This window comes from Chiloscyllium plagiosum, unplaced genomic scaffold (genome assembly GCF_037043375.1).
Source record: "Chiloscyllium plagiosum isolate Xiang-an unplaced genomic scaffold, Cpla_swu_hap1 HiC_scaffold_2, whole genome shotgun sequence".
Taxonomy (NCBI): Eukaryota; Metazoa; Chordata; class Chondrichthyes; order Orectolobiformes; family Hemiscylliidae; genus Chiloscyllium; species Chiloscyllium plagiosum.
The window spans coordinates 158,764,111-158,908,289 of record NW_028270140.1 but is presented as its reverse complement, the minus strand read 5'-3'; the positions used below and the strand labels follow the sequence as shown (position 1 = coordinate 158,908,289).

The window sequence follows — 144,179 nt, the reverse complement described above, 5'->3', positions numbered from 1 at the left end:
GGGGGAATGGGTCTGGGTGGGTGGCGGGTCAGTGTGGACCTGTTGGGCCGAAGGGCCTGTTTCCACAATGTAAGTAATCTAATCTAAAACAATAGGCTTAGTGAACCTGTGAATGTAAATATTGAAGAGTTTTGATTAACTTATGCAGATATGTTCCCACTTTTTCACCACTGTTGTAGCAGTATTAACAGTCGTTGGTATGGCTTCGATCCATCTACTAAATATATCTGCTATTACTGGACAATAGTTATAACAATGTACTCTAGGTAATTCCATAAAATCAAGTCAAGAAGTAAAAGGCCCACCAGGCAAGGGGGTGGTTCCACAACTGCAGGACATTCTTTTTCCAGCATTTGTCTTTTCACAGATTAGCTTGCTTTTGCTTGTTTCTCAGCTGCTTTCTGGAAATCTTGGTGCCACCGGGTGTGTAGTAAAGTACTAACCATTCCCTCCTTGCCTACATGTGTACAATTATGCACATCATCAATTAAGATAAGTAGGAGCAAAAAAGAAACACAAATTTGTCCCGCAGGGGTAACCCACAGCTTGACTTGAGTATTGAGGGAGCACCCCAATTGAGTCCATAGTTTGGGCTCTTCAGCAGGGGCAGCACCCTGTAATTTCTGTATTTCACCCAGGTCTGGCATAACCATCCTTAAACTGTTTCTAAGCAGGTTTTGCTGGGAACCCAATAGGATCAGAAATTTGGGATGTAAGGCTGCCTCCTTGGCAGCAGCATCTACCCGTTCATTTCCTTTGGAGACTGTATCTGTTGCATTAATGTGAGTCAAACATTTGACAACTGCCAGACTGGTTGGACAAAAACAGCATTGATAATAGTGGAAATTAAAAATCCTCTATATTTCCATAAGGCTCCGCAATCATGGGCCACACCAAAAGTATAACGAAAGTCAGTACATATATTCGCTAATTTATACTCAAGAAAGCATGTTGATCTCTGCAGGAGGTCCAAGATAACAATAAAGAAACTTTGCTCTCCAGTGGCCATATCTCCCACAGTTAAAACAAGGGACTGCCATTCGACTCAGGGGGAGATTTCACTGTATTGTTGCCAGTCCCTAAGGTGCAATACTGGGGCCTGCTGGCCCCCTTTCCAGGGTCCCCTTGGGAAAGGGTTACTCAGCTGTAGTTGCTGGGTGGGCATCTGAGGTAGGTTCCGCTCTCAGTGGGTATCCTGATACCATTCAACCCTGTAGGGGTTGGCACATGGCATTTAGGGATCGTGAGGTCGCTGGACATATTTGGTTTTTACCTGTAACTTGGATCGTGGTTCGTGCTTGTTCTGGCCATCCCAGTAGAAGATCATCGCTCACCTCATTAGCAACCAGGAATTAGAGTCATAGAGTCATAGAGATGTATAGCCCCTTTGGTCCAACTTGTACACGCCAACCAGATATCCCAACCCAATCTAGTCCCACCTGCCCATATCCCTCTAAACCCTTCCTATTCATGTACCCAACCAGATGCCTTTTAAATGTTGCAATTGTACCAGCCTCCACCACTTCCTCTGGCTGCTCATTCCATACACATACCACCCTCTGTGTGAAAAAGTTGCCCCTTAGGTCTCATTTATATCTTTTTCCTCTCACCCTAAATCTATGCCCTCTAGTTCTGGACTCCCCTGCCCTGGGGAAAAGACTTTGTCTATTTATCCTATCCATGGCCCTCATGATTTTATAAACCTCTATAAAGTCACCCCCTCAGCCTCCGATGCTCCAGGGCAAACAGCCCCAACCTATTCAATCTCTCCCTATAGCTCTAATCCTCCAACCCTGGCAACATCCTTGTATATCTTTTCTGAACCCTTTCAAGTTTCACAACATCTTTCCAATAGGAAGGAGACCAGAATTGCACACAATATTCCAAAGCGTGGCCTAACCAATGTCCTGTACAGCCGCAACATGACCTCCCAACTCCTGTACTCAAAACTCTGATTGATAAAGGAAAGCATACCAAACGCCTTCTTCACTATTTTATCAGTTCATGTTGGTCCGGATAATGTCAGCGAAACCAGAAGGAATACACAGCAAAAGCATAGCATTAAACAAAGGTGAATCATCTTCTTGATTAAAGGCTTGATCACCTGCAAATGTTCTGTAACAGGTAACAAACTGTTCCCAATAATTATCTCCCACCTCCCCAGGTCTGGGTTTGCATTCTAGTATGTCACTAATGTTTACAGGTTGTTGTAAGGCTCGTTCTAATGACCAGATTAAGTGGTCTGCCTGGGCATCATTGTTCGGGTAACTCTCCTTCAAGTCCTCGTAAGTGCAGCAGCCTGGCCAATCTGTCCTTGTCACTTAGTAATTTCTTCAGGGGACAGGATCATACTGCAAAGAGCAAACAAGTCTTGAGGAGTGCCATTATACATCTGTATTGTCCTTCAGACATATTAAGCAAATTAGGTCGGTTTCTCCTTGCAGTCAGGGGCATGGCTCTGGATGGTCCTAGGTTGAGGATGGTCCAGGCCGCTCATCTCTATGAAGTTGGCTATGAAGCGGGTAACTGATACCGAACCCTTCAGCTTCAAAGCAAGGTGGAGGTTTAGAATCGGGGGTGTGCTGGGGACTATTGGGAGATGTTCGGGGCTCAGTGGGTATCCTGGGATAAAATCCCCATTCCTCATTCCTATCAGTGTTAATCCCTTCCTCAAATATGCCAGACATAGGCTCGGGATTCGAGTAGAACATTGATTATTTTTACAGTGCTGTTACTTAAACCCTTTTTCATCTTCCTCAGCCTTAGTGTCCCTAAAGTGTTTCTCCTGATCCCGTTTTTGTTACCTCCCATCTACCCACTCAGACTCAGCTCTTAGCATCTCCCAGCATTTGGGAGTTCCATCAGTTGTACATACCTCTATCTCCCTATCACATGCATTATTCCTCCAAATGGCTTACAAGGTATATTTCCATTTAATATATGCTCTATCATTCTTTCTTTAATTAACAAATAACATTATTTCTCACACTTCTTATTTCAAGTTAGGTTTACCACCTGTTCACAAAAGGCCACATTTCAGGTCCCTACTTTCCTGATCTTTTCAAGGGGTACAGAATAAAGACTTAAATGTCATTAACATAGCAGAAAAACATATTTAAATTTAAAAATTACTGTCATTAGTAACATATATAGAATGCCCATTTTAAATTACTAACCTAAGTTAATCAACTATTGTTCTGTCCTAAAATTTTCAATGTACCTACAGCATCAAGTATTTTAATTGTTGATCTGTTTATAAATGCCCAATGATGCAATTTCCCCAAGAGTGACCTTTCTTTAGCAATTTATGATATCAATTAATTAAATAATCCTTTTGGATCTGTCATTAATACATTCAATTTAAACACTGAAGAGAAGTAATGCTTCCATACTATCCAGAAATAACAGTGTACATCAATCCAACAATTAGGTTTTTCCTACTCCATGTACAGCGGATGATGCGCTGTACATGGAGATTGGTGGGGTGGTAGGTGAGGACCAGTGGGGTTCTGTCCTGGTGGCGGTTGGAGCGGCGGGGCTCAAGGGCGGAGGAGCGGGAAGTGGAAGAGATGCGGTGGAGGGCATTGCCGACCAAGTCGGGGGGGAAATTGCGGTCCTTGAAGAAGGAGGCCATCTGGGTTGTACGTTTTTGGAACTGGCCCTCCTGGGAGCAGATGCGGCAGAGACGAAGGAATTGGGAGAATGGGATGGCGTTTTTACAGGGGGCAGGGTGGGAGGAGGTGTAGTCCAGGTAGCTGTGGGAGTTGGTGGTTTATAGTAGATGTCCGTGTTGATTCGGTCACCTGAGATAGAAATAGAAAGGTCGAGGAAGGGGAGGGAGGAATCTGAGACTGTCCAGGACCAGGACATCCGCCGTCATTTCCGCCACCTCCAAACGGACCCCACCACCAGGGATATATTTCCCTCCCCTCCCCTATCAGCATTCCGTAAAGACCACTCCCTCCGTGACTCCCTCGTCAGATCCACAACCCCCACCAACCCAACCTCCACTCCCGGCACCTTCCCCTGCAACCGCAGGAGGTGCAAGACTTGCGCCCACACCTCCCCCCTCACCTCCCTCCAAGGCCCCAAAGGAAACTTCCATATCCGCCACAGATTCATCTGCACCTCCACACACATCATCTATTGCATCCTCTGCACCCGATGTGGCCTCCTCTATATTGGGGAGACAGGCCGCCTACTTGCGGAGCGTTTTAGAGAACATCTCTAAGACACCCGGACCAACCAACCCAACCACCCTGTGGCTCAACACTTCAACTCCCCCTCCCACTCCACCAAGGATATGCAGGTCTTTGGACTCCTCCATCGCCAGACCACAACAACACGACGGTTGGAGGAAGAGCGCCTCATCTTCCGCCTAGGAACCCTCCAACCACAAGGGATGAACTCGGATTTCACCAGTTTCCTCATTTCCCCTCCCCCCATCTTGTCTCAGTCAAATCCATCAAACTCAGCACCGCCTTCCTAACCTGCAATCTTCTTCCTGACCTCTCTGCCCCCACCCCAGTCTGACCTATCACCCTCACCTTGACCTCTTTCCACCTATCGCATTTCCGACGCCCCTCCCCCAAGTCCCTCCTCCCTACCTTTTATCTTAGCCTGCTGGACAAACTTTCCTCATTCCTGAAGAAGGGCTTATGCCCGAAACGTCGATTCTCCTGTCCCTGGATGCTGCCTGACCTGCTGCGCTTTTCCAGCAACACATTTTCAGCTCTGATCTCCAGCATCTGCAGACTTCACTTTCTCCTCAAAGATTTTCCTACTCTTAGCCAAGTTTATCACGTAATAAAACAAAATGGCCACTGCACAGAAGGTTATTTAACCTGTTGTATCAGTGCCAGTGCTTTGCATGAGGAACACAGATAGTCTCACTTTTCTTTAGCATTTCTTCTCTTGCTCTGTTTCCTACACTTTCACTCATAATGCCATAACTTCTATTGCAAATTGCATGTTCAAAGTTCAATTTGTATAAAAACCAATCGAACTTGCCAATTAATTCTGATTTTGTACATCAGGACTAACACAAATGGTGTAAAATATATATACCAAAAAAACCACATTCTCTAACTGAGACATGGAGTTTGAATAAGTGGCTGAGACATTTCACTGACTGAAGAATAACAAACAGATTTAAATGTCACAAAATGATTAAAACCTGCTTAGGGTTGAATACAGAAAATTATGTCAGGATGTGTCCTAATGAGTGCAAACTAAACAACATTTAGTTTGCATCAAAATAGCTCAAATTCCACTCAGCTATTAGATTTTTTTTTAATGTAAAACAAGTTAAAATTAATACGAAACGAGGGGGATTCTAGATAGCGGCGACCCAGCAAGTCTGAGTCTGTAGTGATCTGCCTGAGACTCGGGTAAAGTGGGGCACATGCCTTCACCTCACCCTTTAAATCATTTAAGATAGCTTTTGCCCAGCGTAGTCAGTCATTTTACATCAAACTTGGATAGTTTGGTGTTGTTTTTTAAATGACTAAGGGCAAAAGCTCCCGCAGTTCGCAACAGGCAGGGACCCCTCCCCCACCCCCTCCCGCAGCAGCAGGGACGTCCGCAGCTGCCTCGGGGGACTTAACTGCAGAGGTGACCCTGCACTCCGGGATCAACAAACTTCAAGAGAAGATTGACGCTTTTATTGAGGAGTCCAGGTGCAGGTGGGAGTTAATCTCGGTCATGCTGCAGAAGCGGGACCGAGAAATCGAAAAACTTGAGCAATGCATCGGAGGGACAGAGCAACGAGCCACGGTCTCGGAGATGGCTGCCGAGTCGTCCGTAGGTCAAGTTCGGGCTCTCAAGCAATGAATCAGACCCTGGGTGGAGTGCATTGATGACCTTGATGATCGGGGCCGTCGGAAAAATATTCGGTTGCTGGGCCTTCCCGAACGGGAAGAGGAAGGCCAGCTTGTAGACTTTTTGGAGCAATGGCTCCCACAATTATTGAAGTTGGAATTGGGACCGGGCCGGGTGTGGGTAGAGTGGGTCCACCGGGTTGCTGTAAGCAGGTTCAGCTTGGACCAGCGCCCCCATCCAGTTCTAATCCAACTCCAATGTTACAAAGAAAAACAAATGCTCTTGGAAGCCTCCAGAATCCTAGGGAAGGATCCCCAAGGCCATGATGCACAAGGGTTCCAGAATAATGTTATTTCAGGACTTCTCTCCAGCCATGGTCCGCAAGAGGAGGGCATTCGATGAGGTGAAGAAGCGCGTGTGGGACCTAAATATCCAATACTCCATGTGTTATCCAGCAGCGCTGCGCTTCAGCCATGGAGGATCCGTTTACAACTTTGGGTCACTGGAAAAAACCAAAGAATCCTTGGACTCTCTTAAATAGATTGCAGGAATCCAACCGTATGGACAACGACTTTATTTTGCACCCCCCCCCCCTTTGTTTACCCCCTTTTTTCATACTTCTTCCACTCATCTTTCCCTGGGGGTCGGGGGAGGCTAGTTCTTTACTTTTCCTTTGGTTTCCTTTTTATAGTCTGCGCGGCTTACTCGATTTGTGGGCGAGGGGGGTTTGTTTTGGCTTGCCCTTTTCTTAAGAGCGGGGTTTTCCTCTTTCCTTATTTTACTTAGTTGTCTAATACTTGCTGGGATTGTAATTTTGATATATTTTTATTTTGTACTGTGTTTGCTAAACACACCCAAGTTTTGGTGTGTGGGAGTCGGGGGGAGGTTACTCACTTTTAATTCTGGTTTTATAAAATATTTGAATATGTCTACTCCATTCTACAATGCCTAGGCCAAGGGCAGGGCCCTTGCTAGGAGAGGTTATGGTGGGGTTATCGATAGGTAGTTATTCCCCCTGGGAGCAAGGGGGAAAGTCTCCTTTCAAATATGTTTCACTTTTTTTTTACTTAGGAATAGCTTTTAATTGTGTTGGTTTAAATGTTTTAAAGAATTTTTGTATTTGTGAATTTCCTACGGTCTTTATTCAAGGTTTTCTGAGTGGGGTTCTTCCTCCTGTGGAGGTCTCGGGCTTGCCTGGATGATCATGGCTAGCCATTCGCTGAGGTGGTGCACCTGGAAAGGGTCGATGTAGCTCTCTTACAGGAGACACATCTACTTGACAAAGAACATTTAAAGCTACAACAAGGTGGATTTGATCAGGCTTTGTTCTCATCTTTCAGATCAAAAAGACGGGGAGTAGCCATCCTTATTTGGAAGAATCTTCCTTTCCAAATGTTAAGCCAGATAAAAGATGAATCTGGATGGCATATATTGATCAAAGCCCTAATACATGGAGAGGAATATGGAATTTCGAACCTTTATTGCCCCCCGACGCATTCCTTTAAGTTTGTAATGGAAGCGCTTTCTAAGTTGATGGCTTTTGGAGTCCGCCATACCATTATAGGAGGAGATTTTAACTGTATTATGGACCCAGAGAACAGATAGGATACCTAAGAGTACTACGGGTATATCTCTGAGATCTAGACAACTGGCAGATCTGAATAAGGAGCTAGGGCTAGTAGATGTATGGAGGTGCCTTCACCACCAGGGTAGAGACTTTACTTTCTACTCTAACCCACACAAGTGCCATACCAGAATTGATATGTTTTTTGTCCCCTTGATCCTTTTAAATTCCATACTATCTTGTAAAATAGGTAATATAGCTATTTCTGATCATGCCGCAGTATATTTTACCATAGAACATTACAGCGCAGTACAGGTCCTTCGGCCCTCGATGTTGCATCGCCCTGTGAAAATAATCTGAAGACCATCTAACCTACACTATTCCATTCTCATCCATATGCCTATCCAATGACCACCTAAATGCCTGTAAAGTTGGCGAGTCTATTACTGTTGCACACAGTGTGTTCCACGCCCCTACTACTCTCTGAGTAAAGAAACTACCTCTGACATCCATCCTATATCTATCACCCCTTAATTTGAAGCTATGCCCCCTTGTGCTAGCCATCATAGAAGTTAAGATTAGGGATGACAGGATAGGCCCCCGACATTAGCCTTTGGATCCCTTCTTACTGAAGGATAGCAAATTTATAAAGTATTTTTTGCAGGAATTCAAAATCTTCTGGGAAATTAATTCAGGTACAGCCAGTAACCCGTCGATGATGTGGGAGACCACTAAGGCATCTGCGCGAGGCTTGGTCATCTCATATTCTGCGACCCGGAAAAGACAAAAGGGAGAGCAACAGTGCCTTCTATTACTAAGCTACAAAGGATCGCAGCCCTTGGGGCAGCCTTGAATACCGCACTTACCCAAACAACAAAGAGGGAAATATTATTCGCAAAGCAGAGATTATTTGAAAATGGCAACAAGCCTGGCAGATACCTAGTGTACCTTGCTAGAAAGAAAAAGGCTCCTCAAGCTATTACGTCCATTAGTGAAAGTGCTGGTACCCTGACTTGTGATTGTAAAAAGATCAATACAACCTTTAGAAAGTTCTATTTTGAACTGTATAAATCGCAGGACTGTGAGGATAGAACTGAGAAGATGGAATCCCTCTTTAAAAAGTTGGCCCTTCCGGGCTTAACCTCGGAGCAGGTGTCGATCTTGAATGCCCCCTTCAGAGTGGCAAAGCGCCTGGACCAGATGGATTCCAGGTTGAGTTCTATAAAGAATTTATAGGGGAACTGGCCGGGCCACTCATAAATATGTATAATTACTCACATAGTCAGGGCTGCCTCCCGCCTTCGTTGAGAGAAGCAACATCTCTCTTATTCTTAAAAAGGGAAAGGCCCCAGAAGATTGCTCATCATATAGATCCATATCCTTATTAAATATGGATTTCAAAATTCTTTCTAAAATGTTAACATTAGTATTGGAGAGGGTCTTACCATTCATCATAAAAGAGGACCAGACGGGGTTTATAAAGGGCCGCAGGTCAACTAATAATATTAGAAGGGTCTTAAATATGATACAAGCCTGTCAACAGGAAACAAAACCGGGTTTAGCTGTCTCCTTGGACGCAGAGAAGGTATTTGATCGGGTTGAATGGCCATATCTTTTTTATACACTGGAAAGGTTTGGTGTCGGAGAGGTATTTACTAAATGAGTTTCAGTATTATATAATGATCCCAAAGCAGCTTTGATCACCAATGGTTTAAGTTTGGATAGCTTTAGTGTTGGCAGGGGTTGTCGTCAGGGATGTCCTCTTTCACCATTATTATTCACGCTAGTGATTGAACCGCTGGCGGAAGCTATATGAACTGACCCTGGCATAACAGCTCTGAGGGTTGGATCAGGCAAACATAAAATCAGTCTATATGCGGATGATATCCTCCTCTTCTTAAGTGATCCTTTGATATCCGTGCCCGCCTAATCCAAGTGATCAATTTATTTGGTACGTTCTCAGGCTATAAAATCAATTTTGTGAAATCTGAGGCCATGCTGTTGGGAGGTCTTGCCAATGTATCCAATTTACCAGACTGATCTTGCTTTCCATTTCGGTGGTCACTAAAAGGTTTTCTGTGCTTAGGTATTTTTATCACCCCAGTATTTGATCAGCTGTATAAAGCTAATTTTGGGCGGCACAGTGGTTAGCACTGCTGCCTCACAGTGCCAGAGACCCGGGTTCAATTCCCGACTCAGGTGACTGACTGTGTGGAGTTTGCACGTTCTCCCCGTGTCTGCGTGGGTTTCCTCCGGGTGCTCCGGTTTCCTCCCACAGTCCAAAGATGTGCGGGTCAGGTGAATTGGCCATGCTAAATTGCCCGTAGTGTTAGGTTAAAGGGGTAAATGTAGGGGTATGGGTGGGTTGCGCTTCAGCGGGTCGGTGTGGACTTGTTGGGCCGAAGGGCCTGTTTCCACACTGTAAGTAATCTAATCTAATCTAATTTTGTGCACTTATTAGAGAAAATAAGACAAGGCCTTCAATGCTGGGGAGATCTCCCAATATCCTGGTTAGGCAGAGTAGCCCTAGTTAAGATTCTATCTTGTTGTCTATATCCTATGAGAACACTCCCCCGATGCTGCTGAGACAGGTGTTGCGTAAGCTTTACGGCTGGCTCAGCTCCTTTATTTGGAATCATAAATGGCCCCTTATCAAATTAGAAAAGCTGCAGCTCCCACAAGCAAGGGGAGGACTGGACTTTCCAGATTTTAGGAGGTATAAATTGAGCTCCTTATTATCTTATGTAGCTGATTGGGTCTCTTGTGACCCACAATCAATCTGGTTAGATATTGAGACCTCCCAAACAAAATGTCCCCTCATCAATCTTTTATTTATGGACAAGATGAGAGCTATTATATTGTAAAAACCCTATTGTATTAAATATAATTAAAGTCTGGAGGATAATGCGACAAGATGAGGGCAACCTGCAAAAAACCTCCCCTTATACTCCTATAGTGGGAGCATTGGGATTTCAGCCAGGGCTGACAGACACTACATTTAAACCTTGGAATTCCAGAGGTATCTCCTGCTTGGGAGACCTGTTTGATGGGGAGGTTATGACGTCCTTTGTGCAGTCACACCAGAAGTTTGGACTGCCTAACAGGGACCTTTTTCAGTATTTCCAAATACGAGATTATATACAAAAGAAGACCACACTGATAAATAATCCCTACAAATCGGATAGGGAAAGGAGAGTGCTATGGCCGATGGGGCCCCCCTCGGTTAGTACTCTTTATCACTCATTATATAATAAACTATCAAAGGACATGGAATGATTATTTAAAACCTGGAATCAAGAATTAGGGTTAGAAGTCTCATTAGAAATATGGGAGGACATCTGAGAAAATGCCAGAAAGATCTCTATTTGTAATAGAACTCAGGCACTTCAATTAAAGATACTCCATAGGGCTCATATGGCACCTGAACAACTTGCAAAATTCAAGGCAGGAGTATCCCCAATGTGTCCTAAATGTAAAATAGAAGTTGGCACTCTCACGCATTGTCTATGGACATGCCATAAGATCCGTAGGTATTGGGACAGAGTAGCGAATGCCTTGACAGAGATCTTGGGTACCAAGATTAGATTGGTCCAGTGTCCCTACTTTTGGGCTCTTCAGATTTTCCCTCCCTGAATGTGTGCGGGAGGAAATTATTTACCATTCTTTCTTTTTGTGCAAGGAAAACAGTTTTAGTGAATTGGGTAGCTGAGGGCGCACCAGGACTTTCGAACTGGCACAGGTTAGTCATGGAATATATCCCCCTTGACTTCCTCACAAATATGGTGTACCAAAAAACAGAATTATTTCATAAAACATGGCAGCCCTTTTTGAAGTATATCGACACAGATATTTCGGCCATACTGTCCAGGGCTTTTGTCTAGCTGCAGTAATGATTCTGGCTGGTTCAGGGACCCCCGGGAGGAGGAATCCGTATAAATATGGGTTTTATTATGACTTCATGAAAATCTATTTTGCGTATGTATCTAGTTAGAGTCATAGAGATGTACAGCATGGAAACAGACCCTTCGGTCCAACCCGTTCATGCCAACCAGATATCCCAATCCAATCTAGTTCCACCTGCCAGCACATATCACTCCACACCCTTCCTATTCATATACTCATCCAAATGCCTCTTAAATGTTGCAATTGTTCCAGCCTCCAACACTTCCTCTGGCAGCTCATTCCATACAGGTACCACCTTCTGCATGAAAACTTTGCCCCTTAGGTCTCTTTTATATCTTTCCACTCTCACCATAAACCTATGCTCTCTAGTTCTGAACTCCCTGACCCCAGGGAAAAGACTTTGCCTATTTACCTTGTCCATGCCCCTCATAATTTTGTAAACCTCTATAAGGTCACCCCTCAGCCTCCGACGCTCCAGGGAAAACAGCCCCAGCCTGTTCAGCCTCTCCCTACAACTCAGATCCTCCAACCCAGGCAACATTCTTGGAAATCTTTTCTGAACCCTTCCAAGTTTCACAACATCTTTCTGATAGGAAGCAGACCAGAATTGCACGTAATATTCCAACAGTGGCCGAACCAATGTCCTGTACAGCCACAACATGATCTCCCAACTCCTGTACTCAATACACTGACCAATAAAGGAAAGTATACCAAACGCCTTCTTCACTATCCTATCTACCTGCGACTCTACTTTCAAGGAGCTATGAACCTGCACTCCAAGGTCTCTTTGTTCAGCAACACTCGCTAGGACCTTACCATTAAGTGTAAAAGCCCTAAGATTTGCTTTCCCAAAATGCAGCATCTTGCGTTTATCTGAATTAAACTCCATCTGCCACTTCTCAGCCCATCTGGTCCAGATCCTGTTGTAATCTGAGGTAACCTTCTTCACTGTCCACTACACCTGCAATTTTGGTGTCATCTGCAAACTTACTAACTGTACCTCTTATGCTCACATCCAAATCATTTATGTAAATGACAAAAGTAGAGCACCCAGCACTGATCCTTGTGGCATTCCACTGGTCACAGGCCTCCAGTCTGAAAAACAACTCCCTACCATCACCCTCTGTTTTCTACCTTTGAGCCACTTCTGTATCCAAATGGTTAGTTCTCCCTGTGTTCTGTGAGATCTAACCTTGCTAATCAGTCTCCCATGGGGAACTTTGTCAAACACCTTGCTGAAGTCCATGTAGATCACATCTACCGTTCTGCTGTCATCAATCTTCTTTACTTCCTCAAAAAACTCAATCAAGTTTGTGAGACATAATTTCCCACGCACAGCTATGTTGACTATCCCTAATCAGTCCTTGCCTTTCCAAATACATGTACATCCTGTCCCTCAGGATTCCCTCCAACAGCTTGCCCACCACCGATGTCAGGCTACAGTTCCCTGGCTTACCACCCTTCTTAAACAGTGGCACCACGTTAGCCAACCTCCAGTCTTCCGGCACCTCACCTGTGACTATTGATGATACAAATATCTCAGCAAGAGGCCCAGCAATCACTTCTCTAGCTTCCCACAGAATTCTAGGGTACACCTGATCATGTCCTGGGGATTTATCTACCTTTAGCCGTTTCAAGACATCCAGCACTTCCTCCTCTGTAATATGAACATTTTGGTGATAATCTTGGGGAAGAAATTCCTTGTCTATATTTGACCTGATGCCCTGAGATTTCTTACGATCTGGAGACAGAACTGAGGTTTCCCGAGGCAACTGATTCCTGATTGTGCTCCACTTTGCCATTACCAACACTGCAGTAACTAAATAAGAATGAGGTCCCCTTTAGAAGTTGGCATGTTATGTAATTACAACTAAAAACAAAACCTTGACAGAACTGCATCAAAATAGTTACAGGGTTGATGTTGCACTCCAGCCTCTGTGGAAGTATCTATTTTCACATGTTTAAGTTAATCAAATAAATTAAGTAGTAAATTAACTAAAGAACCTTAAAGGAGTCTTGTGACAAAAAACCAAAAGTAGAAAAGTAACTTATTAACTTTAAATTAAAATAGCATTTTGGGGGATAATGATGCAGCCCGGTCCCTTCTGAATGAAACCGAACTAAAAGATGACAACCCTGAAAAGGTCAATGGAACAAAAGAAAATCCAAGGCCGTGATTTCTCTTTTAAGAATGTATGGGCTAGCAGTATTAGCTGTCAGCTGACATGTCATTCCCACCACAGAGAAAACCTAACCAATTGCACGCTAATCAGAATGTTAAGAACTAGCAAGCTTCTGTGAGTATCTCAGCCTATTACAGGCCTTTATAGTGGCTTTCTGGTTCCTCAAGAGCTGCTGACCAATCTGAAGCCAACAGCCAAAGACAGTCCTTTGAGGCTTGCTTCTCCAGCAATCTGATAGAGAGTCTGTCTTTTTAGATCATAGAACATTACAGCGCAATACAGGACCTTCAGCCCTCGATATTGTGGAACCAATCTGAAGCCTATCTATCTTACACTATTCCATTTTCATCCATATGTTTATCCAATGACCATTTAAATTCCCTTGAAGTTGTCAAACCTGTTGCAGACAGTGCTTTCCACGCCCCCTACTACTCTGAGTAAAGAAATTATCTCTGAAATCCGTCATTTATCTATCACCCCTCAATTTAAAGCTATGCCCCCTTGTGTTCGCCATCAGCATCTGAAGAAAATGGCTCTCTGTCCACGTTATCTAAACCTCTTATTACCTTATATATCTCAATTAAGTCACCTCTCAACCTTCAGCTCTCTCTCTTCAGGTCCCTCAGCCTTTCCTCATAAGACCTTCCCTCCATACCAGGCAACATCCTAATAAATCTCCTCTGAGCCCTTTCCAAAGTTTTCACATCCTTCCTATAATGCAGTGACCAGACTGTAAGCAATACTCCAACTACAGCTACACCAGAGTTTTGTACAGCTGCAGCATGACCTCATGGCTCAGAAACTCAATCCCTCTATCAATAAAAGCTAACACACCATATGCATTCTTAACAACCCTATCAATCTAGGTGACAACTTTCTATGTACATGGACACCAAGATACTTTTGCATTCTGTGAGTGGGGGGGCGGGCGGAATGGTGGTGTTGGATGTTGGGAAATGGAGATCTGGTGGGTCAAAGTGTCAAAAACTATTCTTTTTCCCCCGAATTGAGGATTTGACTGACCTCTCCACAGTTTAGATTACAGTGGTGCTGGAAAGGCACAGCAGGTCAGTGAGCATCCAAGGAGCAGGAAATTCAATATTTCGGGCAAAAGCCCTTCATCAGGAAAGGACCCCTCCACAGCCTGGCTAACAGGTCTCATCAGTTAAACGAGATCAGCCACTTTTCCTGCCAGGAAGATGGCAAGTTGAAATCTTTAACCTCAGAAGGATTCTGACAGGCTGAGTAAGTGGGTAACAACATGGCAGATGAAATATAGAAAGTTGTTTGGCTATTCACTTTAATATAGATACAAGGAGCAGGGGCATGTCCTTTGAGTATGCTCCACCATTCAATATGATCATGGCTGATCCTCAACTCAAAAGTAGTTTCCTGCTTTCTCCATACACCTCTTGCTACCTTTATTATCTAAAACTTTATCAGTCTGTTTCCTGAATATATTTGGTGGCTTGGCATCCACAGCCTTCTGTGGTAGAGAATTCTACAGGTTCACTACCCTCTTAGTGAAGAAATGTTTCTTCATCTCTATCCTAAATGGTCTATCTCATCACCTGAGATTATGACCCTTGACGTTCGACTTCCCCGATCAGGAATAACATCCTTCCTGTATCTACTTTGTCCAGCCCTGATAGAATTTTGCGCATTTCAGTCGATCCCTTCTCATTATTCTAAACTCAAGTGAACACAAGCCTAAGCTAACCAATCTCTCCTCATAGGACAGTCCCATTGCGGAGGAGCCGGTTTGAAGAGAATTTCTTAAATTGTAAATGTACAAATTAGTTAGTAAGTCACTGAAGACTAACAGGCAGGTACAGTAAATATTTAGGAAGGCTAATGGAAAGAAGACCATAAGATTGATAAGTAGGCCATTGAGTTTGAGAAGGGGGAATTTGGGTCAGAAACAACTGTGCAAAACATAAGTAAGGGTAATTACAAAGCAATAAGGCCAGAAGTCGCTGGAGTAGACCAGGAAAGGAGTTTAGCTGCAATGGCAGTTGAAAAACAATGTATATTTTTTTTAAAATTCATGGCTCACAGCAAAGATATATGCCAGTGAGGAAGAAGGATTCAAGGAAGGGCACAAGACAACCATGATTAACCAGGAAAGTTAAGGATAGTATCAATTGAAAGAGAAAATCTAAAATGTGGCAAAGATTAATGATAAATCAGAGGATTGGGAAAGTTTTAAAAACAACAAAAAATAACCAAAATAACAACAGAGGGAGAAGATACGCTTTGAGGGTAAACTTGCAAGTAATGTAAAGATGACAGCAAGAGTTACTGTAAATGTATTAGGAAGAGAGAAGCCAAAGTGAACATAGGCCCCTTGCAAATTGAGGCTGAGTAAATAAAATGGAGAATGAGGAAATTGCAGAGGAGTTGATAAATACTTTGCCTCAGACTTCATAGTAGAATCCATTATTAGCATTCTAAAATCATTAAATAATATGAGGGCAAAAGGAGGAGAAAAAGAAATATAATAACTATCACGAGAGAAAGTGTGAGGGAAACAAATGAGACTAAAGACCAGTATGCCCTCTGGACCTGATGGGACATATCCTTGGATAATAAAGAAGTGCTATAGCGATACTGGATGCACTGATAGTAATCTTCCAGGAATCCTTCATTTCTGGAAAACTTCAAGATTTGAAAACTGCCAATGCAACGTATTAAGAAGGGAAGGAGCCATGAAGGGTAACTATAGGCTGGTTAGCTTAAAATCGGTTATTGGGACAATGTTAGCTTCTATTATAAAGAATGTAACAGCAGTGCATTTAGAAACATATGAAATGATCAGAGTCAGCAAGGTTTTCTGAAAGGGAAATCATGCCTGATAAAATTAATAGAATTTTGTAAGATGGTAACAAGTAGAGTAAATACAGGAGAACCTGCGGATGTAATATATTTGAATTTTCAGAAAATGGTTTGTTAAGGTACCACACATTGAGGTCATTGCTGGGGATACAGTTATTTACAATAAATATTAATGACTTGGATGAGGAAAGTGAATGAACTGTCACCAAGTTTGCGTGTGACAGGAAATAGGTGCGAAGGCAAGTGGTGAGGATGACACAAAGAGTTTACAGAGGGAAATCAATAGGTTAAGCAAGCAAGCAAAAACTTGGAAGATGGAATAAAATATGTAGGCAATTGTGATGTCATGTACTTTGGCAGGAAGAATAGAACTGAATATTATTGAAATAGAAAAAGACTGCAAAAAAAACTGCTAAAGAACATTCAGTCTTGTGCCTAAAACACAGAAAACTAACATTCAAATTCTGTGGATTATAAGGAAGGCAAATGGAATATTGGCCTTTATTTCAAAGGGAACAAAGTATAAAGGGTTTGCTAAAACTACACAACCAATTAATCAGACTACTCCTGTGAATACTGTGGACACTTTTGGGTTCCTAAACTATGGAAAGCTATAGTGGCATCGGAGGCAGTCTACAGAAGATTCACTAGGTTGATCTCAGTTATGGAGGGATATTCATATGGGGAGGTTCAGTAGTTTAGACCTAAAGTCATTGCAATTCAGAAGAATGAAAGGTGACATTATTAAAATGTGCAAGATGCTTAGGGGGCTTTACAGGGTAGATGTGGAAAGTTCTTTTCCTCTTGTGGGAGAATCTAGGAGCAGAGGGCATAATCTCAGAATATGGGATTACTCATTTATAACAGATGAGATGGAATGTCATTTAAGATCATAAGACATAGGAGCGGAAGTAAGGCCATTCGGCCCATCGAGTTCACTCCGCCATTCAATCATGGCTGATGGGCATTTCAACTCCACTTACCCGTAGCCCTTAATTCCTGGGAGGGTAATGAATCTGTGAAATTCTTTACTGTAGAGGGCTGTAGAAACTGGATTATTCAGTACATTCAATGCTGAGTAGACAGACTTTTAATCAGCAAAAGATTCAATGGTTATGGATTAAAAAATCAGAAATGTGGTGTTAGGGATTATCAAATAGGCCCCAACTCTTCCACCATTACACTGATGACTGCGTAAGTGCAACGTCCTGCACCCAGGCTGAACTGGTGTAGTTCATCGATATCGTCCACAACTTCCACCCCACTCTCAAATTCATTTGATCCATCTCAGACACCTCTCTCCCCTTTCTTGACCTCACCATTTCCATCTCTGGTGACAGTCTCCAGATGGACATTTACTACAAAACCCACAAGTTCCCATAACTACCTGGACTGCACCTCCTCCCACTATATATCCTGCAAGAACTCCATCCCATTCTCCCAATTCCTCCGCCTCTGCAGCATCTGCTTGGATGAAGAGACATTTCACTCGCAAGCATACCAGATGTCCACTTATTTTGAACATGCTTCTCCTCCCTCTGTCATCCAGACAGTCCTCCCAGCACCACCTCCATTCCTCGTTCCACTGATCTAAACCCCGCCAATAAAGACAGGGTCCCCCTTGTTCTCACCTACCACCCCATCAGTCTTCGCATCCAACGCATCATCCTTAAACAGTTCTGCCAACTCCAACTAGACCCCACCACCAAGAATATCTTCTCCTCGCTACCACTCTCTGCCTTCTGCAAGGGCCATTCCCTTTGACAGTCCTTGGTTTGCACCACTCTCCCACCAACACCCTCAAACCCTCAGGTACCTTCCCTTGCAAACGGAAAAGATGCAAAACCTGCCAGCACATCAACCCCCTCACCTCCGTCCAGAGCCCCAAATAGTCCTTCCAGGTGAGACAGAGGTTCACCTGTCTCTCTTCCAACATAGTTAATGCATTAGGTGCACCCGATGTGGTCTTCTCTACATCAGGGAGACCTAACGGTTCACCAATCATCGCAGCCAGGGCCTGCGCAGGGGCTGACCAGACCTCCCAATCACTGTCCAGTTTAATTCCCCTTCTCACTCCCTTTCCGACATGACCATCCTTGGCCTCCTCCATTGCCACAATGAGCCATGCCACAAATTGGAGGAACAATACCTCATCTTCCACCTGGACAGCCGGAGGGCTCAACATTGAGTTCTCCAATTTCAAATAACGTCTCTTCCCATCCCCTGACTCCCTTCTATCCCCTCCCTTCCACTCCCTGCCACCAACCGGATTCATTTCTCCCATTGACTGACCATCGTACCGTCTACTTGTCTTCACCTATTCCCACTTCACCACCCAGCGCTCCCTACACCCACCCCAATCCTGAAGAAGAGTTACACCTGGAATGTCAGCTTCTCCACCTCTTGATGCTGCCTGCCTTGCAATGTTTCTCAGCTTCTTGACTGTCTACTCTCATTGAATGGCTGAGCAGACTTGATGGGCTCAATGGCCTACTTGCCTTACGAATGTCTTATAAATAAATAAAAAAAGCACAGTTATAAAGCAGTTACCAACTCACAAAGCAGTTTCCCAACTGCAGGCAGCTGATCAAGAAGAGATTAATTTACCACATACACAGATCATGTATCAATCAAAATATCCAGAGGTCCAACTCAACATACAGAGGAACCTAGATTATCTGAAGGAAATGGGCGGGGAGTATTTTGGGTGGTTAATCGAATTCTGGATAATTGACTACCGGATAACATTGCTTAACCAAGCATCAGAACCTTGCGACCTTGCTAGATAATCCGATACTCAGATAATCGAATGCTGGATAAGTGAGGTTTCTCTGTAAATGGAACAACAGGTAACCATACAAACAAAAAATGAGAAAGAAATAACACTTCTTGGCGAACCAAATCAGCCAAGTGACCAATAAGTGATTTCAACACACACTTGTACCAGTAAGATACTAGTAAGATTTAAGGACTAAGTATGCAATGCATATTCGGATAGACAGGAATAGTGAACTGACAATGCATGATTTGTCTTTTTGGTATCAATTCAAAACATACATGATCATATCTGCAACCTTTCTCTGTTTTTGTATAAAAAGCAGAATGTTTCGATTGAAATGCCATCATGTACAAATAGGCTTCCTTGTCTGCTGTAGTCATGTGATCTGCATGTGATTTGTGGGCGGCACGGTGGCTGAGTGGTTAGCACTGCTGCCTCACAGCGCCAGGGACCTGGGTTTGATGCCTGCCGCAGGCAACTGTCTGTGTGGAGTTTCCTCCGGGTGCTCCGGTTTCCTCCCACAAAGATGTGCAGGTCAGGTGAATCGGCCATGTTAAATTGCCCATAGTGTTAGGTGCACGATCAGGTTAGGAGAATGGGTCTGGGTGGGCTACTCTGCAGTGGGTCGGTGTGGACTTGTTGGGTCGAAGGGCCTATTTCCATACCTTAGGGAATCTAATCTAATCTATCTCTACCATGAAGCATTGGGGGTTGGTTAGCTAAGTTGGCTGCATGACTGGTTTGCAACAGTGTGAGTTCAATTCCTGTACCAGCTAACACTACCATGAAGGACCCTCTTTCTCCACCTCTCCCCTTGCTTGAGGTATGATGACCCAAAATCACCACCAATTGTCTGTCTCTAATGACAGAACAGCCCTGTGATTTTCTGGGACCATGGCAACTTTACTTACTTACCATGAAGCACACACTGTAGGTGGACATCTTAAGTTCACTTTAATAAAGAACTTGTGTTGAATCCAATGTTGAATTATACACATGAAACATGGTATCAGCTGCCTCCTTTATAGGAGTTGGTGCATTCTGGAGATCACTCTCTCTACCTTGGTCTCATGAAAGTGGCTAAAGGCAGGAAGACAGACATCCAGAACCCTGCAGAACAACTATGGTTTTCTGTCTTACCTGTATTTGATCCCAATTTAGGAAATGAAAATCTATTCTCTTCAGTCTGAACATGTTACCCATACCCAAACCCATTTGTACTTCCACATTAAAATTCTCCCAAAATGTAGAATCTGAATGTGACTGCATAATGTAATAAGAATGACATTATAATTTTAATATACCTATTAAAATTGCTGAACTTCTTAACACTATTCCACTGTTGGAATTTTATGACATTTAAACATTTCATCAGAAATACAATTTTACAAAAAATATTCAGTTGAACAATCAAGACAGTGTAACAGAAACCTAGAGCTGCAAATAGAGAATGTGAATAGATCCTCAAAAAACACAAGTGTGAATTAGAGATAGGGTGACAACATTGCATCTACAGCAAGACTGTGCACCAAAATATGTTGATACTAAAACCGTCTCCGTTTAACATATGAGCTTTGACTGCAATCTTGCTGCTGTTCAAGTTCGCGAATGGTCCGGCGAAGTGCTGCAATCTCTCGGTTTTTTTCCTCTTGCAAATGTTGCAACTTCTGTTGAGAAAAAAATGTTAGTCAACTTGTTGATGCCTTCACTTTTCTCGCATAACCTCGAGCATTGGGGTCCCTCCATTTTGTGTTCAGCAGCAGGAAGAGCAGGAGCGACGACCAGGGGCTGCCGGGAAGGTGAATCACTGATTTAAAAACTTACCTTGTGAACAGGCAGAGCACACACTGAGCAGAAGCAGACACAGGACTGCTGAGTAAGTGAACTAATATATGTGGGTGGTTGCGTTACCTGAAACACTACTTAGGTGATGTTTCCCACCCATCCTCCTCCTCTAATCGAAAGAAAAGAGTTCTGTGTGCTGGATTGGTAAGGTAATTAGTTTTTTTTATTCTTTATTTTTCAATACTCTCTTTGGGAATTTCGAATAGTGGAAATGGAGGTTAGGGCAGTTGAATGTTCCTCCTGCAGAATGTGCGAGGTAAGGTCACCACTAGTGTCCCTGCTGACTTCATCTGCGGGAAGTGCACCCAAAGCCAGCACCTCGAAAACCACGTTAGGGAACTGGAGCTGGATGAACTTCAGGTTATTCGGGAGGCGTGGGGGGGGGGGGGTGTTATTGAGAGGAGTTACACGGAGGTAGTTACACCTCAGGTACAAGAAAAAGGCAGACTGATTACAGTCAGGGGACAGAAATAGAACTGGAAGGCAGTGCAGGGATGCGCTGTGGCCATTCCCCTCGATAACAAATGTACAGTTTTGGATACTGTTGGGAGATGGAACTTACCAGGGGTAATCCATGGGTACAGGTCTCTGGCACAGAGTCTGTCCCTATTGCTCAGAAGGGGTGGGGGGAGAAGAGCTGAGCATTGGGGACTCTATGGTTAGAGAGACAGACAGGAGGTTCTGCGGGAACGCGACAGACTCACTGTTGGTGTGTTGCCTCCCAGGTGCCAGGGTTTGTGATGTCTCTAATTGTGTTTTCAGGATTATTGAGGGGAAGGGGGAAGCAGCCCCAACTCATGTCCACATTGGCACTAATGACATAGGCAGAAAAAGGGATGGGATTTAAGCAGAAATTCCAGGAGCTAGGGTGGAAGCTTAGAGCTACAACAGAGTTGTTATCTCTGTTTTGTTACCCATGCCACGTGTTAGCGAGGCGAGGAATAGGGACAGAGAAGAGTTGAACACGTGGCTACAGGGATGGTACAGGATAATTAGTGCTCATTCTGGCGTAGATAGGACCGCTACACATTGGATGGATTACACCTGAACCAGAGGGGTACCAACATCCTTGAAGGGGAAAATTTGCTAAAGCTCTTTGGGAGGGTGTATACTAATTCAGCAGGGGGGCTGGGAACCTAGATTGTAGTTCCCCTGTCCAGGAGATTGAGAGTAGTGAGGTCAGAAATAAGGTTTCAAGGTTGCAAGAGTGCACTGACAAGCAGGAAGGTGGTTTGAAGAGTGCTTACTCCAGAATAAGATGGGTGAACCTGCAGCAAGGGTTGGTACCTGGGACTTCGATGTTGCAGCCATTTTGGAGACATGAAGAGAGCAGGGAAGGAATGGTTGTTGCAGGTTCCAAGACTTAGATGTTTCAATAAGAACAGAGAAGATGGTAAAAAAGGGGGAGGTGTGGCATTGTTGGTCAAGGACAGTATTACGATTGCAGAAAGGACATTTGAGGACTCGTCTACTGAGGTAGTATGGGCTGAGGTTAGAAACAGAAAAGGAGGTCACCTCATTGGGAGTTTTCTAAAGGCCTCCGCAAGTTCCAGAGATATACAGGAAAGGATAGCAAAGATGATTCTGGATAGGAGCAAGGGTAACAGGGTAGTTGTTATGGGGGCTCTAACTTTCCAAATATTGACCAGAAATACTATAGTTTGAGTACTTTAGTGGGTCAGTTTTTGTCCAATGTGTGCAGGACGGTTTCCTGACACAGTATGTAGACAGGCCAACAAGGGGTGAGGCCACACTGGATTTGGAAGTGGGTAATGAATCCAGCCAGGTGTTAGATTTGGAGGTGGGTGAGCACTTTGTTAAAAGTGATTACAACTCAGTTCTGTTTACTTCAGCAATGGAAAGGGATAGGTATATACTGCAGGGCAAAAGTTAAAGATGGGGACAAGGCAATTATGGTGCAATTAGGCAAGATTTAGGATGCAAAGGATAGGGAAGGAAACTATAGGCAATGGGCACAATTGAAATGTGGAGCTTATTTTAGAACAGCTACATTGTGTCCTTGGTAAGTATGTACCTGTCAGGCCGCCGTTTACTAAAAAAGTTGAATCTCTTGTCAAGACGAAAAAGAAGGCTTATGTTAGGATGAGAGGTGAAGGCTCAGTTATGGTGCTTGAGAGTTACAAGTTAGCCAGGAAAGACCTAATGAGAGAGCTAAGAAGAGCCAGTAGGGGACATCAGAAGTTGTTGGCAGATAGGATCAAGGTAAACCCTAAAGAATGACGACAGTAAGATTAGGGCCAATCAAGGACAGTAGTGGGAAGTTGTGCGTGGTGTCCGAGGAGAAAGGGGAAGATTGAAATTAATTTTTTTGTCAGTATTCACACTGGAAAAAGACAATGTTGTTGAGGAGAACTCTGAGATACAGAGTATTGGCGAGATGGGGTTGAGGTTCACCTGGACGAGATTTTAGCAATTCTGGAAAATGTGAAAATAGATAAGTCCCCGGGGCCAAATGGGGTTTATCCTAGGATTCTCTGGCAAGTCAGGGAGGAGATTGCATAGCCTTTGGCATTAATCTTTATGTTGTCATTGTCTACAGGAATAGTGCCAGAAGACTGCAGGATAGCAAAGATGGGGACAAGGCAATTATGATGCAATTAGGCAAGAAGAGGAGTAAAGACAACCCTAATAATTATAGCTCAGTGAGCCTTACTTCAGTTCTGGTAAAGTGCTGGAAAAGTTTATAAGAGATACGATTTATAATCATCTAGAAAATAATAAGTTGATTAGAGAGAGTCAGCATGGTTTTGTGAAGGGTAGTTTGTGCCTCACAAACTCTATGAAGCTCTTTGAGAAGGTGACCAAACAGGTGGATGAGGGTAAAGCAGTTAATGTGGCGTACATAGATTTCAGTAAGGCATTTGATAAGGTTCCCAAGGATAGCCTTTTGCACAAAATACAGAGGTATAGGATTGAGGGTGATTTAGTGGTTTGGATCAGCAATTGGCGAGCTGAAAGAAGTGGTTGATGGGAAATGTACATCCTGGAGTTCAATAACTAGTGGTGTAATCTTTTACGAGTGATCTGTTTTGGGGCCACTGCTGTTTGTCATTTTTATAAATGATCTGGATGAGGGCATAGGATGAGTTACTAATTTTGCGGATGACATGAGAAACGGTGGAGTTGTGGATAGTGCCAAAGGATTTTGCAGGTTACATAGGGACATAGATGAGCTGCAGAGCTGGCCTGAGAGGTGGCAAATGGAGTTTAATGTGGAAAAGTGTAAGGTGATTCACTTTGGAAGGAGCAATAGGAATAAACAGTACTGGGCTACTGGTAGGTTTCTTGGTCGTGTAGATGAGCAGAGAGATCTCAGTGTCCATGTACCTAGATCCCCAAAAGTTGCCACTTGAGTTGATAGGGTTGTTAAGAAGGCAAACGGTGTGTTAGCTTTTATTGATAGAGGGATTGAGTTTCGGAGCCACGAGGTCATGTTGCAGCTGTACAAAACTCTGATGCGGCTGCACTTGGAGTATTGAATACAGTTCTGGTCACTGCATTACAGGAAGGATGTGGAAGCATTGGAAAGGGTTCAGAGGAGTTTTACTCGGATGTTGCCAGGCATGGAGGGAAGGTCTTATGAGGAAAGGCTATGGGACTTGAAGAAATTTTTACCAGAGAGAAGAAGGTTGAGAGGTGACTTAATTGAGACATATAAGATAATCGTAGGATTAGATGGGGTGGGCACTAGGAGACATAGCTTTAAATTGAGGGCTGATAGATAAATGACAGATTTCAGAGATAATTTCTTTACTTAGAGGGAAGTAGGGGCATGGAACTCCCTCCCTGCAACAGTAGTCGACTCTTCAACTTTAAGGGCAGTTAATTGGTCATTGGATAAACATATGGGTGAAAATGGAACAGTGTAGGTTAGATGGGCTTCGGATTGGTTTCAGAGGTCGGTGCAACATCGAGGGTTAAAGGGCCTGTACTACACTGTAATGTTCTATCACCGTTAAGAGATAAGCATGGCTGCAGAATTAGTTAACAAACTATAGTTAAGAACCAGTACTATTAACAATCTATATTAATGACTTCAACAAAGAGATAGAGAATCATTTATATAGGTTTGTTGGTAATACAAAGGTAAGTTGGAATGCAACTTGCTATGTAACTGGAAGAAGGTGCCAAGGGACATACTCAGGTCAAGTGACTGAGAATAAGGCAACAAATTAAGGAATATAATGTTGAGGAGTGTGAGGTTATTCACTGATTCTAAGAAGAGAAAAGTAGAATATTTTTAAAGGTGTGAAATTTGTAAATGATCATTTGGTAATGCAGAACTTGAGTCTTGTTGAAAAAAGACATTATGATGAACTTATAAATGTTGGTGTATTAAATGATTTGGTACAGGGATTATAAAATGGACATGAAATGTTAAACTAAAGGTGTACACCAAGTGATTAGGAAGGCAAATAATATGTTGGCCTTATTTCATTGGAATTCGTTGACAAAAATAAGAAATCTTGTTCTGCAGAGCTTTGGTGAGATAACACCTGGAATAATATGTGTAGTTTTGGTCTTCATATTTAAGGATAAATACGTTTGCATTGGAGGGGGGTACAGCAAAGGATCATGAGATTAGTGTTTAGTACGACTGGGTTAAGCTATGATGAATGAGTGTAAATTTAGTCTATATTCTCTAGAGTTTAGAAGTTGGGGAGAGGTGAATTTTATTGCAACATTCAAAAGGATCTTGAAGGGGTGGATACTGAAACATTGTTTTCCCGGCCGAGGAATCAAGAACAACATTTCAGGATAAAGATGATAATTTAGGACTGTGGTTAGGTGAAATGTCTTCACTAAAAGAGACACTAGTCTTTGGAATTGTCTACTGCAGAAGGTTGTAATTGCATTAGCATTGAAGGTATTCTGAATTGAGATTTTTGGTTTTTGAGGGAATCAAAAAATTATGGGGAGCAGGTAGGAAACTAGAGTGGAAGCTGAAGATTAGCTGTGACCATATTGAATGGCACAGCAGGTTTGAAAAGCTAGGACACGGTGCATAAATTCACGATACTTTCTGAGGACTATGGGGCTGCTCTCTCATTACAGAGGCACAACTGGTGGCAGTTTAACTTGATGGTCATCATGCCTCAGGCAAGGGGCGAGGTTGAGAAGGGGAGACCATCATGGTAACCTCAGTCGGTCCGGGACTTGAACCCACACTGTTGACATCAGCTCATGAGACATAGGAGTAGGCCGTTCAGCCCTTCAAGATAGCCATAGCACTCAATACATTGTGCCTGATCGAAAACTTCAATGCCTTTGTTTTAAACTCTCACTTATGGGATAGAAGCATTGCTAACTTGGCCAACAGTTATTGGATTCCCAGGAGAAATGAACTGCCTTCTTGAATTGCTTCAATCCATGTGCTGATTGTAGACATACAACACAGTTAGGGAGGGAATTCCAGGATTTTGACCCAGTGACAGTGAAGGAATGGTGCTATATTTCCAAGTCAGGATGGTAAGTGGCTCAGAGGCAGACCTAAAGGTGAGGTCTACTCATGTGTGTGCTGTCCTTGTTTCTCTAGATGATAGTGATCAGGGGTTTGGAGGTTTTTATCTAAGAGTCTTTGGTGAATTTCTGCAGTGCTTATAGATAGTACATACTCAGGTTATAAGTTTGCTCGCTGAGCTGTGTAGGTTTGTTCTCAGGTGTTTTGTCACCATGCTAGGTAACATCATCAGTGAGCCTGCGGTTAAGCACTGGTGTTCTGTCCCACTTTCTATTTATGTGTCTTGGTCTGCTAAGGTGGGTGATATCATTTCCGGCTGTTTTTCTCAAAGGTTGGTAAATGGGATCCAAATTGATGTGCTTATTGATGGAGTTCTGGTTTGAATGCCAGGCCTCCAGGAATTCCTGTGTGCATCTCTGTTTAGCTTGTCTTAGGATGGATGTGTTGTCCCAGTCAAAATGGTGTCCTTCTTCATCTGTGTGTAAGGATACTAGTGGTAGCTGGTCATTTTGCTTTGGTGGCTAGTTGGTGCTCATATATCCTGGTGGCAAGTTTCCAGTAGACCATCAGACAGACTGTAGCACCAACACTAAGCAGGAAAAAAGAAGGGAACACTCTCAACACATAGGAAAGGAAAGCCCAAGGACTCAGAAAAGACAGAAATATTGTAATCCTCTCTGAAGACAAAAGCCCATATGACCGTTATCCTAAACAGAAAACAGTACATTGAAAAGGCGAACTCACTATTCAGATACCAACACCTACCAACAGGTGGCGATGGAGCCAATTCCACAGTTAGAAAATTGTATCACAGCAACACTGAAGACACAGAAACATATCAATTTGGATCCCATCTACCACCATCTGAGAAAAAGAACAGGAAATGACATCACCACAGGAAATGACATCACCAAGGAAACCTAAACACATAAATAGATAGAGGGACATAACACCAGTGCTTCACTGCATCACTGATGATGTTACCTAGTATGGTGATGAAACTTCTGAAAACGAACCTTCCAGCTCAGTGAACAAAATTACATCCAGAATCTCAATCTGAGCTACAAATCTTCTCAAAACTTGCTATCACTGAAGAAACTCCACAAATCAGGTGAAATTAAGAAGACAGATCTCCAAAGAATGAAACCTAATGGATCTAACACTACAGACTGCCTAAGGTACACAAACTTGGGCCCCCCCTTAGACCCATAGTCTCACTTACCAGCATACCGTCATACAGACTAGCAAAGGAACTTCATCGTAAACTGAAAAATCTAGTAAAACTCATGCTATTCCAACTATTCCACTAAGAATTCCTGAACATCATCAAAGACACCAAGATACAAGAGGACGAAGGCATGGTCTTCTTCAACATAAGCCCTACTCACATCAATTAATATCTGCCCGGACAAAGAAACACTGCCCTCACTACTAGGTGAACCAAGGACACAAACACCAGACCACACCAACTCCATCAGCAAGGATAGCAACCTCAAACTAATAGACCTGTACCTCACTACCCACTTCACCTTCAACAAGACCTACAAATAAATCAACAGGACACCCATGGGATCACTAATATCAGGATTCTTAGCAGAAGCAGTTATGCAGAGACTAGAACAAAAAGCCCTCCACAAGATCCAACCCAAGCTTTGGGTCCGCTATGTGGATGACACTTTCGTTATCCCAAAATGGAACAAATTAGAGGAAACTTACAATATCATTAACAAAGTCCTTACTGGCATAAATTTCACCAAAGATGAAGAGATGTCACAGTGGAACAAACAGTCAATGGGGAACTGCAAACCAGCATCTACAGGAAAACAACACACACACACCCGATAATCCAGTACAGGAGCAATCATCCCAATACCCACAAATGAAGCTGCATTAGGACATTATTTAAGTGGGCCACAACACACTGCAGCACCCAGGTACTATGAACAGCAGAAGAAAAATACCTTCACAGGTACAACGTGTTCAAGGACAACTGGTACCCGATAAGCACAGTCCGCTGATTCTTAAAAAACGAACCCAAACAAGAAGACATAACATACCCAGAGACTCTCGCCACACTACCATACATCAAGTTAAAAATCACAGAACACCAGGTTTATTCGGAAGCACTACCTTTCGGAGTGCTGCTCCTTCATCAGGTGGTTGTGGAGTACAAGATCGTAAGACACAAAATTTATAGGAAAAATTTACAGTGTGATGTAACTGAAATTATATATTAAAAAATGGATTGTTTGTTAAGTCTCTCATCTTTAAGAATGAACATGTTGGTTTTAGTTCTTTCATATGTAAATCACAGAACATTTAAAAGTTACATTCTCAAGCTAATTTTAACAATTAGTGTCATGTCAGCCCAGATAATGGATTTAAGGTGTGAGCTGCCCTGTGTGAAACTGTCTGTGCCGCAATGGTCAAACTGATTCTAATCTAAAAAAATGGATTTACAGAACCTTACGTGAATTCATGCAGTTTTTGAGCAAAGTAAAATGTAATTCTGCAAATACAAATTCACCCCACAAAATTATATGTGTATGCGTGCATGTGGGAATGTGGATGGTGTGTGTGTGGGGAGGGGGGGGTTTGAGTGTCTGTGAAAGAGTGTGTGTATGTGTGCGAGTGTGAGTGTAAAGGGGCATACATTTGTGAGAGGATGCATGTGTGAGTGTGAGAATGTATGAGAGAGGGTCTGCATGGGTATATGGGTCTGTAAGAGAGATTGTATGCATCTGTGTGTGTGTCTGCGTCTGTCTGTATGTGTGCATAGTGCATGTCGTGTGACATGAACCCAAGGTCCTGGTTGAGGCCATCTCTATGGGTACAGAATTGGCTATCAGCCTCTGCTCAGCCACTTTTTGTTGTCGCCTGTCCCGAAGTCAGAGGTCAAATGTTCCGGACTGCTGAAGTGTTCTCTGATTGGGAGAGAACACTCCTGTCTGTTGATTGTTGTGCGGTGCCCATTCATCCATTGCCATAACCTCTGCTTGGTCTCGCCAATGTACAATGCCTCAGGGCATCCTTGCCTGCAGCGTATGAGATAGACAACGTTGGCTGAGTCACATGAGTACCTGCCACGTACATGGTGGGAGGTGTCCCCCCACGTAATGGTCGTATCCGTGTTGATACTTCAGTTTCATCACACTGTAAACTTTTGCTAGAAATTCTGAGTCTTATGATCTTATACTCTACAATCACCTGATGAAGGAGCAGCGCTCCGAAAGCTAGTGCTTCCATATAACCTGTTGGACTATAACCTGGTGTCGTGTGATTTTTAACTTTGTACACTCCAGTACAACACCAGCATCTCCAAAACATGACCATACTTCAAAGACATCTTGGAGATGACTAACAGACTAATCCGAACCCTTGGCATTATGGTAGTCCACAAACCTACCAACACACTGAAACAGCTACTGATGAACCTAAAAGAATCCTGTACCAACAACCAGTAAAACAAACTTAATTTACAAAATACCCTGCAAGGACTGCAACAAACACTACATCGGACAGACAAGCAGGAAACTAGCCATCAGGATACACGAGCACCAACTAACCATCTAAAAACATGACTAGCTATCACTAGTATCCTTACACACAGATGAAGAAGGACACCACTTCGATTGGGACAATACACCCATCCTAGGACAGACTAAACAGAGACATGCACAGGAATTCCTAGAGTCCTGGCATTCAAACTGGAACTCTATCAATAAACATATCGATTTGGACCCCATTTACAAACCTCTGAGAAAAAGAACTGGAAATTATATCACCCATCTTAACAGACCAAAACACATAAATAGAAAGCGGGACAGAACACCAGCACTTCATCAGAGGCTCACTGATGATGTTACCTAGCACAGTCATGAAACATCTGAGAACAAACTTACCAGCTCAGCAAGCAAAATTACAACCTGAACCTCAACCTGAGCTACAAATCTTCTCAAAAATTGCATAGCACACATTGCTGTGACTCAGTATTGATGGTGGAGGGAGCAGATGCTTGTGATCAGGCGCCAATCAAGTGAGTTGTTTTGTCTCGAGGTGTCAAGCTTCTTCAATGTTGTTGAAGTTGCAATCATCCAGTTAAGTGGGAAGCATTTCATCACATTCCTGACTTGTGCCTTGTTGATGGTGGACAAGCAGTGATTAGGTAAGTTACTCACTTCAGTATTCCTTGCTCCTGACCTGCACTTGTAGCCATCATGTTTATATGGCAAGTGCAATTCAATTTCTTGTGAATAGTACTACTAAGGATATTGATAGTTGGATGCAGTGATGGTAATACCATTGAATGTCAAGGGTTGTTGGTTAGTTTATTTCTTCTTGGAGATGGTCATTGCTCAGCATTTGTGTGGCATGAATGTTGATACTGGGGGATTTTGTGACGGTAACACCACTGAATATCAAGGGGCGATAGTTAGATTGTCTCTTAATGGTGATGGTCATAGCCTGACATTTGTGTGGTGCGAATGCTACGTGCCACTTGTCAGCCCAAGCTTGGATATTGTCCAGACCTTTTGCATTTGGACACAGACTCCTTCAATGTCAGAGTAGTCATGAATAGTACTGAACATTGTGCAATCATCGACGGACGTCCCTACTTCTGACCATATGATGGAGGGAAGGTCACTGAGGAAGCAGCTGCAGATGGTTGAGCCAGGACACTACTCTTAGGAACTGCTGCAGAAATGTCCTGGAGCTGCGGTGACTTACATCCAATAACCACATCCATTTTCCTATGTGCCAGATATGATTCTAACCATGGAACAGTTTGCCCCCTGTGTGCTGGGGCTCCTTGATGCCACACAGGTTCAAATACAAACTTGAAGTCAAGGGCTGTCACTCTCACCTCACCTCTGGAATTCAGCTCTTTTGTCCATGTTTGAACCATGGCTATAACGAAGTCGGGAGCTGAGGAATCCCTCTGGGCATCACTGAGTAGGTTATTGCCGAGTAGGTGCTGCTTAATAGCACTGTCGATGGGATGATAATTTATCTGTTGGATTTGTTCCACTTTTGTGTATGGGGCATACCTGGCAATTTTCCACAATGTCGAGTAGATGTCAGTATTGTGGCTGTTCTGGAACAGCTTGGCTAAGGGAATGGCAATTCTAGAGGACAAGTCTTCAGTGCTGTCTTCATTGCTGGAATGTTGTCAAGGCCCATAGCCTTTGCAGCATCCAGTGCCTCCGACCATTTCTTGTTATGATGTGGTGTGAATCAATGTGGTTGAAGACTGGTATCTGTGATGCTACAGACCACTACAGGAGCCTGAAATGGATTATTCATTCAGCACGTCCAGCTGGAGATTGCTGCGAATACTTCAGCCTTATCCTTTGCACTAACGTGTTGGCTCTTCCATCATTAAGGATGGGGATATTTGTGGAGCCTCCTGCTCCAGTGAGTTGTTTAATTATCCATCACCATTTAGAACTGAATGTGGCAGGACTGCTGAGTTCATGGTTGTGGAACGGCTTAGCTCTGTCTATCACTTGCATATAGAACATAGAACATTACAGTGCAGTACAGGCCCTTCGGCCCTCAATGTTGCACCGACCTGTCATACCAATCTGAAGCCCATCTAACCTACATTATTCCATGTACGTCCATATGCTTGTCCAATGATGATTAAATGTACTTAAAGTTGGTGAATCTACTACTGTTGCAGGCAAAGCATTCCATACCCTTACTACGCTCTGAGTAAAGAAACTACCTCTGATATCTGTCCTATATCTATCACTCCTCAATTTAAAGCTATGCCCCCTCGTGCTCACCATCATCATTCTTGGAAAAAGGCTCTCCCTGTCCACCCTATCTAACCCTCTGATTATCTTATATGTCTCTATTAAGTCACCTCTCAACCTTCTCTCTAACGAAAATAACCTCAAGTCCCTCAGCCTTTCCTCATAAGACCTTCCCTCCATACCAGGCAACATCCTAGTAAATCTCCTCTGCACCCTTTCCAAAGCTTCCACATCCTTCTAATAATGCAGCGACCAAAACTGTACACAATACTCCAAGTGCGGCCGTAGCATAACCTCATGGTTCCGGAACTCGATCCCTCTATTAATAAAAGCTAAAACACTGTATGCCTTCTTAACAACCCTGTCAACCTGGGTGGTAACTTTCAAGGATCTGTGTACCTGGACACCGAGATCTCTCTGCTCATCTACACCACCAAGAATCTTACCATTAGCCCAGTACCTTTCATTCCGGTTACTCCGACCAAAGTGAATCACCTCACACTTGTCCACATTAAACTCCATTTGCCACCTCTCAGCCCAGCTCTGCAGCTTATCTCTGTAACCTACAACATCCTTCGTCACTATCCACAACTCCACCGACCTTAGTATCGTGTGCAAATTTACTAACCCACCCTTCTACACCCTTATCCAGGTCGTTTATAAAAATGACGAACAGCAGTGGACCCAACACCAACCCTTGCGGTACACCACTGGTAACTGGACTCCAAGATGAACAAGAAGCCAATTACTGAACCAAACTGCTATATCTCCCACAATCCCATTCCTCCGCATTTTGTACAATAGCCTACTGTTGGGAACGTTATCGAACGGCTTGCTGAAATCCATATACACCACATCAACCGGTTTACTTTCATCTACCTGTTTGGTCACCCTCTCAAAGAACTCAATAAGGTTTGTGAGGCACGATCTACCCTTCACAAAACCGTGCTGACTATCCCTAATCAAATTATTCTTTTCTAGATAATTATAAATCCTATCTCTTATCACCTTTTCCAACACTTTACCAACAACTGAAGTGAGGCTCACTGGTCTATAACTACCAGGATTGTCTCTACTCCCCTTCTTGAACAGGGGAACCACATTTGCTATCCTCCAGTCTTCTGGCACTATTCCTGTAGACAATGACGATTTAAAGATCAATGCCAAAGGCTCGGCAATCTCCTCCTTGGCTTCCCAGAGGATCCTAGGATAAATCCCATCCGGCCCAGGGGACTTATCTATTTTCACACTCTGCAGGATTTCTAATACCTCCTGCTTGTGAACCTCAATCACATCTAGTCTAGTAGCCTGTATCTCAGTAATCTCCTCGACAACATTGTAATTTATTAGAGTGAATACTGTTAAAAATATTCATTTAGTGCTTCCCCTATCTCCTCTGACTCCACACACAACTTCCCACTACTATCCTTGATTGGCCCTAATCTTACTCTCGTCATTCTTTTATTCCTTAAATACCTATAGAAAGCCTTAGGGTTTACCCTGATCCTATCCGCCAACAACTTCTCATGTCTCCTCCTGGCTCTTCTGAGCTCTCTCTTTAGATCTTTTCTGGCTACCTTGTAACCCTCAAGTGCCCTAACTGAGCCTTCACATCTCATCCTAACACAAGCCTGCTTCTTCCTCTTGACCAGAGATTCAACTTCCTTGGTAAACCACGGCTCCCACGCTGTACAGCTTCCTCCCTGCCTGACAGGTACATACTTATCGAGGGCATACAGTAGCTTTTCCTTGAATAAGCTCCCCTGCAGTTTCCTTCTCCATCCTATGTTTCATAAATCTTGCCTAATCACATCATAAATGCCTTTCCTCCAGCTGTAACTCTTGCCCAGTGGTATACACCTATTCCTTTCTATCACTAAAGTAAACTTAACAGAATTGTGATCGCTATCTCCAAAGTGCTCACTACTTCCAAGTCTAACACCTGGCCGGGCTCATTACCCAGTACCAAATCTAATGTGGCTTCGCCCCTTGTTGGCCTGTCTACATACTCTGTCAGGAAGTCCTCCTGCACACACTGAACAAAAACTGACCCATCTATAGTACTCGTACTATAGTGTTCCCAGTCAATATTTGGAAAGTTGAAGTCCCCCATGACAATTACCCTGTCTCTCTCACTCCTATTGAGAATCATCTTTGCTATCCTTTCATCTACATCTCTGGAACTATTCGGAGGCCTATAGAAATCTCCCAACAGGGTGGCCTCTCCTTTCCTGTTTCTAACTTCAGCCCATACTACCTCAGTTGACGAGTCCCCAAACATCCTTTCTGCAACTGTAATACTGTCCTTGACCAACAATGTCACACCTCCCCCTCTTTTACCATATTCTCTGTTCTTACTGAAACATCTAAATCCTGGAATCTGTAACAACCATTCCTGTCTCTGCTCTAACCATGTCTCCGAAATGGCCACAACATTGAAGTCCCAGGTTGCAGTTTATGCCATTTGGCATGCAAGTAGTGCTGTTTGGTAACTTCATTAGGTTGACTCCTTATTTTTAGGTATGTCTGGTACTGCTCCTGGCATGTTCACTGAACCAGGGCTGATCCACTGTCTTGATGGTAATGGTTGAGTGGGAGATATGCTGGGCCATGAGTTCACACATTATGGTGAAGTACAATTCTGCTGCTGTTGATGGCCCACAGTGCCTCATGGATGCTCTGTTTTGAGTTATTAGATCAGTTTGGAGTCTGGATTAGTGGTGCTGGAACAGCACAGCAGTTCAGGCAGCATCCAAGGAGCTTCGAAACCCTTGGATGCTTCCTGAACTGCTGTGCTCTTCCAGCACCACTAATCCAGAATCTGGTTTCCAGCATCTGCAGTCATTGTTTTTACCTGTTTGGAGTCTGTCCTATTTCATCCGGTGCTCATGCCACACAACACAATTGAGGGTATTCTCAATGTGGAGGCAGGTCATCGCCTCCACAAGGACTGTGCATTCTTCTATAGTTTCTGCAAAAACTCCCTACTTATATACTCCATTCCTTTTGAAATAAATACTAACATTCCATTTACCACTGAACATCGATGCTTGCTTTTGCGATTCATGGATGAAGACTGCCGAATCCCTCTGACTGGACTGGAAATGTAAACCCACTATTTAAAAAAAGAGGGAGCAAAAGAGGGAATGTGAATTACAGGCTACTTAGTCTAACATTGTAATCGGAAAAATGCTAGTCTTTGTTGTAAAAGATATGACAACATGACACTTAGAAAATATCAACTGGATTGCACAAAGTCAAATTGAATTTACAAAAGTGAAATCATGTCTGACAAACCTACCGGATGTGGAGGAGCCAGTTTTCTACTGGGGTGGACAAAGTTAAAAATCGCACAACACCAGGTTATAATCCAACAGGTTTATTTGGAAGCACTAGCTTTTGGAGCACTGCCCTGTAACGACCTGATGAAGGAGCAATGCTCCGAAAACTAGTGCTTCCAAATAAACCTGTTGGACTATAACCTGGTGTTGTGTGATTTTAAACTGACTGGAATCATTTGAAGAGAAAGTGAGGTCTGCAGATGCTGGAGATCAGAGCTGGAAATGTGTTGCTGGAAAAGCGCAGCAGGTCAGGCAGCATCCAGGGAACAGGAGAATCGTTGAAGCCATACTATTTGAGTAAGTGAGGCAGAATCAATGGATAGGTTATTTGGATATTTAGAAATCTTTTGATAAAAGTCCTCACAAGAGATCAGTATGCAAAATTAAAGCACATAAGATTGGTTGTACTTTACTAGCATGAATTGAGAATTGGTTAGTCAACAGGAAACCGAGAGTGCGAATAAATGGGTCTTTTGCAGTGGAAGGCATAATCATAATGGTGCTGCAGAGATTCATGCTTGGACCTCAGCTATTCACAATAGATATCAACAATTTGGTTGAGGGAACCAAATGTAACTTTATAAGTTTGCTGACAATATAAATCTAATAAACGTGGTCCAGTCAACTGAATGTCCTTGGTGGGAAAAGTTTTTGAGAACACTATCAAGGACAATATTGTCCTCATCTATCTGATGAATCTGATTCCTTTGATGCAGTTACAGAAAGAGTACTTTAATGGAATGTAGGAGATGGTTTGCATATAGACTCTCCATTCAATAAGATACTCTGTAACATATTTACTCAGAAAGTAAAAACACATGTGACTAAAGTAACATCAGAGGAGATTTACAGAATGGTTCCAAGGATGGAAAAGCTGCTTTTATTTTTCTTATAGCAAAGAAGATTGGAGGGGGGAGTGTGGGTTTTGGTGACTGATAGATATGCAATCTAAAATAATCAATGATTTCTAAAGTAAATTGTTTGTGCAATTCAAATAATTAAATTTGCAGGGTTAGGGGGATCAAGCGGGGCAGCAAGACTGACTCTGTTGTTCCACAGACATTTATGGATTAAATGAACTAAATGGCTCAGAATTTAAGATTAATTGCTGTGTTGTCAAGGAACCTCTTAAAACAGTCGGCAAAACAAAAACAGACCAAGTAGACACCTTTTTTCCCATAACATTCTACAAGGGACTAAATAACCTACCCCTGCCCCATGTCTATATTTAATGTAACTTGTTTTACAGCATCATGATTAAAAAGATGATCTACAGGATGATCAGAGGATTAGATAGGGTAGACAGTGAAAGTCTTTTTCCAAAGATGATAATGTTGGCTTGTATGAGGGGGCATAACTACAAATTGAGGGGTGATAGATTTAAGACAGATGTCAGAGGCAGGTCCTTTACTCAGAGAGTGGTAAGGGTGTGGAATGCCCTGCCTACCAATTAGTTAACTCAGCCACATTAGGGAGATTTAAACAATCCTTGGATTAGCACATGGATGATGATGGGATAGTGTAGGGGCATGACCTTAGATTAGTTCACAGGTTGGTGCAACATCGAGGGCCGAAGGGCCTGTTCTGCGCTGTATTGTTCTATGTTCTAAAATAAACGGAAATTAAAATTTTGTGGAACGAATGTGACAGCCATGACACAGCTGGCAGCTGTCTTGCTGTGTTATAATGTTTGTGGTTAAAGCTCCATTTATGGCTTGAGCACAAAAATAAAGTTAACAATCCTGTGGCGTTGTGAGGGAATACCATATGACTATAAATGCCGTTTTCCAGATGAGAAATTAAACTTAGGCCTCATGTGCTTGGATGCATGTAAAAGATTCTATAACACTCAGATTTATAGAATTTTTAAAACCCAAAAGAAAGCTGATAGGTCCATCATGTCTGCATTTGTTCTCTGAATAAGTATTTCACTGGATGCCATCATTGCAACCCTTCACACTGTTCCTTTTCAAGTAACAGTCCAACATCCTTTTGAATACATTGATTCAATCTACCTCTATCACCCTCTCAGGCAGTGCATTCCAGATCTTAACTACTTACAGTGTGATTTTTTTTTCTCATATCACACTTGTGTCTTTTGCCAATTACTTTAAATCTGTGCCTCTCCTTGATTCTTTCATATTTGATAAGTTTCTCTGTATCCAACATTACCAGGACCCTTATGATTTTGAACACTCCAATAAATTTCCTCTCAGCCTTCTCCTCTCCAAGTAAAATCCCTCATCCTTGGAACGATTCTTGTGAATCTCTTCTGCAATCTCTCCAATGTCTTTACATCCTTTCTAAACAGTGACATCAAGAACTGGAAGAAGCGATATTCCACCTTAAGTCAAACTAGCATCTTGTTCATATTCAACATATCCACCTTGCTCTTTTATTTTAAGTCCCTGTTAACAAAGCACAGACACTGTACATCTTTTTAGCATGCTGCTAAAATACCCTTTAATGATTTATGCGCGCACACACCCAGGACTCTTTGTTCCTTACCAACCTTAGATTTGTTTCTTTTCTATTATTTCTCCAATTACTTCCTCCCAAAATGAATCATCTCACATTACTCCACATTGAATTGCATCTGTTACCTGTCTGCCGGTCCATCAACTTGCCTATGTCCTTTCAAAGTTCTTCACTATCCCCTCACAGGTTAAATAGGCTTCTGAGTTTTGCATCATCCACAAATTTTGAAATCATGTTCTATATGCTCAGGTGTAGATCATTAATCAGGAGTGTATCAGGAATAGCTTCCTCCAGGTCAGAGAGCATCCATCATCCATTACACTACAAAATCATCCTGTTAATGAGCCAATTCTGTATATATGTGTTATTGTCCTTTTTATTCCAAGAGATATAACATTGCTTACAACTCTGTTCCATGGAGCTCTATCAAATGAGCTTTAGAGGTCCATGTACATCACATCAAAGGCATTAACATAGAACATAGAACATAGAAGAATACAGCGCAGTACAGGCCCTTGGGCCCTCGATGTTGCGCCGATCCAAGCCCACCTAAACTACACTAACCCACTATCCTCCATATACCTATCCAATGCCCTCTTAAATGCCCATAAAGAGGGAGAGTCCACCACTGTTACTGGCAGGGCATTCCATGAACTAACGACTCGCTGAGTGAAGAACCTACCCCTAACATCAGTCCTATATCTACCCCCCCTTAATTTAAAGCTATGCCCCCTTGTAATACCCGACTCAATACGCGGGAAAAGGTTCATACTGTCGACCCTATCTAACCCCCTAATCATCTTGTACACCTCAATCAAGTCACCCCTAAACCTTCTTTTCTCTAGTGAAAACAGCCCCAAGTGCCTCAGTCTTTCCTCATACGATTTTCCTACCATACCAGGCAACATCCTGGTAAACCTCCTCTGCACCCGTTCCAATGCCTCCACATCCTTCCTAAAGTATGGCGACCAAAACTGCACACAATATTCCAGATGCGGCCGTACCAGAGTCTTATACAACTGCATCATGACCTCAGGACTCCGGAACTCAATTCCTCTACCAATAAAAGCCAGTACGCCATATGCCTTCCTCACCGCACTATTTACCTGGGTGGCAACTTTCAGAGATCTGTGTACATGGACACCAAGATCCCTCTGCTCATCCACACTACCAAGTATCCGACCATTAGCCCAGTACCCCATCTTCTTGTTATTCTTCCCAAAGTGAATCACCTCGCACTTAGCTACATTGAATTCAATCTGCCACCTTTCTGCCCAGCTCTGCAGCTTCTCTATATCCTGCTGTAACCTGCCACATGCTTCCTCACTGTCAACAACTCCTCCGACTTTCGTATCATCTGCAAACTTGCTCACCCAACCTTCTAACCCCTCTTCCAGGTCATTTATAAAAATGACAAACAGCAATGGTCCCAAAACAGATCCTTGCGGAACACCGCTAGTGACGGCACTCCATGAAGAAACTTTGCCATCAACTACTACCCTCTGTCTTCTTCCATCCAGCCAATTCCTAATCCAAACCTCCAACTCACCCTCAATGCCATATCTCCGTATTTTCTGCAGTAGCCTACCATGGGGAACCTTATCAAACGCCTTACTAAAATCCATATATACCACATCTACCGCTTTCCCCTCATCAACCTCCTTCGTCACCTTTTCAAAGAATTCAATAAGGTTTGTGAGGCACGACTTGCCCTTCACAAAACCATGCTGACTATCCTTGATCACATTATTCCTATCTAGATGTGCATAAATCCTATCCCTTACAATTCTCTCTAAGACTTTGCCCACAACAGAAGTGAGACTCACCGGCCTATAGTTACTAGGGCTATCCCTACTCCCCTTTTTGAACAAGGGAACCACATTTGCTATCCTCCAGTCTTCTGGGACTACTCCTGTAGACAAAGAGGACATAAAAATCAAGGCCAATGGCTCTGCAATCTCCTCCCTTGCTTCCCAGAGAATCCTAGGATAAATGCCATCAGGCCCAGGGGACTTATCTATTTTCACCTTTTCCAGGATTTCCAACACCTCTTCTCTACATACCTCAAAGCCATCCATTCTACTTATTTGTGCCTTAGTATTCTCATCGACAACAATGCCCTGTTCCTGAGTGAATACTGAAGAAAAGTATTCATTCAGTGTCTCCCCAATCTCTTCCGCCTCCACACGCAACTTCCCCCTACTATCCTTGACTGGACCTATTCCTACCCTAGTCATTCTTTTATTCCTAACATACCTATAGAAAGCCTTAGGGTTTTCCCTAATCCTATCTACTAAGGACCTTTCATGTCCCCTCCTTGCTGCTTTTAGCTCTCTCTTCAGGTCCTTCCTGGCTACCCTATAACTCTCAATCGCCCCAATTGAACCTTCACGTCTCATCTTGAGATAGGCCGCCCTCTTCCATTTAACAAGGGATTCCAATTCCTTATTAAACCACGGCTCCCTCGCACGACCCTTTCCTTCCTGCCTGACAGGTACATAATTATCAAGGACACTCAATAGTTGCCCCTTGAACAAGTTCCACATATCATTTACACTCTTGCCTTGGAGTCTACTTTTCCAAGCCACACATCCTAAGTCATGCCTCACCGCATCATAATTTCCCTTACCCCAGCTATAATTCTTGCCCTGTAGTACACACTTATCCCTCTCCATCACGAGAGTAAAAATAACCGAATTATGGTCACTATCCCCAAAGTGCTCACCTACCTCTAATTCTAACACCTGGCCTGGTTCGTTACCCAGAACCAAATCCAGTATGGCCTCACCTCTTGTTGGCCTGTCTACATATTGTGTCAGGAAACTCTCCTGCACACATTGAACAAACACTGACCCATCTAACGAACTTGAGCTATAGCTTTCCCAATCAATATCAGGAAAGTTAAAGTCCCCCATAACAACCACCCTATTACTGTCACTCATCTCCTGAATCACCTTCCCAATCCTTTCTTCAATGATTCTAGGACTATTAGGAGGCCTGTAAAAGACTCCTAACAGGGTGACCTCACCTTTCCTATTCCTAACCTCAGCCCAAACTACCTCAGATGGCAAGTCCTCATCCATCGTCCTTTCCACCGCTGTAATACTATCTTTGACAAGCAATGCCACACCTCCCCCTCTTTTACCCCCACCTCTGACCCTACTAAAACATTTAAATCCCGGAACCTGCAACAGCCAATCCTGTCCCTGTTCTAGCCATGTCTCCGTAATAGCCACAACATCGAAGTCCCAGGTACCAACCAATGCTGCAAGTTCACCTACCTTATTTCGTATACTTCTTGCATTGAAGTATACACACTTCAAGCCACTTTCCTGTTTACAGGCACCCTCCTTGGAAATTGATGCCATGTTCCTCACCTCCCTACACTCCAGGCCCTGCACCCTGAAGCTACGATCTGGGTTCCCATGCCCCTGCCGAGTTAGTTTAAACCCCCCCCAAGAGCACTAGCAAACCTCCCCCCAAGGATACTGGTTCCCCTCAGGTTCAGGTGTAGACCATCCTGTTTATAGAGGTCCCACCGTCCCCAGAAAGAACCCCAGTTATCCAAAAACTGGAACCCCTCCCTCCTGCACCATCCCTGAAGCCACGCATTTAATTGTTCTCTCTCCCTATTCCTCGAATCTCTATCACGTGGCACGGGTAACAAACCAGAGACAACAACTCTGTTTGTTCTAACTCCAAGCTTCCAACCTAGCTCCCTGAAAGCCTGTCTAACATCCTCAGCACTCCTCCTACCTATGTCGTTGGTGCCAATGTGGACCATGACTTCGGGTTGCTCCCCCTCCCCCTCCAGGACCCGGAAAACACGATCAGAGACATCACGTACCCTTGCACCTGGGAGGCAACATACCAAACGTGAGTCTCTCTCGTTCCCACAAAACCGCCTATCTGTGCCACGAACTATCGAGTCCCCAATTACTACTGCTCTGCTCTTCTTCACCCTTCCCTTCTGAGTAACGGGGACAGGCTCCGTGCCAGAGACCTGAGCCCCGTTACTTACCCCTGGTAAGTCATCCCCCCCACAAGTATCCAAAACGGTATACTTGTTCTTGAGGGGAATGGCCGCAGGAGGTCCCTGCACTGGCTGCTTCCTCCCAGTCCCCCTCACTGTAACCCATCTATCTGCCATCTTTGGAGTTACTACTTCCCTATAACTCTGATCTATGACCCCCTCTGCCTCCCGAATGATCCTAAGTTCATCCAACTCCAGCTCCAGTTCCCTAACACGGTCTTGGAGGAGCTGGAGATGGGTGCACTTCCTGCAAGTGTAATCGGCAGGGACGTCGATGGCATCCCTCACCTCATACATGTTGCAGGAGGAACATTGCACTGCCTTCACTGCCATCCCTCTAAAGCTAACTGTTTAAACAAAAACTGTGTCTAATTAATACAAGCAAAATTCAGCACTTACCTGCTTGCCACAACAGATGTTAACCTCTTCAACACTCTCTGTTAAGATCATAAGATATAGGAGAGAATTATGTCATTCAGCTGAACGAGTCTACTCAGCCATTCGATCGTGGTGATATGTTTCTAAAACCTATTCTCCTGCCTTCTCCCTGTAAACTTTGATCCTCTTACTAATCAAAAATCTATCTATCACTGTCTTAAAAACTCTTAAACAGCCTTCCATGGCAATGGAAACATCTTCTCCATGTCCACTCTATCCAGGTTCTCAGATTGCCCCTCATCCTTCTGAACTAAATTGAGTCCAAACCCAACGTCCTCAACCACTCATCATATGACAAGTCCTTCATCTCCAGGATCATTCTTGTAAACTATCCCTGGACCCCTCCATTGCCAACACATCCTTAGATGCAAGATCCAAAACTGCTCACAATATTTCCAATGCAGGCTGACCTAAGTCTTCTGTAGCCTCAGAAGTACATTTCAGCTCTCATACTCTAGCCCTCTTGAAATGAATGCTAACATTGCATTTGGTTTCCTAACTGCCAATTGAACCTGCATTTTTTATCTATTCATTTTATGGGATGTGGGTGACGCTGGCTGGGCCAGCATTTATTGCCTATCCCTAGTTGCACTTGAGAAGGTGAGCTGCCTTTTTGAATCGCTGCAGTCCATCTGCTGCGGGTTGACTCACAATGCCATTAGGGAAGGAATTCCAGGAATTGGACCCAGTGACAGTGAAGAAGTGGCGATATGTTTACAAGTCAGGATAGTGAGTGGCTTGGAGGGGAACTTGAAGGTTGTGGTGTTCCCATAAATCTGCTGCCTTTGTCCGTCTAGATGGAAGTGGTTATTGGTTTGGAAGGTGTTGTCTCAGGATCTTTGGTGAATTTCTGCAGATCAGCTTGTAGATATTACACACTGCTGCTACTGAGCGTCAGTGGTGGAGGGCTTGTGGATGAAGTGCCACTCAAGTGGGCTGCTTTGTTCTGGATGGTGTCAAGATTCTTGAGTGTTGTTGGGCTGTGCTCATCCAGGCAAGTGTGGAGTATTCCGTCACACTCCCGATTTGTGTCTTGTAGATAGTGGACAAGCTTTGGTGAATCAGGAGGTGAGTTACTCGCAGTAGTACTCCTAGCCTCTGACCTGCTCTTATAACCACTGAGCTTATGTGGTCAATCCAGTTGAGTTTCTGGTCAATGATAACTCCCATGATGTTGACAGTGGGGGATTCAATGATGGTAACACCATCATTATATTGTCTCTTATTGGTCATAGCCTAACATTTGTGTGGCATGAATATTACTTGCTACGTGTCAACCCAAAGCTGGATATTGTCCAGATCTTGTTGCATTTGGACATGGACTACTTCAATGTCTGAGGAGTTGTGAATGGTGCTGGACATTGTGCAATCATCAGTGAACATCCCCAATTCTGACCTTGTGATGGAGGGAAGGTCATTGATGAAGCAGCTGAAGATGGTTGCGCCGAGGACACTAGTCTGGGGAACTCTGCAGAGATGTCCTGGAGCTGAGATGACTGACCTCCAAGAACCACGAACAAATTTCTATGTGTCAGGTACGACTCTAACCACCAGAGAGTTTACCCCCTGATACTCACTGGTTCCAATTTTGCTCGGGCTCCTTAAAGTCATACTCGGTCAAATACAGCCTTGATGTCAAGGGCTGTCACTCTCCCCTCACTTCTGGACTTCAGCTCTTTTGTCCATGTTTGAACCAAGACTGTAATGAGGTCAGGAGCAGAACGGCCCCTGGTGGAACTTAAACTGGGCGTCACTGAACAGGTTATTGCTGAGCAGGTGCTGCTTGATAGCATTGTTGATGACACTTTCCAAAACTTTACTGATAATCGAGAGTAGACTGATCGGGCAGTAATTGGCTAGATTGGATATGTCCTGCTTTTTAGATACAGGACATACTTGAGCAACTGTCCACATCTTGGGTAGATGCCAATGTTGTAATAGTACTGGAACAGCTTGGCGAGGGGAGCAGCAAGTTCTGGAACACAAGTCTCCAGTTCTATTGCCAGAATGTTGCCAGGGCCCATAGCCTTTGTAATATCCAGAGCATCCAACTATTTCTTGATATCACGTGGAGTGAATCGAATTGGCTGAAGATTGGTATCTGTAATGATGGGGACTACTGGAAGAGGCCAAGATGGATCATCCACTCAGCACTTCTGGCTGAAGGATGAGTGGAGTTACTCAGGGGTTAGTATTGAGGGTATGAACTTTGTTCAGAAGGCTAGAGGCATATACAATTTTCTAAATGGGAAACGGCTGCAAAAGCTTCAGCCTTATATTTGCCCTGATGTTGAAGGCTTCAGATTTCCACAGCCGTTTCCCATTTAGAAAATTGTATATGCCTCTAGCCTTCTGAACAAAGTTCATACCCTCAATACTAACCCCTGAGTAACTCCACTCATCACTGGCTAGCATCCTGAAAAACAAAGAACAAAGAAAATTACAGCACAGGAACAGGCCCTTTGGCCCTCCAAGCCTGCGCTGATCCAGATCTTCTATCTAAACCTGTTGCCTATTTTCTCAGGGTGTGTATCCCTTTGCTCCCTATCCATTCATGTCTCTGTCTAGATACATCTTAAATGACGCTATCATGCCCGACTCTACCACCTCCCCTGGCAACGCGTTCCAGGCACCAACATATGTCTGTGTAAAGAACTTTCCACATGTATGTCCCCTCAACTTGTCCCCTCTCACTTTGAACTTGTGATCCCTAGTAATTGAGACTCAACTCTGGGAAAAAGCTTCTTGCTATCCAGCTTGTCAATAATTCTACCTTGTAGATCTAAATTTTGTCCCCCCTCAACCTCGGTCTTTCCAATGAAAATAATCCGAATCTACTCAACCTCTCTTCATAGCTAGTGCCTTCCATACCAGGCAACATCCCAGTGAACCTCCTCTGCACCCTCTCCAAAACATCCACATCCTTTTGGTAATTGGTGTTAAACAATTGGACACCAATTGTTAAAGTTAACCTGAGAATGTAACTTTTGAAAAAGGTTTTGTGATTTACATATGAAAGAAGTGAAACTAACATGGTCATTCTAACAGATGAGAGACTTAACAACCAATCAAGGTATTTTTCAATGTATAATTTCAGTTACAGCACACTGTAAACTTTTGCTATAAATTATGCCTTACAATTGTGTACTCACAACCACCTGATGAAGGAGCAGTGCTCAGAGAGCTAGTGCTTACAATTAAACCTGTCGAACTATAACCTAGTGTTGTGTGATTTTTAACTTCATACACCCCAGTCCAACACTGGCATCTCCAAATCATTTATGTATATCACAAACAACAGTGGTCCCAGCATGGATCCCTGTGGAACACCACTGGTCACAGTTCTCCATTTTGAGAAAGTCCTTTCTACTACAACTCTCTGTCGCCTGTTGCCCACTCATTTCTTTATCCATCCAGCTAGTACACCCTGGACACCTTGCAACTTCACCTTCTCTATCTGCCTACCATGGGGAACCTTATCAAATGCCCTACTGAAGTCCATGTATATAACATCAACAGCCCTTCCCTCATCAATCCTTCCTTAAAGAATTCTATGGAGTTGGTAAGACATGACCTTCCCTGCACAAAACTATGTTGCCTATCACTGATAAGCCCATTTTCTTCCAAATGGGAATAGATCCTATTCCTCAGTATCTTCTCCAGGAGCTTTCTTACCACTGACATCAGGCTCACTGGTTTATAACTACCTGGATTATCTCTGCTCCCCTTCTTAAACAAAGGGACAACATTACCAATTCTCCCGTTCTCCAGGACCTCACCCCTGTTCAAAGATGCTGCAAAGGTATCTGTTAAGACCCTGGCTATTTTCTCTCTCGCTTCCCTCCGTAACCTGGGATAGATCCCATCTGGACCTGGGGACTTGTCCACCTTAATGCCTTTTAGAATATCCAATATTTCCTCCCTCATAATGCCGACTTGATCTAGAGTAATTAAATATCTAACCCCAACCTTAACATCCGTCGTGTCCCTCGCCTTGGTGAATATCCATGCAAAGTACTTGTTAAGAATCCCACCCATTTTCTCTCACTCCACAGATAACTTTCCTCCTTTGTCCTTGAGTGGGCCAACCCTTTCTCTAGTTACCCTCTTGCTCCTTATATATGAATAAAAGGCTTTAGGATTTTCCTTAATCCTGTTGCTAAAGGTATTTCATGACCCCTTTTAGCCCTCTTAATACCTTGTTTCAGATTGGTCCTACATTCCCGATATTCTTCCAAAGCTTCGTCTGTCTTCAGTCATCTAGACCTTATGTATGCTTCCTTTTTCCTCTTAGCTAGTCTCACAATTTCACCTGTTATCCATGGTTCCCTAATTTTGCCATTTCTTTCCTTCATTTTCACAGGAACATTTCCCCTCCTACACTCTAATTAACCTCTCTTTAAAAGTCTCCTACATATCAAATGTGGATTTATCTTCAAACAGCTGCTCCAATCTACATTCCTCGGCAACTGCTGAATTTTGGTACAGTTCGCCTTCCCCCCCATTTAGCACTCTTCCTTTAGGACCACTCTTGTCTTTGTCCATGAGTATTCTAAAATTTACGGAATTGTGATCACTATTCTCAAAGTAATCTCCTACTGAAAATTCAACCACCTGGCTGGGCTCATTCTCCAATACCAGGTCTAGTATGGCCCTTCTCAAGTTGGACTATTTACACCTTCCTGGGTGCCCCTTACAAATTCTACTCCATCCAGACCTCTAACACTAAGCAAATCCCAGTCAATGCTAGGATCACCACCACCAGCTATTACCACCAGCCTGTTGCTCCTACATCTTTCCATAATCTGTTTACATATTTGTACCTTTATCTCACATTCGCTGTTGGGACACTTGTAGTACAGACCCAACATTGTTATCGCACCCTTCCTATTTCTGAGCTCTGTCCATATTGCCTCACTGCTCCAGTCCTCCATATTGTTCTCCTTCAACACAACTGTGATATCCTCTTTGACCAGTAGTGCAACTCCTCCACCCCTTTTATCTCTCTGTCTATCCCACCTGAAGCATCGATATCCTGGGATATTTAGTTGCCAATCATGCCCTTCCATCAATCAAGTCTCAGTAATAGCAATAACATCATACTTCCAGGGGCTAATCCAGGTATTAATCTGCCTTACCTAATTCACTTCTTGCATTAAAACAAATGCACTTCAGACCACCAGTCCCTTTGTGTTCATCATCTGCTCCGTGCCTAATATTCCCCTTAGTCACGCTGACTTCATTATCTCATTCTTTACAGGCTTAAGTTACTATCTCCTTACTGTCCACTAACCTCCTCATTTGGTTTCCACCCCACTGCCACATTAGTTTAAACCGTCCCCACCAGCATTAGCAAAAGTACCCCCAAGGACATTGGTTTCAGTCCGGCCCAGGTTTAGACCGTCCAATTTGTAATAGTCCCACCTCCCCCAGCTGCTGTTGTTTAGTAAGCTTTTTTGCATTTTAGTAGGGTGAATAGAGGTATAGACTATTTTCTAAATGGGGAAAGGCTTCAGAAATTTGAAGCACAAAGGGACTTATGAGTCATAATTCAGGATTCTCTTAAAGTTGACATGCAAGTTCAGTAATTTCTACATCATCATCAATTGTAAACCTTCTGATAACTGATTAATTCCTCTTTAGAGTCATAGAGTAATACAGCACAAAAACAGGCCCTTCAGCCCAAAGTGGTCCATGCTGACCATAGTGCCTCTTAGCTAGTTCCGATTGCCTACATTTGGTCTATATCCCTCTAAATCCTTTCCATTCATTTATATAGCCAAATGTTTTTAAAATGTTGCTATTGTATCTGCCTCAACCACTTTCTCTGGCAGCCCATTCCATATACGCACCACTCTCTGTATGAAGAAGTTGCCCCTCAGGTCCTTCTTAAATCTTTCCCCTCTCATCTTAAACCTATGCCCTCTAGTTTTCAATTCACCATCCCTTGGAAAAAGACTAATATGCATTTATCCTATCTACGCTCCTCAATTAGGTCACCCTTCATTATCCTACCATCCAAGGAATAAAGTTCTATCTTGGCCAACCTCTCCTTGAATTTAATTTATTGTCACATGTACAGAGGCACAGTGAAAAGCTTTGTCTTGTGAGCAATACAGGCAGATCACAGAGTTAAATAGCATAGATAGTAAATATAGTTAAACAGTGGCAGTGACCTTGTGAGTTCATTCAGCATTCTAACAACAATAGGGTAGAAACTGTTGCGAAACTGGCTGGTGGGTGTGTTCAGGCTTCTGTACCTTCTCCCTGATAGTAGACGTTGTAGAAAAACATTGCCAGGATGGGATGGATCTTTAAGAATGCTGGCAGCCTTTCCTTGATAGCGGGCCTGGTAGATAGATTCTATAGATGGGAGGTTGGCCTTTGTGATTGTCCGGGCCGAGTTCACCACTCTCTGTAACTGTCTCCGATCTTGAACGGTACAGTTGCCATACCAGATTAGTGATGCATCCAGACAGAATGCTCTCGATGGTGCGCCTATCAAAGTTGGCAAGGGTATTTGCCATCATGCCAAATTTCCTCAACTGCCTGAGGAAGAAGAGACGTTGTTGGGCCTTTGTTACCAGTGTGTCCTCATGAAGAGTCCAAGAAAGCCTGTTGTGGATGACAACTCCAAGGAGCTTGACACTCTCCACTCGTTCCATCTCTGTGCTGTTAATGTGTAGGGGGGCATGAGTAACATCCCACTGAAAGTCAACAGTGAGTTCCTTGGTTTTGCTGGCATTGAGAGCTAGGTTGTTCTCAGTGCACCATTTTTCCAGGTCTTCCACCTCCTTATAACTCAAGCCGACTAGTCCTGGCAAAACCCTTGTAAATTTTCTTTGGACTCTTTTCAGGTTAACTATGTCTTTCCTATAATGAGGTGACCAAAACTGCACACAATACTCCAAGTGCAGCCTCACCAATGCCTTATAAAACTGTAACATAACGCCCCACTCCTGTATTCAGTGCCTTGACCGATGAAGGCCAGCATGCTAACTGCCTTCTTCACCACCCTGTCTTCTTGTGACACTGCTTTCAAAGAACTATGTACGTGTACTCCTAGGTTCCTCTGTTCCATAACAATCCTTGGGGCCTTACCATTAACTATGTAAGTCCTACCGTAGTGCAACACCTCACACTTATCTGTATTGAATTGCATTTGCCAATCCTCAGCCCACTTCCAAATTTGATCAAGATCCCTCTGTAATTTTTGATAACCTTCCCCACTATCAACAATACTGCATAATTTTGTATCATCTGCAAACTTACTAAGCATGCCTTGTACATTCACAAACAGATCATTTATGTAAATAACAAATAACAAAGATCCCAGCACCGACTGCTGTGGCTCACCATTAGTCACAGGTCTCCAGTCCGAGAAACAACCTTCAACTATCACCCTCTGCTTCCTACCACTGAACCAATTTTGAATCCAATTAGCTTGCTGTCCCTGGATCCCACGCAACCTAACCTTCATGACTAGCCTTCAGGGTGGGACCTTGTCAAAGACCATACTAAGACCCACACCTTTCTCAATGGTGTGCCCAGCATAGGAACAGGAGTAAGCCATTCAGCCTGTCGAGCCTGCCCTTCTATTTAATATGATCATGGCCGATCAAGCACTTTATTGCCTTTTACCCACCCAATCCCATGTCCCTGTACAATTAATGAAAATCGGAAATCTATTTTGAATCTATTCAAAGTGTGAGCTACCATTGCACTCTGTGTGGAAAATTCCAAAGTTTCACAAACCTCTGTGCAACAGAAAATGGTCCTTCAACGTATCATGTCCATACCAGTTATCAAGCAAGTATCTATTTTAATTACATTTTCCAGCACTTGCCTTAAAGCCTTGTATGCCATGCTGTTTCAAGTGCACATCCAAATATGTTTTAAATGTGTTGAGATTTTTTGCCTCTACCACCCTTTCAGGCAGTGAGTTCCAGGTACCCATTACCCTCTGGGTGAAAACGTATTCACTCAAATCCCCTCTTTGCAATGCAGCAAAACCTGAAACTGCATGTCTTCCTCCCTGGACAGGTTGGAAGCTGTTTGGAGAAATGGGGCCAGCGCCTTCAGAGGATGCAAGTTGATATAAGATTGATGTCAAAGTTCCACCCTTTGGATTGAATGAATTTTGTTTCAGAACTCACCCGCTTGAAGATATTCTGCGGCAATGCAGAAGAATCCTGATGTGGTGATTTGATTGAAGTGCTCTGGATCTTCACTAGCTTGGTGTTAAACTGCATGAATTGAAAATACTGGTTTAATCACCATGAAATATAAACTTTCTTTAAAAATCACCCTTTTTTTCTCCGTTGCAAATACAGACAACTGGGAAAAAACATCAGGCCAAATTACACATAATTGTCCAAGCCTGCTGTGTTGTAAGGTATGTAGTGTACATATATTTTAATATTATTTATTTTAGTGTTTGGGTTTGAACTACTGGTATATGGATTTGATCTGTCTGAAGTGGTTTAATCATTAACTTGCAAGTGTTTTGGTAATCATGGTGACTTATTTTAAAACACAGTACGAGAGAGGGTGTTCCTGGTGTACAATGAGGTTTCCTTTTCTTTTGGGAAGTTTATTCAAAAGTGAACAAAGTAAATTGTGCAGTACATTAGATTTTCAGTTTGAAATATTCTGGAAATTCTAAACTACAGAGAGATGATTCAACAATAAGAAGTACAGAAACTAAACTCTGTCATTCCTAACACTATATCCACACTGTTAGAAACACACACATATACATAATTTTGAATTATGAAAATTGAAAATAGAACTACTTTGACATTACTGGGTTGGTGAGAGACTTATCATATGATATCTTAAAAAATGTCAAGGAGAACTACTTCGGAGAGTCGGTTTGGATTTGTTGGGCCGAAGGGCCTGTTTCTATACTGTAGGAATTTTAATCAGTCTTCTAATTCTAATCAGAACTGTGTTTATTTATTGCTTACATGAAAAGCAAGTAAGTTTGGACAAGGATACAACTCAAAACTTTTAAAAAGATATTTTCATGGTCTTAATATCTTGCCAAAAAAAAAGATAAATCCTAACATCTATGCTGCTATCACTGAGCAACAATCTCGTTTTTTTAGTTTTTGTCACAGGCCTGGGACTTTTGGCATTTGGAAGAAAACTGGCAAGAGCAAAATTTCTCAGTGATCAAAAGACAACCGTTAAAAGAAAGCCAGCTGAAGAAATAGCTCAGTGAAGTAGTTTCTGGGAAATCAGAGAAAGTTTCAAATATCTCTTTATAACTGCTAACTCAATTCAAGGTTTGGATCTAATTGATTTTTCATCCAGTCCGATGTGTAATGAAGATGTGGGTGTACTGTATCTTTAAGAGAGTTAAAAGCTAGTAGAACTACCTGACAGCACCAAGTGTTCTGAATAAGATATAATGTAACATGTAGTCCAACTACTGGAGTAGCTAAGGTAGCTGGTTGACTGGAGATAAAAACAGATTCGAATTAGGCCAATCAGTTTAAATTATACCCTGAAAAATACCAAATTCTAATCAAGTTTGAATTTAGTATATTGACAATGTTAAAAGCCAATGAAACAATTTGATGCTTTGTGGGTAGAAGACCAGTGAAAATTGAACAGTTGGAAGGAGAACTGACATGCCACCATGTAGAGACTGCTTGAAAAATAGCTCTCTTAAAAGATCCGTGACCTGTGAATCATAGTCCTGAGGAAGAAGAAAAGACGACACAGAAAGATCCAAATAAAAGATTTGACAGCTGGCTAGTTTTGAAAACTTGAATTTTTGGTAAATCTTAATCGAGGTGGGGGGGGGTTTATTGGATTAGTATTGTAGAAGGGAAGATAAAAGATAGGTTAGAGAAAGGAGTTATAAATAGTTGTTAGTTAATTATTCTCTGTTATACTTTAAGAAATAAAGTTGTTTTTTTTACTTTAAATAGTTCTTGGCCTCTTGATTACTGATTCACAGATTACTGCACAGGATAAATCCTTTCTGTGTTGCTGGTTTAAATTAAGCAGGAGGGTTTAGCCCATGTCGTAACAGATGGTCTTCCATTACTCCATTCTCATCAACAGTGAAACAGAAGAAACTGTGAGAAGTCAACCCTTTCAGATCCACATTGGTGTTGGTTGTTATTACCATTTTGTTTTTTCCATAACACCTCTGCAGAGCTGTGTCCTGCCCTTTCTGTGTGTGAATGTATGTGGAACATAGTGGAATTAAGTGGAACATAGTTTAATTCTCAGAGTAGCTTTGTTGTTTAGTAAGCTTTGTTGCTTCTCTAAAACATATTTGTTTACAGTAAACAAGATATTTTTGAATTCATTGAAGAAATCTGCCAAAAGTCTTTTTTTGCTCGAGACAACAGTAATAAGAAAACCCAAATTGACCATTTTGGTCATTAAATAAAACAACTATACTCTTGCTAGGGCTGGTGGAGTGGTGGACCTTGATTGCCAGCACACCGTTGTCAGAGTTGTAACAAAGTTTGGAGGGTTAGTGTAGGATTTCTGAATGAAGAAGCAAGAGATTGGATGTGCAGTATTAGTTATTGGCAAATGATAAAGGACAAGTACAGGTACACAATCATTTATCCGAAATCCGAAAAACTCTGAAATCCAAAGATCTTTTCGTGATGTATTTTTTCTGTAGAACAAGGTTGTTTGGTGTGTGAACAGGTGACCTAACTCCACACCCACTTGACCCACATCACTCAGATGTGACGTGGTGCCGTGGCATGGCCCAGCACTGGCAGGCGTCAATTGTGTCTCAGCGCTCGTACTAGTTATACATGGATCGGCTGTTCTGTAATTTTGTTTATTTCACTGTAAAAATGTCATTTATTCTGAAATCTGAAAAGTTCCAAAACCCAAAACAACTGGCCTGAAGGATTTTGGATAAAGGACTGCATACCTGTACCGGGTTTATCATATTATCAATCTAAAATGATACAGAAATTAGTTAAAACTTTTTTTAAAGATGGAACATGCATCCCTGACTGGTTTACACGATGAAACAAAGGATCTGTTAATAGCATTGGCAAAAGAGTTAAAAATGAAGATTCCTGAAACGCCAAGAAGACACAGATAATTGAAGCATTTATACAGTAGTCAGAATTGGTGTAAGTATTCTGGGTCAGGTATTCAACGTAGTGATTCTTCAGAGTTAGTCATGATAAAACTTCGAGGACATGTCAATATTAAGGAGGAGGAGGTGTTTGGCGTCTTGAAAAAAACATTAAGGTAGATAGGTCACCAGGGCCTGCTGGAATCTATCTCAAGCCACTAAACGAGGTAAGGGAGGAGATTGCTGAGAACTTCACAAAGATCTTTGTATCCTTTTTAGTCACAGATGAGGTCCTAAAAGACTGGAGAAGAGCTAATGCTGTTCCTTTGTTTAAAAGGGACAACAGGGATAATCCAGGAAATTATAGGTCAAGGATCCTTTATTAGTGGATGGAAAATTATTGGAGAAAATTCTTAGGGACAAGATTTACCCACATTTGGAAAAGAGTAGACTTAGAGACATAGTAATGTACAGCATGGAAACAGACCCTTCAGTCTAACTCATCCATGCCGACCAGATATCCTAAATTAAACTAGTGCTATTTGCCAGCACTTGGCCCATATCCCTGTCAACCTTTCCTCTTTATATACCCATCTACATGCCTTTTAAATGTTGTACTTGTATCAGTTTCCACCATTTCCTCTGGCAGCTCATTCCAAACATGCACCACCCTCTGAATTTAAAAGTTGCCCCTTAGGTCCCTTTTAAATCTTTCAACTCTCACTCTAAACTTAAGTCCTCTAGTTCTGGACTTTTCCATCCTAGAGAAAAGACCTTGTCTATTTACCCTATCCATGCCCCTCATGATCTTATAAACCTCTGTAAGGCCATCCCTCAGCCTCCGATGTTTCAGCCTATTCAGCCTCTCTGTACAGCTCAAACCTTCCAACGTCCTTGTAAATCTTTTCTGAACCATTTCAAGTTTCACATCTTTCCTATAGGAGGGAGATCAGAATTGCACACATTATTCCAAAAGTGGCCTAATCAGTGTCCTGCACAGCCACAACATGACCTCCTAACTCCTATACTCAATGCTCTGATCAATAAAGGAAAGCATACTAAAAGCCTTCTTCACTATCCTATCTACATGAGACTCTACTTTCAAGGAAATATGAACCTGAACTCCAAGGTATCTTTGTTCAGTAACACTCCTATTAAGTGTAAAAGACCTGCCCTGATTTGCCTTTCGAAAATGCAGTACCTCACATTTATGTAAATTAAACTCTATCTTCCACTCCTCGGCCCATCTGATCAAGATCCCATTACACTCTGAGGTAACCTTCTTCACTATCCACTACATCTCCAATTTTGGTGTCATCTGCAAACTTACTAACTACACCTCTTATTTATATCCAAATCATTTATATAAATGATAAAAAGCAATGGACCCAGCATCGATCCTTGTGGCACACCACTGGTCACAGGATGTCAGGTTGTGGTCCTCAGCTGGTCTTCTGGGAAGATGATAACACTCCCTGGTCCAGTCTGTCCACTGGGACTCCACGTATTAACTGGATAAATGCAGCACCATTTTCTCCTTCACAAACATATTTGGAAAGACTGTCCATCACTGAGCATGGTAGCTTCAGAATACTAGTGCTTCTCCATGTGAGCAGTCATCTTTTAAACTATTGGGAAAGCCTGAGCCCCATGATGCCTTTGACCCTCTTCCTGAAAGGTTGGTTTAACTCTCTCAAGGAAGTTGCTTTTTTACACAATATCTGTCCTTACCTCCATCTGCAGTTTGATTATCTCGTTTTGTTTCTCCCTCTCCTGAGAGCATAACTGCTTATTTAGGAGTTGAATCTCACTTTCCTTTTTGTCAATAATTTCCTTGAGTTCTGCCTCCTTTATTTCAACTGGCAAATATTGGCAAAAATAGAGTTAGAAAAGATAATATAAAATTTAATAAACTGCAACTAACCAATAATATTTATAGATTTAGATTGTTCTTTATTTTTGTTTCATTAACTACAACAATGAAAAACAAAAGGTGTTGAGAAAAAAGACAAATAAGGGGAGCCCAAAGTCTACGTCTGGATGCAGAACACACTGAGGCTGTGATCAAATGGATTTCTCTGCAGTGATTTTGTTACATATTCTACAGATTTTGCATCATTTTAAGTGCAGAAAGGATCAAAAGGAGATTTGACAAGCGTGGAAACATAGGTGAGTAAATAGTATGAAGAGTGGGGGGAGTCAAGATATTTCACCCCAGGATCAATGGAAAAATGTATTTTTCAACTGTTCCTTGTAAACTGTTGCTTAAATGCTCCACTGTATTAAGAATCAATTGCACTCAGAATTGTAATACTAATATGGAATCAACTTTGAACTACAGTGGAGTCAAAAGTCATTTCAATTTTAATTATCAATAATTTTCAGTCAGTGGTGAAGTCACTATAATCAGCACTGACCTCAAGAAAAGTTGCCAATCGAGTTTCATAATCTCTTTTGTGAGAATATAAAGAAATAACATTTCACTGGAAATACATTGGTCTCTCAAGTCTGCTGAGCCATTCTGAACCATAGTTGATCATCTATCTCAATGTCATGTTCCTTGTCTATAGTGAGGAACATAGAAATAAAGGATATAGGAGCAGGAATAGGTCATTTGTCCATTGATCCTTTTCACTATTTAACTAGAGCATGGCTAATCTCCTTCAATGTTATTTTCCCACATTATCACCATATTCCTAAATGTCTTTAATATCTAGAAATCCACTGATTTATATCTTGAACAAACTCAATGTTTCTAGTCAGTTTCCACAGCCATTTGGGGTGGAGAAATCCAAAGACGTTGAGTGAAGAAATTCGTCCTTATCACAATCCAAAATGGCTTGACCCTTACTCTGAGACTGTGTACCTAGGATCCAGGACTGCACCCTGCTGTCCCATGGGGGGGAAACATCCTTTCTGCATCCTCTCTTACACACTTTAAGAATCAGTCAACAGGTCATTGCTAAGTCCAAAAGAGGAAATGCTGGAAAATCTCAGCAGGTCTGGCTGCATCTGTAAGGAGAGAAAAGAGCTGACGCTTCGAGTCTAACTGACCGTTTGTCAAAGCTAAAAAAAGGGATAAATAGGGAGGTATTTATATTAGGCTAAGAGAAGGTGAGTCATGGCTCCAGAAGCAAAGGTAGCAATAAAGAGGTGATAATGACAGTTCTCCAACCGTGGCTTCCCACCTACAGTTGTTGACAGGGCTCTCGACAGCGTGCAGTCCATCTCCCGCGCCACAACCCTCACCCCCTCCCTCCCAGAACAAGGATAGGGTCCCTCTTGTTCTCACCTTTCACCCTACCAGCCTTCATATGCAAAGAGGAGAAAGTGAGGTCTGCAGATGCTGGAGATCAGAGCTGAAAATGTGTTGCTGGAAAAGCGCAGCAGGTCAGGCAGCATCCAGGGAACAGGAGAATCGACATTTCGGGCATAAGCCCTTCTTCTTCAGAAGAAGGGCTTATGCCCGAAACGTCGATTCTCCTGTTCCCTGGATGCTGCCTGACCTGCTGCGCTTTTCCAGCAACACATTTTCAGTTCATATGCAAAGAATAATCCTCCGCTATTTTTGCCAACTCCAACACGACACCACTAAACACATCTTCCCTTCCCTCCCCCTGTCTGCATTCCGCAGAGATCGTTCCCTCCCTCCGGGACAACCTAGTCCACTCCTCCATCACACCTAACACCTCTCCCATCACACACGGCACCTTCCCATCACACCTAACACCTCTCCCATCACACACGGCACCTTCTCATGCAATCGCAGAAGGTGCAACACCTGCCCCTTTACCTCTTCCATGCTCACCATCCAAGGCCCTAAACACTCCTTTCAGATTAAGCAGCGTTTCACTTGTACCTCTTTCAATTTGGTCCATTGCATTCGTTGTTCCCAATATGGTCTCCTCCATATCGGAGAGACAAAACGCCGACTGGTGATTGCTTTGCTGAGTACCTTCGGTCTGTACGCAATCAGGTCCCAGACCTTCCCGTGGCTTGCCACTTCAACACAAAATCCTGCTCCCATGCCCACATGTCTGTCCTTGGCCTGCTGCAATATTCCAGTGAAGCTCAAATCAAAGTGGAGGAACAGCATCTCATCTCCTGACTAGGCACGTTACAGCCTGCCAGTCTCAACATTGAATTCAACTTCAGATCATTATCCCATCTTAACCCTTCTGTTTTCATTCAGCTCCATAATTTTATTTCATTTATTTTATTTATCTTTTTTTATATTTTTTTCACTGTTTCACCTCTTCTTTCTTGATTGTCTCTCTTTCTCTCGCTCCCCACTCTCATCATTAAGGTGGCACGGTGGCACAGTGGTTAGCACTGCTGCCTCACAGCGCCAGAGACCTGGGTTCAGTTCCCGCCTCAGGCGACTGACTGTGTGGAGTTTGCACATTCTCTCAGTGTCTGTGTGGGTTTCCTCCGGGTGCTCCAGTTTCCTCCCACAGTCCAAAGATGTGCAGGTTAGGTGAATTGGCCATGCTAAATTGCCCGTAGTGTTAGGTAAGGGGCAAATGTAGGGGTATGGGTGGGTTGCACTTCGGCGGGTCGGTGTGGACTTGTTGGGCCGAAGGGCCTGTTTCCACACTGTAAGTAATCTAATCTAATCACCTTTTTCCTCTCCTCTTCCCTCTTTGCTACCCTTCTCCATTTTGCCTCTGCTTCACCCATCCCCCCATCCCCCACATATTTTGTCACATAGCACTGGCTTCAGCCTTGGTCATTCACAGCTCCTAATCTCCCTATAATCTCTCTATGCACTGTCATTATCACCTCTTTATTGGTACCTTTGCTTCTGGAGCCATGACTCACCTTCTCTCAGCCTCCCTATTTCTCCCTTTTTTTAGCTTTGACAAAGGGTCAGTTAGACTCGAAATGTCAGATTAGATTAGATTAGATTACATTACAGTATGGAAACAGGCCCTTCGGCCCAACAAGTCCACACCGACCCGCCGAAGCGAAACCCACCCATACCCCTACATTTACCCCTTATCTAACACTACGGGCAATTTAGTTTGGCCAATTCACCTGACCCTGCACATCTTTGTGACTGTGGGAGGAAACCGGAGCACCCGGAGGAAACCCACGCAGACGCGGGGAGAACATGCAAACTCCACACAGTCAGTCGCCTGAGGCGGGAATTGAACCCGGGTCTCTGGCGCTGTGAGGCAGCAGTGCTAACCACTGTGCCACCGTGCCGCCCACTGTGCCACCGTGCCGCCCACTAAGACTCTTTTCTCTCCTTACAGATGCTGCCAGACCTGCTGAGATTTTCCAGCATTTTCTCTTTTGGTTTCAGATTCCAGTATCCGCAGTAATTTACTTTTATTTGGTCATTGCTAAGTGCTTGATACTACTGTTGATGACACCTTCGATCTTTTGACCAATGATTGAGAGTAGATGTAAAGGGCAGTAATTGGATGGATGGAATGTATCCTGCATTTTAAATACAGAAGATAGCTAGACAACTTTCCACATTGCTGGATGCCATCGTTGTCGCTGTATTGGAATAGTAAATTGGCTCTGGGAAAGGCATATTCTGGAGCACAACACTTTGGTACAATTACGGGAATATTATTAGGGTCAATAGCCTTTGCTGTATCCAGTACCTTCAAGTGTTTCAGAATATCATGTGGAGTGAAAAGAATTGGCTGAATACTGGCAATAGTGATGCTGGGGATCTCTAGAAGCTAAGATTTAGCATCTGCTCAGTACTTCTGACAAAAACTTCAACCATATCTTTCACACTGCTGTAGTGAGCTGCTTATTGTTCAATTGAGAGTGTGGTGCTGGAAAAGCACAGCAGGTCAGGCTCATCCGAGGAACAGGAGAATGGGGCTTGTGGGCCATGGGTTACGGGATAAATGGGAGGGGGGTGGGGCTGAGGAAGGTAGCTGAGAATGCAACAAGTAGATGAAGGTGGGGGAGAAGGTGATAGGTCAGAGAGGAGGGTGGAACAGATAGATGGGAAAGACGATGGACAAGGCAAGGGGGGGTGCTGAGTTGGAGGCTTGGGACTGGGATATGGTGATGGGAGGGGAAATGAGGAAATGGTTGAAATCCATGTTGACACTGTGTAGTTGCAGGGTCCCAAAGCAGAAGATGATGCATTCTTCATCCAAGCATTGGATGGTTAGGGTTTTGCAATGGAGGAGGCCCAGGACCTGCATGGGGGAGTGGAAGGGGGAGTTGAACTGTTCAGCCACGGGGCAGTGGGGTTGGTTGGTGCAGATGTCCCAGAGATGTTCTCTGAAACAATCTGCAAAGAGGTGCCCTGTCTCCCAATATACAGGAGACGTCATTGGGTGCAATGGATACAGTAGATGATATTTGTGGAGGTAGAGGTAAATTTCTGTCAGATGTGAAAGGATCCTTTGGGGCCTTGGATGGAGGTAAGGGTGGTAGGTGTGGGTGCAGGTTTTGCACTTCCCTTGCAGTGGCAGGGGAAGGTGCCAGGAGTTGGGTGAGGGCTGGTGGGGGGGCATGGATCTGACAAGGGAGTCCCGCAGGGAATGGTCTCTCCGGAACTTTGATATGGGTGGGAAGGGTAGTATATCCCTAGTGGTGGGGTCTATTTACAAACCACTTGAGATATATTTCCTTCTCACCCATACCCCCGCCAACCCTCACCCCATTTCCGGCACCCTGATGTGGTCTCCTCTACATTGGGGAGATAGGATGTCACCTTGCAAAGCGTAGAGAATATCTGTGGGACACACACACCAAGCAACCCCACTGCCCTATAGCTGAACACTTCAACTGTCCCTCCCATGCCACCGAGGACATGCAGGTTGTGGGCCTCCTCCATTGCCAAACCCGCACCACCCGATGCCTGGAGGAAGAACGCCTCATCTTCCGTGTTGGAACTCTGCAACCAAATGGGATTAATGTGGATTTCACCAGTTTCCTCATTTCCCGCACCCCCCACCTTATCCCAATCTCATGCCTCCAACTTGGCACCACCCTCTTGACCTGTCCATCGTCTTTCCCATTTATCCACTCCACCCTTCTCTCCGACCTACCACCTTCTCCTCCAACTTCACCTACCCATTGCATTCTTAGCTACCTTCCTGCCAGCCACACCCCCTTCCATTTATCTCTCAACCTCCGGCCCACAACCCTCATTCCTGATAAAGGGCTTATGTCAATTCTCCTGCTTCTCGGATGCTGCCTGACCTGCTGTGCCACACTCTTGACTTTGAGCTCTAGCATTTACAGTTCTCACTTTCTCACTTTATCATTGAGGATGGGAATATTTGTGGATCGTGTCTCCAGTGAGTTGTTTAATTGTCCATCATCATTTACAATAGATGTAGCAGAAGCTAGGATTGGATTTGTTGATTGTGGCATCACTTAGACCTGTCTATTGCTTGGTGCTTGACTTATTGTATCAGGAACACTTCAACAAAGGCCTGAAAAACTATGACAAACATCCTGGCTTTGTGTTTGTGCTAAATGGCACAGACAGCAGCAATATGATCTTAGTATCGCTGGCTCAGGTGTTCACAGTTTAGCACTGAATTTAGGATCTCATCTCAACTTACTGCATGCCAATGAATTCAGATTGGGGACAGGCCATACCATACACATGTGGGCAGGAATCTCCTCAATTCTCCCATTTGATGACACACCAGCAAGTTAGAATATAAAACACAGAACCATACAAAACAGAACAGGCCCTTCGGCCCTTGATGTTCCACCGACCTGTGAACTAATTTAAGCCCATCCTCCTACACTATCCCATCATCATCCATATGCTTATTCAAGGACTGTTTAAATGCCCCTGATGTGGTTGAATTAACTACATTGGCAGGTAGGGCATTCCATACTCTTACCACTCTCTGAGCAAAGAACCTGCCTCTGACATCTATCACCCCTCAATTTGTAGCTATGCCCTCTCGTATAAGCCAACATTATCATCCTAGGAAAAAGACGCTCACTGTCTACCCTATCTAATCCTCTGATCATCTTGTATGTCTCTATCAAATCCCCCCTTAGCCTTCTCTCCAATGAGAACAGACCCAAGTCCCTCAGCCTTTCCTCATAAGACCTTCCCTCCAGACCAGGCAACATCCTGATAAATCTCCTCTGCACCTTTTCCCATGTTTCTACATCCTTCCCGAAATATGGGGACCAGAACTGTACATAATATTCCAAGTGAGGCCGCACTAGCATTTTGTACATTTGCAGCATGACATCACATCTCCGGTACTCAATCCCTCTACCAATAAAACCTAACACACCGTATGCCTTCTTAACAGCACTATCAACCTGGGTGGCAACTTTCAGGGATCTATGGTCTCCAAGATCTCTCTGCACATCCACACTACCAAGAATCTTTCCATTGACCCAGTGTCCTGCCTTCCTGTTATTCTTCCCAAAGTGAATCACCTTATATTTATCTGCATTGAACTCCATTTGCCATCTGTCAGCTCAATTCTGCAGTTTATCCAAGTCCCCCTGCAACCTGTAACATTCTTCCACACTGTCCACCAGTCCATTGACTTTAGTGTCATCTGCAAACTTACTAAACCATCTACTTATGCCTGCATCCAAGTCATTTATAAAAATGACAAACAGCAGTGTTCCCAAAACAGATCCTTGTAGCACAGCACTAGTAACCAGGCTCCAGGCTGAATATTTTCCATCAACCACCACTCACTGTCTTCTTACAGAAAGCCAGTTTCTAATCTAAACTGCTAAATTGCCCTCAAATCCATGCCTCCACATTTTCTCCAAAAGTCTACCACGTGGAACCTTATCAAAGGCTTTGCTGAAAACCATGTACACTATGTCAACTGCCCTATCCTCATCTACATGCTTGGTCACCTTCTCAAAAAACTCAATAAGGTTTGTGAGACATAACCTGCCCTTGGCGAAACCATGTTGACTATTTCCAATCAAATTGTTGTTTGCTAGATGATTATAAATCCTATCTCTTATAATCATCCCAAAACCTTTCCTACAATAGGTGTAAGGCTCACTGGTCTATAATTATCTAGGTCATCTCTCCTGCCTTTCTTGAACAAGGGCACAATATTTGCAATCCTCCAGTCCTCAGTTACTAAACTTGTAGACAATGATGACTCAAAGATCAAGGCCAAAGGCTCCATCATCTCCTCCCTAACTTCCCAGAGAATCCTTGGATAAATCCCATCTGGCCCAGTATCTCACCAACTTTCCCACCTTCTAGAATTGATAACACCTCCTCCTTCCTAACCTCAATCCTTTCTAGTCTAATAGCCCATATCTCAGTGTTTTCCTATGCAATATTCTCCTTTTCCTGAGTGAAAACAGATGAGAATATTTGTTTAGTACCTCTCCAATCTCCACAAGGTCCATCAATGCTGCAAGCTCACCTACCTTATTCTAGATACACCTGGCATTGAAGTAGACACACTTCAAACCAGCTTGCTGTCTGCCAGCACACTCCTGTGACCGTGAAATCCTGTCCATGTCCTCCCTACTCACATCCTCCTGTGCAGAAGTGAAATTCAAGATTTGGATTTTTCTTTTAATTTCATCGCAGATGGGGCAGTACGTAGGTCCTTGGTGTACTGGCCTCTACAGTGCAGAAACAAAGTGCCAGCTCTCAGACGCCTCTTCCTATTCTCACATAAGATCACGACCCCACCATTCAACCACCAGGTGATTATGTCCACAATGGTCACTAATATCATTTCAGCTGGTGATCTTCCCCCAGCTGCCTGCAAGCTCACAGTCCCCTAACCCTACACAGCCCACTTCTATCTCCTTTACAAAATCCAAAAAAGGAAGGCACGGGCAGACCCATTGTTTCTGCCTGCTTCTGCCCCACAGAACGCATCTCTTCCTACCTTGGTTTGATTTTTTTCTCCCTTTATCTGGCCTCTACCCATTGACATTTAAGATTCTTCTGAAGCTTTATGTCATTTTCAGAATTTCCAGTTCGTGGGTCCTCTTCTTTACCATGGACATTCTGTTCATCAAAATGACTTTGAGCTTCCTGTTGCCTGCCACTGCAATACATCACCATGCTCCCTGGCCAACATCTCTGTCTCAGGCTTGATGCAGTGTTCCAGTGAAGCTCTGTGCAAGCTGGAAGAATAGTAGATCATTTTCTGCTCAGGGACTCTGCAGCTTTCGGGACTCAATATCGAGTTCAATAATTTTAGGGCCTGAGCACCTTACCCCAATTCCTTAAACATTTCCCACATACCAGGCTTTGTCATCACAATGGCTCTTGCCACAATCATTCCTGAAGAAGGGCTTATGCCCGAAACGTCGATTCTCCTGTTCCCTGGATGCTGCCTGACCTGCTGCGCTTTTCCAGCAACACATTTTCGGCTCTTGCCACAATCAACCCACTGTCAGTTACTAATGGTCCCCATTAGCAGCTACTGATTCCCCAGGATAATCTTTACCCATTCCTTTGCCTGTCCAACTGCTATTCTTTCTCTCTGGGCTTCATCTCCACGTGTCATTCCTCCTCCAACGTACACCCCATCTTCAGGAATATATACCAATCTTTTCCAAGCTACAATCAGTTCTAAAGAAGAGTCACTGGACCTGAAATGTTAACTCTACTTTCTCTCCACGGATTTTGCCAGACTTGTTGAATTTCTTCAGCAATTTCTGTTCTTGTTTCAGATAGGGCTGTGTTCACTGGGGAGTATTTCTGTTGACAGTAACAAACCTCACCCCAGTTACAATTGTCATTATTCTGGACAAATGTCAAATATAGCAACCTTGTGTTTTAAAAAAGGTAGGCCTCTTAGGATTCATTTGAGCGACAATTTCTTCACTCAGAGTTGTAGGAAATAAAGAAAAGTCAGAGAAACTGAAGAAAAGTGGGCTCTGATTGGTCTAGTATCTGTGAACAGAGCAACTCAAGCTTTAGTTTCATTGAAAAGGGTGGAGAAATTCCTTTTGGTTGTCATTTTTGAGGTTACGTAAGTGTCTTGGGTGATACTTCCCTGCATTCTCAATTACAACATCTTGGCCAATCAGAATCCACTTACCAACCATCACCAAGCTGGTTTGTGTGTAGTTTAATTTAAATAGTTTCCCCTTTAAAATTAGATATTCTTGCCTCTGTCCTGATGAGTGCACAATAATCTTCAACAGCATCTCTTTTGCCATCAACTTAGTTCTGCGTGACCAAATTTCTCCATAGGTAAATACTCAAAAGAACTGGTCAACACTGATTGTCTTTAAACATAAAGTGTCTTAAACTTATTTTTAAAAATATTTGTAGTGTTTATTAATGTTTCTTTAATGTTTATGCCATTAAGGTATTTATCCCTACTTTGTTAAAATGGTTTACCAATGTTTACCAATATGCTAAGCAATGTTGCTTTGCTTGTGACTGTCTGCAACAATTGAGTCGGTAGCTGTCCCCTTTAAAGTACCACTGCAAGTTTAAATGTACTTAGCAATGAGATGCACAGGTAAGGCAGAAAAACAAGAATCATTGATGTTAGTCATTTGATTCATTTGCCCATTAAAATCAATTATAGGAATGCTTTAGGTTGTTGAAGTTGCAAATCTTGACCTTTCTGTCTCTTGGTAACAGTACACCAAATACTCACATTTTCGGCTCAGGTCTTGTTGAATTTTGATACACCCCATCTTGTGCTCCTGTTCCATTTTTTTCATCTCTAACAACAGCTTCTCAATATGATTTTTCTGCTCCTGCAAACATATTGTAATGATCTCCATCATTCTTTGAGCATAGGGATCACATTTCACAACCTGCCAAAATAGGTTCTGTTGGAGGCAGCATATAGATATGATGTTGCTATCTCATTGCCTTGGTTGATGCATAGGATCAATCAGCTCTGAAGTTGCAGCTGCCTCAGATTCGAGTTAAATTTTGCAACATTGCAGCTAGCAATATTTGTTACTGCTCATTGTAACACAATTGTTCCTTCTCATACTGACCTGATACACGGTAAGGGTGCTGGTAAGCTCAGTTGTCTGGACGGATTATTTGCAATGAAGTTCAATTCCAGCACCAGCTGAGGCTACTGTAAAGGTCCCACCTTCTCAACCTCATCCCTCACCTTAGGCATAGGAACTCTCAGATTAAATTACCACCAGTCATCTCCAATAAAAGAGGAGCCTGATAGTCTGCTCAGATGATGGTAATTTTATCTTTACATTCTGGTTCTTCACATATTTGGGAATTTATGTTGTGAAATACACAGATGAATTGGGCCATCTGTGGCCTGAGAAAGAAAGGAGATCAACAAGACTTATCTCTCATGTGGGATTGAAAAAAGTTATCAATTTTGCTACCAACTTCCATCTTGGGCTCTGAACTTCACCTGATCCATCTTTGACTCCTCACTTCCTCTCCTTCAGGGGTAGGTTGGTCACCGATATGCAATACAAATCCATCGTTTCCCACAGTTACCTCAACTATACCTGCTCACACCCTGCTTCTTGTAAGAACTCCATTCCATTCTTCCAATTTCTCTGTCTCTGTTGCATTTGTTCTGATGATGCCACCTTTCACATGGGGGCATCAGACACCTTCACCTTTTTCCTCAATCGAGGGTTCCCTGTGACCGTGGTTGACAGACCATCAGTTGTGTCAAACCCATTTCTCACACTTCTACTCTCACTCCCTCCCTGCCACAACCGTGATAGGAACCCCAACTCTTCTCTTTTCACCCCACCAGCCTCTGCATGCAAAGTATCATTATCCACCATTTCCAACACCTCCAGCAGGGTGTCATCACCAGTCATATATTCTCTTCCATTACAAACCCACCGACTCCCACAGTTCCCATGGTTATACATTCTCACAAAGCATTCTGAAGGGTTATTGGACTGGAATGTCAACTCAGTTTTCTCTCCACAGATGCTGCCAGACCTGCTGAATTTCTCCATCAAATTCTGTTTTTATTTCCCTCTACTCCCTTGTCAGCATTCTGCAGATATTGTTTCCTTCGGGATACCCTGGTTCACTCCTTCACTTGTCAGCACAGAGGAAGGGCATCCCTCGATCAGGACAACTGGTGCCTGAATGGAAGACTTGACATAGGGCAAGGGCATGTCTGCTGGAAGCCAGACACTGCCCTTGCTTTCAGTGCTCCCTCTTCCTGCGAATCAGTAAAGAATGTGGCTTTTATTTTTATGTACTTTTGATTGTGGACTGAAATGAGAAAAGGCATGTTTTAAAATCTAAGGATTGTGCATATGATTATTGAACATTTTAAAAGCAAAGTATCTGACATTTGGTGTTAAGCGCTGTTTTATACTGCTTTTTGTTCAATCATAGAATCCCTACAGTATGGAAGGAGGCCATTTGGCCCATCAGATCCACACTGACCTTCCAAACAGCATCCTACCCAGACCCATCCTATCCCTGTAATGCTGCAAATCCCATGGTTAACTCGCCCATCCTGTGCATCCCTGGACAGTATGAACAATTTAGCATGGTCAATGTACATAGCCTGCATATCTTTGGACTTTGGGAGGAAACCCACGCAGATACAGGGAGATTGTGCAATCTCCACACAGACAGTTGCCCAATTGAGTCCAGGTCCCTAGCGCAGTGAAGTAGCAGTGCTAACTACTGAGCCACTATGCCATCCCAAGATCACTCACTGCAGACAACGTGGAGCAAAGAGATTTTTTAAATGGAAATTTGGCTGGCAACAAGTAGTGGATTGGTTTGTGGAATGGTGACCAGAAGTACTTACCAACAGATATGTAATTGGCTTCCAGACAGCTGAATAGCTTGTGCACATGAATGTTTGGTCAGAAGCTATAGGCCACCGAAAAGGAAAGAGCTGCCCTTTACTCTGCTTTAAAAAGCATCTCAAACCTGAAGAAACCCTGACGGGCATAGTGGCTCAGTGGTTAGCACTGAAGCCTCATGGTGCCAGGGACCCATTTTCAATTCTAGCCTCGGGCAACTGTCTGTGTGGAGTTTGCACATTCTCCCCATGTCTGCATGGGCTTGCTCCGGTTTTCTCCCACAATCCAAAGATGCGCAGGTTAGGTGGAATGGTCATACTAAATTGCCCATGATGTCCAGGGATGTGCAGGCTAGGTGGTTTTGCCATGGGAAATTAGGATTATAGGGTATCGTAGGGTGGGTTTAGGTGGAATGCTCTTCAGAAGGCCTGTATGGGCTCAACGTGCCAAATGGCCTGATTCCATACTGTAGGGATTCGATGAAACCTCTCTTCAGTTGCTCTAACCTGCGGCTTTTAACCAATATGTCAGAGACTTTATAAGTGTGAACCACTCATCTCAAATCTCCTGCAAGAATGTGAAAGTACCTGGAGAAGACTGTTCCAGGAACAAAAGGTGCTGACAAGCCAAAAGGATTATCTTAGGGAATGCTATGGACAGGGACCATTGGACTATCCTCCCAGTCTTTCCTTCTATCCATGACATTTAAATTTCCTTTGAGTGCGAGCAGCAGCTAAGGTAAGACAGTTTGTTTTAAAATTACTTACCGGTAGCGGGCAGCGGTGTTTTTTTCTCTCTTTACAGAAAGAGCGGGAGCAGCAGGGGGAAGTGACGAAGACCGGAGGGGCAGCCGGGAAGGAAAGCAGTGAGTATAAATACTCACCCTTCGATGCCAACGGTCACTTTGAGTGCGAGCAGCAGCTAAGGTAAGACAGTTTGTTTTAAAATTACTTACCGGTAACGGGCAGCGGTGTTTTTTTCTCTCTTTACAGAAAGAGCGGGAGCAGCAGGGGGAAGTGACGAAGACCGGAGGGGCAGCCGGGAAGGAAAGCAGTGAGTATAAATACTCACCCTTCGACGCCAACGGTCACTTTGAGTGCGAGCAGCAGCTAAGGTAAGACAGTTTGTTTTAAAATTACTTACCGGTAGCGGGCAGCGGTGTTTTTTTCTCTCTTTACAGAAAGAGCGGGAGCAGCAGGGGGAAGTGACGAAGACCAGAGGGGCAGCCGGGTAGGTTTTTTTCCCTTTAAAAGCGCGCAGGAGAAGAACCCGAGGCACTACAGAGGTAGTGTCTCCCACCCGCCCTCGTCCTCTAACCTAAATAATAAGACCCGTTGTGGTAAGTAGGTAAGTGCTGCATTTTGCTTGTTGTATTCTTTAGACCCAGTTTTTTTTTTACAAAAGGTTACTTTCAGAGGGATGGCAGTGAAGGCAGTGCAATGTTCCTCTTGCAACATATTTGAGGTGAGGGATGCCATGGACGTCCCTGCTGATTACACTTGCAGGAAGTGCACCCATCTCCAGCTCCTCCAAGACCGTGTTAGGGAACTGGAGCTGGAGTTGGATGAACTTAGGATCATTCGGGAGGCAGAGGGCGTCATAGATCGGAGCTTTAGGGAAGTAGTAACTCCAAAGATGGCAGATAGATGGGTGACAGTGAGGGGGACTGGAAGGAAGCAGCCAGTGCAGGGACCCCCTGCGGCCGTTCCCCTCAAGAACAAGTATACCGTTTTGGATACTTGTGGGGGGGACGACTTACCAGGGGCAAGTAACGGGGCTCAGGCCTCTGGCACGGAGCCTGTCCCTGTTACTCAGAAGGGAAGGGTGGAGAAGAGCAGAGCAATACTAATTGGGGACTCGATAGTTCGGGGCACAGATAGGAGGTTTTGTGGGAACGAGAGAGACTCACGTTTGGTATGTTGCCTCCCAGGTGCAAGGGTACGTGATGTCTCTGATCGTGTTTTCCGGGTCCTTAAGGGGGAGGGGGAGCAGCCCGAAGTCGTGGTCCACATCGGCACCAATGACATAGGTAGGAGGAGCGCTGAGGATGTTAGGCAAATTTTCAGGGAGCTAGGTTGGAAGCTCAGAGTTAGAACGAACAGAGTTGTTGTCTCTGGTTTGTTACCCGTGCCACGTGATAGAGAGTCGAGGAATAGGGAGAGAGAACAGTTAAATGCGTGGCTACAGGGATGGTGCAGGAGGGAGGGATTCCGGTATTTGGATAACTGGGGTTCTTTCTGGGGAAGGTGGGACCTCTATAAACAGGATGGTCTACACCTGAACCTGAGGGGCACCAGTATCCTTGGCGGGAGGTTTGCTAGTGCTCTTGGGGGGGGGTTTAAACTAACTCTGCAGGGGCATGGGAACCCAGACTGTAGCTTTAGGGTGCAGGACCTGGAGTGTAGGGAGGTTAGGAACATGGCATCAATTTCAAAGGAGGGTGCCTGTAAACAGGAAAGTGGTTTGAAGTGTGTATACTTCAATGCAAGAAGTATACGAAATAAGGTAGGTGAACTTGCAGCGTGGGTTGGTACCTGGGACTTCGATGTTGTGGCTATTACGGAGACATAGGTAGAACAGGGACAGGATTGGCTGTTGCAGGTTCCAGGGTTTAAATGTTTTAGTAGGGTCAGAGGTGGGGGTAAAAGAGGGGGAGGTGTGGCATTGCTTGTCAAAGATAGTATTACAGCTGTGGAAAGGACGATGGATGAAGACTCGCCATCTGAGGTAGTTTGGGCTGAGGTTAGGAATAGGAAAGGTGAGGTCACCCTGTTAGGAGTTTTTTACAGGCCTCCTAATAGTCCTAGAAACGTAGAAGAAAGGATTGCGAGGATGATTCAAGAGAAGAGTGAAAGTAATAGGGTGGTCGTTATGGGGGACTTTAACTTTCCTGATATTAATTGGGAAAGCTATAGCTCAAGTTCGTTAGATGGGTCAGTGTTTGTCCAATGTGTGCAGGAGGGTTTCCTGACACAATATGTAGATAGGCCAACAAGAGGTGAGGCCATACTGGATTTGGTTCTGGGTAATGAACCAGGCCAGGTGTTAGAATTAGAGGTAGGTGAGCACTTTGGGGACAGTGACCACAATTCGGTGACCTTTACTCTAGTGATGGAGAGGGATAAGTGTGCACTACAGGGCAAGAGTTATAGATGGGGGCAGGGAAATTATGATGCTGTGAGGCATGACTTAGGATGTGTGGCCTGGAAAAGTAAGCTTCAAGGCAAGGGTGTAATTGATATGTGGAGCTTGTTCAAGGAGCAACTATTGAGTGTCCTTGATAAGTGTGTGCCCGTCAGGCAGGGAGGAAAGGGTCGTGTGAGGGAGCCGTGGTTTAATAAGGAATTGGAATCCCTTGTTAAATGGAAGAGGGCGGCCTATGTAAAGATGAGGCGTGAAGGTTCAATTGGGGCGATTGAGAGTTATAAGGTAGCCAGGAAGGACCTGAAGAGAGAGCTAAGAGCAGCAAGGAGGGGACATGAAAGGTCCTTAGTTGGTAGGATTAGGGAAAACCCTAAGGCTTTCTATAGGTATGTCAGGAATAAAAGAATGACTAGGGTAGGAATAGGTCCAGTCAAGGATAGTAGTGGGAAGTTGCGTGTGGAGGCTGAAGAGATTGGGGAGACACTGAATGAATACTTTTCGTCAGTATTCAATCAGGAACAGGACATTGTTGTCAATGTGAGTACTGAGTCACAATTAAGTAGAATGGATGGCTTTGAGGTATGTAGAGAAGAGGTGTTGGAAATTCTGGAAAGGGTGAAAATAGATAAGTCCCCTGGGCCTGATGGCATTTATCCTAGGATTCTCTGGGAAGCAAGGGAGGAGATTGCAGAGCCATTGGCCTTGATTTTTATGTCCTCGTTGTCTACAGGAGTAGTGCCAGAAGATTGGAGGCTAGCAAATGTGGTTCCCTTGTTCAAGAAGGGGAGTAGGGATAACCCTAGTAACTATAGGCCGGTGAGTCTCACTTCTGTTGTGGGCAAAATCTTAGAGAGAATTGTAAGGGATAGGATTTATGAACATCTGGATAGGAATAATGTGATCAAGGATAGTCAGCATGGTTTTGTGAAGGGCAGGTCGTGCCTCACAAACCTTATTGAATTCTTTGAGAAGGTGACTAAGGAGGTGGACGAGGGGAAAGCAGGAGATGTGGTGTATATGGATTTTAGTAAGGCGTTTGATAAGGTTCCCCATGGTAGACTACTGCAAAAAATACGGAGGTATGGCATTGAGGGTGAGTTGGAGGTTTGGATTAGGAGTTGGCTGGCTGGAAGAAGACAGAGGGTAGTAGTTGATGGCAAAGGTTCATCTTGGAGTGCCGTCACTAGCGGTGTTCCGCAAGGATCTGTTTTGGGACCATTGCTGTTTGTCATTTTTATAAATGACCTGGAGGGGGGGTTAGAAAGTTGGGTGAGCAAGTTTGCGGATGATACGAAAGTCGGAGGAGTTGTAGACAGTGAGGAAGGATGTGGCAGGTTACAGCGGGATATAGATAAGCTGCAGAACTGGGCAGAAAGGTGGCAAATGGAGTTCAATGTAGCTAAGTGTGAGGTGATTCACTTTGGTAAGAGTAATAAAAAGATGGGGTACTGGGCTAACGGTCGGATACTTGGTAGTGTGGATGAGCAGAGGGATCTTGGTGTCCATGTACACAAATCTTTGAAAGTTGCCACCCAGGTAAATAGTGCGGTGAAGAAGGCATATGGCGTACTGGCTTTTATTGGTAGAGGAATTGAGTTCCGGAGTACTGAGGTCATGTTGCAGTTGTATAAGACTCTGGTGCGGCCACATATGGAGTATTGTGTGCAGTTTTGGTCGCCATACTATAGGAAGGATGTGGAGGCACTGGAACGGGTGCAGAGGAGGTTTACCAGGATGTTGCCTGGTATGGTAGAAAGATCGTATGAGGAAAGGCTGAGGCACTTGGGGTTGTTTTCATTGGAGAAAAGAAGGTTTAGGGGTGACTTGATAGAGTCTTTTTCCTCGTATGGAGTGAGAATCTTTTTCCTCGTATGGAGTCAGCTATTACAAGGGGGCATAGCTTTAAATTAAGGGGGGGTAGGTATAGGACAGATGTTAGGGGTAGGTTCTTTACTCAGCGAGTCGTGAGTTCATGGAATGCAGTGGTGGACTCTCCCTCATTATGGGCATTTAAGCGGGCATTGGATAGGCATATGGAGGATAGTGGGCTAGTGTAGGTTAGGTGGGCTTGGATCGGCGCAACATCGAGGGCCGAAGGGCCTGTACTGCGCTGTATTCTTCTATGTTCTATGTCTGACTGCGGCTGACTGTATGGGTATGTAGGGGGAGTTTTATAAAGGGATTAGAATTCAAAGTTTGTGCGAAGATTTGTAGCTCGGGTGCTCGTTGTTGTGGTTCTGTTCGCCGAGCTGGAAGTTTTTGTTGCAAACGTTTCGTCCCCTGGCTAGGCGACATCATCAGTGCTTGGGAGCCTCCTGCGAAGCGCTTCTTTGATGTTTCCTCCGGTGTTTATAGTGGTCTGTCCCTGCCGCTTCCGGTTGTCAGTTTCAGCTGTCCGCTGTAGTGGTTGGTATATTGGGTCCAGGTCGATGTGTTTGTTGATGGAGTTTGTGGATGAATGCCATGCCTCTAGGCATTCCCTGGCTGTTCTCTGTCTGGCTTGCCCTATGATAGTAGTGTTGTCCCAGTCGAATTCATGTTGCTTGTTGTCTGCGTGTGTGGCTACTAAGGATAGCTGGTTGTGTCGTTTCGTGGCTAGTTGATGTTCATGTATGCGGATTGTTAGCTGTCTTCCTGTTTGTCCTATATAGTGTTTAGTGCAGTCCTTGCATGGTATTTTGTACACTACATTCGTCTTGCTCATGTTGGGTATCGAGTCCTTCATTCTAGTGAGTTGTTGTCTGAGCGTGGCTGTTGGTTTGTGTGCTGTTATGAGTCCTAGGGGTCGCAGTAGTCTGGCTGTCAGTTCCGAGATGCTCCTGATGTATGGTAGTGTGGCTAGTCCTTTTGGTTGTGGTATGTCCTCGTTCCGTGGTCTTTCTCTTGGGCATCTGTTGGTGAAGTTGCGCGGGTATCCGTTTTTGGCGAATACCTTGTATAGGTGTTCCTCTTCTTCTTTTTGCAGTTCTGGTGTACTGCAGTGTGTTGTGGTCCTTTTGAATAGTGTCCTAATGCAGCTTCGTTTGTGTGTGTTGGGGTGGTTACTTACATAGTTTAGGACTTGGTCTGTGTGTGTGGCTTTCCTGTATACCCTTGTAGTGAATTCTCCGTTCGGTGTTCTCTGTACCATCACGTCTAGGAATGGGAGTTGGCTATCCTTTTCTTCTTCTCTCGTGAATCGGATTCCTGTGAGTGTGGCGTTGATGATCCGGTGTGTTTTTTCTATTTCCGTGTTTTTAATGATTACAAACGTGTCATCGACATATCTGACCCAGAGTTTGGGTTGAATTTGTGGTAGGACTGTATATAGGACTATATAACACTATATAGGACAAACAGGAAGACAGCTAACAATCCGCATACATGAACATCAACTAGCCACGAAACGACACGACCAGCTATCCTTAGTAGCCACACACGCAGACAACAAGCAACATGAATTCGACTGGGACAACACTATTATCATAGGGCAAGCCAAACAGAGAACAGCCAGGGAATTCCTAGAGGCATGGCATTCATCCACAAACTCCATCAACAAACACATCGACCTGGACCCAATATACCAACCACTACAGCGGACAGCTGAAACTGACAACCGGAAGCGGCAGGGACAGACCGCTATAAACACCGGAGGAAACATCAAAGAAGCGCTTCGCAGGAGGCTCCCAAGTACTGATGATGTCGCCTAGCCAGGGGACGAAACGTTTGCAACAAAAACTTCCAGCTCGGCGAACAGAACCACAACAGGGATTAGAATATTAGTAAAAAGAATTATAGAACATGGAACATAGAACATTACAGGGCAGTACAGGCCCTTCGGCCCTCAATGTTGCGCCGCCCTGTCATACCAATCTGAAGCTCATCCCACCTACACTATTCCATGTACGCCCATTTGCCTGTCCAATGACGACTTAAATGCACTTAAACTTGGCGAATCTACTACCGATGCAGGCAAAGCATTCCATACCCTTACTACTCTCTGAGTAAAGAAACTACCTCTGACATCTGTCTTATACCTATCTCCCCTCACTTTAAAGTTGTGTCCCCTCATGTTTGCCGTCCCCATACTTGGAAAAAGGCTCTCCCTGTCCACCCTATCTAACCCTCTGATTATCTTGTATGTCTCTATTAAGTCACCTCTCAACCTTCTTCTCTCTAATGAGAACAGCCTCAAGGCCCTCAGCCTTTCCTCGTAAGACATTCCCTCCATACCTGGCAACATCCTAGTAAATCTCCTCTGCACCCTTTCCAAAGCTTCCACATCCTTCTTATAATGCGGTGACCAGAACTGTACACAATACTCCAAGTGCGGCTGTACCAGAGCTTTGTACAGTTGCAGCATAACCTCCTGGTTCCGGAACTCAATCCCTCTATTATTAAAGGCCAAAACACTGTATGCCTTCTTAACAACCCTGTCAATCTGGGTGGCAACCTTCAGGGATCTGTGTACATGGACACTGAGATCTCTCTGCTCATCTACACTTCCAAGAATCTTACCATTAGCCCAGTACTTTGCATTCTGATTACTTCGTCCAAAGTGTATCACCTCACTCTTGTCCACATTAAACTCCATTTGCCACCTCTCAGCCCAGCTCTGCAGCTTATCTATGTCTCTCTGCAAACTACTACATCCTTCGTCACCGACCTTAGTGTCGCCCGCAAATTTACTAACCCACCCTTCTAAGCCCTCATCCAGGTCATTTATAAAAATTATATAACAGTGATTCATAATTGTTTATCTGTAGCTGAAATCCACTTATCCATAAAATATACTAATTCTTAGTAAGTACTGAAATGTGATCTGTACTATCTTTCAACCGTCATCTAAAACAAATTGGGGGATCTTGTGTACTTTAACAACCCTCAACCTTAGAAACACATTCCAAGTCACTTATCTGACCGCTTGATACATAAAAACTGTGGATTCAAGAGCAGATCAGAGACTAGAAATACTGTGGCGAGTAACTCACCTCCTGGTTCCCCAGAGCCTCTCCACCATCTACAAGGCACAAGTCAGGAATGTGATTGATTACTCCCCACTTGCCAGAATGAGTGTGGCTTCTACAGCACTCAAGAAATTTGACATCTTCCAGGACAAAGCAGTGCACTTTGATTGGCACCACAATCATAAAAATTCATTCCTTTCACCACTGACGTTCAGTAACAGGGCCTCCATTCCTGATGAAGGGCTTTTGCCTGAAACATTGAATTTCCTGCTCCTCGGATGCTGCCTGACCTGCTGTGCTTTTCCAGCACTACTCTGATCTAAACTCTGGTTTCCAGCATCTGCAGTCCTCACTTTTGCCTAGATGACCCTCAGGGCTGAGCTTAAGTTCAGTCTATATCTGATCATTTAGCTGTAAAAACATATAATAAATGTCCTAGTTCAAATTTCTATGGGCCTACTTCATGGTCTTTTTATAGCTTATAATTAGACCCAAACATAATAACTGGCAATGAGCTTGAGTCATGGCCCGTCAACTGTATACAACCACCGTTTTTGGAAGGAAGGAAGAAATCGAATATAGCCTGGACTTTGAAAACTGTGGGATTCGAGAAATAGCAAGGTCAACTTGCTGGGAGACAGACCAAAAAGTTGAGGGAAGCAATTGCGAGGGGACTCAGGCTGCATTCGACGCCGTGAAGAAGCGTACTCACTGGAGAGCTAGCAGAGGGCAGTGGTCATGAGGAGACTCAGGCTGCAGCTGATGGCTGTAAAGGGGATTACTTAGCTGGGAACTTACTGAAATCATCGCAGAGAGTATTCACTGAGGGGACTCGGGCTGAAAGCAGCTACCGGTTACCTAGACTCAAATGGCTACAAAAACAAATGGCAGGCCAATATGGAGTGATAGGACTGTTTAACGAAGAGACAGTTGGTTGGATTTTGTACACTGAACATTTTAATGCATACTTGAAGTGGCTGATAGTACTGGTTTTCTTGAGTATCACTCATGGCCTTTGTGATTCTAAGGAATCTGGCGCAACAAGAGAAACCAATGCAAAAGATCTATAAAGAACAATGTGAAGTGTTGGAAAGTCATTTTGCACCAAAGTCATTGATTATCTTGGAAGTTTCTATTGTTATAAATGGATTCAACATGAAGGAGAGTCCATCACCCATTTCATGGCAAAAGTGAGGACTGCAGATGCTGGAGATTACACTCGAGTGTGTGGTGCTGGAAAAGCACAGTAGGTCAGGTAGCATCCAAGGAGCAGGAAAATTGATATTTTTGGCAAAAGAGGGCATCCTGATGAAGGGCTTTTGCTTGAAACGTAGATTTTCCTGCTCCTCGGATGCTGCCTGACTTGCTGTGCTTTTCCAGCACCACACTCTCAACCCCCATCACCCAATTCATGCTGGCCTTAAAGAGGTTAGCGGAACATTGTGAATTTGGACGTTTCCTCCAGAATGTCTTGCGGGACTGGATGGATTATGACCTCCGACATGAAGTCATTCAATGGAAACTACAAACAAAGAGAGACCTGGATTTCAAGGCAGCTTTTGAAATCGCCATCTTGATAGAGTTGGCAGCCAGTTAAACAACACAGTTGGATGTCAGTGCCGAGGTGTATAAGGTAAGCGAAAACTCAGCAGAATTTGGTACCAACCACAGAATGCTGCCGATCTGGCAAATTTGGCTACAAGGAGCCAGGTGCTGAAAATGTAAGCGAGTGGGTCATATTACCTGAAATTGCCGGTTACACCTAAACAAGAGAAGGAGAGTCAAAAAGAAACAGTCCTGAGTATGAGGCATAGGTAATTTCCACCAGCCAAAGGGTAGACAGTGAGTTTGCGTAAGAAGCGGAAGGACCAGAGCCAGCAGGGTTTGGAATAAACATTATGTCAATCAAAGAGAAACTGATTGTTTCTGGATTCTTTCAAATTTAGAGGGCAGATAGTACAGATGAAAGTGAATATGGGTGCTGTGGTGTCCCTGATTCCTGAATCAGTAGTTATGAGCACTATCATCAAAGCCTGTCAAGGTTACACTATGGACAAACACAGAACAAGTGATGCCACTGAAGGGCTATGAACTGATGAAAGTACAATTTCAGGGACCAAAGGACAGAACTGCTACTTTATGTAGTAAAAGGCAAATGCACTGCATTGTTTGATTGCTCCTGACTGCAAAACATAAAGTTGATTTAGAGTGTTGTTAATAGACTGGCAGACTCAAACGTGTTTGCAGGAGATCCTGGACAAGTATAAAGATGTCTTCAAGGGATCCCAGGGTGAAATGGAAGGAGTGCAAGTTAAAATACAGCTGAAGCTGGAAGCTTTTCCAAGGAATCTGAAGGCACATCCCATACCATTCACCATCCTGCCTAAAGTAGAAGCGGAACTGGAATTGCTGGAGAATCTAGGAGCGCTGTGACTAGTAACCACCAGTGAGTGGACCATTCCATCTTTCTGGTCTTAAAAACAGATAACACTTGTGATGACTTTAAGATGACAGTCAATCCTGTCCTGAGTGTGGATCAATATCAACTTCCAATCATAGAATACCTACTAAGTGGGCTGGTATTGAGAAAGAAAATGGGGGAAAGATAAAAATGGATCTGTCGCAAGCCTACTTGTAGATAGGGTCAGGAAGGAGGTTCAGTCGCCGCTTAAGATAATCACACGGGATTTTTCTGCTTCAAACAACTCCCTTTTGCCATCACTTCAGTGCTGGCTCTGATCCTGAGGGCCTTGGATCAAATTTTAGGTGGATTGCTAGGAGTCCATTGTTACCTTGATGATATTTTGATCACTGGTTTCTCTGAAGAGGTACATTTTAGAAATCTAGAAGGAAACCCTAAAAAAAGGTTGCAGCAGCCTACAAGTGAAAAGGGCCAAATGTGAGTTTATTAGGGACTCCATTGAATACCTGGGCTGTGTAATTGATGGCAAATGATTGCACAAGGTGCCCAAGAAGATAGAGGCTATCATGAAGGCTCGTAGACCAGAGAATACGTCTCAACTGAGATTGATCTCAAAATTCAGAGCTGGACCAGATGGAACCAGTGTTGTCATAGGTCTCTGTCCCAGGGAGGAAACAGCAGCCACATTATAGGACGATAGCAGCTAATCAGTCAGGGAGCATCTGCTGAATGGAATGAGCTTTCAAAGGCCCGAAGATAACACCAGGAGTTTAGGAGACAAACTGCTAGAAACTGTCATCCCTAAGAGACTAATCATGTCTGTGTAGACTGCAATAAGGTTTGGTTGGCGGGGATGTCGGGCGGGGAGAGGTGGTGGTGGTGGTGGTGCGTAGCGAGGTGGTTGTGGAGTGGTCATTCCATGTTTTCTGTGCTTTCGCAAATATGTCTGACTATGTTGCCTACTACTGCTAAAATATATATAATAATATTTACAACTGTTGTGTACTTGTTCACTGGGGGCTCTTGAAATAAAGGGGGAGGGTTGTTATATATGCAGTTGAGGTGTATGCTGCCCCTTTATAAGATTGGGTCAGAAGATTGGTTCTGTCGAATTGTCAACTCTCTTGATCCTCAGATGCTGCCTGAACTGCTGTGCCTTTTCCAGTGCCATGCTTTATCAACTGTGACTCACCAGCATCTGGAGTCCTCACTTCCTTCTAGTTACTCCGGAACTGAGCACAGCAGTACCCCCGACAGATCTGAAGGCACAGTTATTTGGCCCTGAAGTGCCTCCACCCCTGTGGAGGTCCTGTCTTAACTGCAAAGTTTCTTGAGTGCAAATAATTGTAGACTGAACTTACAGTCCCTCTTGTGCCAAAATTCCATAATCCTGCTCTTTGATTCTTAACCCACAGTTGGAGTATTGTGTGTGGTTCTGGACACTGCACCATAGATTAGATTAGATTAGATTAGATTATATTACAGTGTGGAAACAGGCCCTTCGGCCCAACAAGTCCACACCGACCCGCCGAAGCGAAACCCACCCATACCCCTACATTTACCCCTTACCTAACACTACTGGCAATTTAGTATGGCCAATTCACCTGACCCTGCACATCTTTGGACTGTGGGAGGAAACCGGAGCCCCCGGAGGAAACCCACGCAGACACGGGGAGAACGTGCAAACTCCACACAGTCAGTCGCCTGAGACAGGAATTGAACCCAGGTCTCAGGCGCTGTGAGGCAGCAGTGCTAACCACTGTGCCACCGTGCCGCCCACTTGTTAAAGTGGGCGGCACATCCACAGTCATAGAGTCAGAGAGCTGTATAACATGGAAACAGACCCTTCAGACCAACTCATCCATGCCGACCAGATTTCCTAAATTAATCTAGTCCCATTTGCCAGCATTTGACCTATATCCCTCTAAACCCTTCTTATTCACATACCCATCCAGATGCCATTAGTGTTGTAATTGTACCAGCCTCTAGTTTTGGACTCCCCTATCTTGGGGAAATGACCTTGGCTATTCATCCTATCCATCTTTTTTATGATTTTATTATCTTCTGTAACGCCACCCCTCAGCTTCCGATGCTCCAGGAAAAATAGCCCTGGCCTTGTCACCACTTCCTTTGGCAGCTCATTCTTTACACGCACAACCCTCTGTATGAAAAAGTTGCCTGTTTAGCCTCTCCCTTCAACCCTGTCAACATCCTTGTCAATCTTTTCTGAACCCTTTCAAATTTCACAACATCCTTCCTATAGGAGGGACACCAGAATTGAATGCAGTATTTCAAAAGTGGCCTAATCAATGTCCTATGCAACCGCAAAATGGCCTTCCAACTCCTATATTTAATGCATGTGGGCAGCACTGTGGCTCAATGGTTAGCACTGTTGCCTCACAGCGCCAGAGACCCAGGTTTGGTTCCACCCTTGGGCGACTGTCTGTGTGGAGTTTGCACATTCTCCCCGTTTCTGCATGGGTTTCCTTCCACAATCCAAAGGCGTGCAGGTTAGGAGAACTGGCCATGCTAAATTGCCCATGGCATTCAGGGATATGTAGGTTAGGTGCATCAATCAGGGGTAAATGTAGAGTAATAGGGGAATGAGTCTGGGTGGGATACTCTTGTTGGTGTGGACTTGTTGGGCCAAAGGGCCTGTTTCCATACTGTAGGAACAACACTCCCCAGGAAGGGTAGCACGGTGGCTCAGTGGTTAGCACTGGTGCCTCACAGCACCAGGGTCCCAGGTTCGATTCCGGCCTCGGGTGACTGTCTGTGTGGAGTTTGCACATTCTCCCCGCGTCTGCGTGGGTTTCCTCCAGGTGCTCCAGTTTCCTCCCACAGTCCAAAGGTGTGCAGGTCTGGTGAATTGGCCATGCTACGATGCGCATAGCGTTAGGTGCATTGGTTAGAGTGAAATGGGTCTGGGTCGGTTACTCTTCGGAGGTTGGTGTGGACTGGTTGGGCCGAAGGGCCTGTTTCCACACTGTAGGGAATCTAAAAAGGACCTTACCACTTAGTGTATAAGTTCTGCTCTGATCTGCCTTTCCAAAATGCAGCATCAAACATTTATCTAAATTAAACTTCATCTGCCACTCCTCAGGCCTTCAAGGTTGCGTTGTTCAGAGGTAACCTTCTTTGCAATCCACTACACCACCAAATTTGGTGTGATCTACAAACTTACTCACCACACCTCCTATGTTCACATCCAAATCATTTATATAAACAACAAAAAGCAGTGGATCCTTCTGGCACACCAGGGGTCACAGGCCTCCAATCTAAAAAGAAACCCTCTACCACCACCCACTGTCTCCAACCTTTGAACCAGCTCTGTATTCAGACGGCTAGTTCTCTCTGTATTCCATATGTTTAACCTTGTTAACTAGTCTACCATGCGGAACCTTGTCCAATGCTTTACTTCACTCATTGAAACACAGTTGTCTATGTATAGATGTAAATAAATATAGAAACTTAGAACTTACAACTTGGAAAAGGACTATTTGGCCAGTTATGGTCACTTCATATTTCTATTTGCTTTCTATGCAAACAAAAGTAATAGTCACCCATTCTAGTTGCACATCCTTTATCCCTTTCTCTTTGAAAGTACTGAAATCGCCATTATGACATATACGCAAAATAAGTGAATGGCTCTGTACTGAAAACTAGTGAGGTTTTAAGACAGGTTGTCATTCTGTGTAGTAGTTAGTGTTCCAACATGAAAATATGGGAACATGAGACATTGAGAGCACTCAGTTCTTTGAGCCTACTTTAGTATTCCAGATTATACGTTGTTTGAGATGGATTCTCCACATCAGCTGGGAGCACAGGTGTACTAACATCAGTGTCCTTGAAGGAGTCAATAGTACCAATATCAACAAACCAATTCCTCTGGGCTAGCCACGTGTGTAGGGTGCCTGAGCTCCAATGGCCAAATCTATTCCCAGCTCAAGGAAGGCACTTGAACAATAGGAAGACAATGGAAGTGTTTCAAAGGCTCTATGAAGACTCATCTCAAGAAATGCAACATATAAATCAATGCCTGGGAAATCCTTGCTCAGAAGAAACTGACTTGGTGAAACCTCCTGTACTAACAGGCACAATTCTTCAAGAACACCTGTTGACAAAAGGAAATACAGAAAAAGAGCCTGAGAAAAGAATGTCATCCATTTCGAGACCAATGACCAATTCTTCTTCCTGGAAACACCAGCCCAATGTGTGGTCTGAGATGCAACTATAGGCTTGGGCTCATCGGGAGGAGAAAGTGAGGTCTGCAGATGCTGGAGATCAGAGCTGAAAATGTGTTGCTGGAAAAGTGCAGCAGGTCAGGCAGCATCCAGGGAATAGGAGAATCGACGTTTCGGGCATAAGCCCTTCTTCAGGAATGAGGAAACTTTCCTCATTCCTGAAGAAGGGCTTATGCCCGAAACGTCGATTCTCCTATTCCCTGGATGCTGCCTGACCTGCTGCGCTTTTCCGGCAACACATTTTCAGCTTGGGCTCATCGGCCATGCAAGGATGTGATCAGTGATACAGAATTTCCTAGCTGGACAATTACACTCATTAACAAGTGATTGCCGACAATGACAACATCTAGTTCATGGCTGATCATCGACCTCAATGCCACATCCCCATATTGCTTGATGTCGTTAGTAACCAGAAATCTATTAGTCTTTCTCTTGAAGCTACTTAATGACTGAGCTCCTACATCACTTTGGAGTAGAGAGCTATAAAATTTACCACCCTCCATGTGAAGATGTTCCTTTTCACCTTAATCCTAAATGACCTGCCTTTTATTCTGAGATTGAGTTAGACCTGGCTCTGATGCTGCATTCACAGCAAGGGGAAAATTTCTCCCTGCATCTGCGATTGCTATCCCTTTAAGAATTTTATTATTTTTTATGGCATTCCCTCTCATTCTTCCAAACTCTAGAGCATACAGGCCCAGTTTTCTTAATCTCTCCTGATGGGACAGTCTCTGTTGAACCTCCACTGTACTCCCTCTATGGTAAGTATCTTTCTATTAGCAAAGGAATCAGAGCAGCACAAAATACTCCAGCAGCAGTTTCATCTGTGTTCTAAATAAAAAGCCAAACATTTTTGCTCCTGTAATCAAATTTTTGCAATAAAGCATAATGAGGATTTGAGCTATAGGGAGAGGCTGAACAGGCTGGGGCTGTTTTCCCTGGAGCGTTGGAGGCTGAGGGGTGACCTTATAGAGGTTTACAAAATTATGAGGGACATGGATAGGATAAATAGGCAAAGTCTTTTCCCTGGGATCGGAGAGTCCAGAACTAGAGGGCATAGGTTTAGGGTGAGAGGGGAAAGATATAAAAGAGACCTACGGGCAACTTTTTTCACGCAGAGGATTGTACGTGTATGGAATGAGCTGCCAGAGGATGTGGTGGAGGCTGATACAATTACAACATTTAAGGGGCATTTGGATGAGTAGATGAATAGGAAGGGTTTGGAGGGATATGGGCCAGGTGCTGGCAGGTGGGACTAGATTGGGTTGGGATATCTGGTCGGCATGGACAGATTGGACTGAAGGGTCTGTTTCCATGCTGTACATCTCTATGGCTCTATACCATTTGACTTCCAAATTATTGCTGCAAGGACACTTAGATCTCTTTGGACATCAACACATCTTTATTCCTATCAAAGTGGTTAACCTCATATTTATCTACGTTATTTCCATAATGTTCTTGCCACCTCACTCAGCATGTCTAAAGCCTTTCAAAGCCTTTTTATATCCTCCTCACAATTGAAACTTCCACCAAGTTTTGCACCAGCTGAAAGCTTGTAAATATTAAAACTGGCCCTCATATAAAAATCATTAATAAAGGTTATCAAAGCTGGGGCACAAGCAGGAAACTATAGGCTGATGAGCCTGATCTTGGTTGTTGGTAAGATTTGTTATTAAGGATGAGATTGCAAAATACTTGCAAGTGCATGGTAAAAAGTTAATTACAGGTTGGCTCTTGATCAAAGCACTTTATAGTCTATTCACTCCATACTTAAATTTCACCAGCCTTAGTGCATTAGTCTGGGTTTCTGAATTACTAGTCCTGTGACATAAAACTAGGCTACCATCTGGTTAAGTTCTATGCATCACATATTTAGGGGATGTACATTATTTACAGCAGGTACCTGACAGTCAACTGTAACAATTAAAGAACACTCCTCGCATCTTCATAAAATTTCACAGCCTTAAAACCAGTGCAAAGTTGCATTAGCTAAATCTTACCTGTTCAGCTATTCTTAACTTTTCTTCTAGATCTTGGATACACTTTTTAAAATGTTCATTTTCATCTGTAAAAGTACAGATTTGTTGTAAAATCTATTAATTCAATTAATCAATCATTTAATCAATAAAATTATAAACATCAATAAGGAGAACAAACTAACCCATTAACAGCAAACACAAAAAGAGGGAAGAATTTTCCCACAGGTTTTCTAGCACATCCCCTTACCTTTATAATGATACTTTTATAACTTTCTTACATTGCATCTTATCAAAGGAATTCTGCAAGTTCATGTCTACCCCATGCACTGTGCAGTACTTGGAATTGTACAGCACAGAGGAATTTGAATGCTCACATGCTATCCAGACTAAGATTGATAGACTTTTGGAAACTAATAGAAAAGATATGGGGGCAGAAAAGTGGAATTGTTGTAGAAGTTCAGGTACGATTTTAGTAAAAGGTACTGTGTTCAGTTCCACTTTGAAATCCTCAGATAATGAGGCAGTCCTTAGTCCTTAGTATCAACATTCTAGACAAACTTCATGCTGTAACCCTGCATATTCTTCATTTTTAGATTATAATCCAGTTCCCTTTCAAAAGCCTCAACCAAGCCGACATTCATCACACAGTCAGGGAGTATTTGCCAGATCCTACCAACTCATTGTGTGAAAAAGTTTGTTGTCATTTCATCATTACTTCTTTTTCAAATTACTTAAATCTTTGCGTTCCTACTTTTCATTCTTTGGCTTATGGAAACAGTTTCTTCCTATTTATTCTGTGCAGACCTTCACAATTTTGAATTTGTTGACTAAACCTCTTATCAAGCTTCACTTTCCTAAGGAAAACAGACCTAATTAATTTCTACCTGAATAAAGCTTTCCAAATTTCTCCTTAGTTTCCCTCAACTGTTTTTGAAAAACATTTTTTTGACTGAGAGTTGTAAGGAAAAGAATTGTACACGTTGTTCTTTCTGCAAAAATCACAAGGCTCAGTGTGGGCTATCAGGGGAGGTTTGTTGTTGGTTGAGTAAGATATGCCTGTACAAACACTTACAAGCATCTGTTTCCCGGTTCTGCAAAAACAAATAAAAAGGACCACCATTAAGAGGTCATAAAGCTCAGTGTGAATAAAAGATAAAAGGAAATATTGCTTTGGTAAGCACAGAAACAGATGGCAGTGAAGAAGGATAAATAACAATAAGACCACAGAGGGAGGTGGTCAAATGGCCTTGTGAGGCCAGAGATAAACATTTTGTCACGGACAAGGCCAGATGAGTTCAGAGATAAACAGCCGGGTTTAGATTAGAAACAGATGTAAACAGGGGAGGAGCAATGGGAGGAGGGAAGAGAAACTAATTACATAAATATTGTGCACTCGTTAAATTCAGTGTGTGTGTGTCCCTGCCTGTGGACAGTGGACACAACACCCCTCTTGCAAGAGCGTAATAAATGATACTACTGATTCAGATCTTGTCTCGGACTGAAATGATTGAAGTGAGTGGGCTTCATTTCTCAGAGTTATTTCATATTTCAGGGAGCTTGAAGTAGTAATACTCATAATAAAAGTCAAAACTTGAAGGCCTCTTGACACTCCTGAAAATCTCAATGTGTACATGTTGAAAGTTCTGTACAACTGCATTTTATGAAATAATTCTGCTTGTAATAAATATGATGGCACCCCAAAACAGCACAATAAATAAGGGCTAGGGTCAGGCAATAAATCCTGGCCAACCAGTGATGCCCATGTCCTACAAGTGAATAACAAAAAAAAGAGTGGATAGAATGGAAATGATGTCCCTGGCAGTACTGGCAGCGGTACTGTGCACACATGTTTTTCAGTTGCGTCTTGAGAGCATTTTGGAAGTGTCAGTAGAGGTTCTCAAACTTTAATCAGATGTTCTGGCCCCCACTGCACTCAGATCCCCAGCCTTACAGTTCAATGTGAGAGCCAGCCACGTTTGTACTCTGTCAGCCATGTGAATTACTGTGTAGTATACAGCATATCGTTCAACTCTCATTTTCAGCACAAGTTGATTTTCTACTGTATTGTGATTAATTGCAACAGGTATCTCTATACTCCTGCAAATGGCACTAATGCCCGTTAGAAATTGCAAATCCTCACGTCTGTGCCTCTAAAAGTAAGCTGCCTACAAACTGCATCATAATGTTGGTTTCAATTGAACTGAACTGCGAACATAGCTCAACAATTTATTGAATAATAATTATATCACAGTTATACAGTTTAATGTGTTCACACAATCAGTTAGTCAAGGCATATTGCCTGCTCGATGTTCCAAGCAAATGCCTGAGTCATTCAAGACCTAATCTTCAGTCAAAAAGGGAGGAGGCTGAAATCCAACCAGAAGTATCCCTTCAACACGGGGATGAAGAATTGCTGATGGAGAAGAGCACAGAAAGTTGGATGGGGACACTTTTTGAAGCTAGAGAGGATTGACTTACTGTCGGTGTGATTTAGGGCAAATTCATCTCAAGCAGCTATGGTTAGATGTGGGGATGCCCACTGCTGATTGCTTACCACACCATTTGTATCTACTCAGATACTGAAGCAGATGAAGATACCTTGTTGAAACACAAGATGACCCGGAAAACATTAAGGTTTGGTTGATATGTGCCAGATAATGACCATTTCTAACATGTGAGAATGAATACCACACTTACAGTATCCTTACATACAGATGAAGAAGGACACCACTTTGACTGGGACATTACATCCACCCTGGACAGGCTAAACAGAGACCCATATGAGACTTCCTAGAAGCATGGCATTCTATCCGGAACTCCATCAATAAACAAATCAATTTGGACCCTATCTACCATCCTCTGACATAAAGAATTGGAAATGGTATCACTCACCCTAAGAAACCAAGACACGTAAATAAAAAGCAGGACATTACACCAATGCTTCACCGGAGGCTCGCTGATGATGTTACCTAGTATGGTGATGAAATATGTGAAAACAAAGGTACTGTGTTCAGTTTCACTTACAGGAGCAGCACAATTGGCCCCTCAAACCTGCTCTGCCATTCAATAGAATCATGGCTGGTCCAACGTTCCTCGCATCTACTTTCTTGCATTTTGCCCTGCAATCCTTGATTCCTCGGTTGATCAAGAATTCATTTATCTCTGCTTTAAATATACACAATGATTCTGACCCATAGCTCTCTGTGGCAAGGAGTTCCAAAGACTCATAACCCTTTGAGACAAAACATTTCTCCTCATCTCAGTCTTAAATTTGCACCCCTTTACTCTGAGATTATGCCCTCTGGTCTTAGATTCTCCTATGAGGGGAAACATCCTCTCACCATTCGCCTTGTTAAGCACCCTAAAAATCCTATATATTTCAAAGAGATCACCTCTCATTTTTCTCAACTCCAGTGAGTATTGTCCTATTTCGCCTTTGCTCAGAAGACAATCCTTCTATGCCAAACACCATCCTAGTGAACCTATTCTCAATTGCCTCCAATGAATTGATATATTTCCTTAAATAAGGGGAATAAAACTGCTCACAGGACTCTAGATGTGGTCTTAACAGCACCTTCTACACTTGTAGTAAGACTTTTTGACTCTTATACTCCAATTTCCTTGAAACCTGCATCATTATCCATTACCAGATCCAAGAGAGCCTGCACCCTGGTTGACTCCAATGACACAATGCTCGAGGAAACTACACCTAATACACTCTATAAATTTGTTGTCATAGCCCCCTTTCAAATTTGATTAACCCTATCAACATGAACATTAAAGTCACTGATAATTATTACTTTTTTTTGACATGGCTATTATGTGTTTCCCACAGAGTGACTACTGTTTGGGGTCAGCACACAACTTGGTAATAGCCATGAGATTATACTCATTGATTTGTGATACTTAATGATTTTTGCCTCAGTTTGTCCACCTTATTCCAAATGCTTTATGCATTATGATACAAAGTCCCTTTTAGTTTGTTACTTTGGTTTTTGTTTAGCAGCAGGAAGAGCTGCAGCAACAACCTGCGGGCTGCCAGGAAGCTGAATCACTGATTTAAGAACTTACCTTACAAATTGGTGGAGCGCAAGCTAAGCAGGAGTGGACACGGGATTGCTAAGTGAAGTAATACATTTGGGTGGTTGTGTTACCCAAAACACTACTCAGGTAGTGTCTCCTACCACTAATCCAGAATCTGGTTTCCAGCATCTGCAGTCATTGTTTTTACCTAGTGTCTCCTACCATCCTCCTCCTCTAACCGAAAAAAGAGTTCTGTGCGCTGAATTAGTAAAGTAACTAGTTTTATTTTTGAATGTTCCTCCTGCAGCATGTGGGAAGTAAGGGTCAGCACTAGTGTCCCTGCTGACTTCATATGCGCAAAGTGCACCCAACTTCAGCTCCTCGAAAACCACATTACGGAACTGGAGCTGGAGCTAGATGAACCTTGGATCAATCGGGAGGTGGAGGGGGTTATTGAGAGGAGTTACAGGGAGGTAGTCAAACCTCAGGTACAAGAAAAAGGCAAATACATTACAGTCAAGGGATGGAAAGGGAACCGGCAGACAGTGCAAGGATCCCCTGTGACTGTTCCCCTCAAGTGTTGGACTTGCCAAGGGTAAGCGACAGGGTACAGATCTCTGACAGAGTCTGTCCCTGTTGCTGAGAAGGAATGGAGGGAGAAGAGCAGAGTGCTGAGGACTCCATAATTAGGGAGACAGAAAGTTCTGTGGGAATGAGAGAGACTCACGGTTGGTATGTTGCCTCCTAGGTGCCAGGGTAAATGATGTCTCGGATTGTGTTTTCGGGATCCTTGGAGGAAAGCGGAGCAACCCCAAGTCATGGTCCACATTGGCACTAATAACATAGGTAGGAAAAAGGATGGGGACTTAAGGCGGAAATTCAGGGAGATAGGGTGGAAGCTTAGAGATAAAACAGAGTTGTTATCTCTGTTTTGTTACCCATGCCACGTACTAGCGAGGCAAGGAATAGGGAGAGAGAGGAGTTGAACACGTGGCTACAGGGATGCTGCAGGAGGGAGGGTTTCGAATACCTGGATAACTGGTGCTCATTCTGGGGTAGATGGGACCTCTACAAATTGGATGGTCTACACCTGAACTAGAGGGGTACCAATACCCTTGGAGGGCAAATTTGCGAAAGCTCTTTGGGAGGGTTTACACTAATTCAGCAGGGGGCTGAAACCTAGACTGTAGTTCCAGTGTCCAGGAGGTTGAGAGTAGTGAGGTCAGAAATAAGGTTTCAAGGTCACAAGAGTGCACTGGCAAGCAGGAAGGTGGTTTGAAGAGTGCTTACTTCAAGGCCAGGAGCGTTCGGAATAACATGGGTGAACCTGCAGCATGGGTTGGTACCTGGGACTTCGATGTTGCGGCCATTTCGGAGACATGAAGAGAGCAGGGATAGGAATGGTTGTTGCAGGTTCCGGGATTTAGATGTTTCAGTAAGAACAGAGAAGATGGTAAAAGGGGGGGTGTGGCATTGTTGGTCAAGGACTGTATTACGATGGCAGAAAGGACATTTGAGGACTCGTCTACTGAGGCATTATGGGGTGAGGTTAGAAACAGGAGAGGTCACCCTGTTGGGAGTTTTCTATAGGTCTCCGACAGTTACAGAGATATAGAGGAAAGGATAGCAAAGATGATTCTGGATAGGAGCAAGAGTAACAGGGTAATTGTTATGGGGGCTTTAACTTTCCAAATATTGACCGGAAATACTACAGTTTGAGTACTTTAGATGGGTTAGTATTTGTCCAATGTGTGCAGGAGGGTTTCCTGACACAGTATGTAGACAGGCCAACAAGGGGCGAGACCACATTGGATTTGGCACTGGGTAATGAATCCAGCCAGATGTTAGATTTGGAGGTGGGTGAGCACTTTGGTGATAGAGACCACAATTCAGTTGTCTTTACTTTATCGATGGAAAGGGACAGGTATATACTGCAGGGCAAGAATTATGGCTGGGGGAAAGACAATTATAATGCAAATAGGCAAGATTTAGGATGCATAGGATGGGGAAGGAAACTGCAGGGGATGGGCACAATTGAAATGTGGAGCTTATTCAAGGAACAGCTACTGTGTGTCCTTGATAAGTATGCATCTGTCAGGCAGGAAGGAAATGGTTGAGCGAGGGAGCCACGGTTTACTAAAGAAGTTGAATATCTTGTCAAGAGGAAGAAGGCTTATGTTAAGATGAGATATGAAGGCTCAGTTATGGTGCTTGAGAGTTACAAGTTAGCCAGGAAAGACTTAAAAAGAGAGCTCAGAAAAGTCAGGAGAGAACATGAGAAGTTGTTGGCAGATAGGATCAAGGAAAACCCTAAAGCTTTCTACAGGTATATCAGGAATAAAAGAATGAGTGGAGTAAGATTAGGGCCAATTAAGGACAGTAGTGGGAAATTGTGCGTGGAGTCCGAGGAGATAGGAGAAGTGCTAAATGAATATTTTTTGTCAGTATTCATGCTGGAAAAAGACAATGTGGTCGATGAGATACAGGCTACTACACTAAATGGGATTAAGGTGCATAAAGAGGAGGTGTTAGCAATTCTGGAAAGTGTGAAAGTTACTAAATTCCCTGGGCTGGATGGGATTTATCCTATGATTATCTGGGAAGCCTAGGAGGATATTGCAGAGCCTTTGGCTTTTTTCTTTATGTCACCATTGTCCACAGAAATGGTGCCAGAAGACTGGAGGATAGCAAATGTTGTTCCCTTGTTCAAGAAGGGGAGTAGACAACTCTGGAAATTATGGAGCAGTGACCCTTACATCAGTTGTGGGTAAAGTGTTGGAAACGGTTATAAGAGACAGGATTTATAATCATCTATAAAGGAATAAGTTGATTAAGGATAGTCAACATGGTTTTGTGAAGTGTAGGTCTTGCCTCACAAACCTTACTGAGTTCTTTGAGAAGGTGAACAAACTGGTGGATGAGGGATAAGGCAGTTTATGTGGTTTAGATTGATTTCATATAAAGGCATTTGATAATGTTCCCAATGGTAGGCTATTGTACAAAGTATGGAGGCATGGGATTGAGTGTGATTTAGTGGTTTGGGTCAGTCATTGGCTAGCTGAAAGAAGACAGAGAGTGGTGGTTAATGGGAAATGTTCATCCTGGAGTTCAGTTACTAATGATGTACTAGTGGTGTATCTGTTTTGGGGCCACTACTGTTTGTCATTTTTACAATTGACCTGGATGAGGGCATAGAAGGATGGGTTAGTAAATTTGCAGATGACACTAAGGTCAGTGGAGTTGTAGATCATGTCAAAGGATGTTGCAGGTTACAGAGGAACATAGATAAGTGGCAGAGCTGGGCTGAGAGGTAGCAAATGTGGTTTAAAGCGGAAAAGTGTGAGGTGATTCATTTTGAAAGGAGTAACAGGAATAAAACGTATTGGGCTAATGGTAAGATTTTGACAGCATGGATGATCAGGGAGATCCACATACATTGATCCCTGAAAGTTGCCACCCAGGTTGATAAGGTTGTTAGCCATATAGCTTTTATTGGTCGAGGGATTGAGTTTTGTAGCCATGAGGTCATGTTGCAGCTGCAGCCGCACTTGGTGTATTGTGTACAGTTCCTGTTGCCGCATTAAAGGAAGCATGAGGAAGCTTTGGAAAAGGGTTCATTTACTCGGATGTTACCTAGTGTGGAGGGAAAGTCTTATGAGGAAAGGCTGAAGAACTTGAGGCTGTTTTCGTTAGAGAGAAGGTTGAGAGTTGACTTGAGGCATATAAGATAATCAGAGGGTTAGACAGGGGAGACAGTGAGAGCCTTTCTCCTCTGATGGTGATGGCTAGCATGAGGGGATATAACTTTAAATTGAGGGGTGATAGATATGGGACAGATATCAGAGGTAGTTTCATTATTCAGAGAGTAGTAGGGGCATGGAATGCCCTGTCTGCAACAGTAGTAATTTGCCAACTTTAAGGGCATATGATTGAAAATGGAATTGTATAGGTAAGATGGGCTTCCGACTGATTCCACGGGTTGGCGCAACATCAAGGGCCAAAGGGCCTTGTGCTGCGCTGTAATGTTCTAAGTTGTATTATTGAACTTCCCAACAATTTTATGGTTCCTTCGCACAATATCACTTTTTATTTATTCATTTGTGGGACTTGGATGTCGAGATGGAAGTGGTTGTGGGTTTGGAAGGTGCTGTCTAAGCATCGTTGGTGAATTTCTGCACTGCATCTTGCAGATAGTGCACACTGCTGCTCCTGCACGCTGTTATAGAGTCATAGTCATAGAAATGAACAGCATGGAAACAGATCCTTCGGTCCAACTTGTCCATGCTGACCAGATATCCAACCCAATCTAGTCCCACCTGCCAGCACCTGGCCCATATCCCTGCAAACCCTTCTATTCACATACCATCCTGATGCCTTTTAAATGCTGCAACTGTACTAGCCTCCACCAATTCCTCTGGCAGCTCATTCCATACACGTACCACCCTCTGCGTGAAGACATTGCCTCTTAACTCTCTTTTATATCTTTCCCCTCTCACCCTAAACCTATGCCCTCCAGTTCTGGACTCCCCCACCCCAGGGAAAAGACTTTGTCTATTTACCCTATCCATGCCCCTCATGATTTTATAAACCTCTATACGGCCTCCATTGCTCCGGGGAAAACAGCCCCAGCCTATTCAACCTCTCCTTATAGATCAAATCCTCCAACCCTGGCAACATCCTTGTAAATCTTCTCTGAACCCTTTCAAGTTTCACGACATCTTTCCGATAGGAAGGAGACCAGAATTACACGCAATATTCCAACAGTGGCCTAACCAATGTCCTGTACAGCCGCAACATGACCTCCCAACTCCTGTACTCAATACTCTGACCGATAAAGGAAAGCATATCAAATGCCTTCTTCACTATCCTATCTACCTGCGACTCCACTTTCAAAGAGCTATGAACCTGCACTCCAAGGTCTCTTTGTTCAGCAACACTCCCGAGGACCTTACCATTAAATGTATAAGTCCTGCTAAGATTTGCTTTCTCAAAATGCAGCACCTCTCATTTATCTAAACTAAACTCCATCTTCCACTTCTCAGCCCATTGGCCCATCTGATCAAGATCCTGTTGTAATCTGAGGTAACCTTCTTTGCTGTCCACTACACCTCCAATTTTGGTGTCATCTGCAAACTTACTAACTGTACCTCTTATGCTCGCATTCAAATCATTTATATAAATGATAAAAAGTAGTGGACCCAGCACCGATCCTTGTGGCACTCTGCTGGTCACAGGCCTCCAGTCTGAAAAACAACCCTCCACCACCACCCTCTGTCTTCTACCTTTGAGCCACTTCTGTATCCAAATGGCAAGTTCTCCCTGTATTCCATGAGATTTAACCTTGCTCACCAGTCTTCCATGGGGAACCTTGTCGAATGCCTTACTGAAGTCCATATAGATCACATCTACTGCTCTGCCCTCATCAATTCTCTTTGTTACTTCTTCAAAAAGCTCAATCAAGTTCGTGAGACATGATTTCCCACTCATAAAACCATGTTGACTATTCCTAATCAGTCCTTGCCTTTCCAAATAAATGTACATCCTGTGCTTCAGGATTTTCTCCAACAACTTGCCCACCACCGAGGTCAGGCTCACCGGTCTATAGTTCCCTGCCTTGTCATTACCACCTTTCTTAAACAGTGGCACCATGTTAGCCAAACTCCAGTCTTCCGGCATCTCACCCATGACTATCGATGATACAAATATCTCAGTAAGAGGCCCAGCAATCACTTCTCTAGCTTCCCACAGCGTTCTAGGGTACATCTGATCAGTTCCTGGGAATTTATCCACTCTTATGCGTTTCAAGCATTCAGCACTTTCTAATCTGTAATATGGACATTTTTCAAGGTGTCACCATCTATTTCCCTACATTCTATGTCTTCCATGTCCTTTTCCACAGTAAATACTGATGCAAAATACTCATTTAGTATCTGCCCCATCTCCTGCGGCTCCACACAAAGGCCAAGCCAGGAGGGGACATGAGAAGTTGTTGGTGGATAGGATCAATGAAAATCCTAAGGTCTTCTCTCGGTATATCAGGAATAAAAGAATGATTAGAGTAAGATTAGGGCCAATCAAAGATAGCAGTGGAAAGTTGTGTATGGAATCTGAGCTCACAGGGGAAATGCTTGATGAATACCTTTTGTCAGTATTCACTTTCGAAAAGGGCAATATTAGTGAAAATATGGAGATACAGGCTACTAGATTAGATGGGATTGTGGTTGACAATGAAGAGTTTTTAGCAATTTTGGAAGATCTGAAAATAGATAAGAACTCTTCATCGGATGGATCTCAACAGGATTAGTGCCATAAGACTAGAGGATAGCAAATGTTGTTCCCATGTTTAATAAGGGGAGTTGAAGCAACCCTGCTAATTTTAGGTCAGTGGGCCTTACTTTGGTTGTGGGTATGGTGTTGGAAAAGGTTATAAGAGATAGGATTTATAATAATCTGGAAAGTAATAATTTGATTAGGGATAGTCAACACAGTTTTGTGAAGAGTAAGTCGTGCCTAACTAACCTTAGTGAGTTCTTCGAGAAGGTGACAAAACAGGTGGATGAAGGTAAAGTGGTTGATGTGATGTATATGGACTTCTGTAAGGCATTTGATAAGGTTCCACACAGTAGGCTATTGCACAAAATAGGGAGTTTCAGGATTGAAGGAGATTTAGTGAATTGGATCAGAAATTGGTCAGCTGAAAGAAGACAGAAGGTGGCGTTTGATGGGAAATGTTCATCCTGGAGCTCAGTTACCAGCGATGTGCCGCAAGGATCTGTTTTGGGACCACAGCTGTTTGACATTTTTATAAATGATCTGGAGGTGGGCGTAGAAGGATTAATTAGTAAATTTGCGGGTGACACTGAGCTAGGCAGAGTTGTGGATAGTGCCAAAGCATGTTGTGGGTTACAGAGGGACATAGACAAGATGCAGAGCCGGGCGGAAAAGTGGCAAATGGAGTTGAATGCGGAAAAGTGTGAGGTAGTTCACTTCGGAAGAAATAACAGGAATGCAGCGTACTGGGCTAATGGTAAAATGCTTGGCAGTGTCGATGAACAGAGAGCCCTCGATGTCCAGGTGCAGAAATCCCTGAAAGTTGCCACAATAGTGGACAATAATGAAACGGTGTGGGTTTGATGGGGATCAAATTAATTTCACAGGACAGTGCAACATAGAGGGATGAAGAGCCTGTACTGTGTTGCAACATTCTATGATCTATGATGTTGATACTGGGGGAGTTGGAGATGGTAGTACCATTGAATGTTAAGGGGCAGTAGTGTCTCTTCTTGGTGATAGTCATTGTCTGGCCTTTGTTTGGCGCAAATGCTATTTTCCACCTGTTGGCCCAGGCCTGGATATTGTCCAAACCTTTTTGCATTTGAGCACAGACTGCTTCAGTATGTGACGAGTCACGAACGGTGAAGAACACTGTGCAATCATTGGTGAACATCCCCACTTCTGACCTTTTGACAGAGAGAAGGTCATTGATGAAGCAGCTGAAGATTGTTGGGCCTGGGACACTACCCTGAGGAACTCCTGCAGAGATGACCTGGAGCTGAGATGCTGACCCTCCACAACCACAACCATCAACTTTTACATATCCCTTCATTTTATTTTCTGGTAACAATCAAGCCCACCACTAACCTTCAATACCACCTTATCCTTTATCCTTGATTTTATAATTTTCTACTGACACTCCCCCCACACCTACCCATCCTCCAAAACTATATTTTTAATTTAACGTCCTATCTACAGCCCTAGTGAAGCAATTCATGAGGACTCTGGTCCCAGCATCATACTAGTGACCCATCTGAACCCATCCTTCCCCAGTAATAGTGCCAATTTTCCACAAATTCAAACACATTTCTCTTACACCAATCTTTGAGCCACACGTCTACTTCTTTAATCTTGTTGACCCTATGCCAATTAGCTCGTGGCTCAAATAGTCATCCAGAGTTTATTACCTTTATGGTTCTGTTTTTTTTTAATATAACCTCTAACTGCTCATATACCCCCAGCAGAGGATCTTTCCACTTTATATCCATGTCACTGGTACCCATTTGGACCACAACAACTGGATCTTTCCCTTCACACTCCAAGTTCCTCTGCAACCCAGATGAACTACCCTGAACCCGTGCACCAGCAGGTTACACAGCCTTTGGGACTCTTGATCCTGGTCACAATGCTATTCCTTGACTATACTATCTCTGATTACAACTACATTTCTCTTTTCTCTCCTACTTTTGAATGTTTCCCTGTGTCATGGTACTTTGATCAGTTAGCTCATTCTTCCTGGAGTCCCTGCTCCTGCCATTCAGGGAGCAAGAATCTTAAACATTTTCCCCTAATGCTTGACTCACTTATGAAGAACCTCTCCATCTCAGCTTTGAATATACTTAATTACGCAGCCTCAACAGCCCTCTGCAACAAAGAATTGCACAGATATAAATCCTACTAGAGAAAAAAATTCTTCCTCAGTTCTATCTTAAATTTATGACCTCCCATTCTGAGATTATGCTCTGTGAACCTAGACTCTCCCACAAGGAGAAGCAATCTTTCTGCACCTACACTGTTAAGTCCACTAAAAATCTTGTACATTTCAATAAGATGACCACTCATTCTTCTATATTCCAACAAGCACATAAATTAGACAGTGTGTATAACACAGGGCACTTGTGAAGTGGATGTTTCTTGTGTAAGAACCTAGAACTAGGGGTCACTGTTAAAAAATTCAGGATTGCCCATTTAAAACAGACATTAGGTGATTTTCTTTCTAGGAGGGTCGTGAGTCTTTGGCACTCTCTTCTGAAAAAATGATGGAAGCATTGTCCTTGAATATTGTTAAGGCACAGGTGGATAGATTCTTGTTAAGCAAGGTGTTGAAAGGTTATTGGGATAGGTGGGAATACAGATTTGAGGTTACAAATAGATCACTCTTGTGGGAGGCAATAGTCTAGTGTTATTGTAAATAGACTATTAATTCAGACAGGAGAAAGTGAGGACTGCAGATGCTGGAGATCAGAGCTGAAAATGTGGTGCTGGAAAAGCGCAGCAGGTCAGGCAGCATTCAAGGAACAGGAGAATCGACGATTCGGGCATAAGCCCTTCTTCAGGAATGTTCCAGAATCTTCCATCGGCCTCCGAAATCAGTCCGGCGCCATTAACCACGCGGCCGCTACAGCGCCCGCGGCAACAACCGCCGCCACGGACCATGACGTCACTCCCGCCCCCACCGACCTTGCAGCCTCCGCGATCGCTGCCCAGACAACCGCCTCCGCGATCGCCAGGAAGATCATCGATGACAGATTCGCGGCCTCCGCGGCTATCGGGAATAACACTGTTTCTGTCGTCGCCACAGCCACTTTCGCCCCCAGTGACATCACTAACCTGCACGACCACAACGTCGCATGTGTCCCCGCCCCCAACCCCGCACCCACACCCAGCTCCAGCCCCACAACAGGTCCTAGCTCCCAGCCCTGCCGTGTTTTCACCATCCCTCCAGAACTACCCCTCTCTGAGGCATTTCTGAAGAAGGGCTTATGCCCGAAACGTCGATTCTCCTGTTCCTTGGATGCTGCCTGACCTGCTGCGCTTTTCCAGCACCACATTTTCAGCTATTAATTCAGACACCCTGGTATGCTTTGGGGACTGAGGTTTAAATTATGCCATAGTAGATGGTAAAATTTGAAATCAGTAAATATCTAGATGATAATGGGAACCATTATCTGTTTTTCAGCGGCAGCAGCAGCTTGAAGGGCGGGAGCTTGGACCAGAGGCCTGCCGAGAGCGGTGCATCACTGATTTGAGCTTTTAAATTTGAAGTTAGAGAGCAGAGGTTTCTGGGAAAGGAGGGACTTCTTATTTTATTTCCGTCCAGCTGTATAAGTCAGTTTTCTCAACCCGAGACCCTACCTTTGTAGAGCCTCCCACCCAACCACCTCCTGTAACCTTAAAGACTAGGTACATATCCAGTAAGCGTCTCTTCGTTTTTACTTTGTTATAAAGGGACTAGCAGGGATGGCAGTGCAGGGAGAGCAATGTTTCTCCTGCATGATGTTTGAGGTGAGGATGCCATTAGTATTCCATCCAAGTACATCTGCAGGAAATGCACACAACTCTCGCTCCTCCAAGACCGTGTTAGGGAACTGGACTGGGAGCTGGATGAACTTCGGATCATTCGGGAGGCAGAGGCTATGATAGATAAGAGTTACAGGGAAGTAGTTACTCCTAGGCACGAAGAAAGCTGGGTCACTGTTTGAAGGGGGAATAAACAGTCGGTGGAGGGATCCCCTGTGGTCGTTCCCCTGCAAAACATGTATACCGTTTTGGATACTGTTGAAGGGGTATGTAGTGGGGCCCAGGTCTCTGGCAAGAGCCTGTCCCTGGTGCACAGAAGGGAAGGAGGGAAAGGAGGAGAGTGTTAGTCATTGGGGACACAATAGTTAGAGGCTCAGATTGAAGGTTTGTAAGGAACGAACGAGACTCGCGGTTGTTGTGTTGCCTCCCGCGTGCCTGGGTCCATGATGTCTCGGATCCTATCTTTGGGGTCCTGAAGGGAGAGGGTGACCAGCCCTCAAGTCGTTGTCCATGTAGGTACCAACGACATAAGTAGAAAGAGGGATAAGGATGTAAGGTAGGATTTCAAGGAGCTAGGGTGGAAGCTGAGAGCTAGAACAAACAGAGTTGTTATCTCTGGCTTGTTACCCGTGCCATGTGATAGCGAGGCAAGGAATAGGGAGAGATATCAGCTGAACACGTGGCTGCAAGGATGGCGCAGGAGGGAGGGTTTCATGTTCTTGGATAATTGGGGCTCATTCTGGGGAAGGTGGGACTTGTACAAACAGGACGGTCTTCACTTGAACCAGAGGAGTACTAATATCCTGGGTGGGAAATTTGCTGGTGCTATTCGGGTGGGTTTAAACTAGCTCAGCAGGGGGATGGAAACCGGAGGTGAAGTTGCAGTGCACAGGAGGATGAGAGTAGGAAGGACAGGGACAGGATTTCAGGTTCACAGGAATGTGCTGGCAGACAGCAAACTGGTTTGAAGTGTGTCTACTTCAACGCCAGAAGTATCTGAAATAAGGTGGTTAGCTTGCAGCATGAATAGGTACCTGGGACTTCGATGTTGTGGCCATTTCGGAGACATGGATAGGGCGGGTGAGGAATGGATGTTGCAGGTTCCAGGGTTTAGATCTTTCATTAAGAACAGGCAAGGCGGTAAAAGAGGGGGAGGCATGGCCTTGTTAATCAAGGTTGGTATAACGGTGGCTGAAAGAACTTCTGATGAGGACTCATCTACTGAGGTAGTGTGGGCTGAGGTTAGAAACAGGAGGAGAGGTCACACTGCTTGGAGTTTTTGATAGGCCTCCGCAGAGTTCCAGGGAGGTGGAAGAGAGGATTAGCAAAATGATTCTGGGTAGGAGTGAAAGGAACAGGGTGGTCATTATAGGGGACTTTAACTTGCCCAACATTGAGTGGAAATGCAATACCTCTAGTACGTTGGATGGATCAGTTTTTGTCCATTGTGTATAGGAGGGTTTCCTGACACAGTATGTTGAAGGGCCGACAAGAGGGGATGCCACATTGGATCTGGTGCTTGGTAATGAATCAGGCCAGTTGTTTGATTTAGTTGTAGGTGAGCACTTTGGAGAGAGTGACCATAATTCAGTTACATTTAGTTTAGCGATGGAAAGGGATAGGTACATGCCACAGGTCAAGAGTTATCGATGGGGCAAGGGCAAATATAATGCGGTTAAGCAAGAATTAGGATGCATAGAATGGGGTCGCAAAATGCAGGGGATGCAGACAATGGAAATATGGAGCTGGTTTAAGGAACAGATATTGCGTGTCCTTGCTAGGTATGCTTCTGTCAGGCAGGAAGGAAGTGATAAGGTAAGGGAACCGTGGTTTACAACAGAAATTGCACCTCTTGTTACAAAGAAGGAGGCTCATGTGTTGGTGAGGCTAGATGATTCAGATGAGGCGATGGAGAGTGACAGATCAGCTGGGAAGGATTTAAAGAGAGAGTTAAGAAGAGCAAAGAGAGGACATGAGCAGTCTTTAGCAAACAGAATAAAGGAGAACCCTAAAGCTTCCTATAGGTATGTGAAGAATAAAAGTATGACTAGGGTAGGAATAGGGCCAGTCAAAGACAGAAGTGGGAAGTTGAGTGTGGACCCTGTGGAGATTGGAGAGGTGCTAAACAAACATTTCTCGTCAGTTTTCACTCAAGAAAAGAAGAATATTGTAGAGGAGAAGAATGAGGTACGAGATTTTAGACTAGAAAGGATCGAGGTTAGTTACGAACAGGTGTTATCAATTCTGGAAGGAATGAAAGTAGACAAGTCCCCTGGGCCAGATGGGATTTATCTGAGGATTCTCTAGGAAGCTAGGGAGGAGATAGCAGAGCCTTTGGCTTTGATATTTGAGTTGTCATTGTCTACAGGTTTGGTACCTGAGGACTGGAGGATTGCAAATGTTGTGCCCTTGTTCAAGAAGGGCAGCAAAGATGACCCAGGTAATTATAGACCAGTGAGCCTTATTTCTGTTGTAGGAAAGGTTTTGTAAAGGATTATAAGAGGTAAGATTTATAATCATCTAGCAATTTGATTTCAGATAGTCAACATGGTTTTATCAAGGGCAGGTCATGTCTCACAAACTTCATTGAGATTTTTGAGAAGGTGACCAAGCATGTAGATGAGGGTAGGGCAGTTGACGTGGTGTACATGGACTTCAGTAAAGCCTTTGATAAGGTTCCATATGGTAGGCTGTTGGAGAAAATGCAGAGGCATGGAATTGAGGGTGATTTAGCAGTTTGGATTAGAAACTGACTTTCTGAAAAAAGGTAGCAAGTGGTGGTTGATGGAAAATATTCAGCCTGGAGTCTGGTTACTAGTGGTGTGCCACAAGGATCTGTTTTGGGACCACTGCTGTTTGTCATATTTATAAATAACTTAGACGCAGGCATCGGTGGATGGATTAGTAAATTTGCAGATTTAAAGTCAGTGGGGTAGTGGACAGTTTGGAAGAATGTTACAGGTTGCAGGGGTACTTGGATAAACTGCAGAATTGGGCTGAGAGGTGGCAAGTGGAGATCAATGCAGCTAAATGTGAGGTGATGCACTTTGGGAAGAATAACAGGATGGCAGAGTATTTGGCCAATGGAAAGATTCTTGGTAGTGTGGATGTGCAGCGGGATCTTGGAGTCCATGTGCATAGATCCCTGAAAGTTGCCACCCAGGTGGATGGTGCTGTTAGGAAGGCATACGATGTGTTAGATTTCATTGGTAGAGAGATTGAGTTCCGGAGCCGCAATATCATGCTGCAAATATACAAAATGTCGGTGCGACCACACTTGGAATATTGTGTACAGTTCTGGTCCCCATATTTTGGGAAGGATGTGGAAGCATTGGAAATGGTGCAGAGGAGATTTACCAGGATGTTGCCTGATTTGGAGGGAAGGTCTTATGAGGAAAGGCTGAGAGACTTGAACCTGTTCTCGTTGGCAAGGAGAAGGCTAAGAGGGAATTTGATAGAGACATACAAGATGATCAGAGGATTAGATAGGGTAGACAGTGAAAGTCTTTTTCCGAGGATGATGACATCAGCGTGTATGAGGGGGCATAACTACAAATTGAGGGGTGATAGATTTAAGACAGATGTCAGAGGCAGGTCCTTTATGCAGAGAGTGGTAAGGATGTGGAATGCACTACCTGCTAATGTAATCAACTCAGCCACATCAGGGAGATTTAAACAATCCTAAGATAAGCACATGGAAGATTTTGGGATAGTGTAGGGCAGGGGTGGGGAACCTGCAACCTTAACGCCGCATGCGGCCTTCTAGGCCATTGTGTGTGGCCTTTTAAATTAATCCAAATTTTGCAGAACAAATCTTTTATTTTTTATTAATATGTTTTCTTTTCGTCCTTTATTATTTTTATTTTAATCTTAAAATGAATGTATTTAAAATACCAGAGAGTAAAAGAAAATTCAACGAAATAATCATCACAGACTGATCGCCACAATTAAAAAGTTGGTAAGTCATAATTGCTATTTCGACACCTGCTATGCTCATGATTTCGTTATAATGCAACTCTAGTTAGATTTTTACAAAATAATGTAAATTTTGAAGAATATATAATTGAAGTTTCTTGGATGCAGCCTTATTAGATTACAACTAACATATTGTGGCCTTCCAACATGAAAAGGTTCCCCACTCTGGTGTAGGGGGATGAGCTGAGAATAGTTCACAGGTCGGCGCAACTTCGAGGGCTGAAGGGCCTGTAATGTTCTATGAATCCATTGTTGATTGTTGGAAAAGCCCATCTGGTTCATTACTATCCTTTAGGGAAGGAAACTGCCATCCTTATCTGATCTGGCCGATATGTTACTCCAGACACACAAAAATGCAATTGATACTTAATTACCCTCTGTGCAATTAGGATGGATAATAAATGTTGGCCTGGCCAGTTGTACTCACATCCCCTGAATGAATAAAACAAAAGACATGAGCTAGCTGAATGGCAGAGCAGCCTCAAGGGGCACAATCGTCCACTCCTGATTCATATGTTTGTACATGAATTGCAGTGCTGGTATGTTGCTAGGTTTGCTGATTTTCCTGATGATTGGCTGATTAAGTCATACACCATGTCACTGCTGCTGTTCAGCAGAGAGGTACTGACCATGTCCGACCAAGGCCACGCTCACAAAATTCTAAACAAAGACTTTATCTAGTTTGGCAAAATGTATCTTTTCTCATCAGTACTTAAGTTCTGTAATATCATAGCTTAGGGTCACATGACTCTAGGTGACAACTTGAATAGAAGAGAAACAAATTAATTCTGAATGTAAATACTTAATGTAAAATATTGGAATACCTGAATTTTACCTATAGAACATAGAATAATACAACGCAGAACAGGCCATTTGGCCCTCGATGTTGCGCCAACCTGTGAACTAATCTAAGCCCAGCCTCCGACACGATCCCATCATCATCCATGTGCTTATCTAAGGATTGTTTAAATCTCCCTAATATGGCTGAGCTAACTACACTGGCAGGTAGGGCATTTCACACCCTTACCACTCTCTGAGTAAAGGACCTGCCTCTGACATCTGTCTCAAATCTATCACCCCTCAATTTGTAGTTATGCCCCCTTGTACAAGCTGACATCATCATCCTAGGAAAAAGATTCTTACTGTCTATCCTATCTAATCCTCTGATCATCTTGTATGTCTCTATCAAATCCCCTCTTAGCCTTCTTCTTTCCAATGAGAACAGATCCAAGACTCTCAGCCTTTCCTCATAAGACCTTCCCTCCAGACCAGGCGACATCCTGGTAAATCTCCTCTGCACCTTTTCCAATGCTTTCACATCCTTCCTGTAATGGGGTGACCAGAACTGTACACAATATTCCAAATGAGATTGCACTAGCATTTTGTACATTTGCAGCATGACATTACGGCTCCAGAACTCAATCCCTCTACCAATGAAACCTAACTCACCGTATGCCTTCTTAACAGCACTATCAACCTGGGCAGCAATTTTTCAGGGATCTATGTACATGGACACCAAGATCTCTCTGCACATCCACACTACCAAGAGTCTTTCCATTGACTCAATATTCCGATTTTCTGTTATTCTTCCTAAAGCGAACCACCTCACATTTATCTGCATTGAACCCAATTTGCCATCTCTCAGCCCAATTATCCAAGTTCCCCTGCAACCTGCAATATTCTTCCACACTGTCCACTACTCCACCGACTTTAGTGTCATCTGCAAGCTTACTAAACCATCCACTTATGCTTGCATCTAAGTCATTTATGAAAATGACAAACAGCAGTGGTCCCAAATCAGATCCTTGTGGCATACCACTAGTAACCAGACTCCAGGCTGAATATTTTCCATCAACCACCACTCACTGCCTTCTTGCAGAAAGCCAGTTTCTAATTCAAACTGCTAAATCTCCCTCAATCTCATGCCTCTGCATTTTTTCCATCAGTCCACCATGTGGAACCTTATCAAAGGCTTTATTGAAGTCCATGTACACCACGTCAACTGCCCTACCCTCATCTACATGCCTGGTCACCTTCTCAAAAAACTCAATGAGGTTTGTGAGACACGACCTGCCCTTGACGAAATCAGGTTGACTATCTTCAATCAAATTGTTGATTGCTAGCTGTTTATAAATCCTATCTTTTATAATCCCTTCCAAAACTTTTCTGACAACAGATTTAAGACTCACTGGTCTATAATTACCTGGGTCATCTGTATTGCCCTTCTTGAACAAGGGCACAAGATTTGCAATCTCCCAGTCCTCTGGTATTAAACCTATAGACAATGAAGACTCAAAGATCAAGGCCAAAGGCTCCAACACCCCCTCCCTAGCTTCCCAGAGAATCCTTGGATAAATCCCATCTGGCCCAGGGGACTTGTCTACTTTCACTCCTTTTAGAATTGATACCACCTGTTCGTAACTAACCTCAATCTTTTCTAGTCTAATATCTTGTATCTCATTGTTCTCATCTGCAATATTCTCCTTTTCCTGAGCGTAAAGAAATAAGAAATATTTGTTTCACACCTTTCCGATTTCTATAGGGTCCACACACAACTTCCCAATTCTGTCTTTGACTGGCCCTATTCCTACTCAAGTTATCCTTTTATTCCTAACATACCTACAGAAAGCTTTAGGGTTCTCCTTTATTCTACCTGCTAGACTGTTCATGTCCTCTCTTTTCTCTTCTTAACTCTCTTTAAATCCTTCCTAGCTATTCTGTAAATCTCCATCGCTTCATTTGAACCATCTCATCTCATTGTCACATAAGCCTCCTTCTTCCCCTTAACAAGAGATGCAATTTCTGTAGTAAACCACGGTTCCCATACCTTATCACTTCCTCCCTGCCTGACAGGGACATACCTATCAAGGACATGCAATGTCTGTCCCTTAAAACAACTCCACATTTTGATTGTCCCCATCCCCTGCATTTTGCTACCCCATTCTATGCATCCTAAGTCTTGCCTCATCACATTATAATTGAAAACTCTTGCCCTGTGGCATGTACCTATCCCTTTCCATCACTACGAGGTAACAATTCAAATTCCAGACTCCTATTCAATCTCCACTGAGTCGGTGAACCTCCTAGTTGTTGTTAGAAAAGGAAGAAAATGGATAAAGGAGAGAAAAGAGCAGGAGGCTTTTCTAAATCAAAGGAAGAAAATTCTATTATTTTCATATGCTATTTAATTTCATGAGTTGAAGTTACCATGAGTCCTTACCTCTCACATCATATTGTTTCTGAATAGTACCCTGTAGTTCTGCTATCATTCCATGCAGCAAACTGCATTCTGAAAAACATAAATATCCAAGGCAGTACTGGTTGAAGGATTTCCAATACCACACAAATTACTGCTGAAAAGAAAAAAACAGACTACTGTTGGCACAAGTGCAGTGTTGTTTAGGAGCTGAATATTTTGAGTAGGATCAAAGATTATATGCATGCATAGATTTAAAGTCCTTGAGCAGAAAAACATAATCCAAAGTCGGTACTTGTGAATTCACATAATTTAGGAAAAAGAGCATATCTTAGAATTTATAATAGTGCAGAAAACTAAAGAGATACAGTCTTTAGACTTCTCCTTCTGAGTGGTAGTGATCATGGGTTTGAAAGTTGCTGTGGAAGGTGTCTTAATTAATCAACGCAGTGCATTGTGTAGATGCTATACACTCCTTCCACAGCCTATTTGTGGTGGACTGAGTGAGTGTTTGAATGTGGTGCCAATCAAACAGGTTAATATTTCCTGGATGGTACTAGTTTCTTGAATGTCATTAGAGTTCATCCAGCCAAGTGGACGGTATTCCAAGCCTCCTTTTACCTAGCTCTAGCACACAAGCTAATTTCCATCAAATCAATTTTGAGACCCACTACATTGAACTTAATGTCCACTGTTTGTCCTAACCCCTGAACCCCATCATTACACTTAATGATGTCAATCTTGCTCTTCTATGCTCCCCCTGTGGAGGCCATGGTGGAGGACACTGCCAATATACCTCTTCCATGTCCTTCAATTCTGTTCCATGTAGCCCCTCCATACACTTGAATTTCTCCCACTTCACTGTTCTTGTTCCCATAAGCATAAATTACTCTGATTTCCAACCCCAGTTTCGACTCCCCCACCCCTTTTGGCAGTCATCTCCCCGATTCCTACACAGGCCCTCCTTGCATCATTCAAAGCAAGCATTGGATTTCACCCCAGGATTTTACTGATTTCAGCAATCAGCCCTAAGCCATGGCTGACCTGATCTCTGATCATGATCTTTGTGGATTCCCAAATGACATTAACCAGTTCCCCTAACATTTGATGCTGGTCCTATTGAATGGAATGTTGCCTAACCCCAGATTGCATTTGGACAGACTCCCTGAACTTGAGCATCTCAAGCTATAAGCTTGGGTTAAAAGGAGAGACTGGATAGGCTGGAACTTTTCTAACTGGACCATAGGAGGTTGAGGGGTGACCTTATAGAGGTTTATAAAATCATGAGGGGTAGAATAGTCTTTTTTCTCAGATGGGGGGAATTCACAACTAGGGGGTATATTTTAAGGTGAGAGGAGAAAGATTTAAAAGGGACATGAGGGATAATCTTTTCACACAGGGTTTGTGTGTGGAATGAACTTCCATAGGATGTAGTGGATATGGGTACGGTTACAATGTTTAAAAGGCAGTTAGATAAATACATGAATTACACATGTTTGGAGAAATATGGGCCATGCATGCTGTGTGACTCTATAACTCTTAACTCAATTGGACAAGCCTGATAAATATGTTGGCCATAACAGCACTTCAGAGGCTGGGAATACTCACCTTCTAATTTCTCAAAGCCTATCCAAGATCTACAAGGCACATGTTAGAAATGTAATGGAATATTCCAGACTTGCCTGGATGAATACTGCACCAACAACATTCAAGGAGCTTGACACCATCCAGAACAAAGTAGCTTGTTTAATTGACATCACATCCACAAACATGCATTGCTTCCACCTGAAGGGGGTAGTGCAATGAGCAACATACCTCCTAAATCCCCAAAGCTTATTCACCATCTGGAAGGCACAACTCATCCACTTGCCTGGATGAACTCTAATGATATTCAAGAAATTAATACCATCTAGGAAATATTAACCTGCTTGATTGGCACCACTTTCAAACACTCACTCGCTCCACCACAAATGGACTGTGGAAGCAGTGTGTATCATCTACACAATGCACTGCGTTGATTCGTTAAGACACCTGAAAAATGCGTTGCTGGAAAAGTACAGCAGGTCAGGCAGCATCCAAGGAGCAGGAGAATCGACTTTTCGGGCATAAGCCCTTCTTCAGGAATGCATTTCCAGAAGGCATTTGACAAGGTGCCACATACAAGGATATGAAGAAAATAAAAGATCATTGTGCTTTTATTGGTGGGGGAATAATATGCTAACATGGCTAGAAGATTAGCTGGCAGAAAACTGAGAGTATGCTTTAATGGATCTCTGATTGGCAGTTGTGACAAGTGCAGTAGCCTTTTCCAATTATTATCAATGATTTAAATGAGAGGAGTGATGTCATGGCAGCTAAACTGTAAATGACAAAGATAGGGAGGAACATATGCTGTGAAAAGGACATAGGAGGATGCTGAAGAGGAGTCTTTGGACTCAAAATGTTAGCTATTTTTCTCTGTTCTCAGATGCTTCCAGAACTGTTGAAGTTCTCCAGCATCTTTTATTTTTAACTGAGGAGGATACCTATATAAGTTAAGATGGGGGGGGTGGGGTAAATTTGCAGATGGAGTATAATGTGGAATGAATGAGTTGTCTTACAAGGACAGAGGATGAACATGTTGGGCAATATTTTCACTAGAGTTCAGAAGAGTAAGTAGTGATGTGTGTGAGCAACGTTGTTTTAAAATTAGGGGTCACTATTTCAGGTCAGGGATGAGCAGATTCTTGTTTCTCTCAGGGGATTATGTGTTCCAGGAATTTTATCTCAGAAATAAGTGGAAACAGTGTAGTTGAATGTTTTTTTAAGACTGAGGTTGATGGATTCTTGTTAGGCAAAGGATTCATGGGTTATTGGGAGGAGATGGCACTGTGGAATTCAAAACACAAACAGATTGGCCATGATCTTTTTGAATAGAACAGCAGGTCCAAGGGGCTAAACAGACTACTTTGTTCCTAATTCCTATATTTATGTCATATGTTTTACAGTTTATAGGTTTTTAAAAAGTAAGGGGTGGTGGATGGAAGAGGAGTTCAGACCAGATTGGAATGTGGTCCTGGATAATTGCAGAGGATTATCTCAGGATGAATTAATAGCTAATTGAATTAAGTTCTAATTCCAAGAATCAGGCTCCAAAACCTGTCTTTTATGCCAAGGAGTACATTATACGACAAGATTATTAAAGGGGAAATTTGGAGACAGTGAAATACGGATGCTGGGATGCTATGTGCAGACTGATACATCCAACAAACTATTCTACATACTGCGTATAAATAAATGCATTCTTGAAGGGCTTATGCCCGAAACATCGATTCTCCTGCTCCTTGGATGCTGCCTGACCTGCTGCACTTTTCCAGCAACATATGTTTCAGCTCTGATCTCCAGCATCTGCAGTCCTCACTTTTCTCCTCGTTAAGACACCTTCCATAGTAACTTTCAAACTCACAATCAATACCATTCAGAAGGAGAAGTGTAAAGACTATACCTCTTTAGTTTTCTGCACTATTGATTGTAGACTGAAATGGATATAAGACTAAAAGCAAGTATTTTGGAAGGAATTGATACACTTTTCAAAAAGGATGTTACTGAAACCCAAACTCATTATAAGTTTTATACATACTGCTGACCTTTTCAAGCAGTAGAGGAAGCTGTTTGTAGATACATTATCACTGTACATAATAAGATTTGCATATAATAAGACACAGCAGGCCAGGCAGCATCCGATATTCTCATTGCCTTTTCACACTGAGCCTGGAGCCCTGGTGCCCTTACGGAATCAGGACACCTCTCCTCTTTTCCACTTACTTCACCAAAGTCTGTCATGCTGTGGGAGCCCGTATTCTTATATTCTTCGATACTTTCTAGTAAATTTAGCTTGAATAGGATGTGCTCCAGACAGAATGGACCTCCTGGCTAACTTTAACGAGAGCATGCTAGCTTTAAATATTACCAGAAGTATCAATCCTGGGTCCCCCCAATTAAGAGTGTTTAAATTAACAGTGCATATAAAACAAGCTGCACAAAAATGCATGTATATCAAGAGGCAGACAAAAGAGACCTTGCTGCTTGCATTGTGTTGAACAGGCATGCATTAATCATATAGCCATTTGGAAGCTATTCAAATTGAGTCAATATTCTGTGATTTTTCTGTTCTGAACTTGTATTTCACATCTGTGACTATAGTTATTGGAGTCCTATATCTTTTGTAGTTCTGATGTCAGAGTTGCAAAGGTCTGCACAATGAATCTCTCATAAGCTGTTTCATTTTGCTTTCTAAAAATGTCATGAAAGGAATTACTCAATTTCTTCAATAAATTGGGTAAGGAAAGGCTGCAAACAACAAAAGAAGCGCCAGTACAAATCTTCTTACCTTCTTGCATACAGTTTTCCTTAGTCTGTGTTAATTTCACCAAACGATTTGCTTCCTCCAACTGAATCTCCAAGAGATTATTTCTCCCCTGAGTTTCAGCTATTTTCTAAGGAATGTAAAGAAATACTTAGAAGTAACAACAGCAAAAAAATTGCTTCTGCTAATTATTAACAGCAGGCTGGTGATAACCTAACCTTTGATGAAAAAAATTAGCACGAGAATTTTCTTTATTCTTTTGTAGGACATCGGTGTCTCTGGCAAGTACATCCTGAATGGCTGAGTGGCTAGCAAGCCTTTTCAGACAGCATTTAGAGTCAACCACATTGCTGTATACCTGGAGTCATAGGTGACTTTGGACTCATGACCCAGAGCATTAGCTTGGGCCTCTGGTCTGATGATGACATTACCACTCAATGTTATCTTTAAAGGCAGTATCAGTGTGGAACCAGATGAGAAAATTATAAAATAATATCAGGGTGGTCAAACCGTTGTGAGAGGCAGATGTCACTGAAATAGAGAATAACAAGTTAATAGGTAGGGTAGTAAGGGAAGAAAGTAATAAAGTTTAAATCAGAGTTAAGCTCTGTATATGTGAATGCATGGAATGTAATTAATAAGATTAGGAAGTTCCAGGCACAGGCTGCCTTGTGGAATTATAATGTTTGATAATAATGTAGATCTGGTTTTGGCAAGGTCAAATCTAGGTGTTTGATATTCCTGTTGACAGGAAAAGAAGGGAATGGCAAAAAAAGAGTAGGGGCATGTTTGGTTAAGAACAGCACTACAATACCAAAGAAAGATGATATTGCAAAGGCTTCATGGACAGAATTAATTTTATCAGAGGAGATGGTCTGAGTACAGACAAGGTGAAACAAACAAATCCAAAGCTCCTTGGATGACAAAGAAAATAGAAATTTGAGGAAAAAATGTCAGGTGCTTCATAGTAAATAAAGTTGAAACCCTAGCTGAATACGGTAGGTTCAGAAGGGTGGTGCAAAAATGATAAGCAGGGAAGGATTATGAACAAAAGACTACCAGGAAACGACAAAAACAAACCCCAAAATCTTCGATAAGGATGTAGGTAATGATGCCCAGAATGAGAAAGGAAGGGACAGAGTGTACAAACATAAAAATGTAAGTGGGATCAAGGAGTGAAATAATCAGATAAAGGCAAAATTAATGGCTTTTAAATGCATGCAATATCTGTTGTCACAAAATAAATGAATTAGTGGCATAAATAGAGGTTAATGGAAATTGCTGGAGAAACTTGGCGAGTATGGCAGAATCTGAAGAAGGATCACTGAACTCAAAACATTAAATCTGCTTTCTCTCCACAAATGCTGCCAGACCTGCTGAGGTTTTCTAGCAATTTGTTTTTGTTTATGCTTTTCAGCATCCACATTTCTTTTTTATTTGTTTAGCAATTAATGGTATGATTTTATAGCCATTATGGAAATAAAACTGCAAGATCAAAGCTGGGAATTAAATATGATTATGCAACTTTTGGAAAGAACAGGCAGCAAGAAAAGGACAATGGGGTAACTTTGTTTGCATGAGATGGACTAAGTATAATAGCAAGAACTAATTTGGGATTGGAAGGCAGAGAATCTATATGGGTAAAGGTAAGAAATAACTAGGGGAAGAAGTAACTGAAGGAAGTAGTCCATAGGCCCCTTAACAGTAGCTATACTGTAGGACAGAAAAATAATCAGGAACAGATATATAGTAAAGGAAGTAAATTAATCATGACAGATATTAATTTTCAAATAGACAGAGAAAATCAAATTGGCCAAGGTAGCCATAAGGAAGAATTCAAAGAGTGTGTTCAGGAGTTTTCCAGAACAATGCATTGTGGATGCAACCAGAAACAGAGTATTTTGGATCTGGTGATGTGAGATTTAGAAAAATGAGTGGAGACCTTATTTAAATTTGTGGGCGGCACGGTGGCACAGTGGTTAGCACTGCTGCCTTGCAGCGCCAGAGACCCGGGTTCAATTCCCGACTCAGGCGACTGTGTGGAGTTTGCACGTTCTCCCCGTGTCTGCGTGGGTTTCCTCCGGGTGCTCCGGTTTCCTCCCACAGTCCAAAGATGTGCAGGTTAGGTGAACTGGCCATACTAAATTGCCCGTAGTGTTAGGTAAGGGGTAAATGTAGGGGTATGGGTGGGTTTCGCTTCGGCAGGTCGGTGTGGACTTGTTGGGCCGAAGGGCCTGTTTCCACACTGTAATCTAATCTAATCTAATCTAAGACTCTCAGAGGTCTTGGGAGGGTAGATATGGAGAATGCAATTAGGCAAGAATTAGGATGCATAGAATGGGGTAGCAAAATTCAGGGGATGCAACAATCGAAATGCGGAGCTGGTTTAAGGAACAGATATTACGTGTCCTTGATAGCTATGTCCCAGTCAGGCAGGGAGGAAGTGATAATGTAAGGGAACCATGGTTTACTACAGAAATTGCATTTCTTGTTAAGAAGAAAGAGGCTTACGTGTTGATGAGGCAAGGTGATGGAGAGTTACAGATCAGCTGGGAAGGATTTAAAGAGAGTTAAGAAGAACAAAGACAGGACACAAGCAGTCTTTAGCAAATTGAATAAAGGAAAACCCTAAAGGTTTCTATAGGTATATGAGGAATAAAAGTATGATTAGTGTAGGAATAGGGCCAGTCAAAGACAGAAGTGGGAAGTTGAGTGTGGACCCAGTAGCGATCGGAGAAGTGCTAAATGAACATTCCTCATTGGTGTTTACTCAGTAAAAGGAGAATATTGTAGAGGAGAAAAATGAGGTACGGAATATTAGACTAGAAAGGATTGAGGTTAGTTACGCATAGGTGTTATCAACTCTAGAAGAAATGAAAGTAGACAAGTCCCCTGGGCCGGATGGAATTTATCCGAGGATTCTCTAGGAAGCTAGGGAGGAGATAGCAGAGCCTTTAGCTTTGATATTTGAGTTGTCATTGTCTACGGGTTTAGAAACTGAGGACTGGAGGATTGCAAATGTTGTGCCCTTGTTCAAGAAGGGCAGCAAAGATGACCCAGGTAATTATAGACTAGTGAGCCTTACTTCTGTTGTAGGAAAGGTTTTGTAAGGGATTATAAGAGGTAAGATTTATAATCATCTAGCAATTTGATTTCTGATAGTCAACATGGTTTTGTCAAGGGTAGGTCATGTCTCACAAATCTCATTGGGATTTTTGAGAAGGTGACCAAGCATGTAGGTGAGGGTAGGGCAGTTGACGTGGTATACTTGGACTTCAGTAAAGTCTTTGATAAGGTTCCACGTGGTAGGCTGATGGAGAAAATGCAGAGGCATGGAATTGAGGGTGATTTAGCAGTTTGGATTAGAAATTGGCTTTCTGGAAGAAGGCAGCAAGTGGTGGTTGATGGAAAATATTCAGTCTGGAGTCCGGTTACTAGTGGTGTTCCACAAGGATCTGTTTTGGGACCACTACTGTTTGTCATTTTTATAAATGACTTAGACGCAGGCATAGGTGGATGGAATAGTAAATTTGCAGATGATACTAAAGTCGGTGGAGTAGTGGACAGTTTGGAAGAATGTTACAGGCTGCAGGTGGATTTGGATAAACTGCAGAATTGGGCTGAGAGGTGGCAAGTGGAGTTCAATGCAGCTAAATGTGAGGTGATGCACTTTGGGAAGAATAACAGGATGGCAGAGTATCTGGTCAATGGAAAGATTCTTGGTAGTATGGATGTGCAGTGGGATCTTGGAGTCCATGTGCATAGATCCCTAAAAGTTGCCACCCAGGTGGATAGTGCTGTTAAGAAGGCATATGGTGAGTTAGGTTTCATTGATAGAGAGATTGAGTTCCAGAACCGCAATATCATGTTGCAACTGTACAAAACGCTGGTGCGGCCACACTTGGAATATTGTATATAGTTCCAGTTGCCCCATTACAAAAAGGATGTGGAAGCAATGAAAAAGGTGCTGAGGAAATTTACCAGGATGTTGCCTGGTCTGGAGGGAAGGTCTTATGAGGAAAGGCTGAGAGACTTGGGTTTTTTCTCATTGGAAAGAAGGTTAAGGGGGGGATTTGATAGAGACATACAAGATGATCAGAGAATTAGATAGGGTAGACAGAGAAAGACTTTTTCCTAGGATGATGATGTCAGCTTGTACGAGAAGGCTTGAGGGGTGATAGATTTAAGGCTGATGTCAGAGGCAAGTACTTTACACAGAAAGTGGTAAGGGCATAGAATGCCCTACCTACTAAGATAGTCAACTCAGCCACATTTGAGATTTAAACAATCCTTAGATAAGCTAGTGGGTGATTTTGGGATATTGTAGGGGGACGAGCTGAGAAAAGTCCACAGGTCGGCACAACATCGAGGGCCGAAGGGCCTGTTCTGCGCTGTATTGTTCTATGTGAAGGTGATTCCGCTCTTGGGAGAATCCAGGACCAGAGGACATATCTCAAAGTCTGGGATTGCCCATTTAAGACAGAGATGGAAAGGATTTCTTTTCTCTCAGAGGGTAGACAATCAGCAGCATTCTCTACTTTAGATGGCTGTTGAAGGTGGGTGTTATGACATGGGGTAAACCCTCCTTCTTAATTTAAACCAGCAACACAGAAAATATTTACCCCATGCAGTAATCTGTGAAAATTCAAGAGGCCAAGAAGTATTTAAGGTAAAAATTAAAAACTCTATTTCTTAAGGTATAACAGAGAATAATTAACTAACAACTATTTACAACTCCTTCCTCGAACCTATCTTTTACCTTCCCCTTCTACAATACTAGTCCGATAAAATATCTGATTAGGATTTATCAAAATTCAACTTTTCAAAACCAGCCAGATGTTCAATCTTTTCATTTTGTCTTCCTCTGTCTTCTTTTCTTCTTCTTAGGGATTTCTGTTTCACAGGTCACTTATCGATAAAGGTACCTTTAAGATAGCTACTCGCTGGACAGTCTGCAAATGCTTGTGGCTTGGCAGTTCTCCTCCTATCTGTTCAATTTTCCCCGGTCTTATAGCCCCAAGCATCGGACTGTCAATAAACTAAATTCAAACTTGATCGGAGTTTGGTATTTTTTGGGATATAATTTAAACTGATTGGTCTAATTCGAATTTGTTTTTGTTAGATCAAATGTTACATTACATCTTGTTCAGAACACTTGGTGCTGTGTTAGGTAGTTCTGCTAGCTTTTAACTCTCTTAAAGGTACAGTACACCCACATCTTCATAACATGGGCCCATTAGTATTTTCAAGGTTGAGATAGATTTTTAGTTAATAAGAGAATCAATGGATATGGGAAAAAGGCAGGAAAGTGAAATTGTGGATTAGCACAGAAAGTTTGCATCAAGTAGTTTGACTTCAGCGGAGGGGAAACTTCTAGAAACAATTATTTGGAGTAGAAATAATAGTCACATGGAAAATGTAGTTGATTTAGAACAGTCAGTATCAACTAGCTTGCCGGAGCATTTTTGAATAGGTAACAGAAAGGATTGCCGAGGGGAAAATTGTTGAAGAAACTCAGCAAGTCTGGCAGCACCTGAAGAAGGATCCCTGAACCTAAAATGTTAATCCTGTTTTTCCAAATGCAGATTAATTCTGCCCCTCAGAATTGCTTTCAATATTCCCCATCACTGAGGTGAGAGTGACTGTTATGTAGCTTCCTGGTTTATCACTTGTTCACTTCTTGAATAACAGTACCCCCATATCGGCTGTCCTCCAGTCCTCTGATACCTCTCCTGTAGCCAGAGAGGAATGGAAACTTATTACCAGGCACTTCTGCTATTTCCTTGCTTGCCTCACTCAACAGCCTGGGATACCTTTTTTATATATATTCATTCATGAATGAGGGCATCGTTGGCTAGGCCAGCTTTTATTGCCTATACCTATTAGTCAGAGGGCAGTTAAGGGTCAACCATATTGCTGTGGGTCTGGAGTCAAATGTAGGCCAGACCAAGTTAGGCTGGCAGTTTCCTTCACATTAATGAATCAGATGGGTTTTTTCAACAATCGACAATGGCTTCATTGTCATCATTAAACTCTTTATTCTAGTTTTTTTTTAATAAATTGAATTCAAATTCCACCATCTGGTGCATTCATGAAGCACCAGGACAAATACATGAATAGGAAGAGAATAGAGGGATATGGATCCTGTAAGTGAAGACAGTTTTAGTATGGCAGGGCAAAATGTGTTGGCGAGGCTTGGAAGGCCAAAGGGTCTGTTCCTGTGCTGTATTATTCTTTGCCCTCAACCAGGTATCAGAGATAGCAATTATATTATTCCCCCATGTTTTAATTTATACCCTCAACTTGTCTGCCTTGCACGTCAGACTCCTTGCATTAAAATAAATATCAGCCAAAACCTCTTGTGCCTTAACAGGCCTATAATTCTTAGAGTCTTAGAGTCATAGAGATGTACAGCATGGAAACAGACCCTTCAGTCCAACTCGTCCATGCTGACCAGATATCCCAACCCAATCTAGTCCCATCTGCCAACACCTGGCCCATATCCCTCCAAACCCTTCCTATTCATATACCCATCCAGATGCCTTTTAAATGTTGCAATTGTACTAGCCTCCACCACTTCCTCTGGCAGTCCATTCCATACACGTGCCACCCTCTGCATAAAAAAGTTGCCCCTTCTGTCTGATCATTTCCCCCGCTGAACCTTCTCTTTGCATCCCATCCCGCACTAAGTTAATTTTAAATACTGCTCAACAGCACTAGCAAAACTCCCCTCAAGGATGCTGATCTTATTTCAATTCAGGTGCAACCCAACTCCCTGTACCGGGTTCACTACCACCACAAATGGTCCTAATGTACCAGAAATCTAAAGCCTTTCCTCTTGTACCATTTCTCCAGCTGTGCATTCATTGCAAATAACTTTCTATTTCTATACTCACTAGTGCAACGACTTGAAGTAATCCAGAGATTACTACCTTATTGGTGCTGTTCATTCATTTACTTACTCGTTCCCTAAATCTGCTTACAGGATATTATCCCTTTTTCTACCTAAGTCATTGGTACCAACATGTACCATAGTCTCTGTCTGTTTGCTCTCCCCATTTGGAATGACCTGTAGCCATTCAGTGACATCCCTGATCTTGGCACTAAGGAGGTAATATACCATCCTGAAGTCTCTTTGTAGCTGCTTGTTTCCCTTACAATTGAATCCCCCACTACGATAGCCCGACTGTTATCCTTCCACCTCTCAAATGCTGCAGACCTATCCATGCTGTCATGAAGTTGGCTGCCACTGCTTTCCCTGCACAGTCAGCTCTCTCAACAGTATCTAAAGTGGTATAATCTGGTAGAAAGAAGGATGGCCACAACGGACTCCTACACCACCTGCCATCTTCTTCACTGCCTGGATGTCACCCATGCCCTTTCTGTCAGTTCAGTCATCAACTGCAGTGTGAGCACGGTGAACCCACCAGTATTTCTAACTCCGAAATGCAGTTTGCCAGAAGCTGCAGATGGCACAGCTCCTGCATACTTAGTCACCAGGGCGACTCAAGTTTTCATGATTTGCCACATATCATGATTAAGGATGAGACTGCGGAGTACTTGGAATGCAAAGTAAAATAGGGTTGAGTTAGTATGATTTCGTCAAGGGGAGGTCATGCCTGACAAACCTGTTGGAATTATTTGAGGAGGTAACAAGCAAATAAGACAAAGGAGAGCCACTGGACATGATCTATTTGGATTTCCAGAAAGCCTTTGACAAAGTGTCATACAGGAGGCTGTGAAATAAGATTAAAGGCCGAGGTGTTAAGGGCAAAGTACTAGCATGAATAAAGGTTTGGATGACTGGTAGAGTGCAGAATTTGGGGATAAAGGTGTTCTTTTCAGGATGGTAAAAACAAGGACTGCAGATGCTGGAAACCAGAGTCTAGATTAGTGGTGCTGGAAAAGCACAGCAGGTCAGGCAGAATCCGATGAGCAGGAAAAAGTCGACGTTTCGGGCAAAAGCACTTCATGGATGCTGCCTGACCTGCTGTGCTTTTCCAGCACCACTCTAATCTAGACCCCTGTCCTTTTCAGGATGGCAGCCGGTGACTACTGGAGGTGTGCAGGGATCAGTGATGGGACCACAACTATTTACGACAGGCATTGTTACGAAGATGTGGGTGTACCTTTAAGAGAGACACAGCACCAATGTTCTCAATAAGGCAACAATGTAACACAGGGGTGAACAACTCAATTAGTTTGTTGCCTGGAAACAAAAACAAATTTGAATTCAGCCAATCAGTTTAAATTATACCCCCCAAAAATTCCAATCAAGTTTGAATTGAGTATATTGACAATCTTAAAATCCAATGACACCATCCGATGCTCTGGGGTATAAGACTGGGGGAAAATTAAACAGTTGAGAGGAGGACTGCCAAGTCCTAGCATGTAACAGATTGCTTGAAACAATATCTCTTAAAAGTACCTTTTTGATCAGTAACTTGTGATGCAGAAATTCCTAACAAGAAGAAAAAAAGACACAGGAAGATCTGAAGACAAAAACCTACAGCTGCCTGGTTTTGAGATAAGAAGTGTTACAGAGTCACAGAGATGTACAGCATGGAAACAGACCCTTTGGTCCAACTCATCCATGCCTTGTTTTGTAAATCTTAATTGGGAGTTTTATTGGACTAATACTACAGAAGGGAAGGTAAAAGATAGGTTAGAGAAAGAAATTGTAAATAATGGTTAGTTAATTATTTTGTTATACTTTAATAAATAAAGTTGTTCATTTTTACTTGACATAGTTCTTGGCCACTCAAATTTTTTACAGATTACTGCAAAGGGATAAATCTTTTCTGTGTGGCTGGTTTTAAATTAAGCAGGAGAGTTACCCCATGTTGTAACTGGCATTAACAATCTGGACAAAGAAATTAAGAACATTGTTGGCATGTAGAGTAGAATAGAGTAGATTTTATTTGTCACTTCTACCAAATACAACTGATCCAGTAAAAAAAGACAATATTCCTCCAGGACAAAGTGCGACATGGACAGCATAAACTACATGATCATTCAAGGGCAGCATAAAGTACATAAGAAGTGCAAATCATGCAAAGCACAATGTAATAAAAGAATGATGATTAATAGACAGTGTTCCCGCAGCAATTTGAAATCATCCAAAGAATTTCAGATGGAAAAGAGCCCAACCATAGTGTTAAGGAGCCTGGTGCCTTGAGAGAAGAAACTGTTGCAAAAGTCTGGCCGTGAGAGACCGAATGCTCTGGCATCTTCTGCCAGATGGCAGGAAGGAGAAGATTTTGAGTGAGGGGTGTGTGTTACAGATGATACAAAGATAGGTGGAAGGACAGGTAGTCTTGAAGAAGTGGGGAGACCGCAGAAGGACTTGAGCAGGCTAGGAGGGTGGACAAAGAAGTGGCAGATGGAATACAAAGTGAGAAAGTATGAGGTTATGCACTTTGATAGGAAAAACAGAGGTGCAGACTATTTTCTAAATGGGAAAAGGTTTTGGAAATCTGCAGCAAAAATGGACTTAGGAGTTCTAGTTCAGGATCCTCTTCAGGTTAACATGCAGTTTCAGTTGGCAGTGAGGAAAGCAAATGCAATATTAGCATGCATTTCGAGAGGGTTAGAATACAAGGTTAAAAATCACACAACACAAGGTTATAATCCAACAGGTTTAGAAGCAATGCTCCAAAAGCATGTACTTTCAAATAAACCTGTTGGACTATAACCTGGTGCTGTGTGATTTTTAACTTTGTCCACCCCAGTCTAACACCAGCACCTCCACAAGACAGAATACAGGAGCAGGGATATACTGCTGAGGCTCTGTAAGGGTCTGGTCACACTGTATTTGGAATATTGTTAGCAGTTTTAGGCCCCATATCTAAGGACGGATGTGCTGGCCTTGGACGGGGTCCAGGGGAGGTTGATAAGAATGATCACTGGCTAAAGGGCTTATCAAATGATGAGCAGTTGAAGATTCAATGGAGTTTATAAGGATGAGGGGAATCGGATTGAAATTTACAGAATACTGAGAGACCTGGACAGAGTGATGTAGAGAAGATGTTCCCATTAGTAGACATCTCAAAGTGAAGGGATGACTCTCTAGAACTGAAATGAGGAGAAATTTCTTCAGCCAGAGGGTAGTAAATCTGTAGAACTCATTGCCTCAGAAGATTTTGTCATTGAGTGTATTTAAGACAGAAATAGATAGATTCTTAATTAGTAAGGGGATCAAAGATTATGGGGAGAAGGCAGGAGAATAGATTTGAGAAACACATCAGTCATGGTTGAACAGTGGAGCAGACTCGATAAGCCAAATGACCTAATTCTGTTCCTACATCTTATGATCTTAGAGCACAGGAGGAGCATATCATGGGTGTGAATTCTTACCCTACTTTGCCCATATCAGTGATTACACTGACTCTGACTTACATTTATTCTGGTTGTTTCTCAGTTAATTCCTTCTTCCAAAAGAAATACAGTTTTTAAAATTCATGAACCAATCAACACAGCACTTTCCTGTGATGCCACTATTTGATTTGTTTATCCGAATAGCTGCTAAATTAGAACTGCTATTCTCTCTGCTCAGTTGAAATTGAAGAACAGAACATTGCACACTATAAAAGCAAAAAGTATTTCTCTCCTCTGCACAAAATTCCCACAATGTTCCAAATTCCTAGAAACACACACTCATTCAGGCTGTACCTCACTCACGGTGCATTTTCAACAGCCTTTCTCTTAAGTACAGCTGAAGTGAGCAGAGATGACACACACGTCAATCTTCAATTATAGACAATACCTTTTACCCAGGGTTGGAAAAATCAAGGACGAGAGGGCATCGGTTCAAGGTTAGAGGGGAAAGAATAAAAGGGAACTGGAGGAGCAACACTTTTACAGGAGGGCTTTTGCCCGAAACGTCGATTTTCTTGCTCCTCGGATGCTGCCTGACCTGCTGTTCTTTCCGCAGCACCACTCTAATCTAGACTCTGATTTCCAGCATCAGCAATCCTTATCCTTGCCTGCCAGAAGAAGTAGTTGAGGTGAGTACATTAACAACATTTAAAAGGAACGTTTTAGAAGGATATGGGCCAAATGCAAGGAAATGGGGTTAGTGTTGATGGACAATTGGTCAGAATGGATCAATTTGGGGCAAAGGGTCTATCCTCATGCTGCAGGATTCTATGACTTGAGAATTCTATTGCCATCCTGTTCAGGCTTCAGGAGATTGACTATTAAATGTAACTCAGTCAGCTCCCTTATTAACCTTTTAACTAGATTACTGAACTTAAAAAAAAAGAAAAACTTAAAAGGTTCAGTTCCCATGGTGTTCCAAATTCCCAGAAAAACACAATTCAGCTAAGCTGTTCCTCACTCAGGATGTGCTCTCTCCCAACTTATCATGCGATACTTACTGATTAGAATCTTGAATTCAGCGATTTTACTGGTGCTCTCAGTTTTCATTCTAGTTTCTAAATCTATGAGTTCTTTCTCTTTGCTATTTATGAGTTCAAATTTAGTTTGTTCCCATTCATTCTGTTTCTGTGAAAATTCAACTCGCAGTGATTCCATCTCTTTCTCAAATGATTGGATTTTTTCTTCAGCATTCTTATATCTGCTGTCCTGGTCACAAGCTCCAACCTGAGCCTGTTCAAGCAGCAGTCCCATCTCCTGCAATTCAGCCTCCTTCTGATTCAATTGCTCGTTGAGTTCTTCAACAACTTTACATTCCTCAGACTTTGCTGCAATGTCTTGGTCTAGTTCTGCTATTCTAGATTTGGTTATTTCCAGTTGGGCATTCAAATCATTTACAATTTTCTCTTTCTGAGAAACAGTTTCAACATTTGCAGATAGTTGATCAATTTGGTCCAGCAGCTTTTGTTGTTCCACTTTGTATTGTTTGTCAAGTAATGAAACAGCTTCTTCCTTATCTGAAAGGGAAATACTGTGCTCAAGCTCCAACTTCAGATCACGTATTTGTTCCTCCAAGCTTGAGATTACTATTTCTTTTTCCTTTAGCTGTTCTGTAGTGGATTTGCAAGCTAATGCACTTTCAGACAATTCTTTCTTATACTGTTCAATGCAAGCTTCCTTCTCAGTCAATTCTTGACTATTTTGTTTACTTTCTTGCTGGAGTGTGCTATGCTGTGCAGTAATGGTTTGGAGTTCAGATTGCAATGCCTTAAAGTTTTGTTGCTCATTTTGCAATTGTTGTGTTGTATGCAGCAATGAATCATTCAATAAGACATTTTGCTTTACTAACTCGTCCAGTTTAACTTCTAGTTCACCAACCCTACTGATTCTTTTGAGTAGTGCCTTTTGTACCTTCTCAATTTGACTTTGGTAAATTTTAACACGTTCATGAAGGATATCCATTTTTTCAGTGCACTTCAGATTAAAGTCATTGGTTTGCAGCTCGACTTTCATATTTGCTTCATGAAAATTATTAATTAACTGCTCTACTTGGCTCCTGATTTTGCTTTCATTCCCAAGTTCAACAGATTTTTCTTGAAGTTGTTTCTGATACTCCTCAGTCTCTTTGCAACGCATATTTTCTAATGCATGGAAGTTATCCTCAGTTTCCTTCAACAAATTGCTAAGCTCCTGAATCTTAGCCTGATTCTGCTCATCTGCTTTCTTCAGTTCATTTAGACAGTTTTCTAATTCTGTTTTTTCCAACAGCTTTTGTCTGTTAGCATCTTCAAAAGCCTGTAATGTAGCTTTAAGTTCTGTTTCACTTTTTATCAAAGTGTCAACTTGAACCAATGCTTCCTTCAATTCCTCTTCAAGTTGCTGTTTTTTATCTGCTCCTAAAGCAACCTCCTTGGTAAGTTCAGTTACTTTCATGGCTAGCTCAGCACTTTCATTATTGGAAGCTTCAAGGTTCTGTTTTAACTCTCTCAATTCTTCTTGCTTTTCTTGAAATGCAGTCTCGTGCTTTTCCTGCAATTCTTCAATCTGCCGATTCATCCTTTTCTCCCAGCTTTGTTGAAGTTCTTCAAACTCTTGCTTATGAAACTCCTTAACAGTTTCAAGTTGCTGTTTGTGATTTGATTCCAACTGTGTCATAGTTTCATTCATTCCCGTAGAACTTGCGTGTGCCATTTCCACTAATTTTTCATTGAACATTTGTTCCTTTTCAACAAATTCCTTGTTGTTTTTCCAGCTGTGTTTTTAATTTCATCTCTTGTTTAGAAAGTTCAATCCGCAATTTATCCTGCATTTCAGTTCCCTTTTGTTTAACTTCTTCAAGCTTTGTTTCAAGTGCCTTTATCTTTTTTCCATATTCCTCATGAAGTGAATCAATTTGCTGCGCAGTTACTTTTTGTTCTTCTGTTTGTTTTTGAGTAAAGGCTTCTACCTGCTGTTTCTGAATATTTTGTGCATCATTAAGTGCCTTTTGCTTTTCTTCTGAACTTGTCTGTAACTGTCCAATGTCTGATTCCAGCTGAGCTATTTGGGTTTCATATTGTTCTGTCAGGAAAGCTACTTTATTTAGCAGCTCACTGTTTTTCTCTTCCAATTCCTGGGTCTGGGACTTATAGTTATCTAAACTGGCAGTAAGCTCATTGTGTCTGGTCTGAGTGTAATAAAAAGATGGGGTACTGGGCTAACGGTCGGATTCTTGGTAGTGTGGATGAGCAGAGGGATCTTGGTGTCCATGTACACAAATCTTTGAAAGTTGCCACCCAGGTAAATAGTGCGGTGAAGAAGGCATATGGCGTACTGGCTTTTATCGGTAGAGGAATTGAGTTCCGGAGTACTGAGGTCATGTTGCAGTTGTATAAGACTCTGGTGCGGCCACATATGGAGTATTGTGTGCAGTTTTGGTCGCCATACTATAGGAAGGATGTGGAGGCACTGGAACGGGTGCAGAGGAGGTTTACCAGGATGTTGCCTGGTATGGTAGAAAGATCGTAAGAGGAAAGGCTGAGGCACTTGGGGTTGTTTTCATTGGAGAAAAGAAGGTTTAGGGGTGACTTGATAGAGGTGTACAAGATGATTAGGGGTTTAGATAGGGTCGACAGTGAGAATCTTTTTCCTCGTATGGAGTCAGCTATTACAAGGGGGCATAGCTTTAAATTAAGGGGGGGTAGGTATAGGACAGATGTTAGGGGTAGGTTCTTTACTCAGCGAGTCGTGAGTTCATGGAATGCCCTGCCAGTAGCAGTGGTGGACTCTCCCTCATTATGGGCATTTAAGCGGGCATTGGATAGGCATATGGAGGATAGTGGGCTAGTGTAGGTTAGGTGGGCTTGGATCGGCGCAACATCGAGGGCTGAAGGGCCTGTACTGCGCTGTATTCTTCTATGTTCTATGTTCTAATCACTTACAGAGTCAACATGAGTGTATGAAGTGAAAATCATGTTTGGAAAACTTACTGGAGTCTTTTGCTTACTGGTAAAAGAGTGACAATCAGCAGATGGTAATATATTTGGATTTTCAGAGGGTATCATGCAAAATCAAAGTACATATGATTGTTGTTCATATACTGGCATGGGTTGAGAAGACCAGACATGAAAAGTAGGAATAAATTGATTATCTTTGGAGTGGAATGCTGTATAAAGTGGAGTACTGCAGGAATCCGTGCTTGTGCCCAGTTATTTATAATGTATATCAATGAATTGAATATTTCAAAGTTTGTTGATAACACAAAAGTAGGATGTTTTATAATATGGTTAATTAAGAAGTCAATTACTTCAGTTGGAAAATTAGAAAGGCAGAGTATAACTTGAATGGTAATAGATTAGGAAAAATTGAAGAAAAAAAAAGACTTTGGTGTCCTTGTACATTGATCATTGAAAGAAAACATGCAATTGCAACAAGCAGCTGTAAAGGCAAATGATTCCTTGGACATCATTGCAAGAGGGCTGCAGTTCAGGAGCAAGGATACCTTCCTGCAGATGTCTAGGGTATTGGTGAGATCACACCCGGAGTATTGTGTGCTGCTTTGCTTTTCTTACCAAAGAAAAGATGTGTTTATGATGGAAGTGTGCAGTGAAGGTTCACCAGGCTAAATCTTAAGCTGAAGAGTGTGGTGCTGGGAAAGCACAGCCAGTCATGCAGTATCCGAGGAGCAGGAGAATCGATATTTCAGGCATAAGCCCTTCATCAGGAATGAGGCTTTTAGGCCAAGGGGGCTGAGAGACAGATTGGGGGGTGGGGGGGGTGGGAAGGTAGCTGGGAATGTGATAGGTAGATGAAGGTGGGGTGAAAATGGTAGGTCGGAGAGGTGGGTGGAGCAGATAGGTGGGAAGGAAGAAGGACAGGGAGGACAGGTCAAGAGGGCTGTACCAAATTGGAAGGTTGAATCTGGAATAAGGTGGGGGAAGGTAAAATGAGGAAACTGGTGAAATCCACACTGATCCCATGTGGTCGGAGAGTCCCAAGGCGTCGGGTGGTGAGACTTTGGCGATGGAGGAGGCCCAGGATCTGTGTGTCCTTGGTGGAGTGGGAGGGGATGTTAAAGTGTTCAGCTACAAGCCGGTGGGGTTGGTCAGTGCAGGAGTCCCAGAGATACTCCCTGCAATCACCAGGCTAAGTCTTGAGCTGGCAGATTTGTGATATAAGGAGGGATTGGGTTGACTGGTCCTGTTCACCACAGATTAGAAGAAATGAGAACATGGCTCATTGAAATATATGAAGTTCTGACAGATCTCAACATACTGGATGCAGAGATATTTCACTGCCCAAGGTGTCCACAACAAAGAAAATAGAAGTATGAATAGACCATTGAGCCCTTTGAGCGTTCTCTGTTATTCAATATGATCATAATTGATCATCCAACTCAGTATCCTGTGGTTGCTTTCTTCCCCTACCGTTTGATCTCTTTAGTCCTAAGAACTGTATCTAACTAGATGATTGCAAGATAGCCAGGAAGGAACTGAAGAATGGACTTAGGAGAACTAGAAGGAGGAATGAAAAAGCCTTGGCTGATAAAATTAAGAAAAACCCCAAGGCGTTCCACACTTATGTGAGGAATAAGAGGTTGGCCAGAGTGAGGTTAGGGTCAATCAGGGATAGTGGAGGAACCTATGCTGGAGTTGGAGAAGGTAGGCATGGTCCTTAATGAATACTTTGTTTCAGTTTTCACTACTGAGAGGGACATTGTCTTTTGTGAGGACAGTGTGATATGCTTGAACAGATTGATGTTAAGAAGGAGGACATGCTGGAACTTTTGAAAAACACAACTGACTGGTCTGTAATTGCCAGGGATTTCCCTATTACCCTTCTTGAAAAGAGGAACAACATTCGCCTCCCTCCAATCCTCCAATACGACTCCTGTGTAGAGTGAGGAAGCAAATATGTTTGCCAGCAGCTTAACAACCTCCTTTCTCGCTTCCCAGAGCAACCTAGGATAAAGCTGGTCTGGTCCTGGGGAATTATCAATCTTAATGCTTGCCAAAATTTCCAGCACATCAACGTCCTCAAATCTCGATCTGTTCAAGCCTGTTTCCCAGTTCCTCAAACTTCTCATTCACAACAAGGTCCCTTTCCTTGGTGAAAACTGAAGCAAAAAACTCATTTATGGATTCCCCTATCTGCTCAGATTCCACGCACTAGTTCCCCACGCTATCCCTGACTGGCCTTACCTTCTCCCTGATCATTCTCTTATTCCTCACATATGAGTAAAATGTCTTTGGGTTCTCCCTAATCCTTCCTCCAAGCCTTTTTTGTGTCCCCTCCTGGCTCTCCTCAGCCCATTTTTGAGCTCCTTTCTAGTAAGCCTGATATCCTATAAAGCTATGCTAGATCCTTGCTTCCTCCACCTTGTGTAAGCTATCTTCTCCTTTTGACGAGAAGCTCCCCTGTTCTCATCATCCAAGGCACCTTAATCTTACCCCTTCTTGCCTGTCTCAGAGGAACAAATTTATGCATCACTCGCAACAACTGCTCCTTAAACAGTCTCCACATATCTGTTGTGCCCTTTCTATGGAACAATTGCTCCCAATCTGTACATCCCAACTCATGTCTAATAGCGTCATAATTTCTTTTTCCCCAATTAAATATCTTGCCATAGTAACTACTCCTTTCCCTCTCCATGGCTATGGTAAGTGTAAGGCAGTTATGGTCACTGCCACTGAAGTGTCTCCCACCGCGAGATCTGCCACTGTCTTGGCTCATTGCCGAGCACCAAATCCAAAATGGCCTTTCCCCTTGTCGGTCTGTCGACATACTGAGTAAGGAAACCCTCCTCAACACACCTGACAAAATGGATCCATCCAAACCATCTGCACTAAGGAGGTTCTAGTCAATATTGGGAAAGTTGAAGTCACCCATAACAACAACCCTGCTTCATCTGCATTTTTCCAAAATCTGCCAGCCTATGAGATCTTCAATCTCCCGACTGCTATTAGGGGTCCTGCAGAAAACGCCCAATGAGATGGCTGCTCCCTTGCAGTTCCTAACTTCCACCCATAGTGACTCAGTAGACAAACCCTCTCGGCACCCTTCGTTTCTGTAGCTGTGATGCACTCTCTAATTAGCAATGCTACACCCCCTCCTCTCTAAACCCCACCCCCCACTTCTGTTCTTTTTAAATGTTCTAAACCCTGGAACATCTCGCAATCATTCCTGCCCCTGCGAAACACACGTCTTCGTTATGGCCACAACACGATAGTCCCAAGTACTGATCCATGCTCTAAGTTCATCACTCTTATTTCTGACACTCTTTGTGTTAAAGCAGACACTTTAACCGATCGCTTTGTTTCATCACATGAAAAACCTCCCTGATAGACAATAGACAATATACAATAGGTGCAGGAGTAGGCCATTCTGCTCTTCGAGCCTGCACCACCATTCATTATGATCATGGCTGATCATCCTCAATCAATATCCTGTTCCTGCCTTATCTCCATAACCCTTGATTCCACTATCCTTGACAGCTCTATCCAAATCTCTCTGAAACGAATCCAGAGACTGGGCCTCCACTGCCCTCTGGGGCAGAGCATTCCACACAACCACCACTCTCTGGGTGAAGAAGTTTCTCCTCATCTCTGTCCTAAATGGCCTACCCCTTATTTTTAAGCTGTGTCCTCTGGTTCGGGACTCACCCATCAGCGGATACATGTTTCCTGCCTCCAGAGTGTCCAATCCTTTAATACTCTTATATGTCTCAATCAGATCCCCTCTCAGTCTTCTAAACTCAAGGGTATACAAGCCCAGTCGCTCCAATCGTTCAACATAAGATAGTCCCGCCATTCCAGGAATTGACCTCATGAACCTACGCTGCACTCCCTCAATAGCCAGAATGCCTTTCCTCAAATCTGGAGACCAGAACTGCACACAATATTCCAGGTGAGGTCTCACCAAGGCCCTGTACAGCTGCAGAAGAACCTCTTTGCTTCTATACGCAATCCCTTGTGTTATGAAGGCCAGCATGCTATTAGCTTTCTTCACTACCTGCTGTACCTGCATGCTTGCCTTCATTGACTGGTGTACAAGAACACCCAGATCTCTTTGTACTGCCCCTTTACCAAACTTGACTCCATTTAGGTTGTAATCTGCCTTCCTGTTCTTGCCACCAAAGTGTATAACCATACATTTATCCACATTAAACTGCATCTGCCATGCATCTGTCCACTCACCTAACCTGTCCAGGTCACCCTGTAATCTCCTAACATCCTCCTCACATTTCACCCTGCCACCCAGCTTTGTATCATCAGCAAATTTGCTGATATTACTATTAATACCATCTTCCATATCATTAATATATATTGTAAAAAGCTGCGGTCCCAGCACTGATCCCTGCGGTACCCCACTGGTCACCGCTTGCCATTCTGAAAGGGAGCCGTTCATCACTCCTCTTTGTTTCCTGTCAGCCAACCAATTTTCAATCCAAGTCAGTACTTTGCCCCCAGTACAATGCACCCTAATTTTGCTCACTAACCTCCTATGTGGGACTTTATCAAAGGCTTTCTGAAAGTCCAGGTACACTACATCCACTGGATCTCCCTTGTCCATCTTCAGAGTTACATCCTCAAAAAATTCCAGAAGATTAAGTCAAGCATGATAAGGTTCCCCATGGTAGGTTCATTCAGAAGGTCAGGAGGAATGGGATTCAGGGGAACATAGCTGCCTGGATACAGAATTGGCTGGCCAACAGAAGACAGCGAGTGGTAGTAGAAGGAAAATATTCTGCCTGGAAGTCAGTGGTGAGTGGTGTTCCACAGGGCTCTGTCCTTGGGCCTCTATTGTTTGTAATTTTTATTAATGACTTGGATGAGGGGATTGAAGGATGGGTCAGCAAGTTTGCAGATGACACAAAGGTTGGAGTGTCGTTGACAGTATAGAGGGCTGTTGTAGGCTGCAGTGGGACATTGACAGGATGCAGAGATGGGCTGAGAGGTGGCAGATGGAGTTCAATCTGGATAAATACGAGGTGATGCATTTTGGAAGGTCGAATTTGAAAGCGGAGTACAGGATTAAGGATAGGATTCTTGGCAGTGTGGAGGAACAGAGGGATCTTGGGGTGCAGGTACATAGATCCCTTAAAATGGCCACCCAAGTGGACAGGGTTGTTAAGAAAGCATATGGTGTTTTGGGTTTCATTAACAGGGGGATTGAGTTTAAGAGTCATGAGATCTAGTTGCAGCTCTATAAAACTTTGGTTAGACCGCATTTGGAATACTGTGTCTAGTTCTGATCGCCCTATTATAAGAAAGATGTGGATGCTTTGGAGAGGGTTCAGAGGAGGTTTACCAGAATGCTGCCTGGAGTGGAGGGCTTATCTTATGAGGAGAGGTTGTCTGAGCTCGGACTTTTTTCATTGGAGAAAAGGAGGAGAAGAGGGGACCTAATTGAGGTATTCAAGATAATGAGAGGCATAGATAGAGTCGATAGCCAGAGACTATTTCCAGGGCAGAAATGACTAACACGAGGGGTCATAGTTTTAAGCTGGTTGGAGGAGATATAGAGGGGATGTCAGAGGCGGGTTCTTTACACAGAGAGTTGTGAGAGCATGGAATGCATTGCCAGCAGCAGTTGTGGAGGCAGGGTCATTGGGGACATTTAAGAGACTCCTGGACATGCATATGGTCACAGACATTTGAGGGTGCATACATGAGGATCAGTATCCCACAACATCGTGGGCTGAAGGGCCTGTTCTGTGCTGTATTGTTCTATGTTCTATGATTTCCCCTTCATAAATCCATGCTGACTCTGACCTATCCTGTTACTGCTATCCAGATGTGTCATAATTTCATCCTTTATAATTGATTCCAGCATCTTTCCCACCACTGAGTTCAGACTAACTGGTCTATAATTTCCTGCTTTCTCTCTCACTCCTTTCTTAAAAAGTGGTACAACATTAGCCACCCTCCAATCCGCAGGAACTGACCCTGAATCTATCGAACTCTGGAAAATAATCACCAACGCATCCACAATTTCTAGAGTCACCTCCTTCAGTACCCTGGGATGTAGACCATCAGGCCCCGGGGACTTATCAGCCTTCAGACCTAACAGTCTCTCCAACACCAATTCCTGGCAAATATAAATTCCCTTCAGTTCAGGTCTTTCAGCCACTGTTACTTCTGGGAGATTGCTTGTGTCTTCCCCAGTGAACACAGATTTGAAGTACCAATTCAACTCTTCTGCCATTTCTTTGCTCCCCGTAATATATTCCCCTGTTTCTGTTTTCACGGGCCCAATTTTAGTCTTAACCATGTTTTTCCCTTTCACATACCTAAAAAAGCTTTTACTATTCTCCTTTATATTTTTGGCCAGTTTACCTTCGTACCTCAGTTTTTCTCTGCGTATTTCCTTCTTAGTAATCCTCTGTTGTTCTTTAAAAGCTTCCCAGTCCTCCGTTTTCCCACTCTTCTTTGCTATGTTATACTTTTTCTCTTTTAACTTTATATGTTTCTTAACTTCCCTTGCCAGCCACGGCCACCCCTGCCTCCTCCTAGGATCTTTCTTCCTTTTTGGAATGAACTGATCCTGCATCTTCTGCATTACACATAGAAATATCCGCCATTGTTCCTCTACTGTCATCACTGCTAAGGTATTGCCCCATTGAACTTTGGCCAGCTCCTCCCTCATAGCTCCATAGTTCCCTTTATTCAACTGAAATATTGTCACTACCGATTGTACCCTCTCCCTTTCAAATTGCAGATTGAAGATTATTGTATTATGGTCACTGCCTCCTAATGGCTCCTTCACTTTGAGGTCCCTGATCAATTCTGGTTCGTTGCACAATACCAGATCCAGAATTGCCTTCTCCCTGGTAGGCTCCAGCACAAGCTGTTCTAAGAATCCTTCTCAGAGGCACTCCACAAAGTCTCTTTCTTGAGGTCCAATACCATCCTGATTCTCCCAGTCTACCTGCATGTTGAAATCCCCCATAACAACTGTAGTAATATCTTTGCGACAGACCAATTTCAACTCCTTATTCAACTTACACCCTACATCCATACTACTGTTTGGAGGCCTATAGATAACTCCCAAGAGGGTCCTTCTACCCGTACAATTTCTCAGCTCTATCCACACTGACTCTACATCCCCTGATTCTAGGTCCCCCCGCGCAAGGGACTGAATATCATCCCTTACCAACAGGGACACCCCAAGCCCTCTGCCCATCAGTCTGTTCTTACGATAGCACGTATAGCCTTGAATATTCATTTCCTAGGCCCTGTCCACTTGAAGCCACGTCTCAGTTATCCCCACAATATCGTAGCTGCCAATTTCCAAAAGAGCCTCAAGCTCATCCATCTTATCTCTAATACTTCGTGCATTCATATATAGTATTTTTAATTTGTTACTGCCCTCACCCTTCCTATCAAACCCTATTTCACTCAACCTTACGGCATAGAGTCATAGAGATGTACAGCATGGAAATAGACCCTTCGGTCCAACCCGTCCATGCTGACCAGATATCCCAACCCAATCTAGTATCACCTGCCAGCACCTGGCCCATATCCTTCCAAACCGTTCCTATTCATATACCCATCCAGATGCCTCTTAAATGTTGCAATTGTACCAGCCTCCACCACATCCTCTGGCAGCTCATTCCATACACATACCACCCTCTGCGTGAAAAAGTTATCTCTTAGGTCTCTTTTATATCTTTCCCCTCTCACCCTAAACCTATGCCCTCTAGTTCTGGACTCCCCAACCCCAGGGAAAAGACTTTGCCTATTTCTTTTTGAGTTTTCTGCTTCATTGATACCATTGTCTTTCTTGTCTTCCCTTGTTCTAACTTTCCCTTCAATTTCCTTCTTAAACTTCCAGTTTGTCCCCTCCCCCCCCGCTATTTAGTTTAAACGCAGCTGTGTTGCAGTAACAAACCTGCCTGCCAGAATGCTGGTCCCCAACCCATTAGATTCACTACATCCTGTCACTGCCCCATCCACAACTACCCCCTTCTTAGATATGTAGGTCTGGTTCACACCCCCTTGACAAACTAGTTTAAACCTCCTAAAACAGACGAGCAAATATCCCACCCAGGACATTTATGCCCCTCTAGTTCAGGTGCAACCCGTCCTTCATGTACAGGTCCCACCTTCCCCAGAATGCATCCCAATGGTCCAAGTATCTGAAGCCCACCCTCCTGCACCAGCTGTGCAGCCACATGTTAAGCTGCACTCGCTGCCTGTTCCTCACCTCACTATCTTGTGGCACCGGTAGCAATCCTGAGAACACTACTCGTCATGCTCTTCAGCTTCCAACCTAGCTCTCTGTAGTCACTTTTCAGATTCTCAATCCCTTTCCTGGCTATATCATTCATACCAAAATGTACCACGATTTCTGGTTGCTCACCCGCCCCCTTCAGAATGGTGTAAACCAAATCGGCGACATCCTGGACCCTGGCACCGGGGAGGTAACATACCTTCCGGGAGTCCCGTTCCTGATCATAAAGTCAATCTGTCTAACTATTGAATCCCCTACCACTTGGGATTTTATATTCTCCACCCTTCCCTCTGAGCTGCAGTGCCAGGCTCAGTGCCGGAGACTCGACAACTATGGCCTTCCCCTGGTAGGCTGTCCCCACCAGCAGTATCCAAAACAGTATACTTATTGCTGAGGGGAACAGCCACAGGGAATCCCTGCTCTGTCTGTTGGTTCCCTTTCCACCCCCTGACTGTCACCCAGCTGTCCTTATCCTGTGTCTGAGGAGTGACCACCTCCCTGTACATTCTCTCAATTTCCCCCTCAGCCTCCCCGATGATCTGCAGTTCATCCAGCTCCAGCTCCAGTTCCGTAACTCGGTTTTCGAGGAGCTAGAGTTGGGTGCACTTCCTGCAGATGTGGCTCGTGGAGACATGCATCGTGTCTCTCACTTGCCACTTCTGCAGGAGAAACATGCAAATGCCCTATCAGCCATACCCCGCTAATGTGAAAGCCCACACAGGATTAGAACTAACCCACTTAAAAAACAGTAGCTTACCCTTCCCGGCAGCCCTCGCTTCTCTCCACCCTCTCTCTCCTCACCACTCCATAAAAAATAGAGGCCCGATTCCCGAGTTAAGTCCCTTTGTAAGTGGGAAAACTTACCCTTCTCGGCAGCCCTCCCTTCTCTCTGCCCTCTCTCCTCGCCGCTCTGTGAAAAATGGCATGAATGCTGAATATAGGACTAAAGACAGAATTCTAGGCAGTGTGGAGGAACAGAGGGATCTTGGTGTTCAAGCGCATAGATCCCTCAAAGTTGCCACCCACGTGGATTGGGTTGTTAAGAAACATATGGTGTTTTGGCTTTCATTAACAGGGGGATCGAGTTTAAGAACCACAAGGTTTTGCTGCAGCTCTACAAAATCCTGATGAGACCATATTTGGAATATTGTGTCCAGTTTTAGTCGCCCTATTATAGCAAAGATGCGGAGGCTTTGGAGAGCGTGCAAAGAAGGTTTACCAGGATGCTGCCTGGACTGGAGGGCTTGTGTTATAAAGAGAGGTTGACTAAGCTCGGACTTTTCTCTCTGGAGAGAAGGAGGAAGAGAGGTGACCTGATAGAGGTGTACAACACAATGAGAGGCATGGATAGAGTTGATAGCCAGAGATTTTTCCCCAGGGCAGGATTGACTGGCATGAGGGGTCATAGTTTTAAGGTGTTAGGAGGAAGGTATAGAGGAAATGTCAGAGGTAGATTCTTTACGCAGAGAGTTGCGTTATCATGGAATGCGTTACCAGCGGTGGTGGTGGAAGCAGAGTCATTAGGAAGCAGAGTCATTAGGTAAGTGATTGATATATAAAGAACTTACCTCGACGCCAACGGTCTTTTCACAGCAGAGAGCGGCGCGAGATGGGCAGAAGTGAGGTTGGAGCGCAGAGCTGGTTGGGAAGGTAAGTGGTTGATATTTGAGTGGGTGTGTTCTAAACCCCAGGCCCTACATAGTAGGGCCACCCTCCCATCCTCCTCCTCTAACCTAACTTTAAAGTCCACAGGTAAGCTACTCAGTGTTCTTGTTTTGGAGACAAAGTGTAGAGTAATGGCAGCGCAGGCAGTGGAATGTTCCTCCTGCAGGATGTTTGAGGTAGGGGTGACCAACGATACTCCTGCCGACTTCATCTGCAGGAAATGCAGTCAGATCCTGTTCCTCACAGAACGAGTTAGGGAACTGGAACTAGAGTTGGATGGACTGAGGTTTATTTGAGAGGCTGAGAAGGTGACAGATAGAAGCTACAGGGACATTGTTACACCAGAGAACAGAGGTAGCTGGGTAACAGTTAGAGGTGGGAAGGGGAGGAAGCAGGCAGTGCAGGGATCCCCTGTGGTCGTTCCCCTCAACAATAAGTATACCGCTTTGGATACTGTTGGGGGGGGATGGCCTAGTAGGGGTAAGCTGCAGTGACCGGGTCTGTGGCGCGAGGTCTGGCTCTGAGGCTCAGAAGGGAAAGGGGGAGAGGAGGAGAGCGCTAGTTATAGGAGACTCTTTAGTTAGAGGGACGGACAGGCGGTTCTGTGGACATGGGCGAGACTCTCGGATGGTTTGTTGCCTCCCGGGTGCCAGGGTCCGAGATGTCTCGGAACGTGTCTTCAGAATCATTAAGGGGGAAGGTGTGCAGCCAGAAGTCGTGGTGCACGTTGGCACCAACGACATAGGTAGGCAGAAGGGTGGGGAGGTCATTCAAGAGCTCAGGGAGTTAGGCTGGAAGCTAAAAGCTAGGACAGACAGAGTCGTCATCTTTGGGTTGTTGCCGGTGCCACGTGACAGTGAGGGAAGGAATAGGGAGAGAGTGCAGTTGAACACGTGGCTGCAAGGATGGTGCAGGAGGGAGGGCTTCAGGTATTTGGACAATTGGACTGCATGCTGTGGTTCTGTTCGCCGAGCTGGAAGTTTTTGTTGCAAACGTTTCGTCCCCTGTCGAGGTGACATGCTCACTGCTTGGGAGCCTCCTGTGAAGCAACAAAAACTTCCAGCTCGGCGAACAGAACCACAGCAACGAGCACCCGAGCTACAAATCATCTCACAAACTTTGAAATGGACTGCATTCTGGGGAAGATGGGACCTGTTCAAGCAGGACGGGTTGCACCTGAACCAGAAGGGCACCAATATCCTGGGGGGTAGGTTTGCGAGCACTCTTCGGGGGGGTTTAAACTAATTTGGCAGGGGGATGGGATCCGGACTTGTAGTCCAGCAAGTAGGCTAGCTGTTTGTCAGGATGTCCAAGAATGTAGGGAGGCTGTGGAGAAGGTAGCACTGACAGGGAATACTTGCGGACACAGAGATGGGTTCAAGTGTGTATACTTCAACGCAAGGAGTATCAGAAATAAGGTGGGTGAACTTAAGGCGTGGATCGGTACCTGGGACTACAATGTTGTGGCGATCACGGAAACGTGGATAGAAGAGGGACAGGAATGGTTGTTGGAGGTTCCTGGTTACAGATGTTTCAGTAAGATTAGGGAGGGTGGTAAAAAAGGAGGGGTGGCGTTGCTAATTAGAAATGGTATAACGGCTGCAGAAAGGCAGTTCGAGAGGGATCTGCCTTTGGAGGTAGTATGGGCTGAAGTCAGAAATAGGAAAGGTGCAGTCACCTTGTTGGGTGTTTACTATAGGCCCCCCAATAGCAGCAGAGATGTGGAGAAACAGATTGGGAAACAGATTTTGGAAAGGTGCAGAAGCCACAGGGTAGTAGTCATGGGCAATTTCAACTTCCCAAATATTGATTGGAAGCTCTTTAGATCAAGTAGATTGGATAGGGCGGTGTTTGTGCAGTGTGTCCAGGAAGCTTTTCTAACTCAGTATGTAGATTGTCCGACCAGAGGGGAGGCCATATTGGATTTGGTACTTGGTAACAAACTGGGACAAGTGATGGGCTTGTTAGTGGGTGAACATTTTGGTGATGGTGACCACAATTCTGTGACTTTCACCTTGGTTATGGAGAGAGATAGGTGCGTGCAACAGGGTAGGTTTTACAATTGGGGGAAGGGTAAATACGATGCTGTAAGACAGGATTTGAGGAGCATAAGTTGGGAGCATAGGCTGTCAGGGAAGGATGTCGTGGAAATGTGGAACTTTTTCAAGGAACAGATACAACATGTCCTTGATATGTATGTACCTGTCAGGCAGGAAAGAAATGGTCGTGTGAGGGAACCTTGGTTGATGAGGGAGGTTGAATATCTTGTAAAGAGGAAGAAGGAGGCTTACATAAGGTTGAGGAAACAGGGTTCAGACAGAGCAGTGGAGGGATACAGGATAGCCAGAAGGGACCTGAAGAAAGGGATTAGGAGAGCTAAGAGAGGGCATGAAAAATCTTTGGCGGGTAGGATCAAGGATAACCCCAAGGCATTTTCTGCGTATGTGAGAAACATGAGAATGACGAGAACGAGGGTAGGTCCGATCAAGGACATTAGTGGAAAACTGTGTATTGAGTCGGAAGAGATAGGAGAGGTCTTGAATGAGTACTTTTCTTCAGTATTTACGAACGAGAGGGACCGTATTGTTGAAGAGGAGAGTGTGAATCGGACTGGTAAGCTAGAGGAAATACTCGTTAGGAAGGAAGATGTGTTGGACCATTTGAACAATTTGAGGATAGACAAGTCTCCTGGGCCTGACGGAATATATCCTAGGATTATGTGGGAAGCAAGAGAGGAAATTGCAGTACCATTGGCAATGATCTTTTCGTCTTCACTGTCAACGGGGTTGATACCAGGGGACTGGAGAGTGGCGAATGTTGTGCCCCTGTTCAAAAAAGGGAATAGGGATAACCCCGGGAATTACAGGCCAGTTAGTCTTACTTCGGTGGTAGGCAAAGTAATGGAAAGGGTACTGAAGGATAGGATTTATGAGTATCTGGAAAGACACTGCTTGATGAGGGACAGCCAGCACGGATTTGTGAAGGGTAGGTCTTGCCTTACAAGTCTTATTGAATTCTTTGAGGAGGTGACCAAGCATGTGGATGAGGGTAGAGCAGTGGATGTAGTATACATGGATTTTAGTAAGGCATTTGATAAGGTTCCCCGTGGTAGGCTTATGCGGAAAGTCAGGAGGCATGGGATAGAGGGAAATTTGGCCAATTGGATCGAAAACTGGCTAACCGGTCGAAGTCAGAGAGTGGTGGTAGATGGTAAATATTCAGCCTGGAGCCCAGTTACAAGTGGAGTTCCGCAGGGATCAGTTCTGGGTCCTCTGCTGTTTGTAATTTTTATTAATGACTTGGATGAGGGAGTCGAAGGGTGGGTCAGTAAATTTGCAGATGATACGAAGATTGGTGGAGTTGTGGATAGTGAGGAGGGCTGTTGTCGGCTGCAAAGGGACTTAGATATGATGCAGAGCTGGGCTGAGGAGTGGCAGATGGAGTTCAACCCTGCCAAGTGTGAGGTTGTCCATTTTGGAAAGACAAATAAGAATGCGGAATACAGGGTTAACGGTAGGGTTCTTAGTGAGGTGGAGGAACAGAGGGATCTTGGGGTCTATGTTCATAGATCTTTGAAAGTTGCCACTCAGGTGGATAGAGCTTGTAAGAAGGCCTATGGTATATTAGCGTTCATTAGCAGAGGGATTGAATTCAAGAGTCGTGAAGTGATGTTGCAACTGTACAGGACTTTGGTTAGGCCACATTTGGAGTACTGTGTGCAGTTCTGGTCACCTCACTTTAGGGAAGATGTGGAAGCTTTGGAGAGGGTGCAGAGAAGATTTACCAGGATGTTGCCTGGAATGGAGAATAGGTCGTACGAGGATAGGTTGAGAGTGCTAGGCCTTTTCTCGTTGGAACGGTGAAGGATGAGGTGTGACTTGATAGAGGTTTATAAGATGATCAGAGGAATAGATAGAGTAGACAGTCAGAAACTTTTTCCCCGGGTACAACAGAGTGTTACAAGGGGACATAAATTTAAGGTGAAGGGTGGAAGGTATAGGGGAGATGTCAGGGGTGGGTTCTTTACCCAGAGAGTGGTGGGGGCATGGAATGCGCTGCCTGTGGGAGTGGCAGAGTCAGAATCATTGGTGACCTTTAAGCGGCAATTGGATAGGTACATGGATGGGTGCTTAAGCTAGGACAAATGTTCAGCACAACATCGTGGGCCGAAGGGCCTGTTCTGTGCTGTATTGTTCTGTGTTCTAGGAACATTTAAGCAACTGCTGGACATGCACATACGTAGATTAGGTTATTTTATTTTAGATTAGAATTAATCCTTGGCACAACATTGTGGGCCGAAAGGCCTGTTCTGTGCTGTACTTTTCTATGTCCTATCAGGATAGATACTTCTCCTGGACCAAACAGGATAAATCCAAGGTTTCCAGAGGAAGTGAGGCACGTTTGCTACACCTTTGGCAATGATCTTTGTATCCTCACTGTCCACTGGAGTAGTACCAGGTGATTGGAGGGTGGCGAATGTTATTCCCTTGTTCAAGAAAAGGAATAGAGATTACCCTGCGAATTACAGACCAGTCAGTCTTACATCGATGGTGAGCAAATTATAGGGCAGGATTCTGACAGACAAGATTTATGATTATTTGAAAAAGCATAGTTTGATTAGTGATAGTTATAATGGCTTTGTGAGGTGCAGTCGATGTGGTGTATATGGATTTTAGTTAGGCATTTGATAAGATTCACCATGGTAGGATCATTCAGAAAGTAAGAAGGCATGGGATACAGGGAAATTTGGCTGTCTGGATACAGAATTGGCTCGGCCAAAGAAGACAGAAGGTGGTAATAGATGGAAAGAATTCAGCTAGGAGCTTGCTGACCAGTGGGGCTCTGCTGGGATCTGTTCTAGGACATCTGCTCTTTGTAATTTTTATAAATGACTTCGATGAGAAAGTGGAGGGTTGAATTAGTAAGTTTACCGATCAGACAAAGGTTGGTGGAATTGTGGATAGTGTGGAGGACTATTGTTGGTTGCAATGGGACATTGACATTATGCACAGCTGGGCTAAGAAGTGGCAGATGGAGATCAACCTGGCAAAGTGCGAAGTGATTAATTTTGGAAGGTCAAATTTGAAAGCAGATTACAGGGTTAATTACAGGATTCTTGGCAATGTGAAGGAACAGAGGGATCTTGGGGTCCATGTCCATAGGTCCCTCAAAGTTGCAACCCAAGTTGATAAGGTCGTTATGAAGGTGCATGGTGTGTTGGCTTTTATTAGCAGGGGGATTGAGGTTAAGAGCTGCAAGGTTATGCTGCAGCTCTATAGAGTTCTGATTAGACCACACTTGGAATATTGTGTTCAGTTCTAGTTGCCTCATTATAGAAAGGATATGGAAGCTTTAGAGAGGTGCAGAGGAGATTTACCAAGATGATGCTTGGACCGGAAGGTATATCTTATGAAGAAAGGTTGAGGGAGCTAGGGCTTTTCTCATTGCAGCAAAGAAGGATGAGGGGTGATTTGATAGAGGTCTACAAGATGATGATGAGAGCATAGATACAAAGGATAGTCAAAGACATTTTTCCCAGGGCGGAAATGGCTATCACGAGGGGGCATAATTTTAAGGTGATTGGAGGAAGGTTTAGGGGAGATGTCAGAGGTAGGTTCTTTGCACACAGAGTGTGGGTCCGTAGAATGCACTGCCAGCAGTAGTAGTACAGTCAGATACATTTGAGACATTCAAGCGAATCTTGGATCAGCACATGGATGATAGTAAAGTGAAAGATATGTAGGTTAATTTGATCTTAGAGTAGGATAAAAATATCAGCACAACATGGAGGGCTGAAGGGCTTGTAACTATGTTGTAATGTTCTATGTTCTAATTCGTTCTTGAAAACATTTACTGTTTTGGCCTTTTGTTTTGGTTTTGGGCCACATTCTCAGGCCAATTCAGATTGAGATGAGGAGAATTTTTTTCATTTAAAGGTTGTGAATGTGTAGATTCCACAACAAAAGGCTATGGAGACAAAGTTACACAATATATGAACATGGGAAGTATGGTTAGTAGGTTTGCAGATGACATCAAAATTGGAAGTGTCATGGATAGCGAAGAAGGTTACCTCAGAGTACAATAGGATCTTGATCAGATGGGCCATGGGCTGAGGAGTGGCGGATGGAGTTTAATTTAGATAAATGTGAGGGGCTGCAATTTGGAAAGACAGATCAGGGCAGGACTTATTCACTTAATAGTTAGGTCCTGGGGAGTGTTGCTGAACAACGAGACCTTGCAGGTTCATAGCTCCTTGAAAGTGGAGTCACAGCTAAAGGGGTTAGTGAAGAAGGCATTTGGTATGCTTCCCTTCATTGGTCAGTGCATTGAGTACAGGATTTCGGAAGCCATGTTGCAACATTAAAGGACATTGGTTATGCCATTATTGGAATACTGTGTACAATTCTGATCTCTCTCCTATCGGAAGGATGTTGTGAAATTTGAAAGGGTTCAGAAAAGATTTACAAGAATGTTGCCAGGGTTGGAGTGTCTGAATTCTCAGGAGAGGCTGAATACACTGGAGCTATCTTGCTGGAGTCTCGGACGCTGAGAGGGGACCTTACAGAGATTTATAAAATCATGAGGGGCATGGATAGGGTGAATCAACAAGGTCTTTTCTCAGTGTGGGCGAGTCCAAAACTAGAGGGCATAGATTTAAGGTGAGAGAGGAAGGATTTAAAAGGGACCTAAAGTCTAACGTTTTCATGCAGAAGGTGGTCATGTATGGAATGAGCTGCCAGAGGAAGTAGTGGAAGCTGGTACAATTGCATCATTTAAAATGCATTTGGATGGGTATTTGAATAGGAAGGGTTTAGCGGGTTGTGGGCCAAGTGCTGGAAAATGGTTATTCGGATATCTGGTTGGCATGGACAAGTTGGACTGAAGGGTCTATTTCCATGCTGTATATCTCTGTGGCTCTATATAAATAAAAGAAGTAGATTTCTGTCAGCTAAAGGTGTGAAAGAGAATCTGGAGAGTGCACGGGTATGGTGTTGAGATAAAGAACCCTGTTAAATAGTGCAATCGGGAGAAGCAATGGCCCAATAGTATTATCATTAGACTGTAATTCCAGAGACCCGGATTTGAATGCTGCCATGGCAGATGGCGTAATTTTAACTCAGTAAAGTCTGGAAGCACGAGTCTAATGATGACTGTGAATCCATTGTCGATTGTTGGAAAAGCCCATCTGGTTCACTAATATCGTTTAGTGAAGGAATCTGCCATTCTTATCCAGTCTGGCCTACATGTGACTCCAGACCCACAGCAATGTGGTTGGCTCTTAACTGGGCCCTGGGTAATTAGGGATGGACAATAAATGCTGTATTGGCCAGCGATGCCCTCATCCCATGAATAAATTTTAAAAATAAGGTTGATGGGCTGAATGGCTTACTCCTGCTCCCATTCTGTGCGTTTCTAAGAGGAGATTTGATAGAAGGTTTCAAAAGCATGAAGAGTCTGGACAGAGTGGATAGAAAGCAACTGTTAATACTTATAAACAGATCAAGAACAACAGGGAACAATTTTAAAGTATTTCTGAAAAGAAGCAAATGCAAGATGAGAAAGAACATTTTCACACAGCAAGTACTCAGGGTAAGGAGCGCACTGTCTTGATCCGCATTGGAAGCAGGTTTAATTGAGGCATTCAAGAGATGATTATTTAAATAGAAACAATAAGCATGGATATATAGAAATGGCAGGAGATTGTCCCTAAGTTATAATGCCTGGAGAGTAAGTTTAGATACGATGGGCAAAATAGTTTCCTTCTGCACCATAACAATTCTGTGATTCTACAATACAGTTGCAAATTATTTTATTCATTCAGTGAACATTAGCAGCATTAGTAACTGCCTAACCTAAGTTCAAGGCAGACTAGGAATGAAGCAAAAAGAAAGGATAACTTTGGACATATGATCAGAAATGCTGGAAATTATGAGGATAAGAAAATTAACATTAAGGTGCTTTACCTGAATGTTTGTAATATTCATAACAAAGTAGATGAATTATCAGCACAATCATCATGAATGATTATGATGTGGTAGGCATCACTGAGCCATAGTTGCAGGGGGTTCAGGACTGGCAGTTAAACATCCAAGGATTTATAGATTATTGGAAAGACAGAGAGGTGGGCAGAGGGGGTGGGGTTGCACTGTTAGTTAAGAATGAAATTAAATCTATGGCACTGATGACATAGGGTCATTTGATGCGGAGTCTGTGTGGGTGGAGATGAGGAACCAGAAAGGCAAAAAAAACATAATGGGAGTTGCGTACAGATTTCCTAACAGTGGTCAGGACCAGGGACGCAAGATCTACCAGGAAATAGATAGAACATGTCAGAAAGGCAAGGTCATGGGGGACTTCAATATGCAGGTGGATTGGGTGAATAATGTTGCCAGTGGATCCAAAGAAAGGGAATTCGTGGAATGCTTACAGGATGGCTTTTTGGAATAGCCTGTGATGGAGCCCACAAGGGAGTAGACTATTCTGGACTTCGTGCTATGTAATGAGGAGAAAGTGAGGTCTGCAGATGCTGGAGATCAGAGCTGAAAATGTGTTGCTGGAAAAGCAAGGGCTGAAGAAGGGCTTATGCCCGAAACGTCGATTCTCCTGTTCCCTGGATGCTGCCTGACCTGCTGCGCTTTTCCAGCAACACATTTTCAGTTCTGCTATGTAATGAGCCAGACTTTATAAAAGATCTTAAAGTAAGGGAACACTTAGAAGGCAGCGATCATAATATGGTAGAGTTCAGTCTGCGGTTTGAAAGAGAGAAGGCAAAATCGGATGTAATACTGTTACAGTTAAATAAAGGTAATTACAGGGGCATGAGAAGGAACTGATGAAAATTGACTGAAAGCAGAGCCTAGTGGGGAAGACAGCAGAGCAACAATGGGAGGAGTTTCTGGGTGTAATTGAGGACACAGTCCAGAGGTTCAGCCCAAAGAAAAAAAAGTTTATCGGCTGGGGTGGAGACAGTCATGGCTGATAAAGGAAATCAGGAAGTGTATCAAAGAAACAGATAAAATCTATAAAGTGGCCAAGAGCACTGGGAAATCAGAAAATTGGGAAGACTACCAAAACAAACAGAGGATAACAAAGAGAGAAATAAGGAAGGAGAGGATCAAATATGAAGGTAGGCTAGCCAGTAATATCAGAAATGATAGTAAAAGTTTCTTTCAATACAAAAGAAACCAAAGAGAGGCAAAAGTAGAAATTGGGCCGCTCTAAATTGGTGCAGGAATGCTATTGCTGGGAGATAAGGAAATGGCTGAAGAACTTAATAAGTACTTTGCATCCGTCTTTACAGTGGAAGACATGAGTAATATCCCAACTATTAAGGAGAGTCAGGGAGCAGAGTTGAGTATGGTAGCCATTACAAAAGAGAAAGTGCTAGAAAAGCAAAAAGGTCTTAAAAGTGATAAATCTCCTGACACCGATGGGCTACATCCTAGAGTTCTGAGGTAAGTGGCTGAGGAAATAGTGGAGGCATTGATTGTGATCTTTCAAAAGTCACTGGAGTCAAGGCAAGTCCCACATGTTTGGAAAGTCGCTGTTGTAACCCCCTTGTTTAAGAAAGGATCAAGAAGGAAAATGGAAAATTATAGGCCAATTGGCCTAACGTCGGTTGTTGGTAAAATTCTAGAATCCATTGTTAAGGGTGAGATTTCTAAATCCTTGGAAGTGCAGGGTCGGATTAGAACAAGTCAGTATGCATTTAGTAAGGGGAGATCATGCCTGACAAACCTGTTCGAATTCTTTGACAAATTAACAAGTAGGTTAGACCAGGGAAACCCAGTGGATGTTATCTATCTAGACTTCCTTTGATAAGGTCCCTCACGGGAGGCTGCTGAGTAAGGTGAGGGCCCATGGTGTTCGAGGTGAGCTACTGGCATGGATTGAGGATTGGCTGTCTGACAGAAGGACAAGTCCGGACAAGTCAAGGAGACAGTGTTGAACTGGAGGTTAGAAACTAGGATGAGGTGGGGGAAGGGGAAATGAGGAAGCTGTTGAAGTCCACATTGATGCCCTGGGGTTGAAGTGTTCCGAGGCGGAAGATGAGGCGTTCTTCTTCCATGCGTCTGGTGGTGAGGGAGCGGCGGTGGAGGGGGCCCAGCACCTCCATATCCTCGGCAGAGTGGGAGGGGGAGTTGAAATGTTGGGCCACGGGGCGGTTTGGTTGATTGGTGCTGGTGTCTCGGAGATGTTCCCTGAAGCGCTCTACTAGGAGGCGCCCAGTCTCCCCGATGTAGAGGAGACCGCATCGGGAGCAACGGATACAATAAATGATATTAGTGGATGTGCAGGTAAAACTTTGATGGATGTGGAAGGCTCCTTTAGGGCCTTGGATGGAGGTGA

General features: G+C 43.4%; 1 protein-coding gene and 1 long non-coding RNA gene across 2 annotated transcripts; both read right to left on the bottom strand.

The window, feature by feature from the left end:
* Positions 1–50,615: 50,615 nt before the first annotated feature.
* On the bottom strand, positions 50,616–105,324 carry LOC148152042 (uncharacterized). The gene is made up of 4 exons (XR_015759236.1): positions 105,254–105,324; positions 83,983–84,047; positions 65,108–65,210; positions 50,616–50,706 (listed from the first exon to the last, which is right to left on the bottom strand). It is a non-coding gene; the product is annotated as an uncharacterized LOC148152042 (long non-coding RNA).
* Positions 105,325–120,908: 15,584 nt separating this feature from the next.
* On the bottom strand, positions 120,909–122,627 carry LOC148152041 (golgin subfamily A member 4-like). Its single transcript, XM_087994159.1, has one exon. The coding sequence runs from the start codon at positions 122,616–122,618 to the stop codon at positions 120,909–120,911; it is 1,710 nt and encodes a 569-aa protein (XP_087850285.1). The 5' UTR covers positions 122,619–122,627.
* Positions 122,628–144,179: the final 21,552 nt, after the last annotated feature.

Excerpts from the sequence above, each read along its gene's own strand:
- LOC148152041 (XM_087994159.1), bottom strand. The coding sequence starts at position 122,618 with ATGAATGAAACTATGACACAGTTGGAATCAAATCACAAACAGCAACTT.